This window comes from Tauraco erythrolophus, chromosome 15 (genome assembly GCF_009769465.1).
Source record: "Tauraco erythrolophus isolate bTauEry1 chromosome 15, bTauEry1.pri, whole genome shotgun sequence".
In the NCBI taxonomy this organism is placed as follows: domain Eukaryota; kingdom Metazoa; phylum Chordata; class Aves; order Musophagiformes; family Musophagidae; genus Tauraco; species Tauraco erythrolophus.
In genome coordinates this window covers 20,310,695-20,449,412 of record NC_141479.1, presented here as the reverse complement: position 1 = coordinate 20,449,412, position 138,718 = coordinate 20,310,695, and the positions used below count along the sequence as shown (strand labels likewise).

General features: G+C 61.2%; 1 protein-coding gene across 1 annotated transcript; it reads left to right on the top strand.

Annotated features, from left to right (window-relative positions):
- Positions 1–33,796: 33,796 nt before the first annotated feature.
- Positions 33,797–135,910, top strand: GSE1 (Gse1 coiled-coil protein). The gene is made up of 17 exons (XM_086620809.1): positions 33,797–35,722; positions 70,028–70,190; positions 121,165–121,383; positions 125,077–125,276; positions 127,102–127,283; positions 127,446–127,643; positions 127,888–128,079; positions 128,203–128,519; positions 128,937–129,261; positions 130,763–131,343; positions 131,991–132,103; positions 132,616–132,886; positions 132,992–133,114; positions 133,239–133,610; positions 134,021–134,302; positions 134,698–134,801; positions 135,690–135,910. The coding sequence occupies exons 1-17, from the start codon at positions 33,797–33,799 to the stop codon at positions 135,822–135,824; spliced, it is 5,703 nt and encodes a 1,900-aa protein (XP_086476935.1). The 3' UTR covers positions 135,825–135,910.
- The last annotated feature ends 2,808 nt before the right edge of the window (positions 135,911–138,718 follow it).

Genomic DNA, 138,718 nt, shown 5'->3' with positions numbered 1-138,718 from the left:
CAGCCTAATTGCAGCCCCGGAGCAGGAATCTCCAGCGCTGCCAGGAGGAGAAATCCTCTTTTATCCATCTGGAAGAAGGTCCAGCAATAGCCTGGGGACTGCAGCTCCGCTCTACGTGTCCTCCCTGGGCATCCTTTGAGGGAAGGGTCCAAACCTGCCCCACGTTCCAGCTTAAAGCCTGGCCCTGAGTTAAGCCTTGGCACCGCCCCAGCCAGACCTCCAGGGCTGATTTTTGGGGAGGAAAAGGCCGATCTCCACATCACAACTGCTGGCATTGAAGTTGGACCAAGCATGTGCGTGGTCCTCGTGGTCCTCATTGTCCTCCGTGGTCCGACCTCCACCCAGCCGAGCAGCAGACAGGCTCTCCTGGGGCAGCGTGTGCTTCTGAGTGCCCCTCGTTTTGTGTTGTTTTTTTTTTTATTTTTTTTGAAGCTTATAATCCATGTGCCTGGCTGTTACTGCATTTTTATGTATGTGCTTTATAATTGAAAACTCTCAGTTGTGCACTTCTCCCATGCAAAGCGAAGGCTTCAAAGCAGCAGGTGGAAATTGAGCCGATATCTCGACTGTCGAAGTGAAAATTTGAATGAAAATTTAATTTTTCTGCTGCAAAGCAGAGAACCGGGTTCCTGGGGCTCCAGTCGAAAGCCCGCCGTGCCCTTGCCTGGCAGGGGCTGCGAGGCCGTGGGAGCGAGCCCTGGCTCTGCCCCTGGTGTGCAGAGGTATGGGCGATGCGGTGAAGGAGAAGGTCTTGGTGGAGCACGTCTTGGAGTTGCAGATGCTCTATAATGGCAACGGGGTTTCAAGGTGGGTTTCTGGGTTGGGGAGAGGGAACTTAGCATCACCTGGGCTTTGAGCATCACCAGTGAGGATCGGTCCCCTCCTGTGAGAGGGAGATAATCCTCCAGTGGCCTCAGGGCAAGGCACGAGCCCATTGATAGTGTTGAGTGGTGCTCCATGCTCAACGAGATCTTGATGCTTCCAGCCATCCAGGTGTACTCCAGCCAGGTGCTTTCCTGCAACATCGAGCTGTCCTTGACCCTCTTCAGCATCTTGCTCTTCACCACCACCGACCAGGTGGCCCAGGGCTTCGTGCTGGCCACCGTTGTCACCTGCAGAACGTAACGATGACATTGGCATTGTGCAGAAGGTAAAACATCACTCCTGGGCTCAGAGCTTTCAGGTATGCAGAGGCTCTCGGGGGCTGCAAAGGGCTGGTTCCACCGCTGAGGGTGCAGGGCAGGACCTCCCCATCCCCCTGCTAGGGGACCTCGTGGTGAGGCAGCACTGGAAGCACGCGCTGGTCATCTTCCAGCTGCTGGTAATGGCACGGAGGGAAGTGGGGAGAAGAAACCTGGCTGTGAAACTGCTGGTGGAGAGATGCTCTCTGAGCTAGAGCTCTGCTGCTGGCGGCTGTGCGGGGGAGAAGTGTCCCCTCCACAGGAACCGGGAATTTTAGGGGGCTCACGGCCCCCGCCGGAGCATTTTCCCGCATCCCATGTGGATTGGATTTGGCAGCCTGCGGATTCCTTTCGGCTGAGCAAGCCAGCGGAGCCGCCCGCGTGAAGGAGCCGCGTGGCCGCAGCGGGCGGGTTCCTCTCCTATATGATGTTTTTTTGGGGTTTTTTTTTAATTGGAAGACAAAAGGCCGCGTGCTGGAGGGAGCCTGCCTTTCCCAGAGCTGCCTCGTCTTACGTCTTCAGAGGAAGAGGAGAAAGACGTGAAGGGAGCGGGACAATCCCCGGGGCCACCCATCCCCACCCATCCCCGAGACCACCGTCCTCTATTCCCATGGCAGGACCGGACCCCTCCGAGCACCAGCTGCCCCTTTCCTGGGGAACGGAATCGAAACAGGGAGCAGCTGCGGGGCGCGGGGTTACGCCGCAGGCAGGTGCCTATGGCTCGTGCTCTCCTGAGCTCCCTGCTTTCTTTTCTTTTCTTTTCTTTTTTTTTTTTTTTTTTTGGTATTTTTTAATCCTCTGGAAACAAAGGGAAAAGGGCAGCTGCACCCGGCGGAGCATCCCGCAGAAGCCTGGGGCTTCACTCGAACACCGGGTCTCGGCTTTGCGGGTCATTCCTGCCCCGTCCCTTTGCCAAACGAACCCTACGGATGGCTGGGGGGGTGGTTTTCCAGGTGGGTCAGGGTGTTTGCCGGAGCAGGGATGTTTTTGGGAGCAGCCAGGGTGGCTATTTCTGGGCTGAAAAAGGAAAATTGTCCAACTGCCGAAATTGGCAGCGACTCCCATGACTGTAATAAACAGCTTCCCGGCCAAGGTCCCTGGCTATTTTCTCCCTGTTTTGGCTTGGAAAGGAAGATTTATTTTGTTTGCTGCTCGAAATTTTTTTCCTCTCTTTTTTTTTTTTCCCTCTTCCTTTGGGGGCGTTTAAAGACAACGGTTCCCCCCCCCAACCCCAAACTGGGCTGGGTTCGCTGCTCTCCCGTGTGTCTCCGGGTCCGGGGAGGTGTCACAGCCACCCGCGGCACTGGAAATAGAGCCTTTTGGGGTGAAATCGAAGCCCATCCCTTGCAGACCTGCGGGGCATTTGTACCCTCCAGATGAGCCTTTATATTAAAAAATAATTTTTAAAAAATCAAAAAACAAGCTGGAAAAAGCCCCACAAGCCCCCAAAAAGAGTTTTCCTGGCTGCGGGACAGACCGATGGGGCAGGAGGATGGATTCTTCGTGCAGCCCTTTCCTTGTCCATGTCCCCTGGGGGTTGCACGAGGTGCCGAAACCCACTTTGGGAGCCCCCACGTTGCTGCTGTCCCCGAGTGCCCCTTTCCCCATCTTGTGGATCCTCCCCAGCTGCCACGTCTCGTTCCCATGGGACGCAAAGACCATTGAGGAAGAGAAATCATTCCAAAGCGATGGGTGCCTGTGCAGCGTTTCGGTGGGGCAATGGCTCCAGTGGTGCCAGGGACCTGCAGCATCCCAATCCCTGTGCTTGCAGCAGGATGGAGCAGCGGGGGTGAGGTATCAGGAGTCGAGACCCTCGTTTCGGGACAGCCCTCGTTCCATGCCTGCAATGCAGCGGCAGCGGCAGCGACGACGGACCACCAGCACCCAAACCCGGTGGGGTTCTCCTTGAAGCTGGGGTGGGAGGCCATGCAGCTTGTCATGGAGATTTAGCAGAGGCTGCTCCCCTGTTTATTGGTGTAAAAACAAGGTTTAGTCTCTTTTTCCCCCCCAGCTAATGTTTCCCATCACTTTTGCTGCGGCATTACTCAGTTTGCTCTCCAGACAAGGGAGTGGGATAAGATCCAGCTGTGTTTTACCTTATTCCAAGCCCTCAACGGGATGCCAAGGACAGATTCTGTTGGGTGAGGATGAGGGACAGGCAAAAGTGCTGGGGTAAGCCTGCAAAACGAATGGCAGATTTAATTGCACCCTATAGCTTTACTCCCTGAATATTAGCAGCACACGACTTCAAAGCAGCCCCGACTTGCTCCCTGGGAAACCTCACACCCTGCAAGGTTTTAATCCTTTGCACGAGCAGGAGCAGCACAAACATGGGTCAGGGACAGCCGTGATGTGGGGCAATGAGGGTTTTGGGCAGGGTGAGATGTTGCAGGGCACGATGCTGCAGCCGGCTTGGGTCCCACAAAGCCACTGCCAGCGGCAGAGGGGACCCCCAGGAGGGATCCCTTAGCATTTGGCACGGGATTTCGTTATTTTCCTGCAGGAGCTGAGCTGGCTGGCTGGCTGTCGTCACGTCGAGCACGGGCATCTCCCGACCCTCTTCCTGATGGAGGAGCAGCATTTGCTCATTGATTCCCTCGCTCCGGGGCCGTGCTCAGGGATGCCTGAGCTGGCACATCCTTGGTTTAATAGGGACCAGTCCCAACTGGAGGCGAAGGACAGGCCAGGACGGGGCAGCCAGGGCCAGCAGCGTTTCCACAGGGGTGCAGAGAGCCTGGAGAGGCATGAGGTGCTGTACGCAGCCGGATACGTCGGCACGATCCTCACCTGGCTGGTGTTTCTGTGAGTGCCGGCAGCCAGCTGGGAGATGCTGAGCGCTGCCAGCCCCAGCGAGCAGCTGTGCTGCCCATGCCGGGAACGGGGCCGGGCTGAAGCTGTGCAGAGCACGTGCAACGAGGTGGCCAGGGCTCAGCGCGGCGATGGAAAAGGCTCGCCGGGGCTGGAGGTTCGCTGAGCTGGCTGTGCTCAGAGCTCTGGTTTCACCTCTGCGGCAAGTGGATACGGTGCATCTATACGGGCAGCTCATCCCTGGGCACCCCGAAGGCGGATCTGCAGCCCCTATAGCTGCTGGCATCGAGAAGTGGATGGGATCTTGGAGGGATGACCAACCTAGGGACCCCCCATGAGGGCAGGAGGGTGAGAGCTGGGGCTCAAATGAGCCTTTGCTGTGTTTCCCCCATGAAAGAGGAGGGTGAAGCCCTGTCCTGAACCCGTAGCCCCTGGATCCACCCGCGGGGAGCCACAGAGGGGCTGGAGGCTCTTCCATGGTGCAGGATCAGCCCTTCCGCAGGTCTCCGCGATCCCGGAGCCGTGCCCAGCCCCACAGGCTTCGCAGCACCTCTCCGGCACAGCCACCAGCCGGATTTGGGAGCACGGCGCAGGAGGCTGGCGAGGGCTCGCCTTGGCAGAGCGGCGAGGGGAACAGCTTGCAGCAGCTTCTCTCCCCCTCCGAGCGCCTGCTGGGGTGCGTTCCCTAACCTTTCCTGCCTCCGTTCCACTCCTGTGTTTCTCTCTCTCTCCTCTTTTTTTTATTTCTTTTTTTTTTTCTTTCCCTTTCCTCTAACTGTAAATGCGCCATAAAAATGGATCAAATTGCTTAAATCACTGTCATTAAATCAGTGTGAGTCCCCCCTCCGCCCCTGTGCTCGAAGCCTGGCAGAGAACATTTGTTCCAAAGGCTGAACAGCCGTCTTATTGCTCTGAAAGCATATTTGCTGCTTGATGGAAGGAGGAGAGGGGGAGAAAAACAGCCTGCAAGGGAAGGAGGAGGGGGGTGAAACCTCCGGGGGCTGTTTCTCCTTGGACATGGTGGGAAAGGGGGGGAGCGGGGGCAGTATCCTGCATGCTGGGTCCTCCCTGCCCAGCTGTCTGACACTGGGAAGTGATGGGGTGGCAGGGCTCAGGGGGGACCAGGGACCAGGGACACCCCCGGGGGTTGGATTTAATGCTGGAGCTGGGGTGTGGGGGGTTCATTCTATAAGGGATGCTGGAGTGGGATCACAGGGATCGCAGAGCCCGGTGCCAGCACAGACCGAATGGTCTCATCCGACTAGGAGCAGCAAGCCGGCCGGCGTGCCCACTGCTGCAAAACCCCTCAGATTTGGATTTATTGGGATGGGGGAGTTTGCCAGGGCTGGAGATGCTGTTGTACGGCTCAGTCTGGTGCGTATGCCGGAGAGAAACGTATTCCTGGGGAACAAGGCAGGTCGAGCTGGTGAACCTTCCCGAGCCCCTGCGTTGATGAAGCCCTGCCAGTCCCGGCTAAAGAGCAGCATTAGACCTGCTGGTGTTTGCACATCTGGATAAAAAGCTTTTACAAACCATCCCTGCGGGCCCCACCGGAGCCAGCAGCTCGGAAGAGCTGGGGAAAAGCAATCGCTCTGGAAATTCGGCTTATTTTAGGGGCCTGGTTTGGCACAGGAGAGCAGACGGAGGCAGAGAAGAGGCTGATTTCAGGAGCCGCCGCGTGTTTCCCATGCCGGCACCGGGCTGCACGGGGGAATGCAGAAACACTTCTACCCAGGTGGTCTGGAAAATCCCTACGGAGAGAAACCTGGGCAGCAAACGCCGCAGAGCTGGAGGCAGATGAAAGGCCGGGGCTGGGAAAGGGGCTGCCGCAGGTGGCAGGAGCCGGCGAGTCGGGTGCTCAAAGGCATCGCCGAGCACCGTCCAAAGGCACCATCACTCTGAGCTCTCCTGTTTTTACGGAGCTCCAGGCCAGCATCTCTCAAGGCCATTGCACTCAACTAGTGACTTTCCAGACTGGTGCTATAAGCAGCTTTGTCCCCAGGAAGGTCTCTTGGAGGATGCACGTTCCTTCCCCATCCATCGTCCTCTACCCCGCCGAGCTGGGATGCCACCTCCTGTCCTGGGAACTGCCTCCTGGGCTTTGTCGGAGCGATAGGGATGGCACTGGGGTTTGCTTCCCAAACCAAACCATGACCCCAGGGCTGGTGTGCCATGGGGGGGCTGCCCACGGAGCGCAGCCGGGCTGGGGGAGCAGAGCGGCCGTGGGTCATATTCTCCTGATGCTGCCCTGATCTTTGCTCAAAAGCCCTAAAAAAAGCAGAAAGAGGAGTCGGTCCTCGCTCCTGCCTCTGCCCTGGCTGCGGTAGCTAAAAGCCAACGGAGCCTAAACGCGGAACAGCTCGGGGGGCTGGAGAGCTGCCCGAATTTCTGCAGCGCCAGATTAAAAATGCACCAGCTTGCAAAGGCTGGAGGGGGGAGCTCAGCCTTCCCGAGGCACCGCACGCTCCGGCTGGCCGCCGAGACACCGGCACGGGGCTCAGCTTGCCTCCGGTCTTGCTTTTGGGGAGCCAAGGTTGTTCTCCCTGTGCCCTCGAAGACCCCAGAGGTGGCAAGCGGGCAGCCCCTTGCCATGAGAGGGGGATTTGCTTTTAAGGGGCCGCCTTGGAAATGGGAGTGTGGAGAGGCCACCCCAGCCGTTCCCTCCTCCGAGGGGCTTTGCACAATAATTATTCCCAGGGTAAGGAGCCGCTTAATGACTCTCCCCCTCCTCCCCGCTTCCCATGGGAAACTGCAGGGCCAGCTTCTCCTCATCCCTCAGGGGCGATGCGTGTCAGGCTTAATCCCTGAGCATCCTGCTGCTTGCCAGGGATGCTCAGAGCAGATCCTTGGCCCTGGTGTAAATCAGGAGTAACTCCCTTCAAGGCAGCGGCTGTGAGTTTGCGTCTCCCAGCTCCCAGTGCTGTGACGCACAAGCGCTCCGTGTTCGGACCATGTGGGAAAGCGGAGCTGACGATAGGAATAATCCAGTTGTGTTTAATCATCTTGAGCTTTGAGGAGAGGGGCAACTCCCCCTGCTCCTGGCTTTTGGGCTTGTCTTTGGTTTCTGAAACGCCTGCGGGCAGCAGATCCATCTCACCATAACAGCTAACGGAAAAAAAAAGGATATTAATCCATGGGAAGTGTTTTCAGGCAGAGACTCATCTCTGTACCCACCATCAAGGTACAGGAACCGTTCAGCTCAGGTTTTCCTTCTGGTCGCATCCTGGACCACGAAGATGCTCAGGGATGAAGCTCATTTAGGGGCTGTCCCCTCTGTCCTGGTCTTGCTCGTGCCACCAGACTGGCTTTTCACCACATGGAGCCGTGTCCTGGGGCTGGGCAGAGCAGTCTCACCAGGGTTCACCTGGATCTGCTTCAGACAGGTGCTGTGGAGCTTCAGGGGCTCAACAACCTTCATGTCCAGCCTCTCCATCGAAAAGGAACAAGGATGTCTTTCCACCAGGCAGAAAGGCAGAACGAGCATGACGAGGAGCAGGCCAACCACCAGAGTGGTTGGATCAGATCCAGACCTGGAGGTCTCCCAGCTGGCGATACCAACCAGAACATCTAAAAGACCCGCTTACCTCCAGGTACCACCTACCCTGAGGAGGTACAGGGGAGATGGTGGGATTTCCCCACTTCATACCCCAAAATGCTCTGAGAAGCAGAAGTGGGTCATCATCTCAGGCAAGGTCCAGCCCTTGACTTGATTTCTGCACAATGGGCTGAGGATCCAGCTGGGCATCACATGAACACCCATTTGTGCCCATGGATGGTGTGGGCAGGAGGCAGCACATCCCTCCCCGGCGAAGGCAGTCGCTACCGCGCTGCGGAGTGCTTGCAATTGGCTTTATTGTGGGTGTGTGTTTATTGCTTCCTGATGGGAAGGCCCACATCTGGGACCTATTTGCTCAGGACCTTGTTAGGGGGTTGTGGTCTCGACCGCTCTTTGCCTCGGCCTGCCTGTAATCCTGCACTTTGGCTAACTCCCCAGCAAAATTCTTCACGGCATGAGGCTCTCGGTGTTGGCGTGGTCTGCAAGCTGCTTCACCAGGAGGTCCACCTCATCGAGGAGGCTGGCCACCTTCAGCGTGTAGGAAGCTGTCAGGGTGCAAAACCGGCCACGGACCTCTCTGTGTTGGCCACTGTCCTCTCCATGAGCTTCATCCAGCTGTCCCTGGGGGGGACACACATGGAGGTGATGGCTGGAATTGCCAGCAACACTGGGCTGGGCTGGGAATTCAAGACATGATGTTCCTCAATGCAGGCAAAGAACCCTCTTTTCCGCATCCTCAATGACTGGGCTGCCTTTCTTCTTGACCACTTGCTCCCCAGGCAGTGATGTCCATCCATCAGATGGACTGCTGAAGCTGTAAAACCAGGAGTTCAGCTGGCCTGCGCATGGCCAAGGCTGGCAGGGGCCACACTCGTTCCTCCAGGCTCCTCATTGCTCCTGCCCTTCTCCAGCACATGGAGCTGGTGATGCTCATGGGCTGTGGGTTGATAACTACCAGGACCTTAAATTTCTCAAGTTCTAGAGCTCCAGTGAACTGCTGCTCCCCTCTCCTTGCTGTTGGTGACCCTCTGCCAAAAATAATGCACTTGCAAACCGCATCGGTGCTTTGGTGGGCTGCAGTGCCCTAAGCAATGCAGGATCATGTTCGTGCACCTGGGTGAGCTGGGGACCAGTGAGAGGAGGGAACTGGGGGAGGTGGGAAGAGCTGAAATGCAAGTGAAGAGCGAGGGAAAGTTGGAGGGGCTGAGGGCAAGTCTGGGAGATGTTCTTGTCTCCAGAGACAAGATGCTCTTGCAGTAGCAGTTCGGATGCTGATGGGAGACACTGCTTGAAGCCATGATCTCTTGGGAAACATCACCAGAACCAGACCAGGCAGCAGGGTGGTGGAGATGAACAGGGCCTCTCTGCTGTGAGGAAGACCCGGGGGAGGAAGGAGGCTGCAGCCTGCTTGTAGCTGCCTGGAAACCTCTTGGCCTCTGGTGCTTTTTCCCGACGAGGCCCCGCAAATCTCACAGCGAGATCTTGGCTCGAGTCGTGCGCCGTAACGTATGGATTCAATATAGCACAAGCAGCTTCCACGCCCCAGCAGAGGCTCAGTTTGTCGGGAATTGTGGGTTTTTGCATGTGCCTTTAAACGCCGAATCCAAACGGAGGCTTTTCTCCTCCACCTCTCGCTCTTGCTGGGAGGCAGCAGGACAGCAGGATGCTCCTCTCTCTGCTCTCCTCTCTTGAAAGGGCTGCGGGAAGGGCTGTTTTTCCGAACACACGGCGTTCCTCGGGAAGGGGTGCTGCCATTTAGGGCAGTGGGAGAAGAAAAGCTCGGGTGTTTGGGGAGCGGAGCCGCAGGACAGCCGCCGCGGCAGCCAGCGCGCAGCATCGTCACCGCGGAGCCGCGGACGGGCACGATTGCAGCGCTCGCTTCCAATTAAAAGCTGATTTGCTACAGACCTCTCCTGACCTTCAGCCTGGCAGATTGCTGTTCTGCAGGGAAAACAGCTCCGCTTCCCACCTCCCTCCCTCCGAGCTCTTGTTTCCTTCCACCGTGCCTGAGATAACACCCTGTCTTGCTCCGTCATCGTGTCTTTATCTTAACCCTACAGATTTTTTTCCTGCCCTAGTGAGCTGGATGCTTTCTTAATGCTTATTGACAGGGTTTTGCAGGCGCAATTTAGGACCCGGGTGTAGGACACGCAGGAACCCGGGTGGTGGTCCTGCCTCCCACCTCGGGGAAGAGGAGGCTATTTGGGGCATCTCCCTATAGGGTTGACCCTGAGGGCTTCCCAGAGCTCAGCACAGCCCCGTGCTTGGGGGGACTGGTGGTGGGAGGTACCATGAACACACACGACCCTCTGCTCACCTGAGACCCCCGGGTGAGCCCACCGCTACAGCTGCTGCTGCTGCTGGTGTTGCTGCCACGTAACCAGGGTCCCAAGAGATTCCCCTTCCCCGGGGGTCCTGAAGCATGACCCCTTCCCACCGCCCCCGAAGAATCTCCCTTTCCCACCGCTCCCGAAGCATCCCTCCTCCCCTTGTGCTTTGGAGATCTCAAGGCCATCGCGTGGCCAGCAAATGCCAGGCAGGGTCCGGCTCAGCGTCCCCAGTGCCGGGGGCTTTGGCCAGTCCCTCCCCCAGCATTGTGACTGCAACGACAGCTTTGGATTCAGCGAGCTGCAGACTTTGCCTCCTGGTCTCCAGCCTCCGAGTATTTCCTATTGATTCGTTTGTGAGAGGGAAGAATATTGAGCTTGGAGCAAGGGAAGGAGGAGAGAGTTACGTCGGGATGAAGAGCTGCTGCCTGGGGGGGTGGATAGGGATGGGGGTGGGAGGCAGGGTGGTCCTAGGGAGGCAGAGGAAGTAGGTTGCAATCCCCTGGGGACAGAGGTTTGATTTATTTCCCGGAGATTCCATTTATTTCCCGCATGGGAAATACTTGGCTGAGTGTCTCTGCAGTCTCAGCCTATATAAAAAAAAGCCTTACGTGAGAGACGACACAGACCTGGGACCAGAGAGGCTCTTCACTGGTGAGGGCGATCGAATGGCTTACGCACGAACTTGCCACGGCGGTGGCAGCTGGGCTGAGCACGGGCACATTCAGTGCACACATGACAGCAAAGGACAGCAGGGTCCCCCTGGCCGGGGTGGGAGTCGGGCTGTCCCCGTTCTCCCCGTCCCTGGACCAGTAGAGGGCAACAGTGACCTTTGCAATGGGCTGTCCCCAAAAAATCACCCTCCCTGTATGATGGGGGGGTTGCTTGGCCGGTGCATCCCGGCTGCAGAGGACAGCGGGATCCCAGGGGTGCCATGGCAGTGGGTGGGTGCGCTGGTCCTTCTCTGTGTAATATGTTTTTTTCTCATCATCTGCTGTGCAAAGTTGGGGGTTCATGCTTGAACTGGCATGGTCACCCCATCAACGGAGCGACGTGTCCCACTTTGAAGCCCATCAATGGTCTCCAAGGTGGGACACATTGCCCAGTTGATGGGCTCCAAGGTGGAGATCGTTACCCCATTGATGGGCTCCAAGGTGGAGATTGTTACCCCATTGATGGGCTCCAAGGTGGGCTATATAGCAGGGAGAACTTCTTTGTCCCTAACCCTTGGGCTTGAAGCAAGGCTGGTCCTGCTCCTGGTGCTACCTTGGAAGGTGATGGTGTTACTGTTGTGCTTCCTATGCCGTGTCAGGTCTTCCACCTGGATGTGACTTCAGGTAAGGAGCACTATAATACTCTTAAAAGAAGGTTGGATGCTGCCTTGAAGCCTGAGGCTGAAGCAGCATGGGCACCAAGGAACTCAAAACCCAGAGTGGATGTGAACCAGCAACCACAGCTCTTTGTTGCCCAGCCAGGAGGCTGAAATCCCCTTTTTCTGAACAAAATAGCTCAGTACCTTGAAGGTCAAACCCGGAGTAGTTGTTAACCATCACCATCGACTTCCCATTAACACTCCTGAGCTGCTGGGAGGGAAGAGTCCAGCAGCTGCTGTCCTGCCACCCTGGCCAGCCGGAGGGGTGGGCAAGGGGGGGGCCCCTTCGATCCTCCCGCAGATGTTGGAGTCCAATCCATTTGTTGAAATGAACAGGAAATGGTTGAAAGGCTAAACCTCAAATTAAGTATTGACTATCTGCCGTGCCGGGCAGCGCTACCTGCTGTAAACCAAGTCGTGCTTCCATCACCGTGCGCACGCGTGTGTGTTCACGGGGTGGCTGGACCCCCCCGGCCATGCCAAGGTGCCGCTGGCATCTCATCTCGTGGCTCCAAGGGATGCTAGAGCAGGTATCTGCTTGGTATCAGGTTTTCCCCAGCCTGCTGGATCCACTCGCCAGGGAGCCGGAGCCCTCGGCACGCTCCGTGGTGAGACAGTTGGGCTGAAATCCTGCTGTCACGCTTCGGTTAATATTAAACCATTAAATGTGCTCAGTTCTTAATGGAGGGGCTGGTTGGAGCCTTAACCCTGTGCTTGCCAGCGGTTGCTGATCATTTGCCTCCCCTCTGGTGGGGACAGTGGTCATGGCCCCGGATTGCATATCCTTGCTGCTCAGCTGTCTTTGCTCTGCAGGCAATTTTAATTTTAATTTTTTTTTTTTTATTCCTTTGGATATTCTCCTGCCTCCATCCCCGGTCACAAATTCGAGGCCACTTTGCAAAAATATGTTTTTCAAAGTCTATTCATTCGAAATCCCGTGATACCCTGCAAAAATGGTGTTTGAACAAACTCTAAATTGTACTTTAAAGAAAACACAGCTGTTTAATTACAGCCTGAATGCAAAGCAGCCTCTGTCATGTGAGTGGTAGGAGCTGGGTGCTGACTGTGTGTTTGGCCTCTGATCCCCTTTAATCTCTGCAGTCAAAGGATTTTAGTTTGATTTCCTTTTATTTCCCCACCCGGGCTTGGAATCTGCAACCAATTTGTTGTTGTTGTTTGGGAAATAAACCCCAGGGAAAAGGTCTGGATCCGGCGCAGCCGGGCTCACACTGGCTCTGCAGTGCTGCCTCCTGGTTACCCCAGTGCCAAAAAAAAAAAAATCTGTTTTCCCTTTGCCCATCCTGCTCTGCTTTTTTTGGCCCGGCTCTCCCCCGCCCCGAAGGAGCCGATGGCTTTCGCATCTGCTGCCACATCTGTTTTACCCATCGGGTCGGAGTGTGGCGATAACTTCAGCTGGGAATGGGAGCCCGCAGGCGAGCCAGTGCTGGGGGGGGGCCAAAAAACTTCCTCGGAGAGTCCCTTGCTCTGGGAGGAATGAAGTGTGAAGAAATGTGGGGGTATACGAGTGGCTGGGTGTCCCGCTGGGGCTCAGACCCCTCTGGAGGTGATAAATCCAATGTGGGGTTTTCGGGGTTGGCGAGGTGATGGGGATGCTGGTGGTGCTGAGCTGGGATCCTTCCGGAGCATTGGTTTTCTTCGGATGGGGAGCACCCGGTGAGGCTGCCGGGCCGCTCGGTTTGTGAGGACGCAGTGATGTTACCGCAGACTGTGGCTCTGGCTTCATCCCCGGTACAAATCCATCGCGTCCAGGCTCTGGGGATCCAGGGGGATCCCAGAGCGGTTTAGCAAAAAGGTGAATAAACCCCCGGCCCCGGATTAAAGCACAGAGCCCTCGGGCAAGTCCTGGGCTCGTGGCGCTGGTGAGGTGGCTGGGGACTGTCCCTGAGCTGTGGTGGGCAGGGGCTGGTGTCCTGGGGGATTGCTGGCTGTGGACCAGGACCCCCAAGGCAGCAGGATGAGCTCCCTCAGCTCCAGCAGCCTGTTCCTCATCCAGACAAGATGTGGTCAAGGTGGAAAGGCTGAGCTTCCCCGTGACATCTGGGGTCACTAGCCCTTGGGGACTGTGGGTGACATCCCCTTTGGCTCCCTGGGGTGACCCTTTGCTGCTGCATTAAGCCAGGGGTGACTTTGGTCGGGCTCTCCCGTGGCTGCAATGCTTCAAGCAATGCAAACCTTGTCCTGCTGAGCTTCACCCTGCGCGTCCTGCCCAGACCCTGCACCCCTTGGCGGGCTCCGAGCCGTGCTCAGCTCCCGTTGCCGCCTCCGCTTTCCCCTCGGAGGCTGCACCAGCCTTTCATTTCGCTCCTCTGCCGTGTGCGGTGCCTGTGCCATAAGCCTTTTCAGGCAAACATTAAAGCCTTTGTCTGGTCGGGAGCACGGAGCAGACCATTTAGGAGGAATTAGTGGTTACATTGAAAGGGGAAAATAAGGGCTCCTGGGTTAAATGCACTTTAAATGTCTTAATAATTGCAATTGGCCAACTCGTTCCTCCCCAGAGCCAAAAGCCTGTAATATGGGAAGCTTTTCTCTAATCAAGAGCAGCGCTGATACCTTATGGAGGAAGCCACATAGGATGGGGAGAATTATTCCTCGGAGCTCGGCGAGCGGAGCTGCCTGTCTGTCATCCCCCGGCCACCGGCCGGCCCCTGCGAACCCACCGGTCACCGGCACAGCCGGGATGGGGCTCGGGGTGGCTGCGTGCCACCTTCCTCCCAGGTGACGTGTCCCCACGGGACCCCGATCCAACTCCCTGCTCCCAGCGAGGGTGACCCTTCCCACTGCAACCCCTCCACCCCAAGGGACCTCTGGTTGTCCCCCTGCCCGGGAAGCACCACGGAGCCCCGGCAGCCCCCGTGTTGCTGCCGAACAGCCTGTTAGTGCCATCCAGGTGGTTGGCTGAGCCCCCGCGCAGACACATCCCGGCTCCCTGGCTCCAGCCGCCGCGCGGCCACGTCATCCATCAGCGATGACAAGCTCCTTTTGCAAGGAGCCTTTGTTGGCACCCAGTGCCGAGCTGAGGAAGGGAGGGGAAAAAAAACTGGGCTCGCTGGCTTTGCGGCAGACCTCCAAGGCGAGAGCATCGGCCCCGGCAAGGAGTAGCCGCCTTCCTGCCAGCGGCTCGGGGAGGGAGGTTAAAAGGTGCAGCTTGGAGGAGGTTAAAAGCAAAGCAGCTTTTAATTTACAACGTGGCCGAAAAGAGAAATAGTAGCCAAAAAAGATAAAGATGCTGGAATAGCTGGAATTCTCCAGCCACTGTGACTTCGAAGGGTAAAGCCGCTGGAATGTGTGTGTGTTGGGGTGAGGGGGGGGGGGGAGTTCTGCTCTGCTCCCCCTCCTTTCTTCGTGTCTCCCCCGCATCCCTTCTGCAAAGGCTGCCAGGGGAGAGGCGGGAGGGATGGAGATGGCGATGCCCGAGGGTGCACGTGCACCCGCAGAGCTGCATCGGGGCTGGGATCATGGGGGTGCCCCTGCCCTTGTCCCTCACCAGCTGCTTTTGGGGATGAACTGGAACCCACAGCCGTGCTGCCTGGGTGAGGGCAGGCTCGGAGGAGCTCGCAGGGGAGGGATGGGGGCCAAAGCGTTTCCGTATTTGGGCTCAGAGCTTGGCCGAGGGTTTCTGCAAAGCGCAGGCAAACTTGAACAACTGCCCGAGGAGGATGGTCTGGGATGTTCCTCCCCTGAAAAGCAGAGAGTGTGGGGGGGCTGCTGCCCAGCCTGCACGCTGCTGGGCTCCTGGGGCACCCGCACTGACAAAGTGGGTGGCAAAAACATGGGTGCAAGCCAGAGGGGGAGGTCTGCTCCTTTAGCGGTGGTGAGGGGCTGTAAGGATGGGGCTTGCCCTTTTTGGGAGGTCTTCTGTGTCCCGTGTTTCTCTGATTAGGGTACCCTTCAAGCCTGGCTGGCCTGTAGCACCTGGCCGCATCGCTCAGGGCTCGGGCCACTGACCTGCCTCGAGTACGAGCCCGCTCCCCATCTGCTGCCTTCCCTCTCCCCGATCCGGTTACAATAGTCCATTCACAAAACCATCCCAGGTTGTGGAAGACAGGAGGAGGGAAAGAGCCACGAAATGTCTTATAGATGGAGAAAACACCCACGAAAGGGGGTGGAAGTGACCCATCCCCTCGCTGCCATGGGGGATGGAGCAAAATGTATCCCAGCTCAGAGGATGAAATGCCTCCAGTGGGGAGGATTCAGATGGAACTGGTGCTGCTTTCCCACACCATGCCATCTGCTCCTGGGAAAGCCGGCTGGAGCCTTCACAGGGGTTTGGGGACCAAAAGGGGACAGATGCCCCCAGCACCCTAGGATGCTCAGTGGGAGCTGTTGGTGTCTCGGCTCCAGGCGGGAGTATCCATGGGTCTCTGCAGAGCCGGCAGCATCAGCACAGTTGAGTCAGGGGAAGAAGGGGGCTGTTGGAGCCGTGCAAAGTGCAAGGTCTGGGTAGGGATTTACCTCCCAGCCCCTGGCAGGACAAGGCATCCCTGTCCACCACTCCGGCGCAGAGCCGGAGACGCTGTTTGTTTTTCCGTAAGTGGCTCCGATCTGCTCTCACGGGTGTGAGCTGAGGCTGGTGCCTGCGCCTGGGCTGGTGGTCCGGGACTCGGGCAGGTCCAAGCCTTCTGCCACGGCCTCGCCGGCTCTGCCTGCACGGATGGATGCTCTGACCCAGTTATTGGCTCTTTGCTATTCCCACTCCAGCCAGGCATGAAAACCAGAGCTGGGGCTGCCTCGACAGAGACACGGGAGCTTTTGGGTTCTGTTTTCCATACTGGGCTGGAGCAAGGTCAGCCCAGCAGCTGGAGGCAGAGCCAGTCCCCAGCCTGTTCCTCTCCCGGTATCACCCAGGGCAGGGTGGTCTTGACTTGCCCAGAGCTGGTCTGGGTTGCTGCCACTTATTTTGACTCCGTTTTCTCCTTTTCATGGTTCATTTCCCTTCTCTTCATCTGGGAGACAGGACAAGAAGCTTCCCTGATGATGATTTTTTTTTTTTGGCATGGTGTTTGTAACAGCAAAGCTTGCACCTGCAGCCACCCAATGTTAAAGCAACGGGGTTTATTTGTTGCTGCACCTCCAGGATGCCCAGCATCCCCTCCCCAGTGAGGCCAGAGGCAAAATCCAGGGTCAGCAACCAAATTATCCACGCCTGCTTTGTGCGACAGTGGGCAGCAGCCCCGGGGATGGCATAACCCTGTTGTCGGGGCAGAGAACCCCAGGACATCTCCCTTTGGGATATGGGTTTTGCAGGAAAAAAATTAAAAGCAAATGCTTTTTGCTTTATGTTCCAATGTTTTGCTCCCAGCTTGGATACGGGGAGTGGCGCTGGTGAAATAAGGCCACTCCAAGGAGCCCCTTGCTCCCGTGGGTGCTTAGGGAGCAGATGTGCTGCTCAGAGCTTTGGGGTCTGGGTGGCAGCCCCCAAAAGGCACTTTTCTTCTCAAGAGAGGGACCATGGTATGTGTTTGGCATTGTGGCCCGGTCCAAGTGCAACTTTGCACGGCATGACAGAGCTCCTGGGGTTGAGGACACCCTGCTATGACATTTAGGGGGGAAGGAGTGAGATTATATCCCCTCTTAGGGAGAAAAATTCTCATTTCCAGCACCTTCAGGGGAATATAGAAGAAGGGTGTGTATTTTTCAGTGTCCCTGCTGCACTTGCACGCATGCAGCTTCCAGCATCCTCCCAGCCTCTTCCCCTGCCTCCCCTCCAGATCAAAGCCAAAGTCTTCCCCGGGCTGTGCTCACCCCAGGCCGGGCTTTAATACAAATAAGATCATTACCAGGAGCTAACAGGGCACTTGTGCCACGACTTCCCTGCTCCGTTGCTGCACCTTCCTTATTTACTGTGAGTTATTTAAGGGGAAAAAAGAAGTAAAACAAGGGCCGAGCCCTTTGCTGTCGCCACCGCCGCGTAATTAGCATTACAGCAAAACCACTAATACCATCGCAGCAACAGGAACTCCTCCAGCCACTGGCTTGGGAAACAAAAGGGATTTATTTTTTTCCCCCTCCACGGCTTTATTGTTGTGGGAATACCCAGCGCCCCGGCTCAGAGCCCTGGCAGGCAGATGTTGTCAGCCTGCCTCGGTCCCAGCTCCTCAAATCCTGTCCCTCTTGCTCCCAGCCTTCCCTTCCTCTCCCTGTGATGGAGGTTTGCCCCAGGATGGTAGGACAAGGATGTAGCTCTTTCCCCCCTACCCATCCCTGGCCACTGCCGGTCCTCGGTTGCCTGAATTGAACCAGACATTGGAGGAAATCTCCATGGATAAAGCAGGGAAGCAGCAATGGGGAGGGTTGCTTTCCCTGCTAGAAGCTCATTTTGCTCCTCAAAAAGCTGCGTTATTTCACCTGGGGTAAGCAACACCTGAGAATTTTCCAGCAGCTAAAACTTCGGCTGCACCATACCCAGCAGGTCCAGCCCCGGGAGGGTGCCCGTGGCCCATCACGGGGAGTTATTTCATGATAAGAATTAAAGTGACTCATTTCTGCTCTATTTTCAGCCCAAGATGACTTGTAGATGCTGCTGAGCTTTCCCCAGCTTTTTAAACTCGAGTCTAAGCTTTCAACCAGCAGCGCTGTCCCTGCACTGGGACAGGCTAAAAACAACACTGGGGAGACGGAAGAGGATTTGCCATTTTTCGTTTTAACTGTTGGAAGTTCTGCTTTTTGACATGTCATCAGGGCATTGCAAGGGGCCGGGGGGGGAGCACAGTTCCTGTTATTCCCCCCACCCGGTGCGGGTTGTTGGCTTCAGCATGGTGTAGGTATCGTGCGTGGGGAGCTGCCTTAGTAAAGGAGAGTGGTTTTGCCAGATGGGAAACGTGCTGGTTTGCAGCCTAGGTCAAATAATTCCTGATCTAGAACCTGTTAACAAACAAGAGCTGCGTTGGTACAGGGGTGAGGCGATGCTTCGGGTGTTGCTCCATTAAGCATCGCCCATGCAGCGCGGCGCAACGTGCCTGCAGGCTGCACAAACCTGCTCTAAGCCTCCTCTTTTCTTATCAAATTGAGCAAACCCGCTGTTTTTCCAGTGGTTGGGTATTGGGACGACAGCAGGGAAAACTTCCCTTCGAATCTGACTGGATTATGGTTCCACAACCTGAGGTTTCCTCTTATGTCTCTGTTTTTTATCATGATAAATGTACTCGTGGTCGCTCTTGCTGTCCACAGAACTGTCTAAAAGATATTTATTTCATAGAATCATGGAATGGTTTGGGTTGGAAGGGACCTTCAAGATCATCTAGTTCCAACCCCCCTGCCATGGGCAGGGACACCTTCCACTACAGCAGGTTGCTCAAAGCCTCATCCAGCCTGGCCTTGAACACTGCCAGGGATGGGGCAGCCACAACCTCTCTGGGCAACCTGTGCCAGTGCCTCATCATCCTCAGATTGAAGAATTTCTTCCTTGGATCTAATCGAAATCTTCCCTCTTTCAGTTTAAAGCCATTGCCCCTTGTCCTGTCACTACACGCCCTTGTCCAAAGTCCCTCTCCAGCTTTCCTGTAGCCTCTTTAGGTTGGAAGTTTAGGAAATTTGTTGAAAAAGGAATTAGTCCAGGACTTTAATCCCGTCGAGCTGCTGGCTTTGCTGCCGTACAGCGGTGAGGAGTTCCCCAGGTTAGCGCTGAGCTCTGATGGGGAGGGGAAAAAAGGGAAATAATTTTCTTTCTGTGGGCTGGCCCCCCTGTTTAATATTTCCTTGGCAGCTCTTCTAGTCCCTCTTAACTCCATGCCCCGAGGGTTTCTCCTCCTTTCCCTCCCTGCTCTTGCATTTCTGCACTCAGCTTTGCCACAAGAAGGAGCAGCCAACAGTGTTGGGCAGCAGAGCTGCCTCCTTCTCCTCCTCCTCTTCCTCCTCCTCCTCCATTGCCTTCACTTCCTTTCTGGTTGTGCCTCTCCCCGCTGGCGTGCAGCGAGCTGAGCGGTTTGCATTGATCCGTCTGCTGCCACGCTTAGATCTCCTTCCCGAGGGATTTCGCCTCATTTCGAGCCCGGCGGCGTGCAGGAATCGCTCGCTCCATCTTTCACGTGCCTTCCTCGGTGCTGAAACTCACCTACTGCTGGTTCGTCCAAAACCCCTCGAACGTGCTCAGCGCTGGTCCCACAGCCCCCTCCGGCACGTTCCTGCGTGCTTGGCTGGATCAGGCCTCAATTCCTTCCCTCCGGAGCTATTCGCAGCCCTCCCGATGGCGCTGACCTCCGCAGAGGCTGCGGCAGCATCTGGCAGCGCTCTGCATCCTTCCCCCCCTGCCCTAAACCGCCTCGCAGCCTCCCCGTGCCCCCCGCCACGCACCGGCTGCGGCGTCTCCCTCCGCGCACGCATCCTGCTCGGCCCCTGGCGAGCTCCAGCGCCAGGAGCCGTTAGTGGGAATATCTTGGCTTGGCCAACCTCCTTAATTCGAAGGTTCGCATCCAACGCGCCCGTGTCGGCGCCCAGCGCTGTGGCTGGGCTGCTGCGTGGGTGGTGGGGAGCAGGTTCAGATAGTTTCCCTTTGTGGAAGAGGCGGGTGGAAAAAAGGCTTTCCTGGGGGATTTTTCAGCCATAAAGCTGCTATTTCTTTTCCATGGACTTTCCAGCGCTGCTGGAGCCTGGGATATCTTGCTCCAGTACAGCAGCAGTGAGTGATGGAGGAGAGCGGAGTCCCATTCTGCAGCCACCCCAGCACCTTCTCCCAGCTGGTGATGATGGCCTGAGGTCCCTAAATTGGGGAGGGAGAGCCTGGATCACATTTATCCAGGCGTTTCCGAAATGTGGAGGGTTTGCCTATGTGTCCCAGCCTTTCTTCCCGAGTGTGCTGTTGCCTTCTCCTCTCTCTCCCGGGGTCCTGGCCCTGGGGGGATGCTGGTGGTTCCCAGCTGGGAGGGCTGGCTTGAGGTCTGGGGGTGCCCTCTGCCCTGGTTGGGGGCTCTGGGCTGATATTCCCAGGAACTGGCTGCCTCAGCACTGGTTTGAAAAACCCCACGTAGCGCCGGGCTGGATCCGTGTTCTCCGGGACTTTCCCTCCTGCATTTGTCAGTGTCAGCAGGAGTAATTTCATAAATATGCTGGGAGCAGGGGTGGGGACTTCACCCAGACTTTACGTCAATGTAAACAGCCCTAATTGGTGCTGGAGCCTCATAATTCCAGGATTTCCCCCCCCTCCTTGCGCGTATGCATCGAGGAAACTCACAGTGCCAAGGCGAAGCGTGTTTTCATTCATAAATCCTGGGGGAAGCGGGGGGCTCGCTGGCATTCCATGCCTGGGGGTGCTTTTTTATCCCCCTGCAGCTTCTCAAATCTGACTTATCACTTTCTTAAAGCCATGGTGGGAGCGCGTGCACGTTTAACGGTGCGAGTGGAAGAGAAGAGAGCATTTACTGCCCCAACCCTGTGCCAGGGGCTGCCTCACAGTCCCCAGGAGCCTTCTGCCTTCTCAGTTATTTGATGGCCAGGTCGGTCCCTGGGAGCGGGCAATGAGCCCTGTTTGCGGGCAACACCCATAGGGCTGTTTGTATTTGCAGCGGGGGATTAATGCATCCTGCACTGGGAAGGAGCTGGGATGGAGGAAGAGGTTGGTGGTTCCCGGAGCTGAGACCATCCACTTCCCACCCACATCTGAATCCCTCTGCCCTGGCATGAGGGTGAAGCCACCCAGGTCATCCATACCCATGCATGGGCTGTGAAAGTCAGGGCACTGGCTGATGCTGGGTGGGAAGGTGCTGAGCTTACTGGCGAGGCCGATGCTGCCATGGCCCACTGTGAATCTTGCAGCACCTTCAAGCTCCCGAGCACCAAACCAGGCAAATTTGGCAGATCCTGGCACAAACTCCAGCAGACATGGGCCGCCCGCTCCTCCTCTGCATCCGGGAAGGATGTGGAGATGCAATTTGCCGTGATTCCTGGGGGATCCAGCTTTTTTCCATGTGCTGGTTTAGTTTGGGGTGGTTTTATTTTTTTCCAAAGGGTTTGGAGGAGGAATTGTTTGGCTGGATAATCTCTCCCCGCTTGCATTTCTCAGCCTGTACTGTGCAGGATTTGTGTCTGGCTGAGCTGGCAGCAGCTGGATGAGGAGCTGAAGAAGAGAAGGATGTATAGGAGGGATGAAGGGCGCAGTCCTGGGATTGAGCGGGTGTGATGGGAGCTGACCCCAGGATCTGTTCGGGAGATCCCTCAGTATCCCTGGGGCCAAACGTGTCCTTAGCTCTGCCGCCAGTGCCATGGGCCCTGCCTGGGTGCCCACTTAGGTTGCAGCCATGCCTTCTGCAAGGTGCTTGCACGCACTGTTAGTGACGGAGATCCTGGTGCATTTGCAGGCCCAAAATGCTGTTCCCAACCTGGGACACCGGCACATTTGTCCTGGTGCATTGGTCCCAGCAATAGCCAGGACCTGCTTCCACAGAAAAAGCCCATTTCCATGGTGGGATTTGCTGTTTGCTGCCCTGGAACCAGGGAAGTCTGTTTATCCCACAGCTCCATCGCTGATATGGAGCGATCTTGCTTGCTTCCAGCATCCCAGTCCCCAGGGATTGTGATGGATGGCGAAGCCATGCAACTAAGGTATGGGGACCCCACCGTGTGAGACCCCTTTGCTGGCAGCACCTGCCCAGGGCCAGTGCCAGGAGGGTGCTGAGACCTTTCCGACCTGCTCTCAACATCTGGGCTGCTGCTGTGGGTGTTGGATTTGGCTGGGGCTGTGAGGGGAGGGCTGCCAGGTACGCTGCCACCCGCGTTCCGGGTTTGCCAGGGTAAATCCAGTATTAGAGAGCTGGGCTCCATCCCCCCGAACTGACTCCAGTGCGAAGGGCAGCCTGTTTATTTAATAAAGTTAAAATGTTTTAGTACCTCTCAGCTCCATCGCTGGAGGGGAAAAGCCCCGGGAAGGGCAGCGGGCAGGATCCGGGCGTCCTCGAGTGGGACCAGCTGCTCTGTTGCCAGCGGCTCGGCCGGCGCCGGGCGCGGGGACGTGCCGGCACTCGTGTCGCCCGGCCCTCCGGCACACACGCCTGTTTACGCCTCCGTCCCTCTCGCTGCCTTTGACGTATGGCAGATGTTTTCTTTTCGGGCTGGTCAGTGGAAGAGGAACGGCTTCGTATACATTCGGAAGCACCGTAAATCACGGCGATGGGTTTCTCAGAAGGGCTTCCAGCCAGGGCCATAAACATACTGCCTTCGGCCAACATGACATCCCTGGAGCTCCCCGGCCGGCGTGCAGCTCAACGGCTCTCCCGCATCCAGCTAGCACTCAACAGCTGATAACTATTTCCACCCCCCCACTCCTGCCTTTTTTTCTTCCAAGAGTTGAGCTGTTCTTCGAACTAAAAAGCTCAAAAGGGCCTCCAGCCAACAGCTTAAAACCCAAGACGTAGGTTTTGTGAGCTGGGTGGTTTAGTGGTTACCAAACATATGTGTCAGTGTTCAGGTTGCTCCGGGACCCCCATCACAGGCCAGGTCCCCCCCAAGCAGGAGCACAGTCCTGGTCTGGTAACTCTGGAAAAGGTAATTTATTTCTACTGGCCACAACAACTCCCACTTTGGGGGAAAAGGTGAAAGAAATAAGAAAAAAAAAAAGAGATCTTTGAGTGCAATTAAATTTTTTTAAATCATAGTCATCCCGCTCTGTTCTTCGCACCAGCAGCCTTAGGAAATTGTGTTTTGCGTCTCTTTGGCTGCCGACCCTTGGGAGAAATGCTGGATTTCTGACAGAAGAACTGGAAGGGGTCTTCTGAGCTCACCTCTGCCCGGGGCAGGAGTCGTCGATTCATAAAGAGGCTTAGTAAGCAGCTTGATCAAAAGAAAATGGGATGGAAAAAATTCCTGGTCAATGGATGCCCCGGTCATGTTGTGGGATAGGAAGTCTTGTACTGGGGAGAAGGTGCTTCCCTGTGAGCACTGCTCTGTGTTTTGGGGGCACCGAGTCCTTCAAGACCTTCAGGGAAGGGTCACCTTCCCAAAAAATTTGCAGCAGATGTGGTCCGACGGGGGGGGAAAAAGAGCAAATTGAGATTTTTATTTTAATTTGTCGATGTTTAGTCACTGCAAACTCACTGTTTTCATCCACAGGTTGCAGCAGCCTCAGCAGGGTGGCTGGGGGCACGGGGGATGTGATGGGACTGGGACCACCATGGGAGCAGGAGGGTTCTGGATGTCTCTGGTGTTTGCAGCATGGTCAGGCTGGGATTTTATCCTGGCTCCCCAGTGGGTCTTTCCATATGTGTGGCCGCTTGGCATAAGCCCCTATGCACAGTAGAGCCGCCCACCCTCGGGATGCTCGCGAGAGCCAGAGCTTGGCCCTGGGCAGGTATTTACTGCCCTTTAAAGGCAGGATAGTGGCTTTGATGCTCCATCCTTCTCTCCTGCAGCTTTTCCCTATGCACTGGTTTGGGGACCCCTCTGCACCTGGGGTCTCCAGCCAGTGGGTACTGCGTGCAGCATCCGCACCGCTGCTGCCAGCAGCCTGGACCACCACTGGCACAGGTGAGCCGCTGGCAGCGGAGCAAGCCGGGAGCTGCTCCCCGCTCCCTCTCTGCCTCCCTCCCTCCCTCTCTCTCTGCAGAGCGTTTGGACAAATAAAGTTCGGAAAAAATCCGAGCTGGAGCTGCTGACTCCTTGTGCAAGCGGTTTAAAATAGGCCACGCTGTTCCAGGCCGGCGGCAGCCAGCTGGCCCCGCGGCCTCCCCGCTGGAAAACAACCGGGAACAATAACACGGGAGCCCCACGCCGAGCCCGTCACCGCGGCACAGGCAGCGCTGGGACGTGACCTGCTGCCTCCCTGCGCAGCCTCCTGCCCGAACGCGGGGCTGGGGGTCCCCGGAGCATCGCAGGGCTGGCATGGGGAGTGGGGGGCAACTTTGGGACAGTAGTGAGACATTTCCCTGTGCCGTGCAGGTGGGATGTCACTGGGAAAGGGAACAGAGGCAGCAGCATTGGGGGTCCGGGGGGTGCAGAGGAGCATCCCCCACGATAACATCTCCCTCCGTAGCGTCTTGCACCAGCTGTGCCCGTGTCTCTGCCTCCGGTGGGGTCCTGAGCCATCGACCTGCTGCTCCTGTGGTGTTTCCGTGTTTTTCATACGAAGTGGCGCTGCTGGCTGGGAGCCCGGGGGGAAGCTGGCCCCAGGTGGGCTGGACAGCGAGGTGCCGTGGGGTAGGACTGTGTCCCCCCGGGGCTGGCCAGTGCTGTCAGCCCACGGTGCCTTTTCCGTGCTCGGCGGTCCTTCGGGGACAGGAAGGGCTGCATTGTAAGATGGCCTTCCAGGATTTCCTCCGGCAGCCCTCGGAGCAGGATGCGGCCGCGCATCGGCTTCCAGGGGAACCTGCAGCCTGCGTGGGTGCTGGGGTGGCCTGGGGACCCCCCACCGCTCATTCCCAAGCCAGCCCCATGGCAAGCCCTGGTGCTTGTGGTCCTGGCGATCCCACGGGGACTCTGCAAAGCGTGGGCTGGTTCCCATGGCGTGAAGGAGGGCTGGGAGCCAGCAAAGAGGTGGGACCCCCATCAGCACTGGCCCGATCCGGCGCAGCCAACGGGCTCATTCACCACCCTGGCCCAGAAGTGCTGTGTAAAGGAGGCGACGAGATCCCCAGTGCAGGCAGTTTAGCTCGTGTCTGCTCCTGAAGATGATCCTCGAGCATCCTTGGCAGCCTCACGGACCGGCGTGCCAGCAAGAGCTCGGCCAGACACAGAGCAGGAGGAGCGTGGTCCCCCGGGTTGGATCCTGAACCGCAGGCACTGCGATGCAGCTTGTGAGGATGTGAGTGAAGCACGGGGGCTCCCACGGGACCAGGGCCATCACCCCATCCCAAACCTTGCATGGGGAGCACCCCATCGCTGTCCCTGGCGTGTTTCCTTGTCCCTGGCCACCGCTGCTGGCATCTGCTTTCCTTCCCCTCATCACTGTGCTTGGATCGTTTCTGATCTTCCTTCCAAAGTGGCCTGGGAGAGCAAAAGCATCCATCCGCGGGGACACGGCGGCCAGCACCGGCTGCTCCGGCAGCACCGCGTCAGCCTGGAATTGGGATATCAACCAAAACCTCTCTGAGGGCTGCAGCATCCCCCCTCGCCACCGACACCGGCCGTGCACGACACCGGCGCTGCCACCCGTCCTCTGTGCCAGCTCCCTCCGTTACCAGCTGTGCCAGGACGGGCGATTCCTTGTTGCGAGGATTAATGGTTGTGTGCAACTCTCCTTCAAGAGCTCAGCACCTCGGCTGAGGGGGAGGAGGAGGATTTGGCAGGCGGGAGTAGGGGGATTAGCAGAGATTTGTTGGATCCCAAGGAGAGAGGTGCCAAGTTTGATTTGCCGAAGTCCTGTGACAGGCGATGCTGAAGGATGCTGAGCATCCCTATCAGCTCGCTGCAGCGCCTGGGCTCTGCCAGGGGGTCCGGGGCTTTCTGCATGGAAAACCTCGCATGCCAGTGCCGCAGGGAGATGCCACGGGAGTGGCTGTCGGCTTGCGTGGGTTGGAATAGGCACCATGGGTCCCTCACTGGCATGGCCAGGACTGTTGGGGTGGCTGGGGATATCGGAGTGTCTGTGTGTCTGCAGTCCTGGAGCACGGAGTGAGATGGATCAAACGCGACGGATCAAATGTGACTCTCCTTGGGATGTGCAGGAGGTTAAAACCAGCTTGGGTTTAAGCTGAGCCCACACAGTGCTGGTGCTAAACTGCTTTTTGGGGGGAGTGGGGAAGAGGGTGAGCTGTACCCCCAGTACCCCCAGTACCTCCGGCACTTTGCAACCCCAGCAACGTCTTGTGCAACGAGGGAGCATCAAAGGGAAATGCCTGAGCGAAGCAATAACCCACTCTAAGGACAACAAAAAAAATACCCCTCTCCCCTTTCATTTCCCTCCCTCCCCTCTTGACCTTGAAGAATGCTGGAAGGTGTCATGTCATCAGCATTTCCCAGCCGCTGGGAGCTTTTTTGGGGGGGTGGGGGGGGATTTTTTTCTTCCTTCGGGGCACCCTGCCAAGAATAACAGCCGACTCCAGCAGGTCGGCACAGGAAGGGAACGGCTGGAACCTGATTTGCAGTCAGACGCTCGGAGAGCCAGAACGCGTTTTATTGAAGAGGTCTCCAGGGAGGCATAAACCTTTCCCCAAAAAAAAAAAAAAAAAAAAAAGAGAGAGAAGAGAAAAAAAAAAAAGCCTTTCCGATGAAGCTGTATTTTTTTTTATATGTTTTTTAAAAAGCCTTTTAAGATAAACTTGCCTTTAGTTCATGTTGCTGTTGTTAATTTAGGGCAGGAACAGGGAGAGGCTGAGGATGGGGGCTCCACCCCTGGTGCACCCTGATTTGGGGCCGGGCGTATGCGGGGTCCCCTGGGATGAAGGCACGTTTGCCCAGTGGGATCAGGCTCCGTCTCAGCTGCCTCCAGCACATCCCTGGGGATGGATGCATTCAGCAGAAGTCAGGGGGAGACACACGGGCACATGTGCTGAGAGCATCCGCGTGGCTGGAGGGGGTGAATCCCCCCTGGAAACCCCAGGTTGCTTGGGAAAGTAGTTGGCAGGACACAGGGATGTGCTTTGACCGGACAGGAGCTGGCAAAGGAGGAGGTGCCCGGTCCATGTGGAAGCTGCGGGAAGACAGAGGACTTTGTGGCCACAGAGGTACCTGCCAAGGTGGGGAGGGGGCTCTGGGGGCTGCTGATGGCTCTTGCCATGCCCAGGGGGGAGAAGGGATCTGTTCAGGAACGGGATGAGCTGGTGGTTATGGGAATTTGGGAGCTCTAGGCTCACGTTCCTGCAGATTAGCCTGGTTGCCTCAGTTTCCCCAGGCGCGACGGCTGCATGCTGTGTCCGAAGGGATGCATCCATCACAGCTGATGGGATCCGGTGCCACGCAGGGAAGATGATCCCATGGCGGCAGCAGGGATGAGCGCCTGCTTCACCTGCACGGCCAGCACCTTCCCTGGGGTCGGACCCTGCGTGGGCTGCGCTTGCCACTGCGCAGCCACGGGCTTCTGCCCCGTTATTGCCAACGAAAAGCTTTTGGATGCCGAAATTCCTCTTCTCACCCTTTGGCTGCAGAAGCGACGACCGATTCCTGAGCCGCTCCGGCGTGCCTTTACCAACCTGCCCTTTTGAAAAAGAAACAAAACAAACCCCGTCCATCGCTTGGCCACCTGAAGGCAGAGGAGAACCTCCCAAACAAGCACTTCCACCAATTCTTAGAGCAAAGACACTGGCAGCAGCCCTTGATCTCCAGTGCCGGTGGTGAACCTCCTGAGCTCCTGGTCTGCTAATCTCCTCCCGCCGCTCGCTAAATCCTGCAAGATGTTCCCAATAAGGAGCGTGGGGAGGGCTGGGTTTGTCTGCAGAGCTTCATCCTTGGGGACATCTGGTACCCTTGGCTCAACCGAGCTTCCGATAAGCCGCGGTCGGCTTTGGGGAGCAGGGACCACGGGTGTTCGCACCCTGGTGAGACGTCACGGGGTGCCAGCAGGGTCGGGGTGATGCTGGGGTGATCCCACCCATGCTGGGATCTCAAGGTGCCGCTGGCTGGGTGCTGTGCTGAGCAGCTGGGTGCCAGTTCATCCGCATTCCGCTACTGGGAACCACCAGGAAGAAGTGAAGTCCTCATCACTGGCTCGCAGCCGGGGCCGCGGGATGCGGTGAAGCCGTGCGGCTTCTCCAGCTCCCTTTTAATTCCTTTCCCAGCTGCGTTGCCTCATCGCCATGACCAGGCTGTAACCGGAGCGGGTCAGCGTTTTGCTGATGAAATATTTTTCCATCGGGAAATACCAATTTCTGTGGGAACATCACAATTTTGACCAAATTTTTCTTTTTTTTTTTTTTTTTTCTTTTGCGGGGAGACATATACATTAAAACTGGGCCGTTGAAGGAGGTTTGACCTCCCCCTAACATTGCTTTTGAGAGGAGCACTTTTGTGATGGGTTGTGGAGCACGCAGTGATGGGGGGGGGTAAAATTTGGGCTAAGGAAAGCCTGAGGTGCGCTTGCAAAATAGTAAACTAGAATATTTTTGAAAAGTCAAAAATGGAGTAAACTGGTGTATTAACCTTCAAAAGACTTTCAATCTGGATTTTGGAGAAAGATTCAGCCTTTGTTTATCTCTCCTTCCGGATTTATACAGCTCCTGTTGCCTTTTTCCATGTGGTGCTGCTTGGGCATCCCAGGCACTGCCACATCTGCTTGAGTTTGGCATTCCAGGTACCAGATATCAGTGGCAGGGGGAGAGGCAACTCCAAGTGGGAATTTTGGCTGGGTGGTAACCGTAATCTCCGCCTGCTTCCAAGGGAGATGAGGGCACCTAATTCCCTTGAGCTTTTTTGGAGCTCCACCAGCCGCAGATCCAGCCCCGGCTCCCGGCAGCTGCCCGGTGGGGCAGATGGCATCTTCGACTGGTGAATAACGGGCTGGGAATAGAAAGCTGAAACCAGAGACCGTGTCTTCCCGTTGCATCTTCAGCATCATGTGAGAGGCTCCTTCCCTCCCGTCCCACTCGGCAGCGGCCAGGGCTTGCCTTGAAATAGCTCCTGGCACTCACGTGCCAGGACCTCAACCCGCCCCACCGCATGCCCGGGAGCTGATGCCACGCACAGTCAGGGCTCGGTGGCCAAGCAGGAGCGGAGTGGGCTGGGAAAACACTTGGAGCTTGGGAAACACCTTGTGCTGCCCACGGAGAGGGATATGCCAAGTCGCTGGGATGGTTTCGTGCAGCTCCCGAATTTTTACGGCTGTGCAAAAAACTGTCACTGTTTGCACTGACAAACCTTTTCTTCCTACTTTTCTCCCCGCCCTTCTCTCTCTCCTCTCCACCCTTTTTTAATAGCAGCCTCTAACAGCCACGCTCATTCTTCTTTGTTGACATGGCCCTTTGGCATCAGCACTTGGCATTTGCAGAGCAGCTCGCTCTGGAAAGGAAAAAAATAACAAAAAAAAACAACCAAAAAACACCTCTTAAAATTAAAAAAAAAAATAAAAAGCAACCTGGCCCTTGTGCCTTGCAGGGGACGTGGCTCCCTCCTGCCTCGCAGGGCACGGTGCCACGGGGTGAATCAGTGGCGGGGTGAGCCGGGAGGAGCGGTACGAGGTTAACGCTGCCGGGTGCCCACGCGGGGACTCGGAGCCTCCGAGGGCGCTGGGTCATCGCTTCGCTTCCACGTCTGTCGGCGTGCTCCCACACGTGTGTGCACGCTCCTGTGCACCTCCAGGCTGGCCCCTGGGCTCCTGCTGGGACCGAGCCACCGGTGACCACTGGGCCAGGCACTGAAAAAGTCCCTGCCGTGGCTTTGTCCTCTGGCTGTCGCAGCAGCAGCGATTTCTTTGCCGCAGCATCTCCGAAAACGCTTGGCGGAGCAATGCGGCTCCGGCTCCGCCGTAGCGTGTCCCCGGAAGGGCTGCGGTGGCTGTCAGTGGCCCCCACCTCTCCTGAGAGTCACCTTCCTCCATCCTGCCTCGCAGGGATGTCCCAGCAGCATCCCTCCATCCCAAGCATGGACCACCCTGCACCCCCCTTCACTGCAGACCCCGTGCTCTGGTCCACAGCTGTGGTTTTGGCACAGGACAGCTGCCCCCTCCTTTCCCCTCCGCTCACTCCACAGCAGGTTTTTTTTGGGTCGTCTTTTTATTTTATTGCAGGCTCCGAGCTGCATAGAGGCAGATGTTCCTGCTCTCTCAGCCGAGAGCATCCTTGACTCACCTGCATGGCCATGAGAAGGACGGGGGGAAATAGTTTACAAGCAGGAGAAAACCTGGCTGGGTTTTTCCAGCAAAAGGAATAGGAAAAAAAAAAAACAGTTATGAAAGTAAAAAAATTCAAAAAAAAAGTTAAAGCAGCAGATAAAGGATATATCCTGACTATTTCCATGAACCAGCCCTATCTTTTCCATCTGAAAAAGCAGCACCGAGTGCAGAGATGAGCTTCTTTTAAAAAAAAGAAAGAAAAAAATAAGCTTGCAGAGAAAAATACAGCTGTTGAGCACAGAGTTCAAAGTCATCGAATGCCAGGCCAGTGCCCCAATGACCCGTGGCTGTGTCCTGCCAGCTTCACCCCAGGCAGGTGACACTGCAGTGCTCGGGCTGGCTGCCCTGTGCCTCAGTTTCCCCAGGTGGCATAGCGAGGATCATCACCCGTGCCTGCCCCATTGGATTTTGGAGAAGGATGACAGCGAGGCTGGGCTGCCTGCCACGGTGCCCTGCCCTGCCTGGCTTTGCTTCCTGGCAGGACGCCGGGAGCCCACGGGTGGAGGTGGGAGCCTGGTCGGGCGCCGCGGCGAGGCAGCGGCTGTTCCGCCTCCCCAGCAGCTCACGGCTGGGAATTGCCTCCTTGGAGAAATATTCCCTTTTTCAAACACCAGACCCCGCGGAGGATTATCCGGAGGGGGTGGCTGGGGGAACAGTCACGCTGTCTCGAAGGCACTGTGTTGTTTGAAATGCTCTTTAAGGCACTTGATGACTCACAGCAACAGCTGGAAGGAATAAGCAGTTGGTAATTTCCATATTAACCTCCTGGTCCTGGGGATGGGGATGGAGAGGGGGGGAATTGCAGCATGTGCCCATTGGTGAGGGTGCCAGTGGCACCTTGCTGGCGTGCTGCAAAGTGGGTGCTGGTGGGCACTGTCCTGCGGTGCCTGAGGGGCTGCAGGGATGGGAATAGGGATGAGGATGGCCCCAGCACCAGGCAGGCTGCTGGTGTATCCATGCCGAGCCCTCTCCCGATGCAAGCCCGGGGAGCACCGCACCACGAGGCCGCTCGGGGCTGTTTGTACAGCACCTTGCACAACCGACGCCGAGTCCTGACGCAACATGGTCACGTCGCGGCTGTCTGGCCCCTGCGAGCCCTGGGGCTCGCCTTTGTGCCAGGGGACGATTCCGCGCTGCGAGCCGGTGGCGAGGTCCGAGATGGGCACAGTGAGGATGTTTTGCCTCCTGAACCTGGAGTGCATCCTGCACCACGTCCTGCTCCGTCCGCGTTGCATCCCCACCCCACCAGGCTTGGAGGAGCGGACCTGGCTGTCACCATCCCCAGCCTTCGGATCGCTTTCCAACGCCGGCTGCGGCAGGAGGGCCGCGCGCCGGCGGGAGCCGCGGTGGAAAATCCTGTGCTAGGCTCGCCTCGATCCCTGCGCGCCCCCGGGGACGCGTTTGCCGCCACGGCATATGTTTTCAGTTCTTGCCGAGGCCCGACTTGAGAAATTTTCTCTCCCTCCCAGCTTCTCTGTTGCAAACAGCAACCGCAGGGCCGGGGCGGCACAGGATGATAAATGAGCTGCTCTGTCCGTACGCAGCCAAGGCCCGGGAAGCTGCTCCGAAGCAGGCTGCGTCCCGGGGGGGAGCCGGGGGCTCGCGGCGGCTCTAGAGAGGGGCATGGAGGGTTGGTGTTTTGGGGCAGGGTAGGGAAGGGGGGTCTGGCCCTGCTGAGCTCCGGTCCTTGAATGCAGCGTGTTGTTTTCTCGCCCATCTGCAGCGCAGGCGGGAGAGCATCTGTCGGCTTGAAGGGTGGGCTGAGCCGGCGGCCACGTCTCTCCGGGGAGCTCCGGCTGTGCCATCGGGGGCAGCCCCAGACCCCGCTCCACAGGGAAAACCCAGAGGCAGCAGCTGCGGCAAAAGGATGCACGGATGGGGTGAAGCATTCCCCTACGCGGTGCTGCTGCCCAGGGTCGGGGACCCCATCCCATCCAGGAAAAGGGGTGACACCGAGAGACCACGTGCACCTTCGGAGAACATCTGAGTCATGTCCACCCCGACGCACGCGGCGCTCCCAGCGCCCTCGGTGCATAGGGCAGCGGCCACATCAGGTCTATAAATAAATAAAATATAACGAGGCCCTACTGTCTTCTGGAAACCCCTGAAAACAGCCCCGGAGAGCCAGTTCTCCCAAGGTATCGTGTTCCCCGCTTTGTGTGTCGCCTCCCACCCCCCCGCCCTTGCTTCTTTATTGCCGGAGCCATCTGCGTGGAAACTGGATCCGGGTCCCTGAAGAGCCCTCCTGCCCCCGGCCCGCGCTCCAGCTGATGTCACACAATCTGTTTGATCTCACGGCCAGTTGCCGGGGAGCGCCGGACGCTGTCACCCGCGGTCTGGATGGGAGATGACATCGAGGGCTGGTCAGCCCAAGAGGGACGAAGCCGGGGTGCCCCGAGGGCGAGGACCATGCTCACATCAGGGGTGATGAGGAGCGAGGATGATGGTTCTCCCCATCAGCCCGGTGCCCTGGCGCACGGTTTGGGCGTTCAGCCCGCGGTCCTGCCTGTCCCTCTGTCCCTGCACCCTATTGGAACTGCCACCCTTGGGTTTGATCCTGCCCAGCACCCTCCTTCAGCAGGACAGGCTCAGGGCTTTGCAAGGACAGCACCAGAGATGTTGCAGTGACTTGCCATGAACTCAAACTCAACAGTACCTGCCGGGAGCAGGCTTCCTCCGAAAATCACTGCTTGAAAAATATCCTTACAGCTGCTGATATATATATTTTTTTTTTATCGGGAGAGCTGTGCCAAGCCGGTGGGTATGCTGACTAGATGCTCGGGTGGTTAATAAGTCAGGTTTAATTGTGGCTGGACCTCGGTACAGTTTGCACTTCCGCGGTGCTTATTGTCCAAGGACAGCAAAGTGCTTTACAAGCATTAAATCTTATCACGGGCTGCAAGGCAGGTAAGGATATACTGGGATTATTGCATGCGTCGCTGAAACGCCGCCAACTCCGGCTGGGAACACATCAGCTATTTACCAGCGAGTGGCAAAGCGATGCAGCATTTTAGGACCGAGCGGGAAATAGAATCTGGTATTGAACTGGAACAGCAGCAGGACTTTTTAAAAATGTGAAATAAATTACCGGGGCTGAGCGTTGGTCGGGACACTGAGTTAATGGCTGGTGGGCAGCGCTGTAAAGGGCAGAGACGCGGCCGGTGCTTGCGGTAAAGCGCCGTGGGAGCCGTCCTGCCCGCGTGGACCCGGACACGGTGCCTTTTCCACGCTGCTTTGGGGAGGGGGAGCGGCACGAAACGCCGTGGAGTAGGGAGGGGGCGGCGGGTGCAGCGGCAGCGGTGGAAGGGGAGGGAACAACGCGTGCGGGCCGCTTATAAACCCCCTCGGTGGGGTGGGTTTGGAAATACTCCCCCCCCCACCCCGCCCCGTGGGGGTCCCTTTGCACCCCCCGCGGCGGCTGCCGCAGCTCCGAGCCGGGCTGGCGGCGGGCAGGCGGGCAGGGGGGGCGGTAGCGGCTCGTTCCTCCCCCCGGCTCCCCCCTTCGCGGGCCGGTCGCAGCGGGGGGGGCCGGGGAGGAGCCGGGCCGGGGGCGCCGGGGCCGGGAGGCGGCCGGCAGCCGCCCTTCCTCCGCGCCGCCAGCGGGACCCAAACTTTCGCACCGAACTTTTATTCCGTTTTTTGTTGTTGTTGTTGTCGTTTGGGGATATTTTTTGGTGTTTTTCTTTTTTTCTCCCCCCCCCCCCCCTTTCTCGTGGCTTTCTCCGCGGCGGGAGGAGGCGGGCGGCGGCGGGAGGGGGGCGGGCGAGGTGGTGGAGGGGGGAGCGCTCCGCAAACCCGCCCCCCGAGCCTGCGTGTCCGGCGGAGCCGCGGGATGAGCCGGGGGCGGCGATGAGCGCGGCGGGGCCGGGGGCGGCGGCGGCGACGGCGGCGCCGCTCTCCCGCAAGCAGCGGCTGATGGCCGCGCTGGCGGCCGGCGAAGCGGCGGTGGCGGCGAGTGGCCCCGGGGCTCCGCAAGCCCCGGCGCCTCCGCTCTGCTGCTTCATCTGCGGCGGCGGCATCAGCCGCGGCAAAGAACTAAAGCTTCAAGTGCGACCCCCCCGCGACCACCGACCCTTCTTTCCCTTCCTCCAGCACCAGGAACCGGCGCCCGGCGCCCGCGCCGTCTCGGCGGAGGGCTGCGCCTTGGTCTGCGCCGTCTGCCGCTGTTTCCTGGGCGAGCAGTGGGACTCCTTCGAGCGCAGCCGCACGCCGGTGGAGAAGCGCATGTACTGGCTCAAGCGGCCCCATCAGTGCGAGGCGGCGGCGGCGGCGGGGGGAACCGGGCTGCGGCGGGGGGCGACGGGCTGGGACCCCGGCGCGCCGCCGCGCCGCCCCACCGGCCAGGAGGAGGAGGAGGAAGAGGAGGAGGAGGAGGAGGAAGGGCCGGCAGCCGGCTCCGACCTCTCCGAGCTGTCCGACGCCGAGCCCCTCTCGGAGCCCGAAGGGGCGGGCGGCGCGGCGCGGACCCCCCCGGCGGCGGCGGCGGCGGGAGGGAAGCGGGGGCCGCCCTGCTGCTCCTCGGAGGACAGCGAGATCAACATCACCAGCGAGGAGGAGGAGGAGGAAGAAGGCAGCGAGCGGCCCGCTTGGGCATCGGGCACCGCCTGCTACATCTGCGGCAGCCCCTTGTCACCCACCACCCAACACCGCGTCCACGTGCAGAAGCAGGAGAAGACCTCGCCGGCACCCTTCTTCCCCTTCCTCTGGCTGCACAGCCCCCCGCCCGGCGCCCAGCCCCTCTCGCCCACCGGCAGCACCCTGGTGTGTCCTTGCTGCTTCGCCTCGCTCATGCAGCAGTGGCAGAGCTTCGAGCTGGCCAACGTGCCCGTGCTGCAGCGGCTCTACGTGGTGCCCCTCAACGCCGGCGCCATGCCTGCCAAAGGCCGGCGAGGGCTGAAGGAGGATGGGACGGGCGTCCCACTGGCACCCGAGGCTTGCTACCTCTGCGGGGAGGAGTGCGGCAAGGAGGCGAGGCCGGTGGCGGCCAAGATCACCAACGGCAACGCGAAGAGCACCATGCATTTCCCCTTCCTCAGCCTCCTGCCTTGCCCGCCCAGCGCCAAGGGGCTGAACAAGCACTGGGAGGTGAGCAGCTGCCGCAAGTGCTTCGGAGTCTTGCAGGACCTGTGGGCCATGTACAGGGCCTGCCACAACGAGGAGCTCATCACCTCGGTGCAGAGCTTCCTGGGGAGGTACCACCAAGTCTTCTCTGCCGGTGACCCCGGCGGACTGGTTGGCCACCCCGCCGTCAAGCCCGGTCCCACCTCCATCTGCTACATCTGCGGGGCCGAGCTGGGAGCCGGCAAAGAGTTCCAGCTCAACGTCAACCCGCCGGGGCGATTTGGGGAAAAGGAGCCATTTTTCCCCTTCCTGACGGTCTACCCACCTGCCCCACGGGCCAGACCGGCCGACTCGACCGGGTTGGTGGCCACCTGCGTCCTCTGCTACCACGACCTGCTGGGACAATGGCTGCAGCATGAGGGCAGGAACTCCCACCACCCCAGCAGCGCCTGGTCCCGGCAATACAGAGTGGAGACCTTCGTCTGCTTCTTCTGCCGGCAGGAGAAGAAGCGATGCCTTGGATTAAAAGCGGTTCAAGTGGCCAGGCTCCCTGTCTTCCTCTACACCCTCCGCGTGGCCAACAGCTTGCTGGTGGATGACGGGAAGCAGCTGACCATTGGCGCCTGTGCTGAGTGTGGTGCCGTGGTCCTGGCCGGCAAGAGCATGACCCCGCCGGAGCTGCTGGCAGCGGCACCCCCGGTTCTCCTCTCCAAGGTAAGGTGGTTGGCCCGAACCCCATCCCTCCCCTCCTGGCATTCCCCACTTCTGGCATGGAGGAGGAGGTAGAGCAGTGACATAGATGGATGCTCTGCTTTTGGGTCTGGTCCCTGAGGGTGAACACTAATGGATGGGGTGCCTTTAGCAATGAACTTTTGGAACCGCCGAGCCGCAAAGGAACGGATAAAAATCCTTCCAGGAGGTGGGGAGAGCCAAGACCTGTCCTGATGCAGAAGCGTGGGTCTGTGTTCTTGGCACCTGCTCGTTCGCAGCCCTGTGCGAGGGAGGTGGCGAGCCAGCACGGAGGAACTCCTGATCCCGTACTGCACGCCGTCAAGGGTGATCAGAGGTGCTGGAGGGGAGGGGGGACAGTCCATCCTGCCTGCCCTGGCAGCATCCTTGGGAAGCTTGAAGGACCGCGTGGTGTCCGCTGCCGAGGAAACTTCCCAAGTTGTCTCTGGTTTTATACGGTGCCTTAATCAAAGGGTTTCCCCTCGGAGAAGCCCCAGCCCTTCCCCTTGCCCCCCACCAGTGCTGCTCTGGTTATCCTGCAGCAAGGGACCCCCAGGCAGCATCCCCTGCCGCGATGGAGCCCCACAGCCCTGAAGGGTGCCGTGGGTGTTAGCACCCGGGTGCCGCCTTGTTTCATGGGTTGCTCTTTTCTGCACGTCCTGCCAGGGTGACGCAGGGTGCTCCGGGGGCATCGCCTCAAAAGCAGCGTGGCAGAGCGAAGATTTACCAGTCGCAAGCTTGCCTTCCTGGTGGGATGGGGAAATAACTGCTTTTACCCCCACATCTCCAGCTGGTGGGAGCGTGCTGGAGAGCTGCTGCTCTGTATCTGCAAACCAGGCCCCAGGCTGGGCTCCGTAAAATGCCAGCATCCTAAATCCCTGAGTTCACTTTCAAAGCCTTTCGGCTCCGCCAGAACCCTGCGGCACTCTGGACCGCTGGCATTTGCTTTAGAAATGTAAACCAGCTTTTCCAAGACAGCGCTCCTTTTCTCTCCGGTCGCTCTTCCTTGGCTGGTTACAAATATGATTTTCCATTCAGCTGTGCCGGTTCCTGAGCTGGAAGTATGCTCCTTGGAAAACCACTGGGCAGGAGCTGCACGCAGTGGAGGGTTGGCACATGTGGCACTGGCACGGAGAGTGCCAGCATGGTGCGGGAGGTTGGGTTGGTGATGAGAATCCTCCAGAAGCCGTTGCTTTTGGGTGGTTTTCCCTGGGCTCCGTTGACCAGACAGTCCTGACATCGTTGTAGGTCATTTGTGGATGCAGTTAATTTATTTCCAGGCTCACCTGCATGAGAATCTGCTTCCAGCCAACACGACTTGCCACGTGCCGAGGGGTCTGAGGTGGTGGAGACTTGCTGGATTTTGGGTTGTGATGCCCATGTGGTCATGGCCATGCCATGGTCTGTCTGTGCTGTAGTCTGGTGGCATTCAGCCCGTGCTGACCGGTGGTCGTGGAGGGCTCAGGAGTCAGGCGAGCATCCCGCAGTGCTAACTTGAGGGTGGATGATGCTGGAGCATCACTGGGTGCTGCCGTTGTGGGTGGGTGCAGCTGGTGAGGGGAGCAGCACCCGCGTGTCCCCAGCCGGTGTTTCACGCCTCTGCCCCGTTAATGTCCCCAGGCCACGTCATGGGGACATTACTGACATCAGCTTTGTCCCAGCTCAGATGCCAGCGTTGGGTGCTCGGAGGTGCAGGGTTTGTTGGTGCCCCCCCCCCAGAGCCCAGCATTTCTCAGGCGTGCCAGCCCTCATCCCGCTGGCCCTGGCCCCAAACTCCTGCTTGGGCTCCTGCCTCTGAAAAGCTTTTGTGTGGGGCTATGAAAGGCAGAGGGGGAGGAGGAGGAGGAGGAGGGCACAGAGGGTGTCCCGGGGAAGGGATGCTATTCAGTTCCTCCCTCTTGTTCCCCTGGTTTGCTAATGAGCAAATTAAGGGGCTGCTGCAAGGGGCAGGGTGGCAGGAGGAAAGGCAGAGCTGCCTGGGGAGCTCATGGCCCGTCCAGGGACTGTTTCGCTTTGCCGTGTCCCGCTGGTGACTCCGGCTGGCCAGAAAGTCCTTTTTGCCTTTTCCTTCCCTGTCTCCACATGCTTCCCATCAGGCTGAGAGCTCACAGACATCAAGGTTATTTAAAACGTGGCTTAGTGCTTGGGCAGGGGGCTTGGCGAATTTATCTGTACCCTCGCTCAGCCACGCTTGCAGCTGGACGTCACCCTGGATGAGTGTGACACCCACGTCCCCGTTCAAATGGGACCAAGCAGGAGGGAATGAGCCCGAGGGGTTAAAACCATCTCCCCAATCCTCTTTGCAGCTCTGCAACTTCAGTTTTCTGAATGCCCTTGCTTTTCAACACTCTCAGGATTGACTCCCTCTGCGCACGGAGCTGGTGGGTCACTGCAGGTGGTTGACCCAGATGGCTCCAAGCTGGAGGTACTGGGTAAATGCACGAAATGCCACCAGACACCCCCACGTCTCCCTCTCTCAGCAGGGCAGGAGGAGCAGGATGGGGCTCAGGTGCTCTCTGAAACAGCTTGGAGGTGCTAACGAGGGAACCCCACATCTGAGGCTCGTCAGGAGGGTGGAGGCTCTGGTATTTTGGGTGGAGCGGTGGCTGTGGCTGGTTTGGTGTTGGGGAGCAGTGAGGTAGATGACGCTCTGTGGAGGTGCCTGTGGTCCTGCCTGCTGGAGGAGGGTCTCCTGGAGGTAAGCTTTGTGGGCAGAGAGGCTGCTGCAGAAACCCCGCTGTTGTTGGCTTGTTTGGGGTGGGTTTGGCTTCTCCCACCAAGGGAAAAATGGCAATGGTGAGCTTTGGTAAGGTACCCCATGATGGGTTTCCCTTGGCTCGTCACCCTTGGTGTCCTCCAAGGTGTGTAGATGTGTGCTGGGAAAACGCACCCTCTTTCTCCCTTGCAAGGGGGACCTGTGCACATCTATGCACCCATTGGTGTGGGGCTCCTGAGTTTGGGGTGGCTGCTGCCACCAGCTATGATGACCTAATCCTCCTGATCTGCAGAAACTGCCTGCGTGTCCCACTGCCGCTGGAAGGAGCCGGCTGCCCGGGGTGCTGCAGGATGGGCAGCTGCTGCCAGCAGAGCTGGTGTTGGGGCTGATTGCTTTGAATAAGCCATGAAACACCCCAGCTCGGCCAGTGTGTCCAACCCGGCTGGGGTTTTCTGTGCCTCCTCTGATCCGTTTTCTCTACCAGCACTGGTAGCTGGTAGTTTTTCCTGCCTTTCCAACTCTTCCCATCTTCACCTGCCACGGCTCTCGTTGCAGTTACATACCTGTGAAAGTGAACTCTGTTTTTTGTTCTCTTTTTACCCCTGCGTGCAGTTTTCTGCAAATTTCAGAATTTCAAAATTTCAAAGAATTTGAATTCAAGAATTCAGAAACGCAGGCTTCTGGAAAGCTCTTAAATCCCACCATAACTGGAGCAAAGCTGTCCAAGTTTGCTTTGGGTACCGTGCAAAATTTGCGGCTGGTGCTGTCCTGCTCTGTGGGAGCACCCAGAACCTGCTGCCACCCCCCCAGCCCTGTCCTCAGGCCGGATTCTGAGCGTGGGTTGGTGTTCCCCATGCCCCATTCCTGCATTGTGGGGGTCACTGGGATCTTGTTGCGTGGAGCTGTGCCTGGCAGGTCACAGTCGGGCTCAGGGGGCCGAGTCCGCTGCGGTAATTCCTTGGCAGCGGTGGTGTTGGCTCAGCTGGGGATTTGGCCCCTTTTTTCAGGTTATGAGCTCCAAAGGTCACGCTGCGTTTCCAAAATGCTACGTCGAGCTTATGACTGTTGGTGGGCATTTGCTTTTTTGGCTTCTGAAACAGGTTTTGGGTGAACATCAAAGAGTTCTTGTGTTCTCGACTAAACCTCGTCCCGGTGATGCTGAGCAGCAGCAGAAACTCCTGGATGCTGCAAAAGCAAACCCAGGAGGTGGAGGGAGATGCCTGACCCTTCCTCCTGCATTATGCCGAGTTGGATTCCCACTGAGCATATGGATGTTTGGCTGTGCTGCCACGTGAGAAGTAAGAAACCTGTGCAGGAAGGGTCCCAGGTTGTGGGATCTCTGGCTCATTTGCATCTTTTACTCGTTTTTGGAGCAAACCAAAAACCTTCCAACAATCAACAGCGTTCTGGGTCATTGCACTTTCTCTGCCAAGCTTGTCCGTGCGTCCTCAGCCCAGGGTTCATGTGTGGGTCCACATGGGTGGCACGGGCTGCATTGGGCTCCTGCCTGTCCCTTAAACCTATGGGAGGAGCAGAGCAGGTCTCATCATTGATGTTTTTGCTTTGGGTTGGCTTTGGTGTTTATATCTGCTCTTCTTCTCGTTTTTGCCATCACTAATTGTAGCAGATACAGAGCAAAATCAGGCCGAGGTATTTTAAGTCAACTTTGTTGGGATAAACCTGTTTTGCTTGCAGCATGTGTCTATGTAAAGATGTTTTTAGCGAGGCTGGCCTTGCCCTTCAGCTTCCTCCGTAGTGCCAGCTGCGGCTGACGCCGACCAGGTCTGGCGTTTTCGGATGAGCTCTCAATCCCGGCGTGGAGGTGGCAATATAATCATGATATGACTTCATGTCTCGGGGCACGGCCTCCCGCCGGATCGTATTCCCAGATGGCAAACAAAGAAACAACACGAGGAAAATGTGCCGCTTGCTTTTTCCTGCCGATGAGGTCAGGGCGGGTTTGGTATGTACCCAGCCGGACTGGAAACCCGCACCCCTCATCCCTCCTCATCCTCACCCAATGCTTAAGTTGTTTCAAAGCCACCCCATGGGCCGGTGGCTTGTCCCCCCGAGAGTCTCTGGCCAGGGGCACGTGTCCTTCAACCATGGCAGGGGGGAACAGTGAAGGGGCCTTTTTGCTTTGGCCAGGCTGACCTTGCCGTACCAGCTGTCCAAAATACCAGGGCTCTCGCGCCGTTGCCAGCCACCGTGTCCTCCAGACCTTGTGCTGACTCCACAGCTCACCAGCTGGCTGCTCTATATTTATTTTTCATCCGTGCCCCCCCCCCCCCCCCTTTGCCTTCTCTCTGCCTTTCCCAAAAGCAGCAGCAGAGGACTGGCAGCCCGAGCATTGCCTCTCTTCTGTGGGCACCTGCCAACAACACTGGCCTAAAACGTGTGCTGCCCAGGAAACCCTGCCTGCGCCCCCCAAAATATCCCCCACCGCTTCCCCCAACTCCGAGGAGAGCGACCGGCTTCGCTCTCGTCCCCCCGCGATGAAAATGCTTTCGCAACCGCTGGAGCATCTTGCAGCAGCCTCCCCGTCTGCGCCCCGTGCCAAGCGCTGGCTGGGGCGGGAGATGGGGTAGAGGGACGGACAGACAGACGGCTCTGGCTGTTGCGGACGGACAGATGTTTCGTTCAGATACTTGGCCTTTCCCGGCTGTCCAGGAAGCGCGGTCGCAGAGGGCAGCCCGGGAAGCTCTTTGGCTGCTTCCCGGCCAGGAGGAACCTCCCGCGGTAGCGGGGTGGGTGCCTGGTTTTGCAACCCCGTCGGTGATGGCAGAAGCCAGCTTTTCACCGACCTCTGCCCCCCTGGTGCACCGGCTCAGTCCTGTGCCAACACCCCTGCTGTCGTCTCCATCTCCTGAGCAGCTTTTGGGGACCATGTAGGCACAGAGCACAGCAGGTTTTCCAGGAGCCTGTTTGCACCTCGTTGGCTGCAATGGATGCCTGCTGTGCCCATGCTGGTTTGGGGGGTAAGGGGTGGGGGTGGGCGGGCTGTGCTCCCCACCAGCACCTTTGGCACATGCGGCTCAGAGCAGGGACTCCCTGGCTTCCCAGAAAGGGTCATTGGCCAAACAGCTCCTGCTGATCCCGTGCTGCTGAGAAGAACATCTGGCCAGATGTTGCCTTTGCTCCCTGCAGCAGAAGGCCTGTGCTGCACGCTGGTGTCCTGGGCTTGAAGGGATGGCGTGGAAATGGCCCTCCAGTGTGATGGGGGCACGCACTGCCCTCCTTGGGAACTGCCAGGTCTTGAGGCTTATGGGGGACCTTGCAGGGGAAAATCTGGGAGGGTGGTGGGGCAGGAGCTTCCCAGTGCGTAGGGAGCAGAGTGGAGGAGCCACCAGAGCTTGGGCAGTGGTGGCAGGCTCCCAGCCGCGCCGGGCTTTCCTCCACCGTGAGCAGCTGGTGATGGGAGACCTTCCAGCACTGCAATCCTCCCGGGCCCCGGCCCAGGGCTCTGACAGCTCCGGGTCCTGCCATCGCCAAGGCAGGCAGCAGTGGCACCTCCAGCGTGCCTTGACTCCTTGCAGCGCCAGTGCCGCACGGCGGCAAATGCCAACCTGGCTTTCGGGGATGCAGTGCTGCTCCTTGCTTGCACCCCTGTTTGCAAACGGCATCGCTCCCCTGGCTGTCAGAGCCCGGTTCCCCTCCCTGTGCCGCGGGCAGGATGCGGGAGTCCTGGTGCCAGTCTGGGCAAGTTGTGGTTTGCTCCTGTTGCCCGGCGAGCAGCTGCTCTGTCGTGGCACTGCCAGCCCTGCCAGCCTCTCCCCACCCCGGGCACACGGAGCCTTGCTGCGGCGTGGCTGGATAAACAGCCTGGTGCAGCTGGCCTGGCTGCGACATCGTTTTTTTTCCCCCCCCCTGGATCTTCAGTAGCAGAGCGGGGAGGAAGAGGATGGCTCCTGCTCTTGCTCCAGGAGAGGGTTTGGGAGGAGGAGAACGTGACGTGGGTGCACTTCGCAGCCTGGCACGAATACGCCGCCGCTTCTCCCTCTTGATTTTCTGTATTTTCCTCCCTCTCTTCCACGTTAGTGCGAGTGCTGCCGGGCTTTAGTAGCTCTTGGGAGACTGAAGTCATCTGTTTACCGGTGGAGCTGGCGTGCTCCGAGCAGCAGCTGCCCCGTTTTTCCTTCTCAAACCTGCCGGCCCGCGGCGAGGTGCCTGTGCCGAGCGTGCCGTGACCCGTACGGGGCAGGGCGAGCACCGCGGCCGCCCTGGGCTGCCTGGCATGGCATGCCAGTGGCATGTGCAGAACAGGGCTGGGGGTGTCCGTGCCGTCGTGCCGCAGGCGTAGGAGCTCCCTCCAGCCAGAGAACAGCTGAGATGCCATGTTTGGGTGCCAGTGTATGAGCACAGGTGCTGGACGGGCTGTTCTTGGTTGCAGCGGGGACCTGCCGTGGGATTTACTGGGGGTTATTCAAGCCCTTGCACACACCCTCTGGAAATCGCCGTCTGGCCTGGTGCTGCCTCTTCCCGCTGGCTTCTGGCAGAGCCAGCCATGGGAAGGTACCCGGGAAGAGCTGGGTGCTGCTGTGGTTGGCATGGGTGAGCAGTGGGGTGCTGGATCTTGGGGCTGGCTTTGAGTGGAGGTGCATGGGGAGCGAGGTGGCCACCAGGGCACCCCAGAGCCATCAGCTGATGTGCTCCCCACTTCCGAGGAGGGGGGCAAAGCCAGCAGTGACAACTAAAGCTATTTTGGAGGGTCAAGGAGGGAAACCACCCCACACCAGGCTGTGCCAGCAAGTGCAGCTGGTCCTGCAGGGGCAGGCACCCAGCCTCAGCAGGGGCTCAAAGGGCGAGATGCCCCAACAGTGGAAGTCCCCAGCCCCAAAAGCAGCAGGTATCAGGGATGACACTAGTTGGGATGCAGCCTCGAGGTGGGTCACAGCGGGGTGGGCATCCTGGGAACAACCTGGGCTTCATGCTAAGTTGGTCCCGTCACCCTCCCTGGCTGGAAATCTCCACCACACTCCTGCCCTCTGGCCACAGCTGGCAGCTGCCTATCCCCGTGGCAAAGCGGGGATGCTCCTGGCTGCGCGGTCTCTACCGCTGATGTCCCCCAATGACCTCCCCTTGCACCCTGGCTGGTCTCAGCCTTGTTTTAGTTCTAAACTAGAAGCAAAAAATTCACCAGGAGGAGCTGGACACGAGGACGCTGTGGTTGCTGGCAGGGACCTTGGAGCCGGGAAGGTTTTGGTGACAGCCAAGGCGTCACCCTCTTGCTCAGTGGCGGGGGGGTGGGTGGACGGACAGACGGACGGACAGCTGCTCAAGGCGTCTTGGGGGACCACGAGCAGGGTGTGGGGTGAGCAGCAGCAAATTGCCACCGTTGCCTCCCATCTGCCTGCAGCGTGTTTCGGGAAGCAGGCACAAAGCTTTTCATCGGGTGGTGATCATGTGCTGGTGATTTCAGTTATTACTCTGGCCAGGAATAAATATATATATATATATCTGCACCTCCCAGTCTCCCTCCTTGTCCTCACTGCTAAACCAGCTGCATTTTCTTCTCTCCATCCCTTCTCCCCCCTCCTCGGGGCAGGCAGCATGAGTTATCCTGAAGTGAAAACACGGTGAAGACAAGGCCCTTCAGTTTTCCCGGGAGGTAACCGTGCCAAGGTCAACCTGGCACGGGGACGGGGCCCTGGCTGCCGCTGCCGCCCCGGCTGGTGGGTACGGGTGGCACCCCGGGGGACTCGGTGTGCTGCAGCCATCCCCGGTGCAGGGTGTTCCCTGGGGAGCCGGGGGGCAGCCGCCTCTCCTGCCTGCAGACAGAGTCCAGATGCCCCGGCTGCGGCGTCTCTGGAGGGGGAGATGGATTCGCTCCTGCCGTCTTCTGTTTTCAGTCCAGAACATCTGCACAGTAACTGGGAAATCTGGGCTTTCTCCTGCTTCTCGGCCAGATCCTGTCAGCCCTTTCCTCTTCCAAAAAGGGGTTTGGTGGTTGTTTTTTTTTTTTTTCTTTTCCCTTTTCTTTCCGTTGCTCGTGCTGTCTAACCTGCTCTCTGCCATGTATCCTGCCGGGGCTGTGCCCGGATTTTGCTTGGTGCAGCTGCTGCAAAGCTGCCCTGCCTGCCTGGAGCACCATGGGGGTGGCTTTTGGGGGACCCACTGTCTCAGCCCCCCAACTCTGAGCAGCTGTTTGGGGACACGGACCCCCCTGGGAGCAGGTTTTCCCATGGGTCTGTCCCCAGGGTGGGTGGCTGGTGGTGTGGGGATGTGCTGGGATCACACAGCCGCTGCATCGCTTATTTATTCCAACCCTGTTCTGCTTGCTCTTCCTCCATCCTCCTCCTCTCTGGGCCTCATCCCGCGTCCCCAGCACCCCGGGCACTGCTCGCTGTGTGCTTGGCACTGTGTAACCTCTTTGCTGCCAGTGGCTCCCTCCCAAGAGCTTGTACTGGGAAGCACGCAGGGCTGTGCAGGGTGGGGGCCACCCTGGTCCCAAACACCCCCCCCACCTCCAGCTTCCCGTTATTTCCAGCAATGAGCGACTTGGCGAGCCCGCCTGTGGGCTGGCCGGGATGGTTCTTGGCTTGGCAGTGTCCCGCAGGGGTGAGGCTTCTCCTCCAGCCCTGCCGCTGGCTTGGGCTCCTGGCAGGGCTGTAACTGGGTGCTGGGCACCCCAGGCACCTCCTCTTCCTCGCTGCTGCTTCCACGACACCGGGTTACCTTTGGCAGCGCGTCGCCCTGATATTTGCAGCCCTTTGAGGAGGAGTAAATCCTGCTGTGCTTCGTGTCCTTCCTCCCCTCCCCGTGCACGGGCAACCCTCTCTCGCAGCGACCTGACCTTCCTCCACCCGAGCTGCTGGGATCCAGCGAGCCCTAACGCCGCTCCGTCCTTTATCGTCCCCCCTTCTCCTTCATGCACAGCGTTTTCCTCCCTCTTTGTCCCTTTGCTGTGTTCAGCCCCCCCGCCGCCCCTGCTTGCTGCCCTATTTCTGGCCGCGCTGGCCCCGTGCCCGGACCCCTCCGCTCGGAGCGGAAGGAAGGGCTCCGGGGGAAGGAGGGCAAAGTCCGGGTGATGCCAGCGGAGGTTTGACCCCAGCTCGGAGAAAGGACCGACTGAGCAGAGGGCGTTTGAGGCCGTGGGTATGGTGGGTGCCATCTCCCTCCTGGGTCCCAGGGCCAGGGCAGCCCAGGGTGAACCAGGCTCTTGTGGCACCCGAAGTGACAGTGGAGGAGGGAGATGCCACCCCTCTTTTGGCACTTTGGGGGACCTCGGGGCAAGTGCCTAAATATGTGAGTGCTGCTGCATCCCCTTGGGTTTCCTTTTCCTGGAGGAGGAGGGACCCTTTGGGATGGGGGGGTGATTTTTGGATGGGCTCGAGAGCCTGGAGGAGACGGCCAGGCAGGGTGGCTGGGAGCTGGGCACCCCTAAGCACCCTTGGACACCCTGAGCACCTGGAGGTGACGTGCACCCGCTGTCCCCGTCCTGGGGACAGCTGCGAGGCTCTGGCTTCACAGCTGCTATTTCTGGCTGCTCCGTGGCCTCTGTGCCGCGGTCACCAGCGCCGGGGCAGGAAGGGTCCCGCCGCCAGCAGCTGCTGCCCTTTTCCTTTTCGTTCCCTTGGACCCGTGGGATGGATGGGGATGGGACGAGGAATCCCCCTCCCAGCACGGGCAGCGATGGATGAGCTTGAGACCTCTTGGGATCTCCCACTGCTGCCCCCCAGCCCTGTTTTCCTCCCGTTTAAACCCAGTGTACGTCTCTGTTTGGTGGGTGGCTGTAAAAATAGCACTTGGTTTGAGTTAGGAGGGTGGCGGGGAAGGGCTGGGAGGGGGCTGGGGTGCGGGGGGGGAGGTCCGGTTTCTCCCTTTCCTGGAGGAATTAGGGAGGCCACATGCTGCCAGGAGTGTTTGGCTGGTAGAGGCAAGCGGAGGCTCCGAGGAGGCGAGCAGGCGTCCGCACAGATGGAAATTTGATCACCCACGGCTCAACAGATTGTTTGATTTATTTTAAAATCAAGCAGATGGCTGCAACAGGAGTTTGTTTAAGTTCAGCTCCGAGCTGGGCCAACGGCCAGGATACTCGGGGGTAGGCATGCCAAAAAATGTTCAATGACTTTGGTCATCACCCACCTCTCCTCCTCCTCCTCCTCCTCCCTGCTCCCTCGCTCCAGCGCACACACCCCGGCTCCCCTTCTTATCGCATCCTCGCCTTCATCTCTTGGCTCTCGCCTCTGGCTTTGTCTCTCCCGGGTGGGTGTGCACCCTTGCCCTCTGCTTTTCCTCCCCAACTCGCTTGGGAGGGTTTTAACTCTTCCCCATCCATCCCCTTGGCCCGGCTCTCTTGTACTATGGGGGTGCAGGGAGAGCCCCCCCAAAATGGGGAGAGGGAGCAGCCCCTTCGCTGGGCTCCTTCCTCATCTCCTGCATCTCTGGAGCCGACTTGGGGTGCAGTGTTGGGGGGGAATGGAGGGGTAGGAGTCCCAGCTGGGTGCCCACAGGAGTGCCCTCACCCACATGGCCGTCCCTCCATGGAGGGGAGGGGGTAGAAGGGTCCTGGTGTCCCCCTAACCTTCCCTGAATCAGTAGTGGCTTGAATGGAGATGGGGTCCCAGCAGCGTGGGATGGGGTCGGATGGGGGTATGTTGAGTGCTTGGCTGGGGTCCCCCATCTTGGGGTGCAAGGGGTGACCTGGGGATGGAGAATGTGGTGGCTCTGGATGTGTCTCTGGCCTCGCTGCTTTACAGCTGGGAGGGAAGGGGCTGGAGGAGCCGGTGGGAAGTAGCCTGGGACGTGCTAAACCATCATAAACGGGATGGGGGAGGCTGTGCTCAGGGCTTTAAATAGCTCTGCGCCACTGGGCTGGCTCTGCGCGGGGGATCCGGCCACCCCGGGTGGCGCGGGGTGCCTGGCACATGTGGCTGTGTCCCCTCGCCGTGCCAAGGGGCATCTCGGATGCTCTCTGTAGCAGGGCCCAGGACCTCTCTTCATCTCCTGGGGCGAGTGACATGCTCCAGGAGCACCGAACATCCTGCTCCTTGGTGGCCTCAGCATGTCCGTTTGCCCCGTGCCAGCCCCGCACACCTCCCAGCACTGCGGCACGTTCGGCACATGGCTGGTGGACCCTCTTGCTGCTGGTTTTCACACTGAGGAATTACTGGTTGTCCCATTTGTAGGGAGCAGGGTGGTGGGACGAGGCTTTCCCCAGCGCCTGACCCCTTTCCACGCTGGGGCTGGGGGCTGCGGGTCCCGCCGGGGAGAGGGGCCGGGGGCTGGAAGGGGTTAAAGCAGGCGAAGGAAAACAAGAGTGCTGCAGGGCCTGGGTGGCTGACAAGCCAAACAACTGTTTTTGACTCACTCTTGCTGCCTTGCCAAGTGCAATTGCTTCCACATTCCCATCCCCTGGCTGGAGGGGCGCGGGGAGACGTTGGCTTTTCGCGGGCGGGAGGGGAAGGGGGATGCCGGGGGGGAGCAGGAAGGGCTGGCTCCCAGCGGCTTTTTCTCAGCTCTTCTCTCTTTTATTCCCCTCCCTGTTGGGCGGTGGGAAAGGGCAGGGGGAGATGCTGCCAGGGTCACTCGTGCCAGCTCTTGGTGGAACATCCCTTCTGCCAAACCCCAAAAGTGGGAGAGGGAATGGGGGGGCTGAAATACACCCCCAGAGTTGGGCTACCCTCCTTTTTCTTGCTGTTTGTCTGCAGGGGGAACCCTAGAAAGTGGCTCCTTCCCTTTCAGGGGTGTTGATGGGTGTTGGGGAGGTGGCAGCATCCCTTTGCCCCCCTCTCCAGCTCCTGTACCCCCTCTTCTACAGCAGCCAGGGATGGAGCCCCACATCCTCGCCATCCCTATTGCCGCCACCCCATAGGGATGGGGATCGACCCCGCTGCAACCCTGCTTGGAGACGTGGGGTCTCGCGCAGGGCTGGGCCCCCCACCGTGCCTGGCCGAGTGTGCTGAGGGTGGGGGGGCAAATCTGCCCATGGGGTTTGGGGGGGGGGATGCTAATAAAATCCCCAGGCCTCCGAGCACTGGTGCCGTTGTGTTGCAGACAGCGAGAAATAAGCCCTTGGAGCACAGTCTTGGTAGTTACAGTGAAGATTTGAGCTACTCGGGGTTGCTGCTTTGTGGAGTTAATTATCTTTTGAGCCTGGATTTTGGTGTTTTGTGTGTTGTGCTTTTTTTTTTTTTTTGTTCCTTGGGATTATTTCTTGGCAAACAAGGCGTTGTTTTAAAGCACTGAGCTCTGGTCCCTCTGAACTCTTGGCTGCTAAGTGGTATGTAGGAGATCCTGGTGTTAAAACAAGAAACAAAACAAAAACCAACCCCCCCCCCCCCCAAAAAAAAAAAAATCCTCAAAAAAACATCCTCAAAAAAGCCCCCACTGCCTTTGCAGTGCAAATATGAGGTCTGGGGCAGCTCAGGAAGGTTTTGCGTGTGTTCCTGGAACTGTTTCCTTGGGGGAGCTGAAGCAGCAACTGGCTCCTGTGCGGTGCATCCCTCCCCAGGGATGCTGGGGTGGAGCGCGGTGCATCCCCAGGAGCGCTGAGCAGCACCGGGATGACGGGAATGACTGCGGTGCTGAGGGCCCAGCAGCAGGGGAGGATGCAGAGATCCCCTGGGAGCAGCATCGTGGGGTGCTTGGTCCCTGCAGGACTGGGGGCTCTTTAGGGTGTCCCCCCCCAAAATCCAGCCTGGCTTGGGGTGCCTGGAGGGAAACCCCCAGCCTTTGGGAAGGTGTGAGGGTCATGCTGTGAGCTGGCCCGTGGGTGAGGAGAGGCTTCATGGGATGCCTTGCATGGTGGGGTTATCCTGTTGGGATGCTGCAGGGTTGGGACGTTGCTCTGGTGTCATGTCCCCCTCACCCTCCAGCTCCTGGGGCTCTGCAGCCACCTCTCCCTGCTTTGTGGAAGTTGTTTCCCCTCTCCCAGCTGCGATGAGGGTCCGGGGCTGCCAGGGGTCCAGGGAGCTGGTCTGGATGCTGTCGGATGCAAGGGGTGAACAGGAGGGAAGGCAAATGCACGCCTGGCTCCCGATCTGGCCCCAGAGCCGCTCCTGTGGGATGCAACACTTTGGAGTGACTCCTCTCGCTCCGGTTGCCGGTACCTGTTTAATCTCATCCTTGCGTGCCGAAACCCGGGGGAGCGGACGCAGCGGCAACCTTTGGGTGTTGCAGAGCGGGAGCTGGCAGTGATGGAGATGGGGAGGAAAATCTCTTCCCCCGTTAATGCTGCGGGAAGGACTTGCAGAGCTTTGCTCGGAACACCCCATGTCCGCCAGGGATGCGGGAGAGCCGGTTTGCGCTCCGGTCTGGCAGCCGTGATGTTACACCGCTGGAACGGACACGTTATCCATCATCCTTGCAGCAGGAGGGCTGCCTGGCCAACCTCTGCCTGTACCCCATATCCATCCCCACTGCGCCCATCACCCTGGCATCGCGTCACGCGTGGCAAATCCTCCAAACTCCCCGGTGGGGGCTTCGCAGGGAAGCAAAAAGGCCCCTCCCAGTGCTCCCCAACCACAAGTGGCAGGGGATGCCGGCGTCCCCCTCCTTGTTGGACACCTTGTCGGCTCCTAATCCGGACATGAGAAGGCAATTAGGGGCCGGGATCCCCTTTTGGAGGCAGCAGATGGGGCGCGGCGACGCGCCGTGGGGCTGGGGAGCAGCGGCGGAGGGGCCGGCGCGCAGCGGCTCTGCCTCCTAATGTGTTTGCAAATCCTCACCAGCTGAGGGGATTAAAGCCGGCATCTGGCTCGCTTTATGATATTAAAACAAAGGGAGTTGTAGGCGCCATGATCGGGGGCAGGCGAGGGAGGGAGGCGGGGGGGGCCCCGCTGCTCTGCTTGCCGTGCTGGGAAAATCTGTAGGAATAGCCCCCCCCACCCCGCCAAAGCCCTTCCTGGGAGGTTTTCCCCAAGGAATGAAACACCCCGGTGCGGGTGTCCTCGCCCCACCAGCAGCACCATTCCCAAGCTACTCAGCCCATCTTACAGCAGGATGCAGGACCCCCAGCCCCCTAGAGCAGTGCTGGGGATGTTGGAGGCGGGTGGGCTGTGGGGGGCTTCTTTTTTTTTTTTTTTTTTTTGTTGGGGGGTGTGCTGCTGGTGTTTAGATCTGCTTTTTTCCACCCCGTTGCGCCGCTCTGGAAGCGGCAAGAATTCAGGAAGCCGGTGCGCGGCGAGTGCCAAGTCAGGCTGTACCGCAGCCAAGCCCCTGCTTGTTTTCTCGTCTTGCTGGAGCCAGTAAGTGACCTTATTAGCTTCGGGGGCAGCTGCCTTATTAACACACATCTGGCGACGAGGAGGCCACATAGTCCCTAGATTGTCTCCCTGCCTGCTCCTAACCCAGCCCTACCTTGCTGGGGAGGGCTCACCCCACAGCTTCTCCCACCCCATTGCTGGTAGCAGGGCTGGCACCCAGGTGGCCCCTGCTGCCTCCGCACCCCCCATCCAATATAAACCTTGGTGGGGGGGTTATTCTTAGGGGGATGGGGCAGGATTAGGCAGATGGGGCTTTAGGTCTGCTGGAGATTATAATTTAAGGTTATAATCTGCACAAGGTTATAATCGGTGGGGGGGGCGTGCTGGCGTTCTCGTGGATGCTGCCCTGTGTCCCACAGCCACTTCTTCTTTCCTACCGGGCAGGCTCTGCTTTTTGGGGTGCAGCATCACCCCTTCGGATGGGGGCTTAATCCAAGGGGCTGGACCACCCATGCAGCATCCTTATGTCCCTGCCAGCAGCCGGGTTGAGCACCGGGATTTCCCTCCAGTGTGCAGCATGGATCAGGATTGGAGCATCCCGCAGCGAGGACTGCCTCCAGAGCACTGGCTTCGGGGTTTTTCCGATGGATTTGGCCCTTGAAGGGGGCAGGTTCCCAAGGGAGTACAAGCCAGGAGGCTCCTGTTCTACCAGTACAGGGAGCTGGGGGCTTTGCCATGTGCCGGATCACCCCAGGCTCCGCTCCGGGCTGTCCTGGTGGGTGCACATCCCACCCACAGCCGTGCCGCATCCCCATGCGGGATCTGCTTGCAGGGCCACCACCAGCCCCACGCCTGGCGCCTGGCACCACCGCGCTTCCTCTCCCTGGCTATAATTAGAGCTGAGCCAGAGGGGGCCCAGCACCACATCGCCCTGGCACTGCGCATCCCGGGGAACCGAGGGCAAGCTGGGATGGGGTGGGGGTGGGGGGGGAAGCTGGGGTGCTGGGCGCCTGCCCGCGCCTCCGCCGCGCAGGGATGCCCTTTGTCCTTCTTGGCGTGTGGGGGAACTCGGCAGCTCTTGGCTTTTCCCTCCTGTTTTGGAAATTCAAAACATTTACAGGGCGGCCCACTCGCACCCCGCTTGCCACGGAGCGAGGCACTTGGCTGACTCCGCTGCTTTCCTTGGCCGCTTCTCCTTTGCCTTCAGGCTCAGGGGGGGCCTTTTCTCCACCCTCTCCTCTTTTTTCTTTTTTTTTTCCCACTTTTATTTTTTTTTTTTTATATATAAGCTTGAAAAAACACCAGCAGCCTGCAGGAAAGGCCATCTAGGGGGATGAGAGGCAGAGCCCAGGGCAAGCGTGGTGGTGCCAGTGCCGGTGCCGGATGGCCCCTCGCATTGACCTTGTTCTCCGCCGGGAAGGGCGGCTGTGCCGGGCAGCCGGAGCAGCCCTGTGCTGCACCAGCACTAATGAGCTCTGCCTGAGCAGAAGGATTAATTAGCTGTTGGGAGAGGGAGGGCGTCCTGCTGCGGTGACTCCGCTGCTGTTAGGTGCAGCAACGGAGCCTGGCACGGCACGGTGCCCGCTGCTGCAGCACTGGCGGCGCTTTTGCTCAGGGCCAAGGGCTGCCGGGAGGATGCTCCGAAAGGAACTGTGGTTCTTCCCGGAGCAAACACCACGAGCCAGCGGGAAGAGGAAACCCCCAAGCGAGATGCTACTCGCCTGGGCTCCTGCCTGCTTTTTTTTTCAAAAAAAACCAAGCCTTGTGAGGGGTTTTTCCTCCGTGGTTGTTCCCGTGGTGTTGTCTCCCTGGGAATGGGAGCTGAGGGTGGGACCTGGAGGTGGCAGGAGTGCTTAAATACATCCTGCGGGGTCTGAAATGACCCCAATGGGGACGAAGTGGCAGCTGGCCTGTAGCTGAGCATGGGCAGGATCTGGCCACGTGCTGGGGCTCAGCCCTGGCCCCACTTCTGCTGTGGCTGGGACAAAATCCAAAGGGCTCAAGGATTCTTGGGAGCGTCGTGCTGGGTACCGTCACCTTCCTGTCCCTGGGTGGGGGACACCAGGTGCGGCTTGGGGCTTTTGGCATCTTATTTAGCTGGGAGGGGTGGTTGGGGGTCCATGGGGCTGCTCCATGCCCCATCCTCTCACCAGGTGAGGATGCGGAGACCCCTCTCCCCTCCGGCAAGCAGCGGAGCCAGGCATGGGGAAGGGAGGGGACCACACCCGGGGGGCTCCCCGGAGAGACGAGCAGGGACATGTCGAGGCCGGGAAGGTCGTGAGGACGTGGAGCTTGAACTTGAATTAGATGGTAATTGCGCCGTGCCTAATTACAGGGAAAGAGCAAATCACTCTGGTGCTTCATAAAGTGTCTGACACGGAATAACGAGGATAATTAGCAATCAGACGGGAAGCTGCTACCTCCCCGCTCGCGCGCTGTCCCCCGAAAACCCCGGGGAGCCCGTTCCCCCTCCCACCTCGCAGGTCCCGCTCTGCAAAGCATCTGCCCCCCGGGCAGGGTGGTTGCATCCCTTTTGCCCCCCGCTCCCCACCCCAGCATGGGCCATTTTCCCTGCAAAGCCACCCGTGCAGGGGGGAGGTTGTTCCCTGTCCCCCCCCCTCCCCAAAAGGGGGTCCGGTGGCCGTGCCAGGTGTCCCCGCACATTTGCGTGTCCAGCCGCGCTGCTGGCAATGCATTAATGCTGGCTGACGCTAGAGCGCACCAGAAGCATGTCGTGACATCCTCCTGGGGACACGACAGCCAGCAGGGCCACCTGCCCTGGCCACCTGCCTGCGGGCACCCCGGAGGCACCCGCTGCCACCCCACTGGGGACCGCGGCTGCCCTCGGTGCCGCAGGGAACGTCGTTAGTGGGTGTCAGGGCTGTGACTGATGCTGTGTAATTGCACCCAGGGCTTTGCCCCTCGGAGGAGCCGGGAGGGTTGGAGGGATGTGGCACCCCAAAAACCACCCCAACCTGGCCAGCATCACCCGCAGGGGACCAGGAGGTGGGTGAGGAGTGTCTGGTTCCCAATTAGCTGCACCTTTTAATGATGCTGTAGTTGGCTTAGGGAGTGCATCCCCCTCAGGGGGGCTGTGCTGTGCTGGGGGGGCTCATCCCAAACCTCGTGTCCCCCCATCCCCGAGTCAGGGGGAGTGGAGGAGCATCCACTGGGCAGCATTGCCGCAGGCAGGGGCTGATCCCGCAGCATCCAGCCCCCTCCCCAGCGTCCCCCATGTGCCCTGCCATGTGAGACCTGTTCGCTTCTGCCACCCGGGGGGGGTCCTGCTGCCCTTGAGTGGGTGACAGGCACCCAAAGGCTGAGGAATAACATCCGGCTCAGGCACGAAGGGACCTTCCAGCCCCAGTATGCCCCCGGTCAGGAGGTGCCAAGTTGCTTTGGTGGCTTCGCTCCAGCTCCCGCTTTCCCTGGAGGTCCTGAAGCCACTTGCTCCTGTGCCCAGCCACTGCACGGTCTGTACCCCCCAGGGACCATCGCTCTTCCCCCTTCCCAGCACCTCCCCGGAAGCCCACAGTGGATCCTAGCAGGGTTTTCAGACTGGTCCCACCAGTGGGATTGCAGAGAGGACTGGGCACGCCGGTGGCACTGCAGGGATGGGCGCGGGTGTCCCTGGGTGCCAGGGCAGGGCGGATGTCACCCTTCCCAGCCTGTCCTCCTACGTGCACGTCTCCTCGCCATCTCTCCTCCTGCGTGGGGTTGGTTTTTTTTTCCTCCCCTCCCCTTTTTGAGCAGCTGTTCTCTAATAAGCTGTTAATGATGATACAGTAAGTAGAAGCGGAGAGTCCTGCGGGAGCTGCCACGATTTGTGTAATTGGTCTCGGAGGAGACAAAAGTATCTAATATTTACATGCCGGTATTAGTCCCCTGGGAGCACTGTCTGGGCTGGCACAGGGAAGGCAGCTCCCAGCCTCAACCTGTCTGCTCCCCGCTGATGGATCGTCACATCTCCAACGGATGGAAATTGCTGCGTGGTAGTGTGTGGGGGGTGGTGGTTCCTCCCACCCCAAGAGCTGTGGGATGGCCGAGCATCCCTGTGGCTTGGCACCCACCTGGTTTGCGGGAGCAGCGGGGTTTGGCTGAGCTGGTTCCAGAGGGAGGATGCTCTGGCACAGGGAGCCTGTGCCAGTGCAGGATGGAGGCAAGAGTGGGGGCTGCCAGGGTCGCAGCTCCACAGGGTGGGTTTACGAGGGTTTTGGCCGGGCTTGTGAGGCACAAACAGGCTCCTGAGCTGGCCGTCCGGCTCCTGGAGCGAGGAGTGGGAGCTGGAGAGAGGTGCTGGCAGTCTGGCTGCCAAGCACCCTCTCCCCTGTGTCAGCAGGTGGGGTGGCTCGGCCAAGTCACCGGGAGCTCCTGGATGGGCAGGTTCGAAGGCACCACTGGTGTCTTGCTCCCAGCCAGCCAGGTGAGCTGTGGGGCTGGGTGGCTGCTGGTAAAACTGCCCGTAGTGTTCGTGCCTGCAGCTGGTAAGGCCTTAATGGCAGGGGAAACTGAGGCACGGTGGGCTGGGGAGCAGTCTGCCCTCCCTCCTGGCAACCCTGACCCTGCTGGGGTCTTACCTGGGGCCCCATCCTGCACTATAGTATGGACAGGGTGCCCACTGGGGCTTTCGCACCTGCCCTGGCACCCCCCAGCCCCCGAACACAGTGTGTCCCCAAGGCTTTGGGGCTCTCCCCTCTTGCCAGGGGTCAGACGCTGGCTGGGTTTGCCTCGGTGTCACCACCACTGGATGAGCCATGTCGGGATGCCAGGACCAAGCTCGCTGTGGTGCCCATGTTTCTACACCCCTAAACCTGTCAGTGGACCCCGAGGGAGAAATGCCAGCAGGAGGAGGGTGGCATGGAGGCACCCAGCCACAAGCAGTGGGGCCAGGCTGGGCTCTGCAGTGGGCTGCATCCTTATTCCCTGCGTCGGGCAGAACATTGCGGAGTGCCATGGCGTCCCAGCCCCTCTCCCGTTGCACACTGGGGCTTTAGAGGGGGGGCCCAGCACCGTGCTGTGCCCTTGCAGCCCTGCGGGATGGCACCCCCCCTCTTTTCCACCCAGATTCCCACTTTCCCATTGCCGTGGCAACCTCCGGCATGGCAACGGTGGAGCCTTCTGCAAGGGGATGTCTCACATGTGCCCTTGCCATCCCTGGGGTACCCTCCCCAGGGGGATTAGGGGGGTGCAGAGGGCTGGTGTGGGTGGCCAGGGGAGGGTTAGTTTGCAGGATGCCAGGCTGGGCATCGCTGTTTGCCCTGAGGTGCCCCACTGCCCGCAGAATCAAAGGCGCAGTCTGTTGCAACGGCTTAAAAGGAGAGCGGACAGGTTTGCCTTGGACACTGCCGGCCTCATCCTGCCTGCTGGGGCCGGGCTGGGCATCGCTGGCATCTGGCAGCTGCGGCTGGTGTTATCCGGGGGCTCCAGGGAGGCCGTGGTGGGAAATGGCTGTGAGGTGAAGGTCACTGAGTCCTGCTGAGCTCATGACAGGGATGGAGGTGCTCCGGTGGAGTCCCACGGGTGCGCGCTGGTGTCGCAACGATGAGGAACTGTTGGTTCCTTCCATCCTTCCATCCATCCATCATCCCTCCATCCCTTTTCAGTTGTCCTCTCCGCTCTTGCTCTGGGATGCTCCAGCCTCTCCGTCCCTGGCCTCCCGCCAGCCTTTTCCCACACTCCCTAATCCCGGGCTCCAGCCCCGGCTGCTGCCGCCACCTCCCAGGCACCGAGAGCAGCTGCTTAAATACCCCCGGGCTGGGGCGGCGGGACCGGCCCCTGACCTCCCGGAGAGACCGGGGCGGGGAAGGGGGGTTGGCATGGGGACAGCATGCAGCTTGGCTGTCCCCACGTCCCCTGCCTTGTGTGCCCCCCCTTATCCGGGGCAGGATGAATGGACCCGCTGTTTGCCAAGGCTTTGCTGCCCACTGGCCGCATCCCGCACGCTCCGCACCTCCTGTGCTGCGCAGTGCCCATGGGGCAGCATCCCCGGGCCCTTGCAGGCTTTGGGGGGCGGAGGATGTTTATTGCCCCCCCACGCCCCTCCTCTGTGTGTGTGTTTGGGGGGGGAGGATCCATCCCCCTCCCCCCCCCCCCTCCTTCCCTGCCTCCCGCCTTATCTGTTAAATCTGCTAAGCAGGGGAATCGGTGCCGTCGCCATCTGTGAGCCTGCCAATAATGGGATTAACTCTTTCCCCTGGCCGAGCCTGACGGTGTTTCTGGCATCCCCTTCCCGGGGTAACCCCCCTCCCTCCGCCTCTTACCTACCTGGGGGAGCCAGCCCCCGGGAGATGCCGGAGGTGATGGCCTGGGGTCGCAGGGCTCGCTGGGGCTAGTCCAAATCTGGCTCCATTGCAGATCTGAGCTGCTGGCACGGACTCAGTGCCAGCCTGCCTCGGTTTCCCCTCCTGCCTGAGTTTCCCTTCTTGCCAAGCAGGGTGGGTTTGGGCACTGCAAAGGGCTCTGCACTCCTGGCAGCGCAGGAGCCGCTTTGCCTGCCGGGGGGGGGGGGGGGGGGGGGAAACAAACACACAAGGGCCGGGGGACCATGCTGAGCCGCGATCCGTGCGTGGCCGTGGGCCCCCGTCCTCGAGGCGGTGGGAAGCAGGGATGCCTGCCCCCCTCCCAGCAATGCTGGGTGCCTTCTGCCCGTGGCTGGGGCAGAGGTGGGACCCCACGGGGGAGGGGACACACGACACAGGGGACCGCCCCCCCCCCAGCCCTGCAGCTTCAGGCCTGTTTCCCGGGGGGGGGGGCAGCTTCAGGCCTGTTTCCCGGGGGGGTGGTGGGGGGGAATGTGTGCGCGCCCCCGCTAATCCTCTTAGGGGCTGGCGGTCCGGCTGGGCTGCGCCCCGGAGCAGCTGGCGAGGCTGGATCCGGCCGCTGCCCATCCTCCCCTCCCAACAGGTGCCCTCCATCCCCCGGCCCCCCCGGCGCTGCCGGGACCGTCTCACTGCGCCCCCCCCCCCCCATCGGGGCTGGGCGCGGGGCGAAGGGCTCCCCGCAGCAGGCAGCCCCCTCCCCCCGAGGCCGGCCCGGGAGCGCTCATTAATTATCTAATCTTCCCTTTATGTTTAATTTACAGCCCCGCGCGGCTCTGGCCATATGCTGCTTTTGTTGTGTCTGGCTCTTTGTTGTGGCAGGCAGCGGGGGCTGGCGAGACCCCCACCCCCCCACTCACCCCCCCCCCCCCCCCCCCCGCAACTCCCGCCAGCCTTTGATCCCCCCCATCCTCCCCAGCGCCACCCTCCAGCCACCCCCGCGGCACGGTGGCGAGCCCCGGGGAGGGGGTAAGTGCCTTTTTCTCCGTTATTAATTTCCCTGACCCCCCCCCCTCCACCTCCAACCTCCCCGTCACCGTGTCGTGTGTGTGTGTGTGTCCCCCCCCCTCCCCAAGCCTCTCGCCGGCGGTTCGGGATTTGATCGTGCGTGTGCGCGGCGCTGCCTCCTCCCGCTCTCTGCCGCCGGCGGGGCTGCGCGGGGTCACCGCTCCTGCCCGCGCCCACCGCCGTGCCCGCCGCTGCCGCGCAGGTAGGTGCAGGGCCCCCCCCCCCCGCGCCCCCCCCCCATCCTGCCGGTAACCATCCCACGCCACCCCTGGGGTGGGGGGGGGGAACGGGGTGGTGTTGGAGGATGTAACCCCCCCCACTCCGGACTTGTTGCGTGCCCCCCCCCCCCCAGTTGGGGGGTGGGATCCCGAGGTGGGGGGTTGGTGGGGGGTTGTTTCTGCTGAGGGGGGGTGTGAGCACACGGGGGTGTTGGGGGGGGTCGGCGGTGGGACCCCTGCGGCACCCTGATCTGCTATGGGCACCCCGGGGGGTGGGGGGGCTCAGCGCAACTTGCTGTAAAGTTTTGGCGGTGCGGGCGGGCCGGGCTCCCTCCGCTGATGGAGTATTTTGTCTATTTTTTTTTTTTTAAAGTAGTAAAATCGTCTTTCTGCACCCCAGCAGGCCCATCCGCTGCTCTCCTGGGGTGCATGGGAGTGGGTGGGGGGGCCACCCCAACCGAAAGGCTGCCCCCGGGGCTGCAATACACATGCTTGTCCTGGGGGTGGTTCGAGTCTGGCTTCTTGGGGGGGCAGTGGTGCTTGAGAGGGGGGCAAAGGGGTTTGGTCCATGTGGCCACTGCCTCCCTGGCATCGCGAGGCTCTGTTTGTGGATGATGGGGGGCAAAGCTTCCCCCCACCCACCCACCCCCGACCCCCCAGGTGCTCAGCTGGGTGCACTGAGGTTGGAGTCGTCCGTCCTTGAGGGATGCTGGTGGCTGGGTGGCCCTGGGAGCAGGGAGCACCGGGCAGCGTCCCCACAGGGCTGCCTGCCCTTGGCTGGCACTGCCCTCGCCTTCTGCACTCGGGTCCTGGCGTGGGCACGGGATGCCCAAAACTCCATGCCAGGGCTTGGGGCAGCACACCCGGGGGAGGGGGGGCTGTGGTCTTGCTGTCTGTCCGTCTGTCTGCACCTCTTACAGCTGCTGCCCAGCTCCCTGCCAACCCCGGGAGGAGAGGAAGGCGGATGTGCGGTAGGAGCCGCAGGCAGGGTGGGTGCCAAGCCGCGGGCCTGCCTTGGCCACAGGAGCCATGTGCTGGGCCAAGCGCTGGGCTGGCGGCAGCGCACAGGCTCTCCCTGCAGCGACACGTAAGGTCACCGTGACCGCCGGCGAGGTGGCCCTTGCCAGGGTATGCTGGCAGTGGCGGTGGCTCCTGCGTGCCGGGAGGCACGAGGCAGTGGCGGGGGCCAGCGACAGGGGCCACCGAGCCGCTCGCCAGGTGAACAAACCCCTTTTCACGCTTGCCGGCAGCAGCTGGCTTGGCACGCATCCTGCCGCCTGGCATCCTGGGCTGTGGGGGTCTCTCGGGGTGGATGAGGGATCCCTTGGCCCCGGGGGTCTGTAAGGGGATGCTGCAGCATGGGAGCCCCATGTCTTGGGGTCAGATGTGACACCTGGGGACAGTGCTGGCCGCCGGTGCAACCTTGACCGTGGCGATGGCACGGCAGCAGCAGTGCCAGCTGACCCACACACGTGTCCTGGTAGTGGGGGTGACGTCCTTGCTGCGGAGCCGGGGCGGGGACAGGGTGGACACCGCTCCACCAGCACCCCGTGTCCTTGCACATTGGGCTGGCTGTCCCCATGCAGTCCCCCATGCCAACCGGGGTGGCCAGGCTGTCCCTTTTTGGGGTTGTTTTCTGCCCGCCAGTGGTGGGGAGCAGAGGAGGGGCTGTGCCACCGCCATGGCTCGCGGCAGGTGGCCGCTGCCGCTGTCTCGCTGAGGCCTGTCCCTGTACAAAGCCCCACTCCCTCCCTCCCTCCCGGCCCCACGCCGCGGGGCCACTTGCCAAGCGAGATGCCGGAGCTCTGCGCCGCGGCGGGTTTGCGCTGTGTGTCGCAAGAAGCAGGCAGAACACGGGGCTGGGGTCCCCCCTTGGCTGCCCACCCCCTGCCTGTGCCCTTGGCATCCCTGCCAGCTCCTGTGTGTTGGGGAAACTGAGGCAGCGGGGCAGGAGGTGGCTTGCCTGAGGGAGCCGATGCCAGGGTTGGGAAGAGAAAACAGGATTCTTGGCACGGGCTGGCGTTGCCGCACTCTGCCCGCGGGCGAGGGTTGCTCTTTGCCGGGTGTTGTAGGCTGGCTCTCCCCGCCGGCACCGTGGTGAGGCTCGCTGCTGCTCTTCACCCCAGCTTTTGGAGGGCTGCCCTGCGTGAGGGGCACCCCGGGGACCGTGGCTCAGTTCCCGCAGGTGACATCCTTCCCTCGGCACTGGTGAAAGGGATGATTGTTCCCCCCTCCCCATCCGGGGGTGGCTGGCCCCCGGCGCTGTGTGTGGCGGGGCTGGCGTGGGCAGTGGGTTGGCCTTGGCCCCTTGCCCGCCGCCGTGCCCTTTTCCAGAGGCAGCTGCCTGTGGGCACGGCTTGGCAGCCGTCCTGCCTGCGGGCTGGGCCGGGGCAGGACCTGTGCTCCTCCGGACCACCGGATCGCCTCTGCGCGGGGTTGCAGCACCCACAGCTGTCATGAGTTTGGGGTTCTCAGCCCAGGGGTGGCTTTTCTCCGTGGCAGCTCCATCCCTAAAGCAGAGCCTGGCTGGGGCGGGCTCAGAGGGTAAGAGCAGGGAAAAAGTCCCTCTGGAGAGGTGCCCGGTGGCTTCACCCCTGCAGAAATAATGTGTCAGCTCTGAAAGCCCCTGATTTTCCATCCTGGAGCCGTGTGCGGGAGGGAGCTGTCCTGCCCCTGCTTCTTCCCAGGCATCCTGGAGCTCTTGAGGAACCAGAGCATCAATCCCAGGAGATTTGCGGGCACCCCGCGGCACGTAGGGTGGCGAGATCCCCCGGTCCACGCTCGGTGCCCCCCCGCCGTTGCCACACATCCCTCCCAGCTCGCTTGTCGGCTAATGGCGCGGCTTATTCCTATGGCTTTTTAAGTGCTTAATGGCGCGCGGGGCTAATGATGCGGCTCCCTCTGTTCGTGCCGCCCCGGATAGATGGATGGTGTCGGGGCTCGGCGCTGCCCGAACCTACGGGGATGAGGACAAGATGGGGCCCAGGCGGTGCCCCGCGGAGCTGGGGGCTGCGGGTGGGCGTCCGCCTGCCCGCCTCTCCTCCCTGCTCCGAGCAGTAATGTCACCGTAAACGATATTTATCACGAGGTGATAAAAATCTATTTCCAGCGACCTCTTGGAAATGGCCCTCGTAAAACCAGGCAGCAGACGGAGGCGGGAGGCAGACGGCGGGGAGGGGGGAACGGGCAGGGAAATGGCTGTCAGCAGCCTTGGAGCAGGGGCTGAGCTCTGCCAGGGAACCGGCCCGCCGTGCCCAAGGCTGGTGAATTGGTGGCAGCCACGGAGAGCCGGAGGCTGCCTGGGCACAGCGGGGTGGGTGGATGCTTGGGAATCATGGGGCTTGAGCATCCTGGGATGCAGCATCTGGGCCATGAAGGGAGGACCGGAGTGATGCTAGTGTTCATGGGGGGGCTTTCACACGCTGTAGCTGCATCCCAGGGCATTCCCAAAGTGACACCTTGAGGGACTGAAGAGATGCTGGTCCCGGAGGACTGGGTTGGGGATGGGGTGCTGGGCTAGCCAGCTTTCTCCCAGTGCTCACAGCTGTAGGGATGACCCCCCCTGCCAGCAGGCACCCATTGCCCCTTGTATCCCAGGAGGCCGCTGTCAGTCCCACAGCCCCTTCAAGCTCGGGGTTGTGTGATCCCCCCTCCTCCAGCTCCATCCCTTCGATTGCTGGGTGCTGATTCAGCCATTTCCCTCCCAGCACTAATTGCTCATCCCGTCACGGAGTCCTGGCCGTAAATTCTCCAACAGGAGCGGGCCGAGAGGTGGGAAGCCTCCTTGGCTCCTTTCCCTGCTGACCTGAGCAGGGACCTGGAATCCATTGTAATTCATCGGGGTGCTGAGTCAGCAGGCGGCTGTGCCCCGTCCTCCCACCCACACTTCTGGGGTGTCCTGTCCCCCGCCAGCATCCCTCCTCCCTGCCCAGTGCTACCTGGCATCCCTCCCGTTACCCGGCATCCTTCCCACCTCTGCGTGACACTCAGCCTCGCTCTGTCCCCCCATCACTAGGGACAACCTGGGTGACCCCGTGTCCCTGCTGTGCCCCGGGTGATGCTGCTGGCCTGGGCATCCCTGGGGGCTTCTGAGCTGGGGAGGGGGCAGAGGGCACTTGGGCCACCTCTGTGGGGTTAGAAAGGTGGGATTTGCTCCTAAAAATGGGGACAGGGCAGGATCCCCCTGCCAGATTGTCCCCTGGGGGAGGAAGGACGTGGGGGAAGACGGCTCCCGGCTGTGGGGTCTAATCTCCTGTCCTGATGAAGCGACTCATAATTGCTTCAACTAATTAACCAGGTAAGGTGGTGGCTGGACCGCCCTGAGTGCCTGGATGTCCCCTGCCCCAGGAGGGGACACAGGGGCCAGTGGAAAGGGGGCTGGCCAGGGTTGCTGCTGCCACCCCAGCCAGACATGGGTCCTCGCGGGGATAGCAGGTGGGATGGGGCCACCCAGCCTGGGTATCGCTGCCCCGTCAAAAGCCCTTGAAACCCCTGCCGAGGGGCTTAGTGACATCGTGCCACCAAGGGGCTTCGTGCCCACCCTGCCTGGCATGGCCGGGGCGCGCGGTGACATGGCAGAGCGTGTGCGGCAGGTCTTATCCTGCATTAAAGTTTCCCCTTGCAGATGGTGCGCGTTTAATCTGCGGCTTAACGAAGCGCCGGAGCTGGCGGTAAGTCCGTCTTTAGATGGCAGGCGGGAGCTGAGAACCGGCGCGCTAAGCCGCCCGCCTGGATGAAGAAGGGGGACACGGAGGGGAATTGGGGCTTTTAATGCCACCGTGGCGCAAGCCGATCGCCCGGCCGGCGTGTGGCCCGCGCCAGGACCCGCGCCGAGGCAGACGATGGCTTGCGCCGCGGATGCCGTTGCTGTGATGTGCTGCCCCCCGCCTTGAGTCAGATGGGGTCCCCCAGTCGGGTCCCCTCCTACGGTGATGTCCCTCTGCTCCCCAGCAGAGCCTCGTACCGACCCAGCTGCTTCTCTGTGCCTCAGTTTACCCCTGAGCATGCTGCGGGGCTTTGCACGTGTGGGAATGCCCCGAAAACGTGAGCTGCCGTGGGGTGGGTGGGATTTTCCAGAGTAAAAAGCCCCTTGGGGCAGCCGCCTCCCCCCACGGCAGGTATTTAGGGTGACAGGGAGGGGACGGCAGCTGCAGACTGCCCGGCAGCTCCAGAGCTGAAGGTGGGTGAGCTGGGCGCTATACTGGCTTGTAGGGCCCGAGTGTCCCTGAGATGGGGATGGAGGGACGGAGCAGGGCCCCAGGGCTGAGCGGCAGCACGTCCTGTAGGGTCTCTGCAGGATTTGGGCAGCAGGCCCTGCTCCCCAGCAAGCTGCGTCCCTCCTCTCCTGGCCTCGGGGCCCCATGGTCCCCAGGGGACACAGGCAGCGGTGGCACGGAGCTGGGGCTATGGCATGGTGGCAGACGAAGATGGGAGCTGCAGGGACAGCCGAGGGCAGGGGGATCAGTGGTCCGGCCAGGTTAGTTTGTTTTCAGTGTGGAATGGCACTATTTCGGCTGTTTACTCTGGAGTCTAATGACGGCAGTGTAGGCACTGTGCTGCACAGCCTTGGGGAAATCCTTGTGGAGTTGAGAGGGCCGGTTGTTCCCTGCAGGGCCAGCTCCTCTTTCAGTGCCAGGAGTGGAGGTGCTGCTGCCAGCCCTGCTGTCCATGCACGGATGGGATGCAGGGCTGGCAGCATCCCTGCCTCAGTTTCTCTGCCTTGAAAGCAGAGTGGAGGGAAGGTTTCCCAGCCTGGCAGGGACTGCTAGACATAAGCAAGGGCTGCATGTCCCTGTGGTGGGACAGGGGCTGCTCTGGCACCGAGCGGGGTGTGGGTCCCATCCTTCCCAGCCAGCCTGGCCTTGGGATGATGGCATGACGAGCACAGCAGCTTCTCCATTTAAAAGCAGAGTGGCATGAGACCCAGAGTGGCGTGAGACCCAGCACCGCTTGGGCAGTGGGATGGAGGTGCTGGCATCCCCCGTGGCCTCGTTCATCGGCACCAGCCATGGCTCATCCCACAACCTGGGGAAACTGAGGCACGGGCCGGTCCACGATGAGACCAGGGCTGCCGAAGCAGCGAGCAGCCACCGATCCTTACGCCTAGAGCCCCGGAAAGCTGGAGGAAAGCCGGGAGCAAGTGACTGTGCGTCCCCCCACCCTCCCCACACCCCCCCGCCTCGCCCTCCCCCTCCATCACCTCCCCGTTCGCTGGCGAACAAATGTCTGTTCTTGCAAAAAAAAGAAGTGACAGGGGTCGGCGCGGCGCTTTCCACATGACCTGCCCGGGAACAGAGGACGTCTTTGTTAATCCCGCGAGCTGTCAGTTCAGCCTCTTCACAAAAGGCATAAACCACTTATTGCTGCTCTCACCCCTGACCCCGGATCCGCCTGCGCGCCCTCCATTGTGCCGTCTCGAGGAAGCTGGCAAACAATTTCGCCTCCCGCTCCCCCTCCCCGCCGCGGCTCCGCGGGGGCCACCTCTCGCCCCTGCCGGCTTGGGGAGCCACCGCGGGGGGATACCCCCCTTCCCTCCCCACCGACCCCGCTCGCATCTGCGCGCCCGCCGCCTCGCCTGGCAGCTGCTGCGAGGGGACGGGGGCTGCCACAAAGGGTCGGGGGGGCCGGTGGCGGGACCACCGCCATCCCTCCAGCCTTCCCGCCCGGGGCTGCCGGAGCAGCTGGCTGCACGGGCTGCGGCGAGGGGGTGCCGGGTGCTGCACCCCGCTGCCCCCTGCTCAAAACCCCTTAGTGGGAGGGGACAAAAGCTCCTTAGGGCCCCTGACTGGGACGGGCTGGGACGGCAGCTTTAGCCAAAGCGGCTTACGGCCCGGCACAAAGCCGGCGGGAGCAGCTCTGCTTCCTGGGGCTGGCATGGGACGGATGGGGCGATGCTCATGCCCCGCCAGCCTCGGGGACCTCGAGGAGGGTCACACGGGGTGACGGGTGGTGGGGGGACGGAGCGCGTGCCGCCCGCCCCGTCCCTCTGCGCCCAGCACCCGGACCCCGCGGCAAGGCCGGCGCGGGCTGGAGCAATTAGATGCAGTCACTTTGGGGCTATATATAACCCAAATTGCTGCCTGCAGCTCGTTAGCCGGCTGTCAGAGCCGCTGCGGCCGCGGCGGGTGAGATGGTGTCGCCGGGGGAGGGGGGGGGGGGGGCGGGAGGGTGATGGGGGGACCTGCCGCTCCCTGGGGATGGGAGCACGAGTCGGGGGATGCAGCCATGCCGGGATGGGTGCAGGATCAGGCCCTTGGCTTGGGACGTGCTCCTGGGGGCTGCCACACTCCACCCCAAAAGTGACAGCGAGCAGGCAGTGCTGCACCCGCTTCCGCCCGGTGCTTCCTCCGCCATGCCGGCGGCGGGTGGTTGCAAACCTGCTTTGCTGGCGTGGTGCAAGGGGGGCCACGGTGACACGATGGTCAGGGTCAGGCCTTTCCCCATTCCTGGCGTTCCCCAGGGCTCATGGCACAGCGTGGCCGCTGGGTCAGAGTAGTTGGGCACAGAGGGGGCCGCCAGCGCATCCCTTCCCAGTGCTGGCGGCGTTTCCAGCATCGTCTCTCCATGTGGCATCCAGCCTGACCACAGTCTCCGGTGCTGCGTCTCCAGCCCCCTCCATCCCTGCCTGCCCCACTGCCGATCCCTGCCTGGGCTCGCCGGCGTGCCGGGGCTCTGCCGGCGTGCACCGGCCCCCGCGCCGGGGAGGAGCGCGGCACCTCGGGCTGTCTGGGGGCAGCTGCGAGATGAGTGCGAACATATTGTGTGGGCTCCTGCGGCAGGCGTCACGGCGTCGCTGCTGGAGAACGAGCAGGAACCGCAGCCCCGCCGTGACAAACGGCTCCGGCACAGCCGCAGCCGTGCCCACGCAGGTGCCACCGGCGGGCTGGGCCGTGCCTCGACACCCCCGACGTCGCTGCTGCACCGGGACCTGGAGGGGGGATCCGGGTGGGCTACGGTGATGGGCTGACCCCCGGCACACGGTGGCACCGCTGGCTTCCCGCCACTGCGGTGACGTGTCCTCGCAGCCGTATTAATTTGCCGGGGGAGGGCCCTGGATTGGGCACATCCCTGGCTTGGGAAGGGTTAACGGCACCGTGTGTGTCTCTCTCTGGAGCCTTTTGTTTCTGTCCCACTTTTTTCTCCCCCTTCCCCCTTTAATGAGGGGTTACCAGGGCTGTAATTGCAGGTTCCAACTTTCCACCAGCAAACAGGGCTGAGAAAACTTTAAACATGGGGATGCACAGATCCGGCCACCGCCCCTCCTGTGGGCACCCACTGGGGTGGCAGGGACCTCACGGGGTGCCGTGCCGCGCTGTGCCGCTGGTGGGGACCTCCACTGCACCAGGTTTCTGGGCACAGCCTGCTTTTGGGGAAAAACCCTCTGGTTTCAGGCTGTCGGGAGGAGGAGGAGGAGGGCGAAGGCTTCCTGGAGGGAAGAGCAGCCGGCTCTCCGCATTCCCCAGGAGGTGCAGGATGCGGCCCCTCCATGCTGAGCATCCACCCCACCTCGGCCCTTGCTCGCTCATGGGAGCTTGCACGCAGGCTGTGCCAAAAACCATCGCTGGTGCAGCTGTGCCGGTGCTCACCGGGCACCGTGCCCGCTGCCCCGCCAGGGCAATGCCAGCCAAAAGGTGCAGTGCCGTGACCTCATCCACTCCCGGTGCCCTGGCTGCTCGGAGCGCGGGGGTTTTCCGAGGTGCAGCCACCCCAGAGGGTGGAGGTCGGGGCTGCGCAGTCGCGGTGCTGCCAGGATGGGAGGGCTTTGCCATGCCCGCAGCGCGCTGTGGGCGGCATCCCCGTGGGCGCATGGCCGCTGCGCACGCTGCAGCGCGCCCCAGCACAGGGGAGGTGGAACGGGGAAGCTGCGTTTTTCTGGTGTCCCGAAGGCACAGGAAACACACCGGCACGGCTGCCTGCGTGCCGGATTCCTCGCCGGAGAGCTGCCGTGGCCCTTTGCGTTCCCGCTCCATCACCACCGTCCTGAAGCCGGGGACAGGGGTGAGACGGGTGCCATGGCAGGTGTTGATCTGGGTGATGGGAGCAGAAGGAACGTGCCCTTGGCATGGAGGGACAGATGCGGGGACACGGCTCCCTGCCCTCACCGCCATCACGTCCCCTGGCACCGAGCCGAGGGCAGGTGGGGCACCGCGGTGCTGCCGTGCCGGTGATGGGGGTCATGGGTGGCACGAGGTCTGGCACTGCCTCTCCCTGCCTGTCCCTCGAGGCCAGCGGCTGTGTTTTAACCCAACTCGAGGTCTCCACGTCCTTCGTACCAAGGACGCGCTGATGGAGATGCCATGCAGGGTGCCTTGAGGGAGTGCCAAGCCGTGGGGCCATCCGTGCCGGCTCCAGTCGGAGCCTTTTCTCCCCCATTTTTGTCACCTGTGGAGCTGCCCGGCCATCCCTGCCCATCTCCCCTGGCTTGCAGCCCTCACCCAGCTGCCAGCTCAATTTCTTCCCTGTTAATAACATCACATAACGATGTCACATCGGTGTCACATCGATGTCACATCGCGGCACACTTACCCCAGACCTGGACCTTGCCCAGGGGCCGCGGCCCTGGTCTGTGCCAAGGCTGTGCACAGCCGGTGCTGTGAGCTGTGACAGGCTGCTCCCGAATCCCTCCGTCCGTCTGTCCGTCTGTCCGTGTGCGAGCTCCCTCGGTGCGTCTCTGCAGAGAGCCACTCATGCAACGAGTGGTCCGGCCTCAGCACCATTCTGCAGGTGCTGCTGGCCGGTCCCCTCTCAGCCCACGGGGACATGCATCTCCCCCAGCCCCACGCTGGGACGGGCTGAGCATCACCACGGTGGGACGTGGCGGGGCTGCCAGCCCTCCCCTCGAATTTCAGTGCTTCACCCCTTCCCTCCCAGCCTCTGCCCCAGCACCTTGAGGTGCTGCTTAGCAAATTAGCACCTGGCTCAATCCGCTCGCCTCTAATTGGGGGTGAGGGGTGAGTCTTTGAGGACGTGGTCGGGGAGGAAGGCCCCCCCCCTGCCTCCGAGGGGCTGCCGCGCTGCTTTATCTGGGTGGACAGATCCCTCCTAATTGAGCAGATATTCCGTGTTCGCAAACAGATGGCTCCTTTGCATCAATTATTCCTTATCTGTGTAACCGGGGATGATTTGCTGACAGATAGCACGGAGTGAAGTTGAAGCAAGGAGGCGGCCGGTGCTCCGTGCCGCCTCCGGCTGTTGCCTCGGGGGGGGTCCCAGGGGTCCCAGACGGCGAGGGGGGACCGATCCTGGCTGCCCTTTGGGCAGGTAGGACCCATCTCTGGTGCTTTTGCATCCTGGCATCCCCTGGCAGGAAAATAGAAGGTGTGGGGGCTGCCACCACCGTGGGGCTGAAGGGTGGGTTGGGGTCCGAGATGCTGCCAGGGCTCCCCAGGGAGCAGGAGGGTGCTGGCCTTGGCCCAGCAACCGCTGCCGAAATCTGCCTTCTTCGCCGTGACCCTGGCCTGGCCCGGCGCTCCCGGACTGCGTCTTGCCCAATGCTGCTGTGATGCATGACGGGGGATGATTAATGCTAATTAATGATTAGTTGCTGCAGGTATCAAAGTGCGCCCCAGCCCTTTCCCGTGCCCACAGGTAGGGGATCGCTGCCCGCTGCCACCGGTGGCATCGCCCCAGGAGGAGGAGCGGTGGTGCAGCATCTCCCCTGAGACCCTGGGGAAATGTCCCTGCCATCTCCAGGGGTCCTGCACCAAGCTTTTGGGGATGAGGACTGGTCCCCGGGCTTGTATCCTCTGCCTGCTGTGAAAATCACCTTCTGTTAATCACCGGGGAGGAGAAGAGCATCCTGCCATCACCGGGGCAGCCGGTGGCACCCCGCCAGTTGGAGCCGGTACACGGTGGCACTCAAGGACTCGCGGGATGTGCTGAGCGCTCGCAGTTGTGTGGCGCCGCCATATGGATTCCATAAATTAAACCTTTCCAGGAAGCAAACGGTAAATTTATACGTCGCTCGTTGAGTCTGAGGGCTTCCCAGCAAAAAACTCGCCTACCGTCTACCTCGCTTTGGCTTGCCACGTTCATAGGACTGATCCCAAGAAAAACGGGATCGACAGAAAATCCTTGCTGCGCTGCAACCCCGGCCCTAACTCGGCAAAATCAGGAGCAAGGTGTCCCCTATGGATGTCCCCTGTGGCAGGAGGGGGGGTGACCCGCACCCCACCGTGCCTGGGGTAGGCACAGCATCACATCCTGGGGACCCACTCAGACGCCGTGCCAGGTTGTCTGTGTGGCTGTCCCAGAGTGGCGCGGCGGTGCCAGGATGCGCGCGGCATCGGTGGCCGTGGCTTTATTAGAGGTAAACAGAGGAGGTGACAGCCCAAACCGTGTTCCCGGGCATGCCTGATGTGGGAGGGGGACAGCTACAACACACACGGGGCCACAGCAGCGACCGGGGACGCCGGAGGTCATGGAGGGCGACGGTCTCCAAACCGAGCAAGAAGCAGCGTTGACGCCATCCCCATCCCTGCAGCACGTTTTCCTCGCCGTCCCGGCAGGATGGCGATGGGGGGGTTGTTGATCTCGAGTAAACACTGCCCCGGTTGAGTAATCGGGAGCTGCCTAACTGGCCAGCTGCCGCCGGCAAGCGAGGGGACGCCGCTTTGATTCATGTCCTCTTCCCCCCTCCTCCAGCCTCTCTTGTCTGGCTGCGCTGGGAGCCATCGGCCGGATCCAGCTGTAGCCCCGCGGCGCGGGCTGGCGTGCGGCTCCCCGCGCCGGCCACGTGCACCGGCCGGCAGGAAAACAAAAGCATCCTGTGTCTGTGCGCCCCGGGCCCCCCCGGGTCCCCCTCCCGTGCTGCCAGTGCTCTGGCTTTGCCGCGCTCGGGTCGAGGAAGGGAAAGGCGCTGAGTCTCTGTCCTGCTTCTCTTCCAGGCGTCCTCATCGTCCCTCGAGACAGCTGCCAAGCCTGCCACCGGTGAGCCCCGGCACCGGGCGGCCAGCACCGGGGAGAGCCCAGGGACGGGTGGCGGCACTGCCCCGGACATCGGCCAGCGGACAGCTTTGGATGCGGAGGGCGCGGACGCTGGAGCCACAAGTAGGTGATGCCAGGGGATGTGGGGATGCCGTCCCCGAGGACTGTCCCCTGCCCTGCTGCGCGGTGCACCGCCAACCCGGCGTGCCTCCGTGGTTTGGGTCTCCTGGCGAAGGCTGGCACCCAGTGGTTTGGGGTTGGGGCTCTGAAACCCACAGCTCCGCCGGGGAGGTGACCCCGCTGGCACCTCGGTCTGTGCCCGTCGTCCCTGGGGCCGTGAGTCAGGCCCTGGGCGCCAGGGAGAGCCGCAGCGTTGGGCTGGCTGCACCGGGAGCTGGGGGGGCCCCCGAGGCTGGGCCGTGCTGCGGCTCCCGGGACTCGGCCGCCTCGTCCGTCAGGAGCAGCAGCATTTTTGGGAGAGGTATCACGCGTGCTTCCCGCCTGCCACCTCCCTGGTCTGGCTTGTTTGCCAGCCCTTCCCGGCGGGTGCGCCGTGCCGCTCTGTGCCGTGCCGTGCCATGCTGTGCCGTGTCACGCCAGGCTGCTTTGATCTGGCAGCAACTGCCGATGCCGGTTCCTGGCGCTGGGAGAGCCGGGAACCGCAAGGTGCAGCGGGCAGAGAGCCGGGGTGGGCAGGGAGCCAGGGCAGGCAGGGAGCTGGGACAGGCAGGGAACTGGGACAGGCAGGGAACCGGGACAGGCAGCGACGCCTCGACCGGGTGCGGGGGCTGCTTGGTGGGGGGGGGCAGAATTTGTGACCCTCCGTGCCCCTGAGGAAGGACACTTCCCGGGAACGCGGTGGCCCGTGTCACCCATCAATCAGTGCCGTGGGGATTCAATCCCGGTTTGGGACCCCACAAGGCGCTGTGTCCCCCGGAGGGGCCGGGATGTATTTGCAAGCTGCTCACAGCCCAGGCGGCAGCGGCGCGGAGGCGAGCTGGGAGCCGTGGCCTGGAACGGGCCCGTCGGAGTCAGCTCGGGATTTATTACCCTGCCAGTGGCTGCCGGGCAAAGGTGACAGTGACTAATGGCTTGTTACACGCCTGCCACATCTCATCTGCGCACCGCGGCCGGCTGCCGCCGCTCCCAGCCCCGGTGCGCGGGCAGCCTGCGCCTGCCCTCCCTTCCCCAGGGGGGACAGGGGTGAACCCCCCCCATGCACCCGCAAAGACCTCGGCCAGAGCGGGTGATGGTGACAGCGGGTCGGTTTGGTGCGGGATTCCATCCCCGTGGTGAGGACGGGGACCTGCTCCAGCAGCATCCCCCGCGGCGCTCACCGCCTGCCCTGTGGTCGCGCAGAGCCAGGCTGGCATCCCCAGGGGTGCCACCGCATCTTGGGGCTTCCCAGCCAGCGGCACGTCCCAGGGTGTCCCGGCGAGCCTCGTGTGCCACGCAGGACTCTGCGGTGCACGAAACTCCGTCCTGGTTGCGAAACCGCGAGCCGTGCTTGCCACCGCTCTGGCAATCCCATGCCGCGGTCGCCGGGCTGGGACGCGGAGGAGAGCGTGCGGATGGATGCTGACGAAGCCACAAATGCATTCACTAGGAAAATTAAAAAATTAACAGGCATTGGCTCGCTCTAGATTAGTAAAGGCAGGGAGATAAAAGCAGCTCTTTATACCTTGTGAGAATTGCTGATAAGGGCATTTGTTCCTCTGTATTCTTTAAAAAGAATGCAATAAAAATTTAAAATAGAATGGAAAAGAGAGATGGCGGGGATGGGGGGGGAGAAAGTGCTGGCGCTGCCAGCACGGAGGGCTGGGGGAGGCGGTGGGCAGCACCGGCGTGGCGGGCAGCACCGGCATGGCAGGCGGTGAGGCCTGTTGGAGGAAGAGGAGGAGGATGGAGGGGAAGCGGAGGTGAGAGTGAGCCGGGAAGGGGCTCGAGCGGGTGGGTGGGTGGGTGCGGTGGTGTGGCAGCTTGCTCAGGGTTGGCTGGGTGCCGCCGCCACGGCCCACGTGAATGCACGTTCACGGCTGGCAGCACCAGGACTAAATTCTTTGCCGGAGCCTCCCTTCTGCTGGGGAAAAGTTGGGGTCCTGCCTGTCGGAGCCTGCTGAGCCTGTCCAGCACGCGGAGCCAACCGCTGTGGCTTGTAATGGCCGGTAAAGGACGGGCAACTTCCTCTGCTTGCCAGTGGGCTGAGCCCCACCCCGCTCGTTACACTGGTGTCTCCAAACTGGGGTGCGGGCAGAGCCCGCAGGGTGATGGGATGGGCCAGAGGTGACCACCGCCGTCCACACCCTGAGGGGATGGTGCTGTCCCCACTCCTGCACCCAGTGCAGGGGGCGCACGTATCTCCTCAAGGTCCGTACTGAGGACCACCCTGGATGCTCACCAGTGGGTTGGGCTGATCCTCTGAGTTTTGGGGTGTCCTAGAGCCTGTTCAGAGGCTCAAGCGGTTTTGGGGTGAGGGTCAAAGGACTGGATGGCACCCCAACCTCTTGTCCATGTCGGTGCCTGGCGGGGGAGTTGTCTGTTTGGAGAGTGACGCCTGCGCATTGGGGGTCAGGGCTGCCTCCCCCTCCCCGAATTCTTGGGGTCACCTTCCCCCATTCTGCACCGCGACCACCACAGGGGGGGTCCCCCCTTTTTTCCCCACCACCCCTTTTAGCATTACCCCCCCTAACCTCTCTGGGGTAGGTACCAGCTGCCCGCCCCCCTCCCTCCCACCTCTAACTCCCCCCCGCCCCGTCGGGGCCCTGCCCTGCCCGGCCCGGCCCCCGGTGAGTCACGCTCCAGCCGTGCGGCTCCCGGGGCGGCGGGCGGGCGCCGAGGGAAGCAGGAAGCGGCGGAGGGAAGGCACGGCACGGCTCGGCACGGCTCCGCTCCGCTCCCTCCACCGCTCTGCCCATGGACGAGCGCAGCCCCCGCTGGACGGCGCGGCCCATGGGTGAGTGCTGCCCCCCCACACCCGTACCCCCCCGCCCAGCACCGGGAGGGGACAGTGGCGGCCCCCTCCCCCCCCCCAGCTCCCCGGCTGGCGGCTGCAGTGACCCGGGTTGGTGTGACCCCCCCTCAGACCCCCCCCCCAGCCCCTTTGTGTCTACTGCTGGTTGGGGGGTGGTGGGGGACGGAGGTCACCCTGGGGCTGGGGGATGGAGGGCACCCCCCTGGGTGTGGGGGATGGAGGTGACCCTGGAGTTTGGGGACCCCGTGGCGTAGGGGGTGGAGGTCACCCTGGGCTTGGGGGACACTGTTGTTTGGGGGATGGGGGTCATCCTGGGCTTGGGGGACACTGGGGTCACCCTGGGCTTGGGGGAGCCCATGGTGTGGGTGACAGAGGTCACCCTAGAGTTAGGGGACCCAATTGTGTGGGGGGTGAAGGTCACCCTGGGGTTCAGAGACCCTGTAGTGTGGAGGACAGAGGTCGGCCTGGGGTGGGGGGTCCTTGCGATGTAGAGGATGGAGGTCACCCCAGGCTTGGGGGACCCCATCATGTGGGGCTTGAGGACCCCAATGGCATGAGGGATGGAGGTTGCCATGGAGTTGGGGGTCCAGCTGGGGGATGGTGGGGGGAGATGAGACCCGCTGGGTGCTGTGGGCTCAGGGTGCGATGTTGGCCGAGGTGCTTGGTCCCACATGGCCGCAGAGACCCTCTGGGTCGTTTCCCACAGGGGGAGCCCGGCCCGCGGGCTGGCAGGGCACCGCGGCGCGCGGGGCCGTGTCGGTAGCTGGGCTGGCAGCACTGACCTTGGCACGTCTCCTTGCCTCACCTGTACGTTTGTGAGCTGAGCGCGCAGGGCGTGTGCCTCAGTTTACCCACGCACCGCTCTCCCTGAGCGGGCAGCTCTGGTATTACTCGTGTTTCTGGATACCCGGGACCGCTGGAACTGGAAAGGGACCGTGTTGCTAACTGAGCCCCGCAGCCTGACCGCGGGGAGCCCGGGCACCGCGTTGGGGCGATGCCGTGGCCCCAGCGTCTGGCCCGGCTTGTTGTCTGCCGCCGTGTTTATTGCTCTCCTCCATCCTCGCTCTTCCACCCCTGCCATGCCCTTCGCCCCGGGGCCCGGCGGTTTGCCGCGCTGCGCTCCCACCCCGTATTGTCCTGTGTCCCAGCGACTACTTTGCATGGTGGAGTCGGTGCCAGCACCCGGCTACCATCCCCAAACCCCGGGCAAGTGCCCGCTGCCAGCGCTCGGAGCAAGAGGGCGAGTGCCCAGCTCTCTTTCTCCTCCTCTTCCTCTTCTTTTAGCACCGAGCCACTTGGACCAAGGTATCCCAACATGGGCAAGGGGCACAGAGCTGGGGTGTGTGCCCGGTGGGGTGGGTGCCAGGTGGGTGCTTGCCCATCGGGCCACGAGCGAGAGCCACGGAGGGAGTTAATGGAGGGAAAAGGCAGCGGGAAGCCGGCGTCTCTTCCTGCGAGCGCGCGCGTGCGCGCCGGCCCGTGCGAGCATCGGGGTGAGCCCGTGTGGTTTGTGGGTGTGCTCCCGCGAGGCCGCGGGCGGGCGAGGTGAGCGTGCGCCAGGCTGCGTGTGCGCTTGGCAGCCTGTTTGTGTAACCTGGTGGGGAGGCGTTGGGTGTGACGACGGCGAGCAGCGGCACGGCACGGCGAGGCTGGCTGGCCGAGGCCGGGGGGGGCTCCTGCGGGGCTGGGGATTGGGGCAGGGGGGGTTGCTGTCTTTGCACACGCGTGTGCGCGTGTTGTGCGACCCAAGGGTGTGCTGGCAGCTGTTGGTGCAAGGGGCACGCGCTGGATGTGCACGCTTCCCCACTGCGTTGGGGGCACACCGGGGCGTGCGTGCGTGCACACGAGCGTGTGTGTGCATGCTCGAGTGTGCACGCCTGGGGCCTTTTTTTTTTTTTTTTCGGTTGGGGGGGTGGTTGGGTGTGAGTGTGCTTGGGGGGGGGGGGGGTGTGTGTGCTGGCTGCAGGGCAGGGAGCATTACAGTGGAGACAGTGGCTTTGGCAGGGGGCCAGGCTGCCGGGGGGCACGTGGGGGGGTGCCGTGGGACGCAGGATGGTTTATCGCTTCCTGACGTGCCAGCTCCTGGGATGGGGCTGCAGGTTGAGGGGGCAGCTCGAGGCTGGGGGAGAGGGGGCATTACTTTTAATCTCCCCTCTTTGATTTCCTGCTCCTTCCTCTGGCCCCCCCCAGCCCTTTCCCCCAGGCACTGCCCCTCACGGTGGCATCTGGCAGCAGCCTGTGGGAGGTTGGGGTCTGGGTGGGCTGTGCTGTGCTGGTGGTGCTCCAGCTGGGTGCAAGGCGGTGGTGCTCCCACCTCGTATCGGGGGGCATGGTGCCATGGGTCACACCTCTGTCCCCAAGCCCTGGCACCGATGCCAAGCGCGGGTGCAAGGTTTGGTGTCACGGCCTGCGGCGTGTGGGCAGGGGAAATGGCCTTTGCCTGCCTCTGCCTTCCCATTCCCGTGGGGGGACCCAACCTGGACCCGTGTGCCGGTGGCGCTCGGGCACATCGCCCATTTGCAGGGGGCTGGGTGTCTCTTGGGGGTCCGGGGGCCGCAGGGCAGCACCGCCGAGCCCCAGCTCCCATCTGGGAAGGGACAGCCGGGACAGAGCTTGGCACGCCGTGACTGCCTGGGCACTCTGCCAGAGGGATTGCCCTTGAAATAGCCCTTGCCGTGCCTCGTGCCTCGACTGTGAGGCTGCCAGGCTGCCCTGTGTCCCCCCCTGCCACCACCCCCACCCCCACCACCACCCCCCCCAGCACCCCGCTGCCCGCCGGCGGTTGCAACGCGGCGCGGGAGGAAGCGAGCCCCGACGCTCCTGCGTCGATAACGGCGGCCGCCTTATCGCAGAGCCTTCTGCAAGGGCGGGCGACGTGGCCCCCCCCGGCCCTTATCTGCCACGGCCGTTGGCCTCGACTTGCCACCCCCGCCTTGACCCTCCCCTCGCCGGCACCCGGCGTCGTGCCCGCAGGGTCGGCGCTTTGGGGGCGGCCACTTGGCAGCCTGTCCCCCCCCCCCCCCCCCCCCATCCTTTTTGAAGTTGGAAATCCATTTAAGTCAAGAGGAGGGAAAGTTATTGCCTCGAAAGCCCCTCGCGCCGAGCGGGAAATCCGCTTTGCTCCACCGACGCCACCTCTTAGCACCCGCGGGACCGGGGAGGGGGGGCTGACTCCCAGGGTGGGGGGGTGTCCCCCCTACCCCAGCCCCAGATCCCTGCAGCCAGATGCCTGCAGCCCATGCCTGAGGGGCTTTTAGGACTGGGAGAGAGCGGGGAGCCCTGCGTGCCCCCCTAAAGCATGGCCAGTTTGGGGTCGGGGACCATTTGAAGCCCCCCCAGCCTTGCTGAGCTGGCAGGAGCATCTCTACCGCTCGCTTGCCGCTCACTCACCCTCTGCTCGCCACCTCCTTGCTCCCACCAATTTAACCCAGAAAGGGGGTTCCCTTCGTGGCGTCGATGCCTTGGCATCCCCCACGGCACGGCACGGGAGCTTGCACCCCCCCACTGCTGCCGGCGGGGTTTGAGGCCAATGGAGCGGGAGCTTGATGCGATTTTTATTTGATTTCCCTTCTCCAGAGCTGGCAATATTTAAATATTAATGCCTGCCTCTAATTGCCGTGTCAGAGGAGCGGGTCGGCGCGGGAGCGGGCACAGGGGCGGCAGCGCCGGCTAATTTTGTTGTCTCCAGCAGCGTTTGCCGAGGAGGAACGTTTGCGCCCGCACGCACATGTGGATTGTCACTCCCTTGGGATTCGCTTGGCCCTGGCAGCGCTGGCGGGGGGGTGCCTGGCTGTGATGCCACCGGGGCAAGGAGACCCCCCCAACCCCTGTTTTGCAGCAGGCTTCGCAACAGGGCATCTGGTGGCCCCACTCCCAATTTTTGGGGTGGGAGGTTAATGGCATGAGGGGGGGAGTGGGGTAGGGGGGGGTGTTTTTTTTTTTTTTCCTTCGGGCAGAGCGGCGTCAGATGCTGCTTCCTGTAATAAAGCGACCGCCGGCGCGCTTGTCACCTGCTCTCTGTTGTGCTGCCAAGCAGCAGACATGCCGCTTCTTGCTGCGGGCCCTGGCGCGCTCCCCACCGCCGCCGCCGCTCCTCCCGCCCGCCCCGGGCGCTCGCTCGCCCCGTGCCAGCGCGGCGTTAGCAGGTGTTTCGGGGAGGGTGCGACGGTGCCTGTTGCCACATGCCCCGTGCGGGCGGGGGCCCGTTTAACTGTTCTTCGCTGCGGCCGTGCCCCCTTCGCTGCCCTGCCCACCCCACCTGGAGTGTAACGGCGATGCCAGGGCTCGGCGCGTTGGGTGTTTGCACCCGGGGCCACGTGCTGCCCCTTTCCCGTGGGACCTGCTGCCGTGGGTCCTTGCTCCGTCACCATCCCGCTCCCCAGCATTTGGGGTGCGGAGCCCCGCCGGGAGTTGGCAAAGCTCCTTGGCAGAGCCAGCCCAGCTGCGGGCGGGTGTCTGCGATTGTTCCCGGCTGTGCCACACGGTTGGACCCGGAGGGTCCGTGCGACATGTGCCATGCAGGGGCTGTGCAAGCTGCTTGACACTGCTGCTCGCCATACCGTGCAGCCCCCTTGGATGCACAGGGCACTGCTGCTGCCTGTCGTGCCATGCTGTGCCATGCAACCCCTTTGGACACACAGCCCTGGTGGTGCCAGCACCTTCCCAGGCTTTCCAGTGCTGTTGGGGGGGATTTTCCCCCTCGGGGGTTATCTCTGCTCACCCCAATGCCTTCCGGAGCCCCATCTGGTTTGCCACCCCCCCGCAGCCGTTGCTCCCGAGGCCCTGGCTGTGCAATCTCCTTCCTCCCACTGCAGCGGCACCGCCGTCACCGTTAAACCAGTGGCCAGGCACTGCGTTTACCAGGGCCTTGCTCCCGTTAACCGTGGCCATGGGCATTTTGCCCGGCCATAACCTGCCAGGGCGGCTTGGTGGAAGCGGGGCTACGGTTGGGTCTGCTCCCGAGCGACAGCCCGCGCGCCTCCCCAGCCGCTCACGGGCTGGAGCATGGGAGATATGGGGTGCAAGGAGGGCTGGGGGGGCAAAGAGCACCCAAATACCCGCTGTGGAGGTGGCAGGATGGGTTTTACTCCTTCCCACCCGCATCCCGCCCCGGTCCGGCACCGGCTTTGTTTCCGCCGTATAACAAGATGATGGGTTAAGGTCAAGCTGCGGGTTCATAACTTGTTGGAAGACTTTGCCGAACAATAAAGGTGTCTGGCTTTATATCTGCTCGTATTTTATCCGAGCCACGGCCTTTCCCCAGCGCCGGCCGGGATTTACGGCGGGGGATATTTGAACGTGTCGAGGCGAGCTGGGGGAAGCCGAGGCCAACCCCCCCGTCCCCCCCCCCCACCTCCCCACGCCTTTGCATTCAGTGCCTGTGCGCTGAAATATTTACCTTCCAGCTCCTCTGACAGTTCAAGCCGTCTCGTGAAGCAAAGGTTATTGAACTGCGAATGTTATGACATTACATTTTTGTGTCTGCACTTTCAAGATGCGTGATGCAGCCTGAATGATAAGTGATCTCAGGGTTAAGGGTGGGTTGGTTTTTTTTTTCGTGGTTTTTTTTTTTTTTTTCCCTTTTCTTCTTTCTCCTCCCTTCCCTCCCTCCTGCTCTCCTCCCCGCCTCGGCGCAGGCTGTTGCCTCTGCTGGGCTTTGATAACGCTCCCTTTTATTGCCCTGCCTTTGCATTCCTGCAACTGGTCTCTCTGCAGTCGGGGTGGGTGCTGGGGAGGGCTTCAGGAGGTGGGAGAGGGACATTCCCAGCGCAGAAGCTAGCTGTGCTGCTGCGTGCCTCAGTTTCCCTAACCCTGGGCTCGTCCCTCATGCCAGGGTGGGCAACGGTGGCACTCACGCCAGTAGCCCCTCGTGTCAGAGGACGCTGATGCTGACCTGGGTACCCGGACCCCTCCCACATCGCGGTGCGGCAGAAAGCGTGGCATCCTGCATCCCACCGGTGCCATGGGGCAGGAGGCCACGTGCCGGTCTGTGCCCCACTGCCAATCTTGTGACCCCAGTTTTGGGGAGCTGGCAGGGCTGTGGGCTGGGGTACCAGAGCGATGCTCCCTGGTACCCTGGCTCTCCAGGCTCTGAGCATCTCGCAGCCATCCCCACTTGAGACACAGCAACCTGCGTGGCCAAATGGCCCCAAGGGACACGTAGGGAGGGGGACAAGTGACAGCGGGTCTGGCCTGTCCCATACACACTAGATGGCAGCAACAAACTGGTTCCCTTGGCTGCCATGGGTCCCTGGGGGCGTGGGGGGGGGGTTCACCCCCCAAATTTCCCTGCCTGTGGCTGCTCAGTTTTAGGGGGTGCATAAAGAAACGCAGTTGCAAACTGCACGTGGCGGAGCAGCAGGACGAGAGCCCTCGAACCGGTCCGACCCGCAGCAGCGGGTCATTCCGGCAGCAAATTAAATGAAGTCATTCCATAAATTTGGCTGCGTTCGCTGCTGGTGAATCGCATCTGCCCCCCTACCCCCAAAAAAACCCCGAAACAACCAACTTTCCTTCTCCAGGCTCCCCCTCCTCGCTCCGTCTCGGCTCCCTGCTAGAGTCAACATCTCACCCCGCAGCGCCGGGAGGTTTTTATCGGCTCGGCTTCGGCCGAGCATCCCGAGCATCCCGGGTCGGGGCCGGCCGCCAGCACTAACAGAAACCAGCTGTGCGGGCGGGTGGTGGGGACTGCTGGGGAAAGAAGGGGAAAACAACAAAAAAAAATTAAAAAAAAAAAAAAAAAGAGGTCAGGGCCCGGGAAATTAAATGTTCATAAACGTAGGCCCGAGCGCTTAAAAAGTAGGGCAGTGCCATTAAATCTCATTAAAGTTTAATACCTATCAGTGCCACTTCAGGCAGCCCTTGGACATCGCTTTAATTTGATGGGTGTTAAGGGAGAATTATCAAATAATTGTGCTGGCTGGGGACTTGCTTTTATCATGTTACACGGAAAGCTCTGCCGGCTTTGTGCCGCACATCAAAACAGCGGCGGATAGGTATTGTTCTTGGGGAGGGGACGGAGAGGGGTGAGGGGGGCTACAGGAGGGGACCCCGCCGCCTTTGGCGGTGGCAGGAGGGATGAGGGATGCTGGATTGGGTTGTTACAGGGATTAGCAGCGCCAGGGATCTGGTTTTCCTGCCCAAATTTAACCTATCTGCCCACAGCAGGGTGGGGGGGGGGGGTCTGTTGCCCTGAGCTGGCATCCCTGGGGGTGACATGGGGACAGCGAGCATCCTGCCATCATCCCCATGGGTCCTGCCCGTGTCCCAGCAGGGTCACCGTCTCGGGATACCGGCACGGAGCTGCGGGCACTGCTGATTAATCCTAATTTTCGGTGAGGCTCCGGGGGCCGGAGGGAATTGCCGATGGGAGATGCCGAGCGCGCCGGGGATCACCGGCAGCGTGCGGAGGCGAGCGCGTGGGCCCGTGCATTTTTTTTTTTTTTTTTATAGGGTGCACCCAGGGTTATTTTTATTTCTATTTCCTCCCTCTTCCCCTCGCCGTAAAAGTCCTGGTTGATAAAGAATTAGTGCCAGGTCGTTAGTCCTGGGTTTTATGAGATAAACCCGGGTGCAAGGTGCTGTCGTGTAAACGCCGGGGCCGGGGGAGCGCGGGGATGGGGAGAGCGGAGCGGCCGCCATGAATTATTCAGCAGTGCCTGATTTCACATTATTCTCACTGATACTTTTACAACCTGTCAGTAAATAAAAAGATTCTACATTATTTATAGAAATGGACCCGAATTGGTTGGGAGAATTTACTGTTGCTATTATTAGGGGCTGCTCAGCACCGCGTTAATGAGAGCCGGGTGATGGCGAACGCTGTTTCCCGTGGGCTCAGTGTGCCCCGCGCCCTCCCGGGATGCCAGTTTGCTTCCCAAGGGTGGCCGCGTCCCTGCGGCCGTCACCGCTGCCGGCTGGGTGGGGAGAGGGATGAGGGTCTCCCTGGCTTTGGGATGCTTGAAGCGGGGACGTCTCCTTCCCCGGGATGTCTGCTTCCTGGGAAACACCATCTTTCCAGGGATATCTCCGCCCTGGGGATGACATCATCCCAAGGATGTCTCCTTCCTGGGGACATCTCGTTTCCAGAGATGACATCTTCTTAGGGACGACATCTTCCTGGGGACACCTCCTTCCTGAGGCCATCCTCCTTCCCAAAGACATCTGCTTTCTGGGGACATCTCCTTCTTGGGACCACGTCTTCCCAGGGCCATCTCCTTCTTGGGGACCACATCTTCCCAGGGACATCCTCTTCCCAGGGATATCTTCTTCCTGGGGACATCTCCTTTCCAGAAATAGCATCTTCCCAGAGACACCTCCTTCCTGGGGCCATCTTCCTGGGAACATTTCCTTCCCAGGGACCACATCTTCCCAGGGATGTCTCCTTCTCAGGGATGTCTTCTTCCTGGGGACATCTCCTTTCCAGGGATGACATCTTCCTGGGCCACCTCCTTCCTGGGGCCATCTCCTTCCCAAAGACATCTGCCTTCTCGGGACGTCCTCCTGGTACTTCTCCTTCCTGGGGACCATGTCTTCCTGGGGACATCTCCTTCTTGAGGACATCTCCTTCTCAGGCACATCTCCTTCCTGGTGACCACATCTTTCCAGGGACATCTTCGTAGGGATGTCTCCTTCCTGGAGACACCTCCTTCCTGGGGCCATCTGCTTCCTAGGGGCATCTTCCTGGGAACATCTCCTTCCTGGATACCATGTCGTCCCGAGGATGTCTCCTTCTCAGGCACATCTCCTTCTTGGGGACCACGTCTTCCAAGGGACATCATCTTCCTAGGGATGTCTCCTTCCTGGGAACATCTCCTTCCCAGCCTGGGACACATCTCTGCTGGAGGGGGATGCTTTCCAGGCACAGTGCAGTTAGTCTTTCGACCCCCTCCCCACTCCAAGTGAAGCAACCCCTCCCCATTCACGTGCCCTCCTGGCTCTGCATCCCAGCACGGCGCAGGAGCTGAGAGGTCTCCTGTGCACCTCCACACCAGCATTTACCTGTTGCCGGAGCAGGAGATGTCCCCGCCATGTGTGTCCCGCCCCCTACAAATCCCATCTGGGCATTCCCACATCCCCAACGTGACAGCTCCGGGGAGGTGGAAAAGCATCACGTGGCGCAGAAATTCAATAAGAAGGACGAAAAGCCCCGGGGAGGAGGCTCGGCCGTGGGTAAACCGAGGCACCGCAGCGATGCGCCGTACGGCCGAGCCAGATGGAAAAAACCAAGAGGAAACCCAAGAGCGTAATGGTTTGTCTGCGGTGTCCTAAGGTGGCTGCTCCCAGGCTGCCGGTGACAGGTTTATTGGCAGGCAGGCCGGGCTGGAAGGATTGTCGGCTATTTACAGTGCTGGGGCCGTGACTTTGCGAGCAGACAGTTAACATAAATTCACATGATGGATCAGTTATCACTTCATTGAACTTGTGGCGGATCCATTGAAGGCTGTGCAGTAACATACTGTTTCCTGGCTCCGCGCAGCGCTGGGATACATTAAATACACTTTATTTATAGCTTACCATTGCTGCACTGTGGGCAGGAGAATGCAGCTTTTGCAACTATCATCTAATTTTATGATGAGCATTAAAGCAAGGCCTATAATTTGCACCTTTTTATTCATTAGACACTGGTGCAGCCATAAGTCAAGAATGCCCAGGGATTTAGATGCAGATCCAGAAGATAAACTATTGACAAGCCAGATGTATTTTTACATTAGTGTGCCTTTACAATAGTTTATGTTGAGAGTGGAATATAAATTGCGTTATTAAATACGAACCACTCTTGTAAGCGCGGCTCTGCAGGCGGGGCGGGTTTCGGCGCCGCGGAGCCGGGAGGCTTTGCCTAACGGCTCCAGGTTTGGGGGGGAGGATGATGATGGGTTTTATTTTGCCCTGATTTTAGCCCTGGATGTGGCGAGGCAGCGGGGCAGGGATCCGTCCCGGGGTTGTCCTTGGGAGGAGATGGTGGCCTTGCGGGATGTCCCCGTAAGGAGCAAAGCCATCCCAGCCACGTGCCCCCGCCGGAGACCTCCGCTCGGCCGCTGCCTCCCGGCCAGCAGCGAGTTAAATCCTTTTGTTTCCGAGGCAATACAGTTTATATTATGAGCATGAATAAAAGATGGTTGTGCTAGGGGTAGCTGTCAGGATCTTCGCCGCCTATAAAGGCTTCTACTGTAGCTTGACAGTAAAAGACTGTGTTTGGGGACTGATGTGGTTTCTCAAAGGAGCTAAATAAATAAGGGACGCTTATTTTTACACCGGTAAAGGCTGCTGGAAATTTAAAGCCCTGTTTATCTCGCCGAAATCGTGGTGTTTATTGTTATCTCGTGTAAGGGGGAATTTGCATGTTGGCTAATAATTAACCGAACCCAGCGCTTCTCCCTGCTGTACGTGCCGCGGCCCCGCCGTTATCTGGGGGGAGGAAACCCTTGCAAATCAAAGGCAAATATTGACCATGCCTGGGCTGGGCGCGCTGCGACGGCCGGCTGCTCCCCAGTACCCCGGCCCGGGGGCAGGGGGGGCCGGACGGAGGGGCTGGGTGCTTGTGTGTGGCATGAGAGGGCTGATGGGAGCCGTCCCCGTGGCCCCCCTGTCCCTGTGGCCCCCGTCCCCATTTCTATCCCATCCCCATTTCCACTTCATCACCACTGCATCCTCATTGCCACCCTGTGGCCAGCCTGTCCCCATGGCCCTTCTGTCCCCATGGCCACCCTGTCCCCATTTCCACTCTATCCCCTTTGCCACCCCTCCTCATTGCCACCCCATGCCACCTCATCCATCCCCATGGCCCCTCTGTCCCCCTTTCCACCCCATCACCACCCCATGGCCACCCCGTCTCTATGGCCACCCTGTCCCCATGGTCACCTCGTCCCTGTGGCCACCTCATCCTATTTCCACCCTGTCCTCATGGTCACTCCATCCCCGTTGCCACCCCATCCTTACTTCCACCTCATTTCCATCTCCACTCTGTCCCCATCACCACCTCGTCCCCATGGCCACCCCATCCCCATTATCACCCCATCGCCACCCCATCCCCACCGCCACCCCTTTTTGCCCAGTGCTAACAGGCGTCCCATCCTGGTCGCCGGTCCCCGCGCCACCAGATGCTGCCACTCCATGTCACACCATCATGTCGCTAGCGGAGTGTAACGGGGAGAGCAGTCGGTGCCTTTGTTTCTCCTGCTCTCCGCACAGCTGTCACTTCCAGTGATCAGTAGAAAAATCATCACCCCACCGGATCATACATATGGAACGGTGTCTGTGCGGAATATTTATTGTAACATGTGTCGGGGCCGCGCCGGTCACGAGCCCCGGGCTTGGCTCGCACCGCGCCAGCCCGGGAAGGATGCTCTGGTCCCCCAGGCTCTGCCTGCCGGGGAACTGAGGATGTCACCGTGGTGGTGTCCCCGCGGTGGTGTCACCGCGGCGGTGTCACCGTAGCGGTGTCCCCATCGCAGCTGGGGGACTCGAGGCTAATTGCGCTCGGTGGCCTCGGGCTGTGCAGCATCCTCTGCCTCCTGGGGGTCTGGGAAAGCTCAACCACTCCCAGCGTGTCCCCAACCTTCTTCCCAAAGGATGTCCCCAAGCTAAGGGGGGGTGGCTGAGACGTGGGGGTGTGCAGAGCGCCGGCTGCTGAAGCTTCAGTCTCCTTCTTGAGGGTGCAGAAGCCCAAGGGCTGCCCCTTGCTGGCGTCACCTCTAGGGTGGCCTTTGGGGTCGCCAAGGGTGGGAGGCGAAGGCGCGCGGGAGCTTTGGCCCCATCAGTGTCTCCGGGAGCGCTCTCCCGTCTCCGGAGCTGTCAGCTCGGCACCTTTCATGTGTGATGGGTAAACAGCGCGGCGCCCGCCGGGGAAGGCTGTTGGATCCCTGCTGGTGCTAAAGCGGCGTCTGGCAGGGACGGGGAACGTGCCGTCGCCTGCGCGAGGCACGGCGGACGTGACGCCCCGCTGGGGCTCCTGGTGGCTTTTCCCGATGGAGAGACCGAGCTGACCCGGTGCTGGGCACGGGGTGAAACCGTGCCAGCCGCAGTCCGCGGTATCCAGCAAAGCCACTCCTGTCACCAAAAACCGGTACCCACATCCCCATCCCATCCACCGGTAGCTGCCGGGGATGTGGAGTCCCCCCTGTGGCCACACGTTTTCCATCGCCGGGGTGGACAGATGCCGCGTGGGCAGCAGGGGGTCACCGAGTCCCCCCCCAGCACATGGCTGGGGGAAGGTGTCGCCGGCGCCTTTTGGCACCCGCCGCCACACGAGCGCGCTCCTCTGACAGCTTTATCAAGCCTCCAGACTTCCCAATTCCATTGTTCCTGACATCTGTTTCGGTAAGTGATTAATTGCAATTAGTGAACGGTTTGAAAGCCCGTGGAAGAATATTCAGCAGAAAACTCGTCAAGATTAATGAGTGGTGGCAGTTGTCAGAAGGGCTGCTGCCTCGCCGGGATGCGGCGGCGAGGAGGTGCGGGAGGCTGGGCGAGCGGGGTGCCCCCCTCCCCGTGCCCATGTCTCCCCCCCCCTCCACCGTGTCCCCCCTCCCGGAGAATAACAGGCTGATTTTTCATCCGAATGCATGAATTATCCGCTAATGCGCTATTAATAAAGCGCTGTGGAGTTTCACCGAGATTAGGTCCTAAATCATGCAGAATGAATTTTAATCAGTCCGAAAGACACCGGTGCTGGTCGCTCCTGGGGACCTGCAGGAAACCTGCCTGGATCCGGCCGGGATCTGCTGCCGGAGAGGCAGCGCCTGCACCTTTGCTGCCGTGCCGTGCGGTGCCGTGCCATGTGCGTGCGGCGGCAGAGCCAGGCTGCCTTTGTGCAGTGCTCGCCGGGCAGGGGGGGTTTGCAGGGCATGAGCTCCGCGTGTGTTGGGCACAGCCGGATTTCCACATCCCACCGCCTGCGCCGGCCGGTGCGCCTCGCAGGAACGCTGACGGGCACCTGGGGATGATGGTGGACGTGGTGGCAGCCGGCTCAGCCGGCTGCGCAGGGCGGCTGTGGCTGTGGTGCCAGGAGGGACCAGGGATCCTCTGCACCACTGCCCCAAATTCCCGACAGAGCCCCAGCTTGGGGGGTGTCACTCCTGCACTGAGTTTCCCAGGTCTTTGCAACACGTTTTGCCCCCAGCTCGGTGCAAGGGTCCACCCCGAGGTGCTGGGGACCCACGGTGGTGCTGATCCTGGGGTGGGAGGCGACACACCGGTGGCCCCGGGGGTAGAGAGGGTGCGACATCTGCTCTGACAAACTGTTTGCCACACCGAGGTCAGGGTGACGTGACACCCCCGGGTCCTGCGAGCAGATGGCTCCGGCACGCTCCCAGCCAGGCTCCGCGGTACCGCACCCATGAAATTCCCCATTAACAAGCTGTGACTGGAGAGTATTTGGGGGGGGTATCCTTAGCCTCCCCCTGCAACGCTGTGCTCAGCCTGGGAGCTGTCCCTCCGCCAGGGAGAGGGATGCTTTGCACCGCATCGCCGATGCCGGGGGGGCTGCAGAGCAGCCGGGGTTCATCGCCCAAGGGGTGCACCCATGTGCTGGTGGGGGAGCGAGTCCCCGTCCCCCTCCGCCAGCCTGTCCCCGTCCCCGTCCCTTTGATTTATTGCTCTTTTGGTAGAGGGGCTGGCGGAGGGCAGGGGGGTGACAGGGGTCAGGGGGTCCCGCCGTCGCCTGCCCTTTGTTGGTGTGCGGCACAATGACCCGGCGCAGGCTGTTTGCTCGGCGCAGCGGGTAATTACCGTGCCGGGGAGGATGAGGGGGTCAGGGCTGGTGGAGCCACCGTGACCCACCGCCGGCGAGGCCCTGCGTGGCAGCGGCTTGTCCTTCCCCTGGCACCATCTGCTCGGAGGCGGTCGCTCCGAACGGCGGGAGTGCGGCTCCGGCGGCGGCGCTCAGACGGACGGACAGATGGTGGTGGGTTTGAAGAGGTAGAGTGTGTACTTTGTTCTGGAGAGCTTGGAGGGAAAAAAAAAAAAAAAAATAGAAGGAGAAAAAGGCAAGGAGAGGAGAGGGAGGGGACATCCTCCTGTGTCATCCCCCCCACCTCCGCCTGCCACCGTGCCACGCTTTGTAGCGGGGAGCTGGGGATTGTCACCAGGCCAGGGACGGGGCTGCAGATGCTGGCACGTGCGACGTGCCGGCGTCGTAGTGCCAGGGAGCAGGGATGGGTCCTGGCAGCTGCTCCTGCGGGATCACCACCTGCCCTGAGTGTCCCCTGTGCCACCATCCCCAGGGGACACGGGTCCCTGCGACGCGGTGCCAGGGATGCCCTTATCCCCACTGCGGCTCTCGCAGGGTCCGACCGCGGCGTGCTTCCTGCCTGCCCTCCTGCCAGCGCGGCACGTACCCACCTGCCAGCGGTGCCAGCTGGGCCAGGGCTGATGCAAGCGGCATTCCCGGGCAAGCCCGGCCGCTTCCCAACCGGCTGGGGCGGCCGGACCAGGGAGGAGGCGCGGGCGTGGGGTCCCTGCAGCGGTGCTGCGGACGCAGGCGAGGCGACGCGGCGCTTGGCGGCTCCCCGGGGCGCTCCCGACCCGCTGGACCCGCTCGGGGAGCGGTGGCGTGGGTTGGCGGCTTTGGCTGGGCTACAAGAGGTGGGGCTGGCCACCCCCACCGCCCCGCAGACGCCTTTTCCAGCGGCGCCTGCCCTCCGCGTCCCGGCATCGCCGCCCGCCGCTCAGCGGACCTCTTTCAACACCCATGCAACGGTGCCTCCCCGGCGCCCGCGGCCAGGGCGGAGTGCGCTGGCATCGCACCCAAGCACCCGGGTCGGCTCTGGGCTTTACCGGAGCGCGTCAGCGTTGTGCTGGCAGCAGGGTGGGGGCTTGCAAAGGGGTTTGCTGGGAGCAGGTGGGGGGCTCGGTGCCAACATCCCCACGTGGGCATGCGCCTGGCTCGTCTTGGGGGTCTCGGGTCTCCAGGGTTACCCGTGACGGCGTGGGGACCGCTGCCCGCCCCTGCCCGCGGCCGTTGCAGTCCTGGCTTTGCCGTCTCGTAATTACCGCCCGCGCCAGGCCTGGCCCCGCGTTACACTTCATTACGCGATTGCGATCGGGGCCGCTCCTCCCTCCCGTCCGACTCCGGCTGGATAATTAGGTGTGTTTTCTCCCGCGTGCAGACAGACACTTACTACGGCTTTAATCACCTGCTCCGGCGGCTCCCACCCACCCACCACCCTGCGCCACGCTGCTGCTGCTGCTGCTGCCCGCAGACCGCGCGGCTGGAGTAATTACAGGCTGCAGATGCCCTGTGCAAACGCCCGGTGCTGACGCCTGGTGCAAACGCCTTGTGCAAATACCCGGTGCAGATGGATGGCGTGAACTCCTGGTGCAGATGCCCAGTGCAAACACCCCGTGCTAATGCCCGCTGCAAAATGCCTGGTGCTTAACACCCTGTGGAAATGGGTGCGAACACCTGGTGCCAACACCTGGTGCAGATGCCCAGTGCAAATGCCTTGTGCAAACACCCTGTGCAGATGCCAAGTGCAAACACCCCATGCCAATGCCTGGTGCAAATGCCTGGTGCAAACACCCTGTGCAAACGCCCGGTGCGAACACGCCGCGCCAATGCCCGGTGCAAACGCCTGGGGCAAACGCCTGGTGCAAACACCACCCAGGCTGGGACTCGGCTTGTGAAGGGACATCGTGGCACTGCCAGGTGGCACTGCCCGGCTCACCGGCCGGCAGAGCCGGAGCAGGCGGCCCCGGTGGCTCCTCGCAGGTGTAAGCACAGACTCTGCGGCGCTCGAGCTTCTGTGCGGCGGGCGCGTGCCAGCACACTGCTGTGCCTTGCGAAGGTAGCAGCCATCTGCACTGTGATAAAAAGCCCTGAGGATGATAAATAGACAAGTAGCACTTTTATTGGATTGCCGTTTCGAAGCAGCCACTTTGGGTTTGGCACGGCGCTAACGACAGACTCGCCGCACGCTGCGCCCAGCCGCCCCGGCCGGGGAAAGGGGCTGCCCGGCGGTGAAGCCGGCACCCAGCCTGGCACCTCAGCTGCATCCCGGCTGCCTCTTTCCCCCCTGTTTTTCAGGGGTGATGTCTCTGGATCTGTGTGCGACCCAGAGCGGACGGGAGGGCATCGTCGCCGGCACCGTGCCGTGGAGCAAGAGGGGCCGAGCGGGGCGAGCCAGCTGGCACGGCTCGGGGCCGGCGCACGCCGCGGTGCCCCAGCTGCTGCGCTGGCCTCGCCATCACCTGCACGAAGCAGCTTGTTTGTCAATAATGGAACAGAGAAAATTGCAGCCGAAACGCCTCTCGGCTCAGCTTTGTGTTGCCTTAATGCGCCCACCGCGGAGGTGCCGGTGCGAAGGCGGCACAGAGGCTGCCAGAAGGGCAGGAAGGGGTAGGGGGGCTTGGCGAGGCTCCACGGGGACCTGGGTCACCAGACCCCAGTGCTGGGGTGAGTGGGCAGAGATGGGCTCTGACCCCCACGGTTGGCACTGTCATGCTCGCGCAGGTTGGTGATGCCCGCTGCCGCAGACATCATGCTGGCGGGATGGGTCCCAGAGAGACATGGGTTTTGGGGACAGCTTTGGGTCGGATGGCATCGCCCGGTGCCTGCCCAAAACACCGTCCACCGTTAGCGGGGAGCGGGATTCAGCTGGCTGCTGCCTTGGGGGCGAGCGGTGGGGAGCTGCCGCGGCGGTTCCTGGCCAGATGGAGAGCCGGGATGAACATCCCTGCGGCACCGTGCCGGGACACCGCTCCGGCCTCGGGGCCACGTTTTCCACTGAGTTGCTGTGTTGAGCCACGGCTGCGCTCGCTGTCCCACCCCTGCCTGTCCCTCCGGAGCCCTGGCATGGAGGTGACACCAGCTTTTAGGGTGGCACGGGAAGGATGGTGACCCCCCTGCTCACTGGTTTGAGTGGGGAGACATTGGGGTGGGGGGGTGGCTCTTGCGGGTGAGCGTTGGGATGATTGTGAGCATTCCTGTCCCTGTCTGTGTCCCACCATGGTGACAGCTCATGCCTGGCTCAGGGCATGGTTTAAAGGTGCTGCAGGATGGGGCAAGTTGGGGACATCGGTTCAGGGGTGCTGTGGGATGGGGCACGTTGAGGACACTATTCCAGGGGTGCTGCAGAACTGGGCAAGTTGGGGACATCAGTTCAGGGGTGCTGTGGGATGGAGCACGTTGGGGACACCATTCCAGGGGTGCTGCAGAACTGGGCAGATCAGCGACCCCATTTGAAGCAGCGGCCCCCATGGCAGGGGGTGACAAGGGACGGCTGGGTGAGCAGTAGGAGGGACTCAGGGTGCTCGAGGGTTTGTCCCCGCACCCTGCCAGCCCCCCCACCTGCGGGACAGGGGCCACATGCAGCTGCCCGCCCGGGCGTGCATCCCAGGAATTTGGCAGAGCGAGGGGGCCGGCTGCCTCCCCTGCCCCCTGACCCGCCGCGGTGATACAAGCCCGCTTCTGTTTCTGCTCAGCCGCCGGCGGGGTCAGGGCGACGGCTGGCGCTGGCTCCCTCGCCGCGATAAAACAGCTCGTCTGTCACGACATGACAGATCCGTCAGGCTGCCGGCACGGCCAGGGAGGGGGGACACAGCCCTGGGACTGGGTGGGTGCCAGGGTGCCCCTGCAACCCCGACGTGGCCACGATGCAGCTCGCTGGGGCGCACACAAGCGTCACGATTTTTGCCAGGTCTCAGCAGGGGGTTTGCCAGGGCTGGGGACAGGACCCGTATGTCGCGGCCGATACCCCGTGCCCGCGCCAGCCCCTGCTCTGCAGTGGGGAGATACGGCCGCGTGTCTTGGCTCTGCGTCTTGGCTCGCCGCCGTGCCCGCTGTCCGCGCTCCTCCTTGCCGGCCAAAAATACATCAGGGGGCACCAGCACTGGGCCTGAGGATGCTCCCGTGGGAATCGCTCTCCTCCTTCCCTCAGATTCAGCTCTTTTCTGTCCCTTTGCCCATCACCTCTACCCACCTGTGGGTCCTGCTGGGTGCGGGGCAGGGTGCTACATCCACCTTGCACCACCGCCACCTGGGATGGGTGCGAACCCCCACATCCCCCCCCCAAAACCTGACACTGGCGGCTCTTGAGGAATAAAAAGCGTCTCCAATTAGGAACAGCGGTGCTGGGAAGTGGCGGTGGGGCCCTCGAACTGTCACTGCGCAGCCTTAATTAGCAGCGATGGGGCAGGGGTCAGCAGCAGCTCGGCAGCCGTGACAAGGCTCCTGTCGAGGGCCAGGAGGGAGGAGGAGGGAAGGGAAGGAAAAGCAAAGCCCCCCCCACCCCCCAACTCAGGACCAGCCCTGGGTGATGGGGAGGGGCAGAGGTGGGGGAGGACGAGGACGCCCAGAGACAGCGCAGGCAGAGTTAAAAAAATCAAAAAGAAAAGGAATCAAATGGTCGTTATCTCCCGCTGGTGCTGGGTGGGGAGGGGGCGGCGGGACCCCCACCACGCTGGGGATGAAGAGCTGCTCATCTTCGCTGCAGAGCCTCAGGAAGTGCCGGGGGCTGCGGGGCTGGGGGCTGTGGGGACACCCCCCCACCAGTCACCCACTCCCCCAGTCCCACCGTGCAAAGGGTGGGTGGCATGGCCAGGGCAAGGGTCCCGCAGCCCGACCCCGCGTGCCGCCCCGTCCCCTCGCCGGCGTCCCCCTCCTTGGGGTCAGTGCCCGGCCTTGGCCAGGCTTAACCTCTGCCCTTTCCCTCCTGACCTCCAGCCCTGTTAAAAAGGGTTTAAATGCAAAGTTATTTGATAGTTAATCCTGCCCCCAGCCCTGGGCTTCGGCGCTGGGAATCGCCCAGAGCCGGGACCCTCCGGCAGCACCGCCGGCACGGCCGCGGTTTCACCGGGGTGGAGGTCGGGCAAACACGCCGATTAAAAGTCCGGCGGGTGAAAAGAGCTTAAACAAATCCCAAATCCCTCAGCTGCCAGAGGAGGCTGTTTGAAATTTGCTTGGGAGCCGCTGCGGGGACGGGGAGAGATGCCACAGAGTGGGTCGTGAGCCCCTGGCTCGCCACGGCCCCTTGCCTCCCCAGGGCATGCGCCCGACGTGGCTAGTTCGTGGGTTGGGGGTGCCGGGGGGGTTCCGGGCTGCAGCATCACCCCCAGGGCCAGCAGGATGGGGACCGAGCTGTCCCCAGGGAGCCAGACCCTGCTGTTCTTGTTGCAGTGGTGTTAGGGAAACTGAGGCAGGAGCAACCAGGAGGTGCTGGTGTGATGGGACCTGCAGCGTGGGGTGGGACAGGTGGGAGGCAACCAGGTGCCAAGGGCAGGAGGAGGCAGGGTGATGGGTGGGGGGGCAATTGCTGATGACAACCCTCTAGCCCGGGGCTGGGGTGCCAGGACAGGCTCTGTCCCCTCCATCCTTACGCGTCCCCCTTGGTAATGAGTCCTGAAATGACCGGCTGGGCCACCTGAACCCCAGCCCAGGGACGGGGCGGCGGGAGGTGGGGGTGAAGGTCGCAGATGCTGCAGCTGCGGGGAGCTGCACAGGCCCTCCAGCCCGTTAGCCCCTTAACTGGGGAGGCTGAATGGGCTGCGGGAGGGGGCCGGCGACCTGCTGCCCTCCCTAGCCGGCAGCCGTGGGGTGCCCAGCTCTGCCATGCCAGCCTCTCCCACCTGTGGGCACAATCCATTGTCGTGCAGGCTCCATTATTGCACACGCTCTGTCTTCGTGCACACTCATCACCTTGCACGCTCCATCTTTGCACGCGCTTCATCGTCGTGCACACTCCATCGCTGTGCACACTCTGCCGTGCAACCTCTGTCGTGCACACTCCATCCCGTATATACTCCATCCTGCACACTTCAGCACCTTGCACGCTCCATCTTTGCACTTTTGCTCCGTCATCGAGCAGGCTCCATTGTCGTGTACACACTATCTTCAAGCATGCTCTGTCATGCACGCTCTGTCACCGTGCACGCTCCATCCTTGTGCACGCTGCATCCCCGTGCACGCTCCATCCCGTGCATGCTCCTTCATCACACCCACCTGCGGCCACGGAGGACAGCCCCAAATTAGGCAGCCGGTGCAGGGTTGGCTCCGTGCGAGGACCCATGCCCATCGCCGGGGCACGGGCTCCATCCCTCCAGCCGCTGTCTCCCTGTCTCCATCCCATCCCTGGCCAGCGAGGGTTAACGCTAGGGCCCTTGTGCCAGTTCAGAAATGAATGTTGCCTTTAATATACCATCCTTCAATCCTTATCTCTCCTAATTTATTGGACATAACTGGTTGCGCTGATGGATTCGTGGCTGAGACCTTGGCTTCTAAATTTCAGCATTAATAATCTGCCCCTTCGTTCTGCTCTCCAGATGTCTTTCATTTATCTGCTTATTCAGGAGGGGTGCAACCCCGCGTCCTCGGTGCCAGCGCTAATGTGGCCCGGTGACAATAAATTTGGACTTGTAATAACACGGCCAGATGAATGAATTGACCTCTTGGTGACTGTCACTCCCAGCCTCCCCCCTCGTTAGGTGCCGGTGGGAACGTGCGGGCCCCTAATAACGGATGCCAGTGTCAGACCCCCTCCTCCCCACCTTCTTTTTTCTCTTTTTTTCTCCTTTTTGTTGTTTTTTTTTTTTTTAACCAAAGAGGAAATTTGTCGGAAAGCATAGACAAGGGGATCGCTTCATCTTTAACCCTCATCCCTGGGGACAGCTCTGAGGAACCCTAATAACGACCCCTATAACCCCACCACCACCCAGGGGCTGGGACCCCTCAACCGGGCAGGGACACTGGCACCGAACCGCGACGGCGCGGGTTGCGCACCTGCCAGCGCGCCGAGAAAACGTGTTTGCTTAATTAATGGAGGCCGGGAGCGCGCCGGGGTGGTGTAAATCTAACGTGGGCCTTGGCAGCCTGCGGTGCCGCGCGCACGCAAGACTAGACTTTAAATAAGGGTGCAATTATTGTTTGAATAATTGACGAACAACGGGCGCGCATCGGCGCTCAGCCTAATGGGCTTTGATCGCTCGCCAGGGCCGCCCGGCGCGCCGGCATCCCGCCGGTGAAGGATGCTCGGGGTCCGGTGAAGGGCATGGGGTGGGTCAGCGGTGGAAATTTTAGGGGGGTTGCTCCCCACTGGGTGGGTGCTGGTGGAAATTGGGGTGTTATTCCCTCCCCGGTCGGCCCCGCGGCGCCGCGGAGGGGCTTTGCCCCTCCGCGGCGCCGCGGGGTCGACCGGGGAGGGGGAGGACCCTGCACGTAGCAATTGATTTAAATCATTTTAGAGAGGACCTATGGAAAATAAAAAGCCTTTAATCACATTTGTATCCATTTCCAGCCTCGGTAAATCAATTTGGATTGAGCTGGGTGCCACGGTTACAGCTGATTAGCGCGCGGCGGATGGGGTCAAATTAATGCTGGCTCGGTTCGTTTAATGGGGTCACCGTCGCTACCTTCTCGCCAGCATCCTTCCTCGGGGGTGGTGGTAGGGGAGGGCACGAACGTTGCGGTTCTGCCTGTACTGTGGTGGGTTTTTGTGGCGAGGAAAGCACCAAGACTTGGGCTGTGTGCTGCTCCGTGCCTCAGTTTCCCCTTGCCTCAGCTGGAACCGTTGCAGAGGAGCCAACGAGGAGCGTCGGGGGATATTTGGGCTGTGCCACCTTCCTCATCCCGCTCTTACAGGGCTGTGCTGGGCATCGCCCGTGTACCGGAGCCGCTCACGTGTCATCCCCGCTGCCCTGCGGATGAGCCATAACCGGATCCCTGCGCCCCGGTGCCGGTTAATTTGTTTTCAATAGGTTCCAATCAATTAAGCGTGGTCCCGGCGAAGGAAAAAAACGCCCTGGTAATTGGTGAAAATAAATCACTCGGCAGAGCCGCGGTGCTGGCTGGGAGCCTGGGCTGCGTCCACCGGCACCGTGGGGACGGGGGCACCGGGGATGGACCCCCCGCTTTGCCCGACCGGTGTTCACGGAGGTGCGATCGGCTGGGGGTGATGTTCTGGCAAGCTCCTGGCTCGAGGGCGATACCCCCCTGGGGAGCATCCCCTCCCTGACCCCAAATCTGCCCCCCTGCATCCCTTCACCCCAGCACCACCACGTCCCCCAGCCCCTCTCCAAGCCGGGCTGTAATTACCGCACGCGGCGCTTTGATTGCTCCGTTGCAATTAATTAAACCCGGCGGTGACCCAAATTATGATCCCCTTGTCTTGTACGAGCGCCGTATTTTTAACCTTAACCGCCTGGGCTGCGTTTAGATTTCCAATCCGGGCAGAAATGTCACCGGGGGAGAGCGACTGGCATTGAACCCAGCCTTCCCGTGACGAACCCCGTAATTAGAAACCCTCGTTGTCCTCGAGACGGGTCTTTAAAGCTGTTGAGAAGCCAAGATCCAGCCATTTGATACAAGACTTATCATTAACTTCGCCCAACCTATTAGCTGCAGGTAAATAACAGGTTGTACTGGTGCCGGAGAACAGGCGGGTTGGGGAATCGGGCGGTTCTTAATTAGGAGAAGCGGCGCGAGGGATGGTTTCCCCTCTAATTGCCTTCGTTAGGAGCCTGGGGATGCATCCCCTTGCCCGTATCCCCTTTCCCGGCGCGGCGATGGAGCGTTTTCCCATCACGGTGCCCGTCCCACCCGCTGTCCCGGCATCGCCGAGGCGATGCCGGGACAGCGGGTGGGACGGGCACCGTGAACGGATGGGCACAGCGATGGCAAGACAGGGATTTTAATCCGTTTACCGGGGATGGGTAGGGATTGATGGTCTCCGGTCTAAGCGGAGGATAAATCTGGGCTTGCCACGGCTTTCCGAGGGCTTGTCTGGGTGACATATTCGGTTGCTTGGAATGTCTGGATGGAAAAAAATCAATCACCGGGGCTGTTTCCGTCGTGTCCGTGTCCGTACTCCCCCTCGTTTTAATTTGCCAGGCAGAGAGGATCCATCTATATTTGTGTCAAACGCTGGTGGCTTTGTCTCCATGGCGCGGCATCGTCCTTCCCAGCTCTGCCCCGGGCACGGTGTTGCGGTGCACATGGGCATCGGTGGTGGTGGTGGGTTCTCCAACCCTCCTGGAGTGTTTTTCTAGCCTGGAGCTGCCCTCCTTCCCTGGGGGAGGTGGTAGCGGGATGTTCTGTGTGGGGAAACTGAGGCACAGCACAACGCATACTGCTCAAGGCTCTGCTTTTCCCACCAGCTGGATGGAGACCCCATCCTGCTCTGCCCCCGCCCCATAGCAGTGAGAGGACCCCCATACCCACCCTAGGGGGTCTGGCCAGCACCATGGGAGGCCCGGAGAGAGATTCGGCAGTGCCGTGGCAGCGGTGCCGACCGCCTGGCCCTCGCCGGCCTGCCCCCACCTGATCCCTCTCCCGCAGACGCTCTCCCTGACACCGCCTGACAAGAGCCATTTCCAAGATGGATTGATTCAATTTAGCACCGATTTTTTGCCGGGGCTGGTGACGTACGGCTCCCCAGCCGGCGCTGGGCAGCACGTGACTCCCCAGCGCCCGCCGTCATTAGAGCAGCTCAGCACCGGCTGCCGCAGCCCGCCTCGCCTAATCAGCCCCGCGCGTGCCGCCGGCGCGGGAGGGGGCCGCATCCTGCCCTGGCACAGCTCCACTAGGCTGCCCGCTTCCAGCATCCCCAGCAGGATCCGGCCCTGGGGGCCCTGGGGTGGTGGTGGTACCCAGGGGTGATACCCAGGGATGCTGGTGGGGCTACCTGAGGATGCTGGTGGGGGTACCCAGGGGTGCTGGCGGCGGTACCCAGGGATGCTGGTGATGGTACTTAGGGATGCTGATGGGGTTACCCGAGGATGCTGGTGGGGGTACCCAGGGATGCTGGTGGCAGTACCCGTGGATGCTGACGACAGTACCCAGGGATGCTGGTGGGTGTACCCATGGGTGCTGGCGGCGGTACCCAGGGATGCTGGCGGCGGTACCCAGGGATGCTGGCGGCGGTGTTGGCAGTGCTGGAGCCACCGGTGAGGCTGCACACGGCAGGGGAGGGGGGTTGGATTTTGTTTTGTTCCCTCGCTTTCTGGGTTTTTCTCCGGGCTTGATGAGTACGTCTGGTTCTCTCTCACTGTCTGTCTTCTCTCTCCTTCCTTTCGAGGCAAATGGCTGACTGATTGCTTTTCATCTCCCGCTCTGAGGAGCTGTAAGAGCTACTTTATACAAACATCAATTACAGGCACGTAATAAATTAAGGCTCCCTTACACCGAACCCATTAGAGTCCACTCTCATATCAAAGCGCTCCCATCACACACGGATCGGGGTGGAGTGGGGGGGAGGAGAGAGAGGGAGGAAAATGTCTTATTAGCCGGCAGATTGTTAGCAGAACACTGATTTAATTGTATCCCCGCGCCCGAGCGCTGGAGGAGGCCGGGGGGGTGGTGGTGGTGGTGAGGGGGGCACCCCGGGCCTGCCAAAAAAGAAATGCCCAGGGATTGTTCCCTTCCCCGAGGTGCTCGGGGGCAGCTCCCTCCCGGACTTGTCCCCGTGCCAGCGCCCGCTGCCAGCGTTTCTCCTGGTAACGGCTGAGGGGGGCCGCGTTTCAGAGATGCCCCCCACTCTGGCTGGCACAGTGCCGAGTGGCAAAGCCCAGGGTTGAGCGCCCACCGTCCTCCTGCCCCCAACCACCTTTGGGGTGCCACCTCCAGACCCTTGGCCATGTGGTGGGTGATGCTGAGGGGTGCCAGGGATGGCAGGGGGGAGTGTGGCAGCTGTCTGGCGTCCCCACATACCGGGACTTTGGGACAAGTCGTGCCGTGGCATGGTGGGCACCGAGGCTGGGACCCCCCTCATGCCTCCCCAGGTTTGGATGGTGCATCGGGGTGTGGAGGCGGAAAGATGGGAAGGGGGGGAGATGGAGGGCAGCCTGCGAGGTGATGAAGGGCAGCTGGGGGGAATGATGAAGGGCAGCCTGGAGGGTGACAAGGGGCAGCCCCGGGGGTGATGAGGGGCAGCCCGGGGAGGAGATGAGGGGCAGCCCGGGGGCAGATGAGCAAACTTCTCCATAGGACAAAGGCGCCTGCATCCGCCAGCAGCTCCCGCTGCCTCTGCCTGCGAATAAATAGCCTCCAGGCTGTCAGTCTGGCACTACCCCCGGGGCTGGAGCCTCTCAGCGAGGCACGGAGCCCGGGAACAGCCGGCATGGCTGGAGCGCTGCCCGCCGGGCCCTGGCAGGCACTGGCACGCCGCACCAGCGCGCTTCGCCCGAGCAAGGCTTCCCCCCCGAGCCGGCACGGCCCGGAGCCTCGCCACCCGTACCCTCACCGCCCCCCGGGCACGGAGCGAGGGGCGGCTGCCATGGGGTGCAGGGGGTCCCTGTGCTGCAAAGGCTGGTGGGTGCATGGTTGTGTGCGTGCGCCGTGTTGTAGCGGCGGTGCACGGGGGTGTGCACGTGGACGTCGGCCTGCTGAGGTTGTCTGTTCTTCTGTTGGTGATGGGTGCGTGCATCCTGCTCTGCATTGGGCGTATGGGTGTGCACACGCGTGTGCATCCCGCCCTGCGGAGGGTCTGTGTTGTGCACACGTGTGTGCATGCACACACGCATGCATCCTGCTCCGCAGAAGGTGTATTCTGTGCACGTGTGTGTGCACACCCACACGTGTCTCACTCTGCAGAGTGTATGTTGTGCACATGTGTGTCCATACACACACACATGCGTCCCGCTCTGCAGAGGGTGTATTCTGTGCACGTGTGTGCACACACACATGCGTCCCGCAAACATACATGCATCTCGCTCTGCAAAGGGTGTACGTTGTGCACATGTGTGTGCACACGCATGCATCCTGCTCTGCAGAGGGTGTACATTGTGCACACGTGTGCACACACATATAGGCATCCTGCTCTGCAGAGGGTGTACATTGTGCACACGTGTGCACACACATATAGGCATCCTGCTCTGCAGAGGGTGTACATTGTGCACACATGTGTGCACACACATGCATGCATCCTGCTCTGCAGAGGGTGTACATTGTGCACACATGTGTGCACACACATGCATGCATCCTGCTCTACAGAGGGTGTACATTGTGCACACATGTGTGCACACACATACAGGCATCCTGCTCTGCAGAGGGTGTACATTGTGCACACATGTGTGCACACACATGCATGCATCCTGCTCTACAGAGGGTGTACATTGTGCACACATGTGTGCACACACATACAGGCATCCTGCTCTGCAGAGGGTGTACATTGTGCACGCACGTGTGCACGCACACACATGTATCCTGCTCTGCAGAGGGTGTACATTGTGCACGCACGTGTGCACGCACACACATGTATCCTGCTCTGCAGAGGGTGTACGTTGTGCACACGTGTGCACACACACACACGTATCCTGCTCTGCAGAGGGTGTACATTGTGCACACACATGCACGCACACACACACGCTCATCCCGCCCTGCAGAGACCACGTGCACACCACGCTCCCCGCTGCAGCAGCTCTGTCCCAGCTGAGCACACGCGTGTGCCGCTGCCTCTCCCCGCTCCTGCACACCCGCGGGTGCGTGGCGGGGGGTCCCATTCCCACCCCCGTCTTCCAGGGCAGGTTTATCTGCCCTGCACGGCTCCCGCAGCCCACCGTTCCCTCGCTGCCCTCCCGAGCCTGACATTTACATATTAATATTTTCCAAGGGAGGCACTGCGTTGCGGTGCAAGTGTCTGCATTGTGGTTGCACATAATGTAAAGTGAGATAAAGCGCCCGGCTCCGCTATGAATAACTGCAAATGAAAACCCATGTGGCCATAAAAGCCTTCACATTTGCCCTGTCAGCATGTGGTACATCGGCTAAACAACTGATTTAGCTTTGCTTTTTTTCTTTTTTTTTTTTTTTTTTTTTTTCCCGAGGTTATCGCCACTTACAGAGGACATGCTCTTTGTGTACTGCCTGTCGCTTTCTGCTCAGCTTCCTTGTCACTTCCCCTCGGCGTCCTCCCAGCCGGGCCCCGGCACGATGCTCTGCTCCTCTAAACCGCCCTGACAGCCCCTATTAGCTTCTGGCCCGGTACCGCTTGGCGCTGCCGCCGCTATTTATCTCGCCGGCGCAGAGGGCTCTTATCACCATCGCTCCTTATGGCCTCGCTCCTTCGCTCCTGCTCACGGCGGGGATTTGGGATGGGGTCCTGGGGGGTTTGGGGGGGGGACAGAGGACCCGCTGGTGCTTTGCCCTCCTCCCAAAGGCGCCGCATCCAGCCTTCAGGCTTTGCTTTCGGCCGCCGTGGTTCCTCGTGCCGGTGTTGCCAGGCTCTGACCCCTCCGTGCCAGAGGGATGCGGCTGAAACCACTCGGGATAACCCCGCGTGCCACGGGGTGGGAATTATTCCTGCTCCTACGCGGCGTGGCCGGTGCCGTCCCCGCGGCGGTGGCCACCGGCGGGGGTGATGTCCCTGTGGTACCGCTGGCTCCCGAAGGCGTCAGCTTGGGTGCCAGACCTGAAATACCGGGTGGGGAGCTGGGTTGGGGCGGTGACGCCGGAGAGCGGGACGAGCAGCTCCGTGCCGTGCCTGCGGGAAGCGGGGAGGCCGGGGGTCCTCGCTCGGCGCCCGTGGAGCTGCCTGGCCCTCGGCCAAGGGCCCTGGCACCCAGCCGGCCCCTGGCACTGTCGGTAACCAGAGCTGCCTCCCCTCGCTGTTATTTCAGCAGGTGGGGGCAGATCGGTTTACCGGGCCAGGCAGATGCCTATCGGTCCCTTCCTGCCACATCGTCCCCGTGCCACCACCACACCGCCGCCGCCGTGGCCACGTTACCGGGGCTGGACATCACCAGTCACAGCCGTTGCCACCAGGGCCTGGTGGGGCTCCTTGCACGGGCACGCTGTCCTCGGGGGTGCACCCGTTCCCGCCGCCATGTCACGCTGGCAGAGGGACCGCGGTGTCACCGGCACGGTGGGCATTGCTCTCGGCCACCCCGTGCCGCCGGTGGGCACCACGCCGGCTGGTCCCCTCGAGTCACACCAGCAGCCAGGGCAGCATGGCAGGCGCCAGCGAGGCGTTGTGCCGCGGGGCTGGCTGGGGCTGCTGCAAGCTCTGCGTCACCCCACGCCGTGCCTGGGGTGCCAGCGTCCCTGGGGGCCGGGCAGGGATTTTTGGGGGGGGGGGCCCCCATCGCCCCACTGGAGCTTGCGTCAGAGCACGGGGGGTGTTTCACAAGCGCTTTCCTGTCTCAACCTGCCCCTGGCCGGTGCCTGGGGGGGCGGGGAGGGGGCCGGGGGTGGGAAGCCGGGGGCCGGGGGGGTTGTTTACAGCCGTGGAGCTTGTTTCCTTCCACCTGCCTCCGGGGAAGCAGTTAGCGATTTGTTAGTCAAACCAGATGAGCCTTCCTGGAGCGGCTTCCTGCCAGGCTCAGCGTCGCCCGCCACCCCACCGGTGGGTCCCACCGCGTCCCCCGCCTCTGCCGTGCCCCCTGTTGCAGCCAGCGCTGTGCCGTGCCGGAGCCTCGGCGCGGTTTCCCACCAGCAGCTTCCAGGCGTTGGTGGTTGGCGTGGGCACCCCATGAGCCGGCTGGGTGCGAGCACCGCAGCCACGCTTGAAAAACCGGGGCGGCGCTTGCTTTCGGGGGTCTCTGCCTGAATATCCATGGGGAGGTTGTGGTGGGCACGGCGGAGCCCAGGATGGCTTGGCAGGATGGCAGGGTTAGGAGGGTGCTCTCCTGGGGTGCTTGGGTGATGGTTGGTTGCTTGGGCAATGGATGGTTGGGTGCCAAGCAAGCATGTCCCACTGTGCTGCTGTGTGAGAGCGTGATGCACTGAGCACCGTGCACCACGCACCGTGCCCCGAGCACCATGCCATCATGCACCAAGCACTGTGCATCATGCACCACGGGTCGTGTATCATGCGTTGTGCATCATGCACAGTGCTCCATGCATCGTCCACCACGCATCACGAGCCGAGCACTGTGCATCGTGCACGTATCCAGCACCGTTGCCCGAGGAGCATGGGCACCACCCCTGCAAAAACGGGGCCCACGCCACGGACAAGGAAGTGCCAACCCTCGCCCCCTCGCTAATCGAGTGGCGCCGGGTGATAAATAAGGAAGTTAACACCCAACCCGGGCTGCTAATTAGCTTTTAACCTGTACTAGCAGTTAACTACAAAAGGCAGTCATTTGTTCCGGGGAGCTGGTAGCGTAGAAAGAACGAAACACGGCCAATTTTGTTCAGGATGAATTAAGACTTGCAAATGTAAAATGAGTTCATCTATTTAATTAAGTAGCGGCAATATGGATGTTAAATTAAGTTAATGGCAGGCATGCCAAAACAAGGTTAGAAAAATCTTGTCCTGGCGGGGTGGGTTCCGGATCCGGCCCTCGGATGGGGAGGTGGGATGGGGGCTCTGCCCTGCCCTGCCTGCGGGTGGCCCTGGGGTGGCCTGGGGGGCCGGTGGCCTTGGGGACACCCCTCCGGCCACCGGAGGGATGGAGGGAGAAGGAGGTGGAGGGGAAAAAAAAAATAGGCAGGAGGAAAGGAAAAGCATTGGCTCACCCAGCGCCGCAATCTTATCGGGGCTGAACTTTAGTCTCCTGTTAAAGATATAGGATACGTTAGGGACATCGGAAAGAAATAATAACCCTCTGATTTGTAGCTCTCAGGCTCTGGCAGCCGAGGGGGAAGGAAGACTGTCTTCTGCCATTACCATTTTTTGTAGGAACTATTCCCCAAAGAAATCAAACCCTTGTACAAGCCCTCCCGCGCGGCAGCCCCTGCTCCGGCGCTGACCCGAGCCGCGCGGATTATCACCGCGCATCGCAGCCGGAGACGGGAACATTCATTAAAATTTGAAACACAAATGGAAAATTGCTACTTGAAGCCTCCTTGCCAGAGAGCCAGCCGCTTGATCAGAGACCTCATTAATGTATCTAATGTGTAAGGAACAATTAGACTTTTCAAAGACATCTTTTTCCCAGCCAGGGAGGGGGAAAAAAAGACAAGAAAGGGGTGAGGGCAGCTTGAACACCCCCCCCCCCCCCCCCCCATCTCAAGCCAAACCCGCCTCGAGGGATCGGGGTGCACAACCCTGGTGGGAGCCTACGAGCCGCCGGAGAGTCTCGGCTCCATCCCAACACCCGAAATGCCCGTTTCTCCTTAAGTTAGATGGGGAGGAAAGTGGGCTGATTAAAAAGCTGATTTCTTTTTCCCAGCGACCGGCGGGGTTTTGCCATCCTCCCGTAATTAGCCGGTTACGCGGCCGTATGTTTTATTTATGAGCCGAGGGCGGAGGGAAGGGGAAGCGGAGGAACGACCGTGCCCTATATATCTGCAAATAAAACACTTCATTTCCCTCCTGGGGAATGTCACCTCGAGAAACCATCGCTTTCCTGCTCACTGCCCCGTCCAAATCGCAGGCTGTAAATGGCTTTGTGGGCCTGGCTGGCGCTCAGATGGGTTTAAAATATGGATTTATGTCTTTATTCTGCATAGTCAAAGGTCAACAAGAGCAGGAAATCATCGCTGAGCCGCTTATTACGGCGAGAGGCGGCTGCTTGCTCCTCTTCTTCTTCGTTTATCCCCACTGGCGGGTGCTTGCAGGGTGCCAGGTCGCAGGGAATCGGGCCGTGCCTCAGTTTCCCCAGAATGGACTGCCTGAGGGTGGGCAACCGCAGCCTGGATGCCCGCAGCACGGCTGCATCCCCTTCCTTGGGGACACCCATTGGGAGGTCGAGCATCCCCAAGGAGGTCGGGCATCCCTGGCACACAGCATCTCTGTACCGAGCGAGCCAGGAGCACCCGGTGCCCACCCGCCATCGCCCCGGCTCGCTTGCGCGGCGCGGGCAGAGCCGGCGGCACGCTTGCCCGGCCGGCCCCGCGAGCTGCGCTCTCATGCTTTGCTAATCCCGCCTGGCACCTGCCCCAGCTCCCGGCGGCTTCGCGCGAGCAAGGAACCAATTAATCCTGCCGGCGCTCGGGGAAGTGGGTCAGGCTCGTCAGGCTCTCCCGCTAACGAAGGGCGAGGCGAGGTGCGGCAGAGTCGGCTGCCGGGTGGTTGGGCGGGTGTCTTACGCCGGTGCCCTGCATCCCGTCTGCCGCGGGGTGGTAAGTGGGTAAACTGAGGCAGGGCGACGCTCGCCGCCGGTGCAGTCGCCCGCAGAGCAGTCGGGGGGACAGCTGAGGAGGAGGAGGGTGGCGGATAATTCGGTTGGGCCGATGTCGCAAAGGGACGGGCTGGTTTCCCAATGGCACTGCCCAGCCCGCTGTGCCTCGGTTTCCCCATCCGAGCGAAGCAACGGGAGCTCCCGGTTTGGGGTGGTGGCCGGGGTTAGGGCTTTTTTGGCAGGGTGGGGAGCGCAGGCGAGGGTGCCCCTTTGAAGTGTAGCCCAACTTCCAAGAGTGAAGCAATTCTCGTTTGCATAATGAACAAAGGGAGCTGGGGGGGGGGGCAAAACCCCAAAGCCCGAGCTGGCAGGCAGGCCTGCCCTCCCTGCCTGCCCTCCCTGCCCTCCCCCCCCGCCTGCCCTCCCCTCCCTGCCCGCCCGCTCCCCCAGCCGCCTGTAATTACAGGTTTATTGCCTGTACAGCTATTGTGTAATGACATGTTTGCAAATTAATTTTTACGGCTCCTGCCATGGTGCGGGGGGGGGACAGGGACGGGGGGAGCAGAGGAGGGGTCCCCCAGTGCTTGCGTGAACCCAGCAAATGAAACCCCTGTAAAAGTGTGGGGGCTGTGAGTGGGGTAGTAATGGGGGGCTTGAGGGAATTGGGTGACACAGTGACCCCCCCCCCAGCTTTTCGAGCCCCAGGTGGGGGGGGTGCTTGCACCCACACTACGGCGGGCATTGGGTTTGGGGTACCCAGAGCGTGTCACCCCATAAGTGACAATTCCCAGTGCACCAGCCAGATGTGGGAGGGGGGGAGGTTTGGCCAGGGAGGGGGGGAAGCGGTGATGGAGCCGCAGCACCCAGCACCCTGCGGCTGGGAGCACGGCGGCGCAGGGGAGCTGCTGCGGCGGGAGCAGGACGCGAGTGATGATGACTCAGGGGACGGGCCAGAAATACTCCCAGCGCCGATCTTGACAGATGTAGGTTAGGAAGGAAGAAAAGACATAATAATAATCCCCCGACCTGGAATTAGAAAAGCAATATTTAACGTGGGGGGCAGCGGGGGGGGGGGAGGAAGGTGCAGTTTTTCACTGGCTCCGTCTTTGCCAAATGGGTTCTTGGGGAGCTCGGCTGACAGGGTGCGTGTGCACATGTGTGTTTGCATGTTTGTGTGCGTGAAGCACATGCATGTGCGAGTGCGTGCACGCGTGTGTGTGCACGAATAGCTGCAAGCGTGTATGCGTGTGCATTTGCAGCCCCGGGGGACCTTTTGCAAAGGCTCTCCTGCACGGCACCAGGCCCAGCCTCCCCACCGTGGTGCCAGCTGGGCTTGGGGTGATAGCAGGACCCCCGGGACCCCCCCCAGCCTTTGGATCAGGAGCAGGCGGGGGCAGGCAGCGGGGGCCTGGGAATAGCCTGTATCTTTAAGCTGTTTGAAGGGCTGGTCATTATCATACAGGATGTGGCTTCTCTTGCAGGGGCGAGATATCACACGTCGCCTTCGTGAACTTTGGTGTTAAAAGCAGCCGGCGGTTTGGGAAGAGAGGGCCGGAGCTGGGGGGGGGCGGGGGGAAACAGGGGGACGGCGGGGGGGGGCAGCACACACGCACACTTACATACACGCACCCATAAGCGTGCACCCGTGCCAGCGTGCACCCATTGCAAGCGCGTCCACGCAAGCGCGCCCATGCAAGCGCGTTCCCATGAGTGCCTGGAGCGTGCAGTGCTCCCCCCCCCCCCCCACCCCCCCCCCCTTTTTTTTCCTTTTCCACCCCGCCTTGGCTGATCGTTTGCTTAAAGCAAATTAAGCCGGGCCCTCGTTACTATGGTGCAGCCAGGATCTCCAGCCTCCCTCACTCTCCCCGTAATAGCATTTATTAGCCCTATTTGCCTGCGAGCATGTCTTCCCGGATCTGCTAATGCATCAGCGGAGAGGGAATGGGGGAAGATCCTATCGGGAGCCTTATTCCAGCCCCCACCGGGCGAGTGGGGCCGACCAGGGGGGATTTGGGGATGCGGGGGGAGCTCACCCCCAGACCCTGCGCAGGGCCCGGGGCAGGGAGCCATCCTGCTCCTGCCTTTTGGGAAGCAACGGGCAGGGAGGAAAGTTGGGTTCTGTATTGTTTATTTCCTAATTCTCCTTTATGCGACTGGGGAGAGATGGGGGGGGGGGGGGCTTGATTTTTCTATTTTTATGATATTCCCTCCCCCGCCCTCAGCGGCAGCTGTTTGAAAACAGCATCCCGGAAAAGACCAAAAAAAAAAAAAAAAAAAAGAAATAGAAAGAAAAATTATTCTGTCTGTAGGCGAGGAGGAGGAGGAGCGGGATTTGAGGGGGAAGGAGGCTCCTCCTGCCCTCCCGACCCTGGCTGGCGGGGTGCCCCGGGGTCCAGCACCCCCGAAGCACCGGGGCTGGAGGCTGACGACCGGGGGAAGGAGGGGGGAGCCGGGGCGGGGGGGGGGGCAGCTGCTGCCGCTCTCTGCCCGCTCCCCTTCATTAGGGGAGACAAATCTGCTGTCAAGGAGCCAGATTTCCAATTTACCGATAATGATTCTTGCATGAAAATTGATCGAGGGGTAGGGAAATCTGCCGCCTCTCCGCCCGCCCGCCCCGGCGCGGCCCGGGGGAGCCGGGGCTTTGCCGCTCCGCCCCGGGACGCGCCGCTCGGACGGACGGACGGACGGACGGACGGACAGACGCCGGCTCGCAGCCCCGCGTGGGCGACCCCACGCCGCCAGCACCCTTCTCCGGAGGGGTGGGGGGGGACACTCCGCTGCACCATCCAGCTCCGGGGGTGCGTGTCCCCCCCCCCAAGCACCGAGAGTCCCACTGCTGCCTCCTCCTCCTCCTCTTCCTCCTCCTCGCTGGCTTTTTGTGTTCCTGCCATTGGCAGCTCGGGGCTCGAGCGGCAGGAAAACCCCCGGGAAGGCGGCACGCCATGGCAGCCGGGCTCCTGCCCCGGCCCCGCCGGTGACGGGGACGGTGACAGCCGCCGCCACCCTCCGCCGCCGCCGCCACCCCTCCGCCGGCGCCCTGGGCTCGCTGCTATTTCAGTTTTTATTTTTCCTCCTCCCCCCACGCACTTGATTCCCCCCGCTCCTCCTCCTCCTCCTCCTCCTCCTCCACCTCCTCCTCCTCCTCCTCCCCGCTCCACCGTATTTTTTCGCCTCTGGTTTATTTTTCCAACCCCCTCCGTGTGGCTTGGTGCTAATTTTTTGGGGGTGTTTTGTTGTTGGTTTTTTTATGTTTTTTTTTTTTTTTCCTTGTTTCCTGACACATCCTCTTCACCTTGGCTCTTTTATTATTTTTTTTAATTTTTTTTTTTCTTGGCCGCAATGGAACTGTAACATAAATCATGTTTGGGTTGAAACCACCTCTCTATTACTTACCAGGTAAGGCACCGGGTGATGCTGTCACCGGCCCGGGGGGGTCCCCCCCACTTCGGGGACACCCTTTGTTCGCTCCGGCCAGCGGCAGCCGAGGGGGATTTGGGGGTGAAGTTACTTTCTCTCAGCACCTAATAGGGGTTTTAGGATCTGGTGAGCTTTAGTGGGGGGAGCAGGTGGCACTGCAAGGCTCTGCGGGGTTTTGGGGTGCTCAGATCCCCCCGTCTTCTCCTGCTGCCTCTCCTCTGCCTTGGGGGGGTTCTCCCCTCGCTGAGGAGCAGAGGGGGCAGGTTTCTGGCTGAGGAGGGATGGGTGTGCTGCATTTTGGGGTGGGGGTCCCCACTCGCAGCCCCGCTGCCACTCGGGGCACCAAAGTTTGCTGTGCCACCCCAGTTGGCGGTACTGGCCCCCGCAGCAGCCGGTGAGGGAGGGAGACCCCCCACTTTGGGAGGGTTTAAGGTGTTTTGAGAGTATTGGTGACGAGGGGGGGCCAGGGGCGAGCTCAGAGTGTGTGTTTGGGGTGCACGCTCGGGGTGCACGCTTAGAATGTGTGCACGCAGTACGAGGTGGGAGCTCAGGGTGGGGGCTCGAGGTGCTCAGGGTGCAGGCGCACGGTGTACTTTTGGGGTGCACACTTGGGGTGCACACTCAGGATACCATGGCTGTGAACTGGAGGTGCTCTTGGGGTGCGGGCTGGGGGTGCGCGCTCAGGGTGTGCACTGGGGCTGTGAACTCAGGCTGGGAGCGTGAGGTGCTCTTGGGGTGCACACTCCGGGTGCGTGTTCGGGGTGCACGCTCGGAGCGCTCGCCCCGGATACCAGCCGGGGCTGCGAGCTCGAGGCGCTCCAGGGATGCAGTCTCGGGGTGCACGCTTGGGTGGCGAGCTCAGGGCTGCGCTCCGAGGGGTGGGGAGTGGCGATGGGACCCGTCTCCTGGGGGGCCGTGCCCCCCACACGGCGGTTTCCCCGCGGAAGGTTGTTTGTTTCAGGAAATGGCTTTTGCGTGTGGCGGTTGTTACAGGAACGAGCGGTTCTGCCCAAGCGCGCCTGCGCCGGAGCACGCGAAGGCGAACTGGGAAGGGTGGCGGAGGGGCCCTGGCCTTGAACTTGGGGGGGCCTCCCCACCTGGGAGGGGTTGCAGTGTGACATCCCTCTCAGGGCAGTGCCACGGTGGGGACATGGGTGACCTGCTTGGCTGTGGCATCCCACTCGCTCCCAGCACGCTCCGACCCCGTGCCCTCTTCCTTGACGGTTGTTGGGGTCCCGCTCTCTGCGTCCCCCCCACCCCAATACCATCCCCTTGCTTGCTCCTTGCTGGTTCTCAGCTGCCCGCAGCGGCCACGGGCAATGCCCAGCCTCTGTGCCATCCCCCGTGGCAGGGACTCCTCCAAGGGCTGCAGGTGCAGGGGACGGGTTGAGGGTTGGTTTTGGGTTTTTTCCCCTTAAATTCCATATTTAGCACACTCGGGTCGAGCGGAGGTTCCCGGTGGCAGCTCCTGTTGCGTGAAACTTCTGGCTTTGCTGTCGTTGCTAATGCACTAATTCCTGCGCCCTGGAAAAACCCTGCTCCAGCTGGCTCTCCGCTTTCCAGCCGCCTTGGAGGTGAAATTAAAACAAATCAGAGGGGAAATGAAAAAAATCGGAGGAGAAATAAAAAAATCGGAAGAGAAAAGCAAGACAGAGAGGAGTATGGAAGTGTCAGGCTGTGAGACTTAAAGCAATTAGGGGAAATTATGTCGGAGGCGCTGGCAAGCAGAGAAATCGCCGGCGGCAGCTGCCGGGGCGTTGGGAGATGCTGGTGGGTCAGGTCGGGTGGGAGCAGATGGAGATGTGAACCTTCCCCGCCGTGGGCTCGCAGGGCTTTCACGGGAGCTGGGCTGGTGGCCATGACTCAGCGGGTCAGGTCCTGCTGGGGACCGTCACCGCCGCGGGGACTGCCTGGTCGTGGCCCGTGTCACACGCTCCTGGGTGGCTCGATCTCCTGGCTCGGCTGGTACGGGATCCAGCTGGCATCTCCGTGTTCCCTGTGTCCCTCTGGTCATGGGGCTGGAGATGCGCAACGGGGCTGAGCCAGCTGCGAGGGGACACCGGGCAAACTGGGGACCTGTCATCGGACGTGGTGGAGAACAGGGGGGTCAGGGAGGGGACCCCAATTCCCGCCGGTACATATGGGAACCGTGCTCAACCGGCTTGAGATACGTGGGTGCAGTTGTCACCCTGTGGCTGGTGCCAGCGTCCCTCGGGGACAGCAGCATCCTTCGGGGACAGCGGCACCCCTCTGGGACACAGCGTCCCGGAGGGCCTGGCTGGCTGCTCCAGGGTGGCATCCAAATGCACGCAGCCTTTTGGGGTGCCCCCCTCTTCCTATGGGTGTCCCCAGATTGCCTCCCCAGGCGCTGGAGGGACCCTGGGGCTCCCTGGTGCCTCCCCTGGCGGGGTGGGACGGGGCACTGGATGCCTCGGCGTGCCAGGGAGGATGGTGGCGGGTGCCGGCGGCAGATGCTGCTGACTCAGGACCTTCCCAAATGGTTCCTATTTTTACACCGGGGCCGGTAATATTTAGCCCGTGGATCAAAGCAGATGGAGGGAGTTGGGTGATGCCGCGTAAACACCCGCTTGGCGGGTGCCGCTGGCGCGAGGCATGAGTCACCGGCGGCTTTCGGCAGCGCCGGGCAAGGACGGCCACCCCCGGGCTGGGTTTGGGGTGCTTGGGGCTGAGCCCCGCTCTTGGCAGCCCCCGGCTGCGTGCTGGGGTCAGAGGTTGCCCTTCCTCATCCTCACTGGGTGTGCGGTGGGTGCTCGTGGGTGATGCTCGTGTGGTGCTGAGGGGGGAGCAGGTGATGCCAGGGGGGGTCCAGGCTATGTTAGGGTGCCGGGAAGCCCTCCTGCCCTCCTCCCTTGCCCACCCCACCATCCTCCTCCTCCTCTCGCCAGTCCTAAATTCGGTCGCCATGGCAACGATGTCAACCACTTTCCAGCTTCCCCGTGATGGTTTGAGGAGGCGAGGGGAGGGAAGAGGGGGAGCCAGGGGAAGGGGGGTGGCGGGCGAGGGCTGCCCGCCAAGTGGGGGGACCGGGGCTGTCACCCTGGCCTTGGGGTGACGCTGCCCAGATGGTTTTTCCCTGCTGAGTCCTGTCTGGCAAGCGGAGGCCAGTGCCAGCCCAGTGCGTGCCAGGGAATCAGGGCTGAGGGTCCTGCCCTGGGGAGGGGGCTCGATCACAGCCCCCAGCTCTGAGTGGGTGGGTGACACCCCTAAAATTCGGTGCCTGTCTGCAGCCATCCTGTGCACGTCCTGCTGGTAGCCGGGACTTTGGTAGCCACATGGCTTGGAAGGGGGTGAATTATTCCCAGACACCCCCTTTTTTTCCTCCTTTTTTTCTCCACCCCCCCACTCCATAATCTCTTTATTCCTGGGCTGAGCCCGGTTCCCGGTGGTTTTAAAGGCAAATTTCCCCGGAGCTGGATAGGACAGGGTGTGAACCCGGATGGGTGGGTGGGTAACGCCAGCGCCGGCATCGCCCCGCGGCGGGTGGGGGCATGGCTGCACCCCAGGGGCGCCTGCACCGACACGGAGCCGCGGTGCCGCCGGGGGAGAGCAGGCGAGGTGTAATTACCCCAGCAGCAGTTTGGCCCGTGATGAAAGCGGGGTACCGCCGCCACCCCGCCGCCGCGCAGTCGTCATTCTCGCCTCCCCCTTCCCACCGCTGCCGGACCCCGATGCCAAAGGGGCTCGCGGGGTGCTGTGGCATCGCTCACCACCAAACCTATGCCGGATTTTAGGAAAGGGGGTGGGAAGCAGGTGTTTGCTTTCTCTATGGCGTGTGTGTGTGTGTCCCCCTCCTTCTTTCCCTTTCCTTGGCACCGGCTGGCAGCACCTGCCAGGGACGCTCCTCCTTGGCACGGCACCGTGGCACGTGCGTGGGCACCGCCGGCAGCAGCCGCGCTCGAGGCACCGCCGGCAGCCGGGGGGAGCGGGGCCAGCCCTGCCCTGAGCCTGGCAGCAGGGTGCATATATATTTATTTTTTTTTCTATATTTTTATATCTATATATCCCCCCCCTCCCCTGCCCCGCCCCATTTTCTTATTAATTTTTAACTTTATTCCCCAAACGCTGCGCTTAATTAAACGCAGCCGCCTCTTGCCGCGAGCCGACGCGGGGTGTTTATTACACCGACCGTCGATGGGAACGATGCTCCCGCGCCGCAACACCCGATTCCTCCGACGTGAAAAGAGGGGGGGTGTGTGTGACACCCCAACCCTCCTCCCACCCCCCAAGGGCCTTTGGAGGGGGGAATATGCTGCATTTCTGCATCACCCAGCGCTCTCCTTCCCCCCTTCTTTTAATAATAACGCTTTAAAGATGTTTGACATCTGTAACAAACAGCTGGCATCCTGTTATGGAAGAATGTCCTTTTATTTCCGAGCAGGTTGAACTGTCATTAATAGTATAATTAGGTGATTATCGGCGTACAGCAGAAAACTGCTTAATTGCACAGCCAGCTTTGCGAGGATCCCCGGCTCCTTTATTGCAGGATTTGTTTTAGCCGCCTGAATTTTTTCGCGCTGTGTTGTTGGGTTTGGGGTTTTTTAGTTGTTTTTTTTTTTGTTTTTTTTTTCCTTTTCTTCCACGTTGATGATTATTTTTTAATGCGCGTGGCAGCTGCGGGAGCGCGGCAGCACCGGCGGCGCCGGGGAGGCGGGGGGGGGCACACACATGCTGGCACTGGCACTGGTCCCCCTGATTGTGTGTGTCCCCCCCTCCCCGGGGATTTATTTTTAACCCTGTGAGTGCTGAAGTTGGTGAAAGGCGTCTCAGAGGTGGGGTTGGGGGGGTTTTTGCTGGGTGGGAGCACCCGTGGGTGGGAGCACCCATGGGTGGGAGCTGACTGGGTGCGGAGTTATTCGAGGGAATAAAGGAGATGTCTTTGTTAGCGGCACCGTGCCATCAGCTGCCAGTGGTGAGCAGAGCCGCAGTGCCATTCGGCGTGGGGCACGAGGGCACCCATCATGCCCAGGAGCCTTCACCCACCCTCGCCCACTCCTGCAGGCTGGGACCCTGCTCTTTGGGCACTGTGCCCCTCTCCATCCCCACGACACGTGGGGCACGCGCACAGCTCACCGTGGTGCTCAGACAACCACAATGGAGTCAGTCCATCCTCATCCTCGTCCCCGTCCCCATTCCCGTCCTGGAGATGCGGCGTTTTGGGGGCAGAGAAGAATTTTTGGCGCCCACCAGACAATAGCGCTTTGTATCTTCCCCCCAGTGCCGCCAAACACACTTGTTAGCGCCGCAGCTTTGTGCTGTAAATTTCCATGGAGTAATTACGTCTTAATTTATGATAATCCCGGGCGGGCGGTGGAGGGGGGCGAGCGCCAGTCAAGTTTGGAAGTTGCCTGCCAAGGCCCAGGGTCCTGCAGGGCTCATCCTGACCGCAAACTTCTCCGTCATGGTGTGAAGCCAGCGGATGGGGAGAGTGGCCCCGAACGGGGACCGTGGTTATCCTCGGGGGGAACTGGGAGTGGGGAGTTGGGTACTGGTGATGGATCGCATGGCATGATGGCAAGAGCGTACCTGGCACCGTGACCGGTGATGCTGACCATCCCACCACCCATCCAGGAGCTTAGGATCCCTGGGCTTGGGATGTTGTTGGGATGCTGTGCATATCCCAGTGCCAGCTCCCCCAAGCAGGAGGAAACTCATCCCTTCCCGCAAGCCTTCGACACCGCTCCAGCATGGGGCCGGACCCTTCCCCCTTTCTACCGCTGAATGGTTCATCCCGTCTTTGTCTGGAGGGCTTATTACGGCAAAATAGAGGCTCTTTTCCCTCGGCCTTCCCAGAGGGCAAATTAGATGCTTTGGTGATCTTAGAGGAGGATGACGAGGATGGGACGAAGGCTCTCGTCACCAGCAGAGGTTCGGCGTGCGGGGACCCTGGCACCTGGTAAGGTGCAAGTGGTCTCTGGCATAGGTGTGGGGTGGGAAGCGAGGGGCTCCTCCATCCTCATGTCCCCTCCAAAGCCACCAAGGCACCACCGGGAGCTGCCATGGGAATCCCATGGGATTTGGGGAGTGTTTAATGCACGCCCTGCGGGGAGAGGCAGGTTTGGGAGACGCGTGCCCAGTGCCACTGAGCATCCCCTGGCAGAATGCTGACACCTGTGCATCCCACCACCCATTGCTGACGGGGCCTGTGGGTGCCCTGGGCACCCCATCCCTTCTCTGCCACAGCACCCTGGGGTGGGTTTTGCCCCCGGAGAGGGGTAAAAGCCTGGGGCTGCGCCCGCTGCACCTGCAGCTGGGTCCCCGTTGGGAGGCAGCGCGCACCCACTGACATTTGCCAAGCGTAAAAATTCAATTAATTCCAGCAGGCAGATTAAATATAAGTGAATTTTAATAATTTGCTCGAAAGGCTGAGGATTACTGTAGGCGAAAAGGGAAGACGCTGCGCGCACAGGGGCACCAGCCGTCCTGCTCGGCACCGGCACGTGGGATCGCCGCCGCTAATCACCCTAAATCCCGGCGTGGGAAGGGAGATTCTGCTCCCCTTGGCACCGAGTCCCCAGACCTGGGTTTTGGTTAATCTTTCCCTGCGATGACGAACGTGCCGGAGCCATCCCAGTGGTGCTGGTGGTGTGTTGTGCCCAGCCCCAGCACAGTCTGGCTCCATGGGCATCGCTACTGCTTCACTGGTGCCCATTTCTTGGGGGGCTTCATGGAAAGGGTAAGAGCCGTCGAAATGGGAGTGTGGGCTGTCCCCAGGGGACCCCATGGGACGTTGCAAGGGAACCCGGGGCTCCCGGCTCACCAAGCCCTCCGCAGCGTCTTTGAACCAAAAAGCCGGTGACGTGGGGCACCCATGGGTAGCAGATGGCACCGGTTTTGGCAAAATGAAAACACACGCAGTAAATTTGCCGTTTGCCGGCGCTAATTTCCTATCCCAAGGTAAAACCTTCCCTCTGGCCCGTGCCGGGCCATCTGCACGGTCGTAAACCGCAGCGCTGCGGTGTGGGCAGGGGGACCCCCCCATCCCGCCCGGCCTCCCGGCTTTGCCGGCGGCACGGTGGGATTGATGGAGATTGCCCGTGACCTTTGCTAGGACACGAGGTATTACCATTAATACTTCTGTATTTCCGGAGTTCGCGCCGTGCATAAATCTCATATCAAGCCGGGCGGGCAGAGTAATCTGCCAGGCGGCGTTATTAATACCCATTATTAATACCCGTTATTAATACCCGCTGCCCCCGGCGCCGGAGCCCTTCGGAGCTGCTCATGGACGGGGCGAGGGATGGGGGCTGTGCCGCGTAACCCCCCTTCCCACCGTTTCGGGATGCAGCCGGGGCGGGCGCTGGGAAATTCCCGGTGCTGTCTGAGTCACCCGCAGCTTTCTACCAGCAACGAGGGGTCCCCTGTGGGCACCCGCCCCCGTGATGGGGGGCAGTTTTTGGCTGTGTGCCCCCTTGGCTCTGCTAGAGGGGGGTCGGAGCGTCTTGAAGGCGGCGGGATGGCAGGAGGCATCCCCTCGCCTCGCCCTGGCACCTCCTAACTCTGCGCCGTGGCCCCCAGCTCGGCTGGGTCCCGGCCCCCCGCCCCTGCCCGCAGCCCCCTGCCCCACCAGGACCTGCCCTGTGCAAGATCCAGCCTGCGTGAAACTCTAATCTCCAATTTTATTCGCTCGGCTCCAGCCGATTTGCATAATCCACATAATCACCCCGGTTTTAATTGCCCGCAACTCTGCAGAAAGATCATGTGGTTAAGTGGTAAATCATAATTAGATAAATAATTGGCTTGGCCGCAGCAAGCTGCTTTGTTATACCTGCCATCTGCTGGGCAAGGGCTCCTCGCGCCGAGAACAATGCGCCGCCGACGGCAAAGCCGGCGCGGGTGCCGAGCTGCCGGCACGGGGACGAGGACGAGGGCAGGGGACGTGGATGGGACTGCGACCTGGTGGCATCAGCCATCATCCGCTCCCGGCCTGTGCGGTGCCCGAGAGCGCCGGACAGGACTGGGCAGCACGGGGCAGTGCCTGGCTCTGACCCACGCGTTGCCCAGTGGCACCACACAACACGCGACGGCACCGTGCAGTGCCCGGCAAGTGCCCAGCAGCGCCGTGCAGTGCCTAGGAGCAACAGGCAATGCCCAGCAGTACTGTGCAATGCCCAGGAGCACCTTACAGTGCCCAGGAGCACCATGCAATGCCCAGCAGCACCAGGCAGTGCCCAGGAGCACCAGGCAGAGCCCAGCAGTGCCATATAATACCCAGCAGCACTGTGCAGTGCCCAGAATCACCAGGCAGTGCCCAGTAGCACTGTGCAGTGCCCAGAATCACCAGGCAGTGCCCAGCAGCCCCATGCAATGCCCAGGAGCACCATACAGTGCCCGGCAGCACTGTGTAATGCCCAGGAGCACCAGGCAGTGCCCAGTAGAACTGTGCAATGCCCAGCAGCACCGTACAGCACACAGGAGCACCAGACAGAGCTTGGCAGTGCCATGTAATGCCCAGCAGCACCATACAGTGCCCAGCAGCACCGTGCAGTGCCTGGCAGCACCAAACAATGCCAGGCAGCCCCACATCATCCCCAGTAGCCCCACGCCATGCCCAGCAGCCACATGCTGTGCCCAGTGGCTCCATGCCATGCCTGTCTCTCTCCTAGACGATGCCTAGCAGCCTGGTACTGTGCCCAGCAGTGCTGTGTGGTGCCTGGCACCCACCTGCACCCCCCACGTAGCCGTTCAGCCCCCAGCAGCAACTAATGGGAAGAGGAGGGGTGAGGGCTGCGCCCTGCTTCTCCCAAAGCCGGGGGGTGACCTCGAGAGATGGCTGGCACCTGGGTCTGGGCAGCGGGAGCTGAGAGAAGCCACTGGCACAACCTGGCTGCTGCAGAGAGGGGCTTGAGGGCATCCCTTGGGCACAGGCACTTGAGTTTTGAAACCCTCGGCCGGTGCGGGAGGTCAAGGCTGAGCCTCGGATGGGGCAGAAATGGGGAAGAAAGTTGCTTTGGAGTGAATCTTTTTTGTCGGCTTAAAAAGCAGCCAGGGCTGGTTGGGGTGGGCACGGGAAGGCGAGGAAGGGAGAGAAATAATCCCGCATCACACTGGCATCCCCCCCGGCGCCGCGCCTTCCAAACGAGCTCTTATTAGTTTGCTTGTTGTCGTTTGCCAGATCAATGGTCCATGGAGGAGTGATCGATGGAGACCCAGCCGGCGACTAGTGCCGCGTGCCTGGATGCTCGGGGCCATGCAGGGCACCCCAGGGACCCCCGAAATCCATCCCCGGGTGACAAGGTGCTCCTCACCCCAAGGGACACATCCGCACCCCTCCAAGGGTGCTGGCAGTGCGCTGGGTGCTGGGGATCGGGCCAAGGTGGGGGATGCTCCCAGGATGGGTCCTGGGCTCTGCATCTCTCCATCCTTGGGAACACCAAGCCCGGCCACCTCCCTTCATTCCAGTGGGGTGGGAGGGAAGAAGCACGGGCTCCGATTGATTGATCATTAATTAATTAATAGACAGTGTTGTAGGTGCGACTGCAGAGCTGCGGTAATGAGGGATGGAAGATGCGTGGCAGCTCGGTGGGACGTGGCCAAGGTGGTCCCCTCTGCCTGTCCCCTCTGCCCACTGAATCCCAAGGGGGCAATGGGATATACTGGGAGGGGGGAGATGGGCACAGGCCGCCTGCCCGCCGTCGTGCCCACGCAGGCAGCAGCCGGGGCCCTGCCTGCTGCATTCGGGCAGCGCAGGGGGAGCTTGACAATGCGAGACCATTAACGTCGAAAAATCCAGGCAAAGCAGCTGTTCCCGCTCGGAGCGTGCAGCTGGATGCGGCTCCGGAGCGGGAACGGAGATGCTGAGAAGAGGGAAAAGTCTGGGGGAACCTCATGGCATGGAGCATCCCCCCAAATTCCTCAAGGTCCCATCCAGAGCGAGCACGGGGAAGAGCTCCATCCGGAGCGAGGTCCTGAGCGGTGGGTGCGGAGGATCCTCGGCCTCCCGCCGCGCTGGGGTGGGTTGTTTTTTTTTTTTTCCGCTCCATTTGCCAGGGGCTGGAGCTGCTGCCTGATCGTATTTGGTAATAAATTATTAGTTCCAGTGCTCGGGAGCCCGGCAGCTCAAAATAGCTGCTTTTAAAGCGGGCGGCGGGTGCAGGTGGAGTTCAATGGCAATCTGCTCCGAAGGGCGCTCCGTGCTCATTAGGGACCTTTCAAGGTGCTGGGGGGGGTCAGGGGGGATGCTGAAACCAAGGTGCTAAACCTGCCTGCGCCGCATTTCCCAGCAGCTGCCTGCACCAGGGATGGGGAAACCGGGGAGCGCAGCCGGCAGCGGTGCTGAACCCCCTCCAACCCCGTAGCCATGCAACTCCGGGAAGGATCCGTGGGGTTTTCGGGGTGCTGGGAGCCCATCCGTGCCCCAGCGCTGCCCGTTCCTGCCTGCCCGCGGCGGCTGCTGCCGTGTTTATTTGTCTCCAGCCCCACCAGGCAGCCAGACTGGTTCTGCTCTCGCTGCCGGAGGAGGCTCCCGCTGCCAAAAAACCCGCCGGCGTCATCGGGAGCAGATGGAGAGAAGATGGCACCCGCCCAGCTCCCAGCCCTGCGCCGGGGATGTGGGGGGACCAGGGGGTGGTGAGGGGCTGTGGGGTAGGGACCCCCCCGCCCAGGGAACCAGGGGCTTTGGGGTCCTGCCGCGTCAGGGGTGCCAGACCCTGTGGTTGGCACCGTGTGTGGCACTGTGGGAAGGGGTGCCTGGATGTGGGAGGGAGTGGCACATTGCCTGGTCCCCGGTCCCCAACCTCCTCCGTGGCCTTGGCACCCCCCACCTTGGCATGGAGGGGTGGAGGGGTGCAGGCAGCTGCCTGCAGGATGAAGGCAGCCAGCAGTGCTGAGGGCGGGTACCCGGGGGGCTGCCAGCCCATCTCCCTGCACCCCAATGGGGTAGGGGTAGCGGAGGGTCACTCTGCCCCATTGCGGGGTTCAGCTCCGCACCCCACTGAGTCAGCTGCTGGTGTGACCCCGGGCTGCTGCCAGGCTCCGAACTTGACCTGTTTTTCCGCACGGATCTGCCTGCCGGGATAAGCAGCCGGGGAGGGGCAGGAGGAGGGCGAGAGCCAGGGGTAAGCCCCACCTCGCCGTGGGGCGATGTGACGTCCCCCCAGAATGATGGGCAGGACAGTGGGACGCAGCATGGACCCACATCCCCATCCCCACACGGATGCTGGTACCCAGCCAGCTCTCTGCCACAGCGTGCCTCAGTTTCCCCAGCTGCCAGTTCTCCCGCGGAGCAGCCTGGGGATGCCCGGACAGACGGACGCCACCTGCGTGGGGGCAGAGCAGGTGAGCGGCGCTGCTCGGGCCCCAGCCGGGGCGGAGGCGCCGATTTTATCACCCAGCAGGAGCGGCAAAACTGGTTTGGAGCCCGGCTGGGGCAGCGGCACAAGGTCGCCTTAGCGAGCCGGCCCTGGCGGGCACGCGAGCTCCCCGCGTGCTTCCCGGCGAGCTGCTGGCTCCGAGCTGCCCCGCGCTCGCCTGGCAAATCCCAGCGGGATCATGAGTTTGTTGGGAGGCGTTGGGGGCCGTGGAGATCAGCTGAGCATCACACGGGTGACGCTGCGCCGCCAGCCCCTGTGCCCCAGTGAGCGTGCGGAGCCGTGCCAACTGGTTAGCAAAGTGTTACCAGCCTTGGAGTGGGGCTGGGGGTTATGCTGGGGTTAATAGCTGGGGTGAAGCTGGGGGGCACGAGGAGGTGCCCGAGGGGTGCAGGGCTGTGCCAAGGGGGTGCCAGGCAGCGCCTGAGGGATGAAGGGTCGTGTCTGGGGGATGCAGGGCTGTGTCAAGGGGGATGTGGGGCAGTGCCCAGCAGCATGGGGCTGTGCCCCAGGGCATGGGGCCGTGCCTGAGAGGTGTGGAGCAGTGCCCATGGGATGCAGGACTGTGTCAAGGGGGTGCCAGGCAATGCCCAGGACATGCAGGGCAGTGCCCAGGGGATGTGGCGCAGTGCCTGGGGGATGCCAGGCTGTACCCAGGGGATGCAGGGCAGTGCCCAGGGGATGCAGGGCAGTGCCTGGGGGATGCCAGGCTGTGCCCAGAGGATACAAGGTAGTGCCCAGGAGATGTGGTGCAGTGCCTGGGAGGTGCCAAGCTGTGCCCAGCATCCTGCAGCCCCTCGGAACGGAGCATGGGTGCCTGGTGCTGCAAGCAGAGCCTGATGCCCACTCTCCATGGCCGGGGGGGACACCCAGGTGCTCACCCTGAGGTCCGGGGGTGGGTTTGAAGCCCGGGGGTGCCCGGGCCTGGCCAGCCAGCACGGCGGGTTGACTTCCCAGCTGTTCTGGTAATGAATTTACATGAGCCGAGCGTGTCGACAAGGCGGCAGTCAATGGCTGAGAGCAGCGGAGTTAATAAACGCTCGGATAATGAGGGCAGAGGGGAGCGCGCGCCGCCGCGCCGGCCGCCTCTCCTGGGGCCGGGGGGGCAAAGATTAATCAACAGTGAGTGGCACTGGCAGCCCCCCTGCCCTGGCTCCCACCGCTCTGCCTGGCCACCCTCTGCCGCGAGATGCTCTGGGGGCTTTGGCATCACCAGTGCCTCGAGCGGTCTCCAGCCCTGCTGGGAGCTGGGAAGGGGGGGGCTGCCCCTTGGCCCCCCACCTGCCTGCCCACCCAGGAGCGGAGCTAATTTTAGGCTGGTGTTAATGAAGCCGCTCGTTTGGAATCTATTTCAAGGGCCCTGACATCAGCAGTTGCTGTTTTGGGAGGTGGAGAGCCCTGGAGCGGGTGGCTGGGACAGCTGGGGGTGAGCTGCACCCTCCTGCTCCGCAGCACCCGAACCCCCACCCTTAGGGGCTGCTGCGCCCTATAGCACCTCTGTGCTTTGGGGTGCAATGATGAAGACTGGGGGGTGCAATGGTGAGGAGTGGAAGATGCAGTGGTGGGGAGCTGGGGGTGCTGCAGTGGGGATTTGGGCGTGCAGTGGTGGGGATTTGGGTGTGCAGTGGTGGGGATTTGGGGGGCCAATGGGGCTGCAATGGTGAGGGTTTGAAGGTACAATGGTGGGGATTTCGGGGGGCAATGCTGGTGACCCAGGGATGCAATATAAGGGATTTGGGGGTGCAGCGACAGGGATTTGGGGGTGCAATGGGGCTGCAATGGTGAGGCTTCGAAGGTGCAATGGTGAAGATTTGGGGGGCAGTGATGGGGACCCAGGGATGCAATATTGGGGATTTGGGGGTACAGTGGCAGGGATTAGGGTTGCAATGCTGGGGACCCAGGGATGCAACATTGGGGATGTGGGGGTGCAGTGGCAGGGATTTGAGGGGCAATGCTGGGGACCCAGAGCTGCAATATAGGGGATGTGGGGGTACAGCGGCAGGGATTTGGGGGCACAACAGTGGCAATTAGGGGTGCAGCAATGCTGATTTGGGTTTTGGCAGCACCACGCCACTCAAGGGTCTGCCCCCCACCCCATCACCTCCACCAGGACCCTGAAGTCCCTGTATCCCTCCGAAACACCCTCTCCCTCCCTGCAGGGCTCCGCTGAGTCCCCCCGCACCATTATCTGGGAGCAGCCCAGCCTGTGGGATTGGCGGGGCCGTGGGACGCCGGCGATGACCGTTGGTCTCACATCGCCGTGTTTTCCGTGGGCGAGCAGCCGGGTCTGCTCGCTTCCCTTCCATTGCATGAACTCGGGGTGCTTTTTGGGGTGGGGGACTGGGAACCAGAGGGAAGGTCTCGCTTCTCCCGCTGGTTGTTCCTGCTCCCGGAACAGGATCTGCTCTCCCCGCTCCCATCCCCGCCTAACGCACGCCGCTCTCATCCGCAGGCATGAGCCATGAGCCGAAGTCGCCGTCCCTAGGAATGCTCTCCACCGCCACCCGCACCACCGCCACCGTCAGCCCCCTCACCCCCTCGCCGCTCAACGGCTCCATCGTCCCTAATGGCAGCCCGGCCGCCAGCAGCACTTTGTCCGCCCAGGCAGCACCTTCCTCCAGCTTCGCCGCTGCTCTCCGCAAGCTCGCCAAGCAAGCTGAGGAGCCCAGAGGTAGGGGACAGGGATGAGGAGCGGGGTGGGTGCTGAGCATCCGTGCCTTTCCCCACCGGGAAGCCAGCAGGTGACGTTTTCTCGCCGTTTCCTGAGCTAACGTCTTTCCCCGGCGTGGTGTCTCGAGGAGCAGTTTAGAAATTCAATTCAGCCGGAGCAGTCCGGAGGCTCCTCAAATCTGTTCCTTCCCCAGCCAGACTGCTCGGCTAAATGGCAAATTTGGGCACCCCCAGGGTGTGCCCGTCCCTTGTCACCCTGCAGTGGCCTGGCCACCGCGTCCTCCATCGCACCTCCCTGTCCCTGGGCTGCAAAGAGTTTCACCAGGAGGCTGCTGGCATCAGCAGTTTGCAACAAAATAGTCTTTATCCCAGGTATTTCCCTGGGTGGGTGCTACCCATTGGGTTGTTGCCCACCACTGTGGTCCCTGCAGAGGATGCCCAACCCTTTGCAAGATGTTTTTTTGCAAGGCACTGTTTGGAAGACCCTTTTTGCAAGACCCCTTTTGCAAAGTGCTGTTTGGAAGACTCTTTTTGCAAGACCCTCTTTGCAAGACCTCTTTTGCAAAGCTCTTTTTGGAAGACCTTTTTGCAAGACCCTTTTCTCGAGGCTCTTTTTGGAAGACCCTTTTTGCAAGACCTCTTTTGCAAAGCTCTTTTTGCAAGGCTCTTTTTGGAAGATCTTTTTGCAAGACCCCTTTTGAAAATTGCTGTTTGGAAGACCCTCTTTGCAAAACCTCTTTTGCAAAGCTCTTTTTGGCAGATCCCTTTTGCAAGACCCTCTTTGCAAAGCTCTTTTTGGAAGACCTTTCTGCAAGACCCTTTTCTCAAGGATTTTTTTGGAAGACTCTTTTTGCAAGACCCTTTTTGCAAGACCCCTTTTGCAAGGCTCTTTTTGGTAGACCCTGCACCCCATGGCTTGTGCCCCTGCTGCACCACTCAGCCCATTCGAAGGGACATGAGCGGGTTTTGACATGGATTTCATGGTGCTGGAGAGAAGAAGCCACTTTCCCTTTGGATTTCTCCTTAACAACTGCATCATTTGTTTGCAAAAAGTCCCCATCCTCACCCATCTGGGTGCCCGAAGTGGCTCATCCCGGACGTTTTTAGTAGGCGTGGGTTCGGCTGCGTGTCGGGCAGGGGGTTTCTCTCCACACTGTGGATTTTAGCCCCAGGAACTGAATTCTTTCCTCCCAAATCCTCACCCCGCTTCCCTTTCCAAAACGGGAAACGCTCTGCCGTGGCAGATGCACCCGAGGGGTGATGCCGACCGGGTCCGCCCAGCATCGCCGGCTTTTCTCCCCACTTTATGGACTGGTGACAGATTCAGTGCCATGGGTGCCAGTGTCCCGCTCCCCCACAGCATCCCTGGCTGCAGGGACTCATCCCGATTGACTCCATCCCAGCAAAGCCCCAAGAAGGCACCGAAGCCATCACCTGGCCGGGGGCTCCTGCATCCCGTCCTACCCCGAGCTGTCCGCAGGGTGGGTTTTATTGCCCCCCTCTCCTTCCTTTCTTTCCCCCCCCCTCCTCCTTTAGGGTCTCAGCTGTTAATTACATTTGCCTGTCAGCCCAGGCTGCTAATCTGCTATCGCCGAGCGGAAAGCGGGAGGTCAGAAAACAAAGGTGACACCATCACACTGCGCCTCTTGTCATCTCCAATCCAGATTAGTTTCATTGACTAACTCCTGGCTGAATACCGCCAGTTAATTATAACGATCACAAACCCTCCCGTTTAAAGCCACACAGCGAGAATTAAGGTTCTGAAGTAAGACTTTAGCTTCATTAATTGCTGGGCTCATTGTGATGGTATTGATTGTTAACGCTATCGCGTGGTGAGTAATGGCTTCCCAGCTCAGAGGGGATTAGGCTGCTAATTGTTGTTGGCCTTGCGCTGACAAGATAGACTTCAGTGGGTGTCAAATCCGTATCGGCGGCCTCCTTTGTCGCGGGCAGCCTTTCCCTTTCCCCGAGTCCCGCCGCTCTCGAAATGAAAGCGATTCGGAGCGACTCGGGGAATAATTAATAAGGCAGGGCGGGCGGCTCGGCTCGGCGAGCATCCTTCTTCCCGGGGCCTCGGGGTGCTCCTGCCTCCCTGCGCCCTTCCCGGCCCCCTTCCTGGGGGGAAGCGTGGCGAGGAGCCCGTGTGGAGGGGGATGGAGATGGCTTGGAGGGCGAGGAGCTGCCTTGCACGCTCGAAGGGTGAGGAGACACCTGGCACGCTCAGGGGAGCCAGCTTGCGTGCTTGCAGGGCAAGGAGCTGGCTTGCACACTCCGGGCAGCCAGCTTGCACGCTCAGGGGAGCCAAATTGCACACTCGCGCTGTGAGGAGCCAGCTTACATGCTCACAGGGCAAGGAGCCACCTTGCACGCTCAGGGAAGCCCACTTGCACGCTCAAAGGGCGAGGAGACACCTTGTAGACTCAGGGGAGGTGGCTTGCACGCTCAGAGGAGTCAGCTTGTATGCTCAGGGAAGCCAAATTGCACGCTTGCAGGGTGAGGAGCTGCCTTGCACGCTGAAGGGAGCCAGCTTGTGTGCTTACAGGACAAGGAGCTGGTTTGCACACTCAAGGGAGCCAACTTGCACGCTCGAAGGGCGAGAAGACACCTTGTACACTCAGGGGAGCCAGCTCGCATGCTTGCAGGGCAAGGAATTGGCTGGCACACTCCGAGCAGCCAGCTTGCACACTCAGGGGAGCCAAATTGCACACTTGTCAGGCAGGGAGCTGCCTTACACACTCAGGGGTGCCAGCTTGAACACTCAAGGGAGCCAACTTGCACACTTGCAAGGTGAGGAGCTGCCTTGCACACTCAGGGGACACCAGACCTTACTCTGTGCCTGGCTCGGTGCTGGAATGGGGAGCATCGACACCTCTCCATGACCACAGGCCACCTCTCGGTGGCCAGTAGCCGATCCCTGCTGGCATGTCTGAATCCTTCCCTCAGCCCAGACCCCAGGCTGGTGGGAGCAGGGTTTCAGGGGGTAGGAGCCCCCCAAGCTGCCTGGTTGGGTTTTCGGAGCGGGCGCCGTGCCGCGGAGCAGACGCCGGGCGCCGTGTGCCCCAGTTAACGTTGAATTTGTATTTCTGCTCCACCTCTGCTTTTCTACCCACATTGCGCTCTCCGCTTTAATTCCGTTTTTATTTTTCCCTTGGTAATATCGCCAGCATCCCCGGGGCGGGGATCATTTAAAACAGAGATGTATTATGCAAATAAAGCCAAAGCTTTGCCCAAGGGTTACGGGGAACGACTCCTCCATCCCGAAGTCTCCGAGTGCCCCGGCTCGTGCGTGGCGATTTTCGCAGCCAGATGAAGGAGCCCGTGGGTTTGGCTTGAGAAGATGCAGCAGCCCAGGATTGGCATCGCATCGGTGTCACTCGTGCCGAGGCGGGCAGGGCTGGCAGTCCCTGTTAGATGGGAGCAAGAGGGTGCCCATCCCACCGCGTGGGGCAAAGCCTTTTAGCACCCGAGGGAACTTTCCTTGGGACAAGGCTCCCTGGGACCCTCTGGGATGGGAGGATGGGGGTCCAGCCTGGGGGGCTGGAGGGATGCCGACCGCCCTGCGGGCATCCCCGTGCCCCATCCCCTGTCCCCACAGTGACGCATCCCACTGATGATGACTTGTTCCGAGGGTGGTTTCAGCTGGTTAATGGCTGCTTTTTTCCCCCACTTATTTTAATTTTTAATTCAATTCCAGGGTCCTCAATAAGCAGCGAGTCGTCCCCGGTCTCCTCGCCGGCCACCAACCACAGCTCCCCTGCCAGCACGCCCAAGCGTGGCCCCATGGGTCCCATCATTGTGCCCCCGGGGGGGCACAGCGTGCCCAGCACGCCGCCCGTCGTCACCATCGCCCCCACCAAAACGGTCAACGGGGTCTGGAGGAGCGAGGGCAGACAGGTATGGCCGTGTCTGGGCGGGGAGGATGCCTGGGCCCCCCCAAAGGATGGAGGGTGCGGAATGCCATGCATGGCACTGTTTGTGCCAACCGTGGTCTGAGGAGCCGCAATGCCACACTGCTCCCACGGGACCACGGGGCTGCCCCCCATTTTGTCCCTTCTCTTCCCTGCCATGTCCTGGGGCTACTCTTGTCCTTGGGCTGCCATCGTCCCCAGGATGCCATCATCCCCGGGCTGCCATCATCCCAAGGATCCCATCGTCCCCGGGATGCCATCGTCCCTCGGCTGCCATCATCCCTGGGCTGCCATCATCCCTGGGCTGCCATCATCCCCGGGATCCCATCGTCCCTGGGCTGCCATCGTCCCTGGGATGCCATCGTCCCCGGGATGCCATCGTCCCTCGGCTGCCATTATCCCTGGGCTGCCATCATCCCTGGGCTGCCATCATCCCCGGGATCCCATCGTCCCTGGGCTGCCATCGTCCCTGGGATGCCATCGTCCCCGGGATGCCATCGTCCCTCGGCTGCCATTATCCCTGGGCTGCCATCATCCCTGGGCTGCCATCCGAAGGGGGAGCGTGAAGAATAAGGGAGATGGGGAAGGGTGGGGAGCGGCTAATTAAGAAGCATCGTTAGTGGTTCTCCTCTCCTCCGCATGCTACAAGCAGATTCCCGGGGGGATTATGCCACTTGGAAAGACTAATTAAACCACAAAGCGGCGAGGCGATGGGAGGGGATGAGAAACGCCGAGGGCGGAGGGGTTGGGGGGGTGGGGAGAAAAATAAATGGAAGCGTGATCCCCGGGCACTACGGTGGGGTGCGTGGGATGGCGGGGTGCTCCCCACCCCCCTGTCCCCCATCTCCATGTCTCCCCGGTGTCACCACCTCCCCGGTGACCCCCGCAGCACGGGAGTTAACCGAGCGTGGGTTATTGTCTGGCAGAGCCGCGCTCGCAGCGTGACGCCCCGAGACGGGGAGGTAATTAGAGCAGAGCCTGGCACGCACAATAAGCCTTAATGCAGGCGGCAGAGGCAGCAGGGGGGGAGCCACGATGCCCTTTGTGCCGCCCACGGTGACCTTGGGACTGTCCTCCGTGGCCAGGGACCTGCGACCTGCCCCGGAGGGTCTGGGGAGCTGGACTGGATGGGGAGGGGATGCTCCATGTGCCGCCATCCTCCTCCCGCGGAGAAGATGCAATGGGAAATAATCGTTATTAAATCTGACCTCGCCTTGCTGGAGGTCACCCTTGGAATTGCTGGACCCTGTGGGGTCCCTCATCACCCCAATGGGCCCCCCATTGCCAGGGGGTCCCTCCCCAGCCGATGCAGGTGCCGGGGGGAGTGACCTCCATGCCGGTGCCAGGGATGGGAGCCGATGGAAGGTGGCTGAGCCCCATGACAGGGTGGGGGTGCTGATGCCAGCCTGGCCAGGGGGCTGGGAGGGACACCGGGCTGAGCCCCCATTTATGGCCGTTACCCAAGGGCTGCTGGATTTCCACTGGCCGCGTCTGTGTCCTCCCCGGGTGATTAATAGCTCTGGAGAACAAAGCGGCCCGTAAATCTCCAGGCAGGTAACGTGTCCTGTCGACAGCTCTGCCCCGGCTTCAGCACCCCCTCTCCTCGCCAGAGCCCCCCGGGACCCTCCCACCCCTCCAGTGACACCGGGAGGATGCTCCAGCAGATTGATCCTTCCCTGGGTTCTGGTGTCAGTCGGGGACCCCCTGGGGACCCAGCGAGGGTCTCAGGCTGGGGAGATGGCGGGTACCCCCCATCATTTGTGGGGTCCCTGCCATCCCCTGATGCCCAGCTCGGCGTTTCTGCCTTCCAGCAAGAAGCAGGGTCACGAGGCAGCAGCAGCAGCAGCGGCCGTGAGCGCCTCATCTCGGAGCCCCCCCTGGTGCAGGAGAAAGCGGGGGGTCCCGCCGTCCCCTCCCACCTCCTGGGGACACCCTACTCCTTCGGGCTGCCCCCCAGCTCCGTGGTCCAAGACTCCCGCTTCCCACCTCTGAAGTGAGTTTGGCAGTGATGGATGGGGTGGGAGCAGGGGGGCTTGCAGGGTGCGGGTGCCTCCGGTGAGCTCTGGTCCCACCGAGCATCCCGGGGTGGGGGGGAGCGGGTGACATGTCCCCAGTGGGACGGGATGGGACAGTGACCATCTCCTTGCCCCTCCAGCCTGCAGCGGCCAGTCCACCACGTTGTCCCCCCCAGCGCTGTCACCGAGGATTACCTGCGCAGCTTCCGTCCCTACCACACCGCCGAGGACCTCCGCATGTCCTCCCTGCCACCCCTCGGCCTGGACCCTGCCGCTGCCGCCGCGTACTACCACCCCAGCTACCTGACCCATCACCCCTTCCCGCACCCAGCCTTCAGGTGGGCACCGCCAAGGTCGGGGCTGGGGGGTGGTGGTGGGGGGTCCCTGGGAGATGCTGGTGGCCGGAGGACGAGCCTTGGGGGATGAGGAGGTGGGAGCCTGATTCGAGGAGGACGGTTGGGCTGCACTGGGGGCATTTTGGGGCTCTCCAAACCCCTTTGCCAGCAGAATGCAGCCCCCATCCATCTGCCAGGGTGGGGGGAATTGGGGGTTTCATCCCGCTGAGCATCCTCATCTCCCCAGGATGGACGAGTCGTACTGCCTGTCGGCACTGCGGTCCCCCTTCTACCCGCTGCCAGCACCGGGTTCGCTGCCACCCCTGCACCCCTCGGCCATGCACCTGCACCTCTCGGGGGTACGGTACCCCCCCGAGCTCTCCCACTCCTCCCTCTCTGCCCTGCAATCTGAGCGCATCTCCAGCCTCGCCGCCGAGAGGTACGGAGGTGGGGGGACACAGGGGACAGGGTGGGGGGACGGGATGGACGGAGCACCCCAGGGGATGCTAACAGATGTCCGGGGGTTATTTGGGGGGGCTTTTTTTTGGGCTTTTCTTCACAGGCTGCAAATGGACGAGGAGCTGCGGCAGAGGGAGCGGGAACGGGAGCGGGAGAAGGAGCGGGAGCGAGAAGCCGACCGGGAGCGGGAGAAGGAGCGGGAACGGGAGCGGGAACGAGAGAAGGAGCTGGAACGAGAGCGGGAGAAGGAGCGGGAGCGGGAGCTGGAGAGGCAGCGGGAGCGCGCCCGGGAGAAGGAGCTGAGCATGGTGAAAGCCATGGAGGGCCCCTTCCTCCCCGTGGCCGAGCTGCACGGGCTGCGCGGGCACCCGGCCGAGGAGCGGGGCAAGCCAGTGGAGCCACTGGCACCCAGCAGACCAGGTAACGTCCCCACGGGTGCCACCAGCGCCACTGCCGCCTTCGGCACAGCTTGTCCTGGTCCCCCTTCCCCTCCAGATGGCAAAGCGGGAGTGGGGCTCGGTGGTCCCGGGAGGTGGCTCCGGACGGAGCCGGGCTCTCCCGGCTGCCAGCTCACTTTGCCAAAAGCCCAGCTGCCGCGGCTCAGAGAGGCGGCGCGGTGCCTGTGCCATCTGACTCGGTCCGGGGCGGCGATGCGCCCAGTGCCGTGGCACGCCTGGCAGCTGGGCTGGCGGCAAGCGGGCAGCCCTCCCCACCTGTCACCCTCGGGGATGCTGGGGGGACCCCTGTGCACCCCAAAATACCCTGATAGCCAACGATGGCCACGGGTAGCCTCCGCTTTCTGCACCCTGACTCTCCGGCACCCCCTTTCCACCCCAGAGAAACTGAAGGACTCGGTGCTGCCAACGCCGAAGCCCATCCAGCACCCGCTGCACCCGCCGCCGGCCTCCCACCACCCCGTGCCCAGCCTCATCCCCAACCACAACGTGTTCCCACTGCCGGGGAGCAGCGCGGCCACGGCGCTGCTCATCCACCGCACCAACGAGGAGGAGAAGTGGCTGGCCCGGCAGCGCCGGCTGCGCCAGGAGAAGGAAGATCGGCAATCCCAAGTCTCGGAGTTCCGGCAACAAGTGCTGGAGCAGCACCTCGACATGGGGCGCGCCCCGAGCCAGCCCGAGCCCGAGCATCGCCCCGAGCACCCCAGGTAGGGACGCTGCCGGCTTTGCTCCAGGGATGCAGCTTCCCCAAAAACCCCATTGCGGTTGCCCGCGCCGCAGCCATCGCTGCTTAATAGCTGTAGGGTTATCCCTGGTTGCCCGGTGGCTTTGCACCCCCCCGTGAGTGGGCTCCAGACCCCCCACCCCGTTAGGTAGCCGGCATCCCATCGCCGTACCCTCCCTCCTTGCACGTCCCCATGAGCAGAAGCCGCCGTGCTCGGCCGGTGCCAGCAGGTCCCTGTCGCACAGTGCCAGCCAGGCCGGCTGCGCTTGGCAGCGCCGGGCGTTGCCGGTGCCCGACATCTGCGCGGCGGCAGGCGATGAGCCCAGGAGGTGGCCGGGGGCCAGCGGCGAGCAGCCAGGTGCTGCCCGGGCACCCGGCGCCGCTAATTGCAGCTCCCCCACTGTGCGGCGGACCCAGGCGGTGGGATGCTCTGTTTTTTTGGGGGGTGGGCATCCACCCCGACCCTGGGTGGTTTTGGGGGTGGCACCCTCTGATTGACACAGGCTTGCTCGCCGCTGTTGCTGAGCACTTAAGCAGTGTGGGCTCATCCAGCCAGCTCTGCTGCTGGCTCCCTTTGTTATTTTTGGGTATCCAGGGGATTAGCGCGGCTCATCAAGGATAATAAGGAGCGGATCAGGGAGAGGGAGGCACAAAGGCGAGTTCTTGCTGCAGCCCCCCTTTCCCGTCCACTCCTCCTGCCCTGAACTGGGGAGGAGAGAGCAAAGTCACCCCAAACCACGTGCAGCGCGGGGATACCCCATCCCGTCCCCATCCTCATCCTCATTCCCATCTTCATCCTCATTCCCATCCTCATCCTTATCCCCATCCCTGTTTTCATCCTAATCCCCATCCCCATCCCCATCTCGGTCTTCATCCCGTTCCCCATCCTCATGTCCATCCTCATCCCCATCTCCATCCTCATCTTCATCCCCATCCCCATCCCAGTCCCCATCCCCATCCCAGCGCTCCCCACATCCAGAGGGGAGGGCGAGGGACCGATCCTCAGCCGGGCAGGCGACACTTCCTGCCGGCGGTGACACAGTGCCGGGGCGGCGGATGGCAGCGCGGAGCCGAACTCTCTGCTCCGTGCGGAGCTCCAGGGCGCTGGAGCGGAAAAGCGTTAAACGCACAGCTTGAGCCCATGAAATATTTATCCCGCTGATGGGCTGGCTCCAGCCCCGGCTGTCGGAGGAGGGTGGCACTGGGGCGCTGCCCTTGCTGCGGCGACAGCAGGGCCGTGCCAGGGCCAGTGGCTCTCCAGTCCCCATGGTAGGTGGGTCCCCTGCCCGGCACCCCAGGATGCAGCCACATCCCTGCTCATCCCGCCCGGGAGCAGCCCTGACTCCATCCCCCTGTCCCTCAGGGTGGTGGCACAGGAAGGGACGAGCGTGGCAGCCCCATGTGCATAAACCCTTCTGGATGGCCCTAACTGTCACGTTTTTCCCCAAAAAGCACCCCTCACCTCCCCGGTCCTCTCCTCGCAGGTCGGGATCGAGCCGCCACGAGCCGAGCAGCCGGGAGCCGGGGCAGCACTTCGGCGGGCCCCCACCACTCATCTCCCCCAAACCCCAGCACCACCCCATCACCACGTCCCTCTGGAACCCCGTCTCGCTGATGGAGAGCCCCCCCGAGCCCCCCCGCCGCCTCCCCGAGCCCCACGCCCTCCACGGCCACCCAGCCCCCTTCGAGCCCAGCCGCCAGGGCATCCCGCTGGTGAAGGTGGAGAGGGTCTTCTGCCCCGAGAAGCTGGAGGAGGGGGCAAGGAAGAGGGATCCTCTGGAGAAATACCCCCCGGGACGGGAGCCCGGTGTCCCGGAACACGGGGGCTTCACCCACGCCCCCTTCCTCGCCGAGCTGGAGAAATCCACGCAGAGCATCCTGAGCCAGCAGAGACCCCCGGCCGCCCCCTTCGGCGAGGCCACCAAGCCCAGCTCGCCGTACCGGCCCCCCCCACCCCGCACCCAGGACCCCATGTACATCTACGACGAGTTCGTGCAGCAGCACCGCAGGCTGGTCAGCAAACTCGACCTGGAGGAGCGCCGGCGGCGAGAGGCTCGCGAGAAGGGTGAGATACCAGTTTGCACCATTCCAGGGAACTCCCGGCACTGGGACCCGGCGGCGATGGGGCGGCCGGTGGGTCTCCCCGGGGATGCCGGCAGCCCGCGATGGAAGCGCTCCCGCAAGCCGAGCGGCTCGGTAAATCCTCCGCTCTAGACGTGCCCAATTAATAAATGATGAACTGAGGCTAATAAGCGGGTTTTAAATATTAATGGGACCGTGTGAGCGGGGATAAGAACAGCGGTGAGAAAGAGATGGAGCGCTTGCGGGGGGGCAGGTGTTGCTGTTCCCCCTCCAGTGGGGACGGGGGGGCTTAGCCGCAGCCTTCCCCCCTGCCGTGCCCTGTTAACCTGCTGGTTGAGCCTCTGCCACCCATCCCAAAGCGACGCCAAGCAGGGACACGGGAGCGGGTGATGGTCTCCAGAGTCCCACAGCTGGTGGAGGGGGGACAGGGCTCCGTTGGGGTACACCCCCTGCCCTGCTGGGACCCACATTGGACCCCCCAGCATCCTGCCTCGCTGCACCAGCACCCTGCTGCACCCCTGGCCCCAGTGGGCTCCCAGCGACTTTCCCAGCAGATTCCCTGGGGTCCCAGCAGGTCCATGGGGTCCCCACGGTCCTCCCAGTCTCACGCCAGCCCCTCCCCACCCCCAGGTTACTACTACGACCTGGACGACTCCTGCGACGACAGCGACGAGGAGGAGGTGCGGGCCCATCTCCGCTGCGTGGCCGAGCAGCCCCCGCTGAAGCTGGACACGTCCTCCGAGGTACCCGGCACGCGCCGTCCCCGGTGCGCCCTGTCCCCTCCTTGGGCACCAGCTGCCAGGGCTGCGGTGCGGCTGCCATCCCCAGCCGGGTGCAGGGGCACCAGGGGGTCGGGGATGGGGATGGGAATGAGAATGGAGAAGAGGATGGGGATGGGGACAAGGATAGAAATGCAGATGAGGATGAGGATGAGGATGGGAACGGCGATGAGGATGGGAATGGAAATGGAAATGGAGATGAGGATGGGAATGGGGATGGGGATGGAGATGAGGGTGGGAATGGGGATGGGGATGAGATGGAGATGGGGATGGGGATGGAGTTGAGGGTGGGAATGGGAACAGGAATGGGGATGGGAATGGGAATGGGGATGGGAATGGGGATGGAAACGGAGATGAGGATGGTACTGAGGATGGGGATGAGGATGGAATGAGATGGGGATGGGGATGGGAATGGGGATGGGATTGGGGACCGGTCTAGGGGTGACCCTGCTCTGCTCTCCCCCTTGGTGCCCCAGAAGCTGGAGTTCCTGCAGCTCTTCGGCCTCACCACGCAGCAGCAGAAGGAGGAACTGCTGAGCCAGAAACGACGCAAACGCCGGCGGATGCTGCGGGAGAGGAGCCCCTCGCCACCGACGGTGCAGAACAAGCGCCGCACGCCCTCCCCGCGCCTCCCGCTCTCCACCCGCTACAGCCCCGACGAGATGAACAACAGCCCCAACTTCGAGGAGAAGAAGCGCTTCCTCACCATCTTCAACCTCACGCACATCAGCGCCGAGAAGAGGAAAGGTAACAGCCATGCCCCGTGCACGCCTGGGTTTGGGGGTGCCATGGAGGGGTCCCACCTGGGGCCGTGAGCTTGCTCTGCTGAGCAGAGGCTACACTAAACCTCAGCTTCCCATGCCGCAGACAAGGAGAAGCTGGTGGAGATGCTCCAGGCCATGAAGCAGAAGACCACGCCGGCCGCCGTGGTGGTGAAGAGCTCCCCACGGGACAGCCCCAGCGGCCCCACTGCCGGTAAGCACCCTCAGTCCTTCCCTGGCTCTCGGCTGGCCTGGAGCATCCCCTGCCCAGCGGGACGAGGGGCACGGCTTTGCCTTGCGGGGGACACGGCAGCCAACTGCTCCTCCTCTGCCCAAAGAGCCGCCGGTGCCGCCGCTCCTGCTGGATCCCGATAAACCCGTGGGCATCGCTGTCTCCGTACCGGAGGCGCAGAAGACGGCAGAGCCTGGCAGGTTAGACCAGCTGAGACCCCAGGAGCTACCGAGGGCTAAGGAATCGGCGGCCGTACCGGCGGAGAAGCCCCGGCTGAGCGACGGGCACCCTGGGAAGAAGGCGCTGAGCATCCTCAGCTACGTCAGGGGTCCCCTCCCCAAGGACATCCCGGTGCCACTGTCCCACAGCATGAACGGCAAGAGCAAGCCCTGGGAGCCCTTCATCGCCGAGGAGTTTGCCCACCAGTTCCACGAATCGGTGCTGCAGTCCACGCAGAAGGCGTTGCAGAAGCACAAAGGTAACGGCAGGGAGGAGGGCAGCCAGCTGGGTACCACTGGGGTGGCATCCCTGTGGGGTGGGAGACCCCCCTCCACCCCCAATGCCGGGGTTTGGCACTGCAACTTCATTTCTGAGCATCCCAGGAGATAAACTTAAGGTGCTGAGATAATACGGCTCCATTTCCCCCTCCCAAAAAACTAATTTCAGTAAGAAGGAAAATCAAGTTACTCCAGCGCACGGGGGAGTGATGAAAACCCACGGAAGCTGCTGCATCCCCAAAAAAGGGTCTGGGGTGGAGGGGGTGGGGAGGGAATGAATACCTGGAGGGGACCATCGTTCTCGACACAGCCTCAGGGAGGGCAGCTGGGGTGGGCAGCGGGCGGGGGGGTCGCGGGGAGCGGGCAGGGGGCTGACGCTGGGTGCCCGCAGCGGGGACGGCGGCGCTGACGGCGGAACAAAACCACAAGCTCGACGCCTCCATCCACTACAACATCCCCGAGCTGCAGGCGTCCAGCCGCCTGGCTGCCCCCCCCCACAACGGCACGGCCGAGGGGTTGCTGCCCCACCGGGCGCTGCCCCCGCTGCCCCACGACTCGGCCTCTGAGGAAGAGGAAGAGGAGGAGGAGGAGGAGGAAGAGGAGGAGGAGTACCCCCGGCCCAAGTGGCAAGGGATCGAGGCAATTTTTGAAGCTTACCAGGAACATATAGAAGGTAGGGGTTGGGGGAGGGGGGGTGGTCAGAGCAGGGGCAGGGAGGGTGAACACCCACTTTGTGCCTCAGTTTCCCCTGGGTGAAACCACGCTGTGCCCTGACCAGGCGTCTCGGCTCCCACGGGGATGGGCTGGTGGCTCCCTGGCACTGCAGGAGCAGCATGAAAGCAACAGGCACTGCTGAAAATTGATGTACATGTGAAAAATTCATGTCTTCAGGGCTGCCCAGTGTCCTCCCAGTGGGACACAGAGGTTCCCTGCGGGCAGTGCAGGGGCCGGGATGCTGGAGGCAATCGCTGCCGGCTGGGCAGAGCCTCGCACGGGGCTGGCATCCTCCTGCGCCGTGCCCGGAGCTGGAGGGGCGGGTGCTCACCCTCTCTCCTTTGGGTCTTGCAGAACAAAACCTGGAGCGCCAAGTGCTGCAGAGCCAGTGCCGGCGGCTGGAAGCCCAGCACTACAGCCTGAGCCTGACGGCAGAGCAGCTTTCGCACAGCATGGCGGTGAGCGGCGCCAGGGCACCCTATCTCCTGGGCACCCAGCCTCTGTGGGGCACCCAGTCCTCCCGTAGAGGCACCCACCCACCTACGGTGCTCTGTCCCCTGCAACACCCCGTCCCTGTAGGGTCCTGTCCCTGCAGTGCCCCAGATCCTGGAATAACCCATCTGTGCAGTGCCTTGTACCCGGCAGTGTGCCGTCCCTGCAGTGCCCCATCCCCTGCAACACCCTGTCCCCCGCAATACCCCATCCCTGCAGTGCCCTGTCCCCTGCAGTGTCCCGTCCCTTCCAGTGCCCTGTTTCTCACAATACCCTGTCCCTGCAGTGCTCCATCCCTGCAATGCCCCATTTCCTGCAATGCCCTGTCCCTGGCAGTATCCTGTCCCTGCAGTGCCCCATCCCTGGCAGTGCCCTGTCCCCTGCAGTGCTCCATCCCTGCAGTGCCCTGTCTCCTGCAATGCCCTGTTTCCCGCAGTGCCCTGTCCCTGGCAGTATCCTGTCCCTGCAGTGCCCCATCCCTGGCAGTGCCCTGTCCCCTGCAGTGTCCCATCCCTTCCAGTGCCCTGTTTCTCACAATACCCCGTCCCTGCAGTGCCCTGTCCCTGGCAGTGCCCCATCTCCTGCAATGCCCCATTTCCTGCAATGCCCTGTCCCTGGCAGTGTCCTGTCCCTGGCAGTGCCCCATCCCCTGCAATACTCCATCCCTGCAGTGCCCTGTCCCTTCCACTGCCCTGTTTCTCACAATACCCCGTCCCTGCAGTGCCCTGTCCCCTGCAATGCTCCATCCCCACAATACCACATCCCCTACAGTCCCCCCCACCCCATGCCCCTCTGCCCCGCTGCCCCGGAAGCTGCCCACCCTGACTCTGCCTTCTCCCCTCCGCTGCCTGCAGGAATTAAGGACCCAGAAGCAGAAGATGGTCTCGGAGCGCGAGCGCCTGCAAGCCGAGCTGGATCACCTGCGGAAGTGCCTTGCCTTGCCTGCAATGCAGTGGTCTAGGGGTTATTTCAAGGGGTATCCCAGGTGACGCTCCTTGGGCTAGGCCGAACATATAGTCTAGAAATAATAATCTATTTTATTACCTTGAATATTTAATATTTTTCACTGGGAGGTTTGAAGCTAAAAAAATAAAATTAAAAAAAAAAAAAATAATAAAATGAAAAAAAAAAAAATAAACGGAGAATGTGCCATGCATGAAGCAAAGGAGCACGGGTGCGCCCACCCGACGGCGAGCAGACCCCGTCCCCTCCTCTGCCAGCAACCGCCAGCCCGGCTCGGGCTCTCCTCCCGGGGGACAGGGCGCTGCAGCCCCCCCCATCCACCCACCCACACTTTGTAGCGCTCAATTTTTTGGTTTTGTTTGTTGGTTTTTTTTTTTTTTTAATTTTAAAATTCCAATTAAAGAGTCCACCGACAACACTAAAGCCGGAGGAGCCCCGCGGTGCCGGGAGCGGGATGGGCGGCCAGCAGCCGCCGAGCCCCCCCCTCGCCTCTCCCCGGCGGAGCACTGGGAGCCTCCCACCCACCCCGGGGCTTTCCACTGGAAATGCACTTCGCTATAAAACAATAAAGTCAATAAACTGGTTGAAGGTACCTTTTTGTTCCTGTGTGGCGGGGAAGGGGCACGGACACACGCCGGATGGTGGGGGTCGCCTTGTCGGAGCCGCTCACCGAGGTTTTGGGATTGAAGAGTCAAAAAAAAAAAAAAAAGGTGCTTCAGCCTTGTACTGTGTATATATATTAAAAAAAGAAAAAGTTTTGTATGTTTTTATTACTTTAATTATTGTTATAAAAAGCTTGCCTTTTTTTTTAATATGTTTCTGCTTTTTTTTTTTTTCTGTTTTTTCGCTCCCCACCCCCCCTTTTCTCCCTCCCCCTTTTTATTTTCTTTCTTTTTTGGCAAAAGGATGAACTTGCTTTTAGTGTTTGTACTGCTGCTGGTCAGGACAGAAAAGATATTGAAATGGTTTAAAAAGAATTTAAAACTAGGAGAAATAAATCCCCTTTTTCAGTGGGGCAGGTGCTGTCCCACTACTCCCTTGGGAACCTGGAGCTGAGCCCTTCCACCACTCTCAACCACCTGTTTTGGGGGATTTTTACCCTTTTTTCTTGGGTTTCTGGGTCTTTCTCTGGTCCCTCTGGCCAGTTGTGGGTGTCGCGGTGCCAGGTGGCTTCTCAGCCTTGCGTGGGCTCCGTCTGCCAAATTAAAAATACAAAATAATTGCGCCAAGAGGGCTGGAGGGGTTGGGGCTGGGTGGCACTGGGGTGTCATTGTCCCCCCCCCAAAATAGCGGGACAATCAGGGCGGCGCTGAGGCAGAATGGGCGAGGGGAGCCGGGGTTTGTTCGGGGGTCCGTGGCTTGGCACGGGGTTGGTGGCACCACGCCGGGTCGAGCCCTTCGTGCCCATCCCTTGTCCCCAGCAGCGGCTCGGCGGTGAAGCGCGATGCCGTGCCAGGTGCCGGGGTGGCAGGTTCAGGCTGGGCACCACGCGGTGCCAGTTTTAGCCACTTCCTAATCATCACGCGCTCCAACTCCCCGGGGAGGCTTTTTGTCCCTCTCCCATTCCCAATTTTTAAATTATTTATATTTTTTTTTCATTCACCACAAGACAAGCGCACGTCTCCGGGAAAAGGTGACCTCTGCTTTCTGCTTTAAATTCCCTTGTTGCACTGGCAAAGAAAGCATTAACAACCCCCCCCCCCAATCCTACCCCCCTCTCCAGTCTCCCATTGGCTTCACCACCACCACCAAAAAAAAGCTGTGCAAGATTAAAAAAAGCAAAATGCCCTTGTGACAGAAATTAGTTTAATCTTTTTTAAATCCCCAGTTGCGTCGCCAGCCTCTGGCCTCGCCGCTGCCAACTCCGGGCTTCCCGATGAATTTTAACACGGCAAAACACGCTTGCTGCTCCACTCGCTTTTTCCCCTTTCCCTCCCGGGAAGCGAGGGATGGAAAATCAGCAGTAATTTATCCCTCGCCACTGCCGTGCTGCCATAAGGCTGTGGGCACGAGCCTGGTTGGGTTGCAGCTCCATAGCAGCCCCTGTGCTGACTTCTCCCCCACCAACTCCTTCACCAGCCCATAATCACGGGGTTTTTTTGGACCAATTTCTCGGCATTATTCCCGGGGGGGCCGTGGCGAGCGGCCGTGTCTCTACGTTCCCCGTGCAGAACCGCTCGAGCAGCTGTGCCAGCGCCCGGGAGGGCTGCGAGGAGGGAAAAGGCAAAGCAGAGCCCGCTGGGGGCAGTTCAGATGCTGTACAGGAAAACAAAACCAACCCAAAAAAAAGGAGAAAAAAAACCTTCCCCCTACCTAGACATGTTCTAAGTGTACTTGTTTGGATCAATTGTAATGTAATATATTATTTGGTGAATGTAGTAATTAGGTATTTATGAATATATTGCTGTAATTTCTGAAAACATCCAAAAAAATTAATAATAATAATGATAATAAACTCTTCCACAATGATGGCAAAGGATTCTTTCTCCCCCAGCGGCGGTGGGAAAGCAGCCCTGTTCCCCGCATCCCCCAGCCTCGCCGGGAGCCAGCTCCTGCCACCCTCACCTTGTCGGAGCCCCGTTCCTGCGCCGCCGCGGCAGCCGGGGCAGGCTGGGCACAGATGGCACACAGGGGCCGCGTGGAGCCGGGCCCAGATGCTCGGGAAGGGCAGCGCTGGCGTTTCCCTCCCTCCTCGCCCGTGATCATGACATCTGCCATCACCGCCGGCGAGGATCCTGCCCTTGCCCGTCAGTGTGCCGCTGGGAACGGGGGCCGGAGCCAAAGGAGGAGAGCGGGATTTTCCGAGCGTTGTTTAACCCGTGTACGCTGGGCACGCAGCGTGCCACAGGACACAGGGACTAATTGGATGCCGTTCACCCAGCTGCAATTATTCTTTTTATTTTTTTTTTTAATACACACC

Bases quoted from the DNA above. Each gene is read 5' to 3' on its own strand.
- GSE1 (XM_086620809.1), top strand. From the start codon at position 33,797: ATGAGCGCGGCGGGGCCGGGGGCGGCGGCGGCGACGGCGGCGCCGCTC. The intron at 134,303-134,697 runs GTAGGGGTTGGG...TGGGTCTTGCAG, and splicing joins TTACCAGGAACATATAGAAG to AACAAAACCTGGAGCGCCAA. The intron at 134,802-135,689 runs GTGAGCGGCGCC...CGCTGCCTGCAG, and splicing joins AGCTTTCGCACAGCATGGCG to GAATTAAGGACCCAGAAGCA.